Here is a 142,641-nt window from a genome sequence, read left to right on the forward strand (position 1 = left end):
CTCCCAGAAGTTGCGGGGAGGCAGCACGATGGTGGTGTTGAGCTCGATGACGTAGCACTTGTCCAGGGAGATGTCATGGTAGGCGGTCAGACCCTGGGAAGGGGGAGGGGTCACGTCAGGCCCTGAGGGTGAGGGCCTGGCCCAGGCGGGGCTGTGAGAGGCCTCTGGCTGAGAAGGCAGGAGCCCCCACCACCCTGAACACTCCGGCCCTCCCTCTTTCTGCCCCTCTGCTATAGCCCGGGTTCCTAGGGGGTTCCACTGACTAGATGAAAGACACCAACTGCTAAACGCCGTGGGTGTCCCAGGGGTCCTCCCTGTGGGGCTACAGAGCTGAACACGGCAACGCCCCCACTGCGCATGTCATCAAAGCCGTGAGGTCTCTCTCTGCAGCCCCGCAGCGAGAAGCGCCCAGCCCAGGCCTCTTTGTGGCGCGCACACCCCGATAAAACGCTGACACAGGGGTGCTCCAATAGAAAGGGGCACGGGCCTGACCCAGGACAGCCGGCGTCCGCAGCTGTGCGGCACGGGCAAGAAATACCAGGGCCAGGTCACATTCAGTGACGGCCGCTTCCCCGCACAGGCGGGGCAGACGTTGGCGTTGTTTGCACGAAAAGTAATATGACAGTTAATGAGCAATAATATAAGGACTGAAGCCCTGGCTGGCGTAGCTCAGTGGATGGAGTGCGGGCTGGGAACCAAAGTGTCCCAGGTTTGATTCCCAGCCAGGGCACATGCCTGGGTTGCAGGCCACGGCCCCCAGCAACCGCACATTGATGTTTCTCTCTCTCTCTCTCTCTCTCTCCCCCCCTTCCCTCTCTATAAATAAATAAATAAATCTTAAAAAAAAAAAAATATGAGGACTGACTGTGTTTTGTGTTGTCACAACAGTAAGCTGACTTTTGCCCCAGCCTGTACAACAAAAGCAACGCCTTTAAAACCTCGACCAAGCTAAGCCCTGGCCGTTGACGTAACTCTGTGTGCAGTCCAGGATGTACAAGGGACCGCATTCTCCCTTTGCGCCTGTTCCTTCTCCTGACTCAGGTGGGAGGGGGCTGAGGGTCCCGGGGCCGCCCTCTCCCCTGCCGGCCCCGCCCTCTTCCCGGCCTCACCCGCTGGAAGTCGTGGATGATGTCGGCGGGGTCGCCGCCCCCAAACTGGGGCACGGGCACGTTGATGCGCTCGTAGTTGTCTTCCAGGTAAATCTTCACGTCCTCCTCCAGCTCCATGCGCGTGTGGGCCTGGGAGGACAGCGAGTCCTCGTAGAAGACGCCGCAGTGGAAGAAGTTGTCTCGGGCCAGCTGCGTGAGGCGGGGAGAGAGACACGGACTGGTCACGCGGCGCCCTCGGCACAGCCGCTGCCGCCTGCCCTGCCGCCTCGTGCTCCGAGGGCCTGGGGACGCGGGAAGGGTGGGGCTGTGAGGCACATTTCCCGGGCAGAGAAAATGAGAAACGTGGGGAGTCAGAGAGGGGGGGCTGGCACTGGCACTGGCACTGCCTGGGGGGACAACCTCTCTGGGCCTCAGTCTCCCCATCTGTAAAACGAGGTGCTCCCTCAGACTTCTTCTGACTTCCGAGTCCACGAGTCTGTGCTTGGGAAATGGGGGCACCTGAGGGGGAGCCCCCGAGGTTGTTGGGAGGGTCCTCAGGGGCAAACATGGGAGCTTGGACAGGACAAGCTGGGCCCTGGGGGTGGGGGGCGGCCCCCACTGCTGCCACCACAGGGCACTCACCCCTCTTTCCTGCCCCTGCTGTGAGGCCCCCCCCATGCCTTGGGGGAAAGGTGGGGGGAGGAGCTGAGAGGCAGCTCCTTGTGATCAGAGCTGGTGTCCAGCCTCCCACAGCCCCGCCCACCTTCCCTGGGCCCCAGGCCTCATGAGAAACCTTGACAAACGCCACATCCTCTATCGAGTGGCTGGTGTAATCGCTCCATCAGTAAGGGAAAGGAGGCGGTTTGACTTGACCAAGGCCATGTGAGTGGCCGGGTAGACCAGTAGACCCACTTGTACTCCTCAGGGGGCTCCTCCATCTGTGCCCAGGCTGCCAGCCTGAAATGGGCAGGACCCCCCCGTTGTCCCTCTGCAAGCTCCCAGGATCACACACGAATCCCACGGGCCCAGGGCCCAGACCCAGAGGCTGCTGGGAGGTGCCCCGGTCCCTGGGAATTGCGGCAGGTGGGGCACCCTGGGGTGAGAGTGGGGGCAGGGAACAGAGGGGGCCAGAAGCCGGAGTGAGTGGGTCAAGGGAAGGGCTGTGGCCACAGGGGAGTGAAATGCAGGAGCAAGTGGAGAGCAGGCCGAGGGGGAGGGGCGGGCAGGAGGGACAGGAGAAAGGTCAGCAGGTTCCAGGGGGAAAGTCCCAGGGAACAGAAACTCCTCAGTAATTTCCACCGTGGGAAAACGGGGATGACAACAAGGGAGAGGCCCCATGTGTGGGGGTTGGGGGAGGTCGCCTGGGTCATGAATGACTGGCAATCCTCAGCCTTCTGGTCCCTCCGAGATCCCCCGCTGCCCTTACGGTTCTCCTTTTGAGCTACCTTTCATTGAACCACTTTCAGTTCTGAGAACGTGGGGGGGCTCTGCCCCCCTCCCTGGTCTGGGCTGAGCGCAAGATCGCCGTGGTCACGAACAGGGCTCTGGGCCCGGCTTCCTGCCCAGACCGGCCGCGGGGCGGAGGGCCGGGGGCGTGGCCGCGGCCCGCCCCTCCTCCTTCACAGGAGGTGGGGGTAGGTCCGTCTGCAAAAACCCACCCTCCGCCCGTCTCGTTTTAATAACCCAACAACCAAAGGCGAAATGGAATCCCCGAAAGCCTGACCCACAGGCACGAGGTTCGGACTCGGGAGGGATCGCAGGGCTCCGACTTCCGCTGGACCATCGGAGTCTCTGGTGGTCGAGGCCCAGGGTGACACTGTGGGAAGGGGCTGCGGGCCCCACGGGCCCAGATTCCTACCCTTGCTACCCCCCCTGTGGACTGTGCTCCTGGGAGACCTTCCTGACGACCTCAGTGTGTCTGATGAAGTGGGCGAGGACCCTCGTCCAGTGTCTGTGGGAGTTAGGGCCCCCAGGGCCTAAGGCCGAGGAGGCCCCAGGGAGGATGGCAGGTCCAGGGCTTCCTGCTGCCCCTCCTCACAAACCCCCAGCCCCTGGCTCTCGACCGTACCCACGGCCCTCCCCTGTCACCGCCCACACCCGCTGAGAACGCGCCCAGTTCCCTCTCTGCCTCCTAGAACACGCTCCCCCTCCCCCGGCCCGGCCTCACCTGGGCGAGGAAGAAGTATCTGTAGATGTACACGGAGGCGAACACCAGGCCCATGAGCAGCACGACCATGCCCATTGACAGGTAGCACACGCTGCCCACGGAGCCCCCCTTCTTGTGGCGGTGGTAGGGGGGCCGCTCCTCCTGCGGACAGCAGGGCAGGGTCAGCGAGGTGGGGGTCCCGCGCCCCGGAACCCTCCCGCCCCTTTCCCGAAGTGGGACCCCACGCTGCTGGCTGGGAGGGAACCTTAGGGTCAGGGAGGGAGGGATGCCTCCGGCTCTCCCCAGCTTCCTCCGCACGCAGAGCCCGAGACCCCCCACGAAACCACATGAAATGATCTGCAGGGGCTCAGCAGGTGCACGTGGAGTTCCCTGAGCCGTGAGGCCCCGTCGAGAGAGCAGCTGTGACCACAGCATATTCTTTCAAACACAGACGGAGGCACAGACGTAGCCTTAGTGACTGGGCCAGGCCTAGCTACCCGTAGGAATTGGGGTGCTCTGGGCAGCAGGGAGCCAAGGGGGCGTTTGAAGTGGGGGTGACAAGATCCCCCTGAAGTCGGGAGCCCACAGGGCACCCTGGAATGGGGGCAGCGGGAGGGAGGGGCCGCTGATGGATGGGGCGGGGCTCCAGGAGGCCCACGGGGACCTGGCGCCTGTCTTGGTCCCGCCGGGCAGCACTGGGCCCGAGGCCCACGCCTCGCACAGGCCCTGCTGGCAGCATAGGGCAGGCTGTCAGAAGCAGAGCCTGCAGGGCGAGGTCCGGAGGTTCCCGGAAGCCAGGGGGACTTGTGCCAGGAGGGAGACGTGGCTGTGGTGGCAGCAGTGGCCACCAGGGAGGCCAGAGCAGGAAGCTCCTGGTGGAACCCTGTGTGGGAGCCAGCCTCGGGCTTGGGGCAGGAGCTGCAGGGCCACGGGTGTCTGGGTGGGGGACGAAGGGACACAGACAGCTTTACTGGGATGGAGAGGCCTGGTGACTGGTCTCTCAACCAGCTGTGTGACCTCGGTCATCTCCCATCTTCACGCCTGTCGCCCTTACCACCCTGTGATGCCGCAGAGCAGCCAGGCACCATCCCACCCCTCCTCCACTGGGTCCAGAGACAGCCAGGGTGAGGCAGAGGCGGTACCAAGGACCCCTGCCCACCCCACCCTCTCAGACCTGGGCCAGTGGGGGGGAGAGGTGGGAGCTGCAGCCCAGAGCCCAGGCCTTCCCTGCGCCTCCCTTCACCCTGTGCAGGTGGCAGGAGGCTGGGGACACAGTTCAGGTCCAAGTTCCCCAGGACAGACCCATCTCTCTCGGCACAGGAGATCGTCTGGCAGGGATGGGGCTCACAGCCTGCCATGCCCCTCGGGTCCCCCCAACCTCGGCCCCCAGCTCAGCACACACTGAGGGTACGGCTCAGGCCTCACGGGATGGGGGGGTCTCATCAGAGGGCTGATGCCTCCCTGCCTGGGGATGGCAGTAAAGGCCTGGAGGGCCCCCCCCACTCCCTGGGCACATCCATCACCAGGCCACCTCGGCCACAGGGTGAGACACAGCACAGAGAGGTGCCCCTACGCGCCCTGCTCCGCACCACCCCAGCTGGTGCTCCAAGGAGCTCCCCGGTCGGAGCCAGAGGTCTAACCCGCTGCAGGCCTGGGGCTGCCCCCCACCCCGGCCCTGCAGCTTGGGGTCCTGGGATTAAGACCCGAGAAGTGAGAAGGAAGTCTGTGTTATCCACCCCCCTGGCTGGCATCTCCTCGGCACCCTGCTGTTCTCCCCCGCAGGCACCAACCTCAGCCGCAGGACACTTGGCCGCTGCCCACATGGCCCCGAGTGAGGGCTCCCACTTCCCCGTGGGCTCCCACGGGCGGTGCAGGTGGGCGGCTCCAGAGCCAAGCTCTGCCAGCTGCTCACAAGGAACCAGCCACCGCAGGGGTTCCCGAGGTTGGGAGCGGGTCCTAAGGGAGGCGGACCCACCCAGACGGCAGGCAGGCCGGGCCACCGGTACCAGCTGTGAGCCCTGCCCTTCTGGGGCCACAGGGCTGAGAAGGGCCCTAGGCCCCACGGGGGCAGCCGCCCCTCCCCCTGCTGGGCTGGGTCCCCGGTGCAAAGGGCACACCCAGGCCCCCTCCTCACAGGGTTTTGTCCTGAGGGGGATTTGAGGGGGACGACAGGCGACAGAAGAACCTGAAAGCCCTTGGTAAAGGACAGAGGGCTATGTGAACACAGCAGATCTTTATCAGCCAAACTCTTCCTTTTTCGGGCCACCACCAACCACGGGCGCAGCTGTGCAGGCTACGTGTGGGGGGAGGGGGTCAGGCTCACGTGCCTCCCAGCAGGAAAACCGGAGAGGCAAGCTTGGGAGAACTGCCTAAGAAACCAGCAACACAGTCCCTGCCTTGGGCTGCGAGGGCCTGGCCCCCAAAGTACATGGTCAAGGTGAGGCCCGACAGAGCCGCCTTTCTGCTTCTGGCTGGGTCAGGAGTTTCCGAGGGGAGAGGGAGGTGGGGAGAGGCGCTCAGACAGCACAGAGGACAGAGAGGGTGGGGCTTACGCGGCCTCACTGACCGTGAGGGCTGGTGGAGGAGGGCACAGCCTCCAGCCAGCGCCCCTGACTCTGCCCTGCGCCCTCGCATGTCTCTGTGGGGGTCACTGTGGAGGTTGGGGAATCCCCCACCTTTCCTAGATGTGCAGTGGACAAATACCTCCGTGGGCATCCGCCGGGGCACACCCAGGGTTCACACCCTGCTCCCCACCCCGCCCCACCCTTCTCCAGCCTGCAGGGGCCAAACCCGTGGAAGCATTTCGGCCCAGCGGCGGTTGGAAGAAAAAGCGGAACCAGAGGCCGTCACGAGGCAGAGGGGAAACCACTGACATCCCCCATTCCCAACGAAAAGGGCCCACACCGGGTTGGGGGGGTGGGGGGTGGAGGTGGGGAGGCCGAGTCCTGCCCCAGCCCTGTAACTGCCCCCCAGGCTCCGCACGGCACAGGTGAGACGGAGGCTCCGGCTCCAGAGCCCCGGCCTGTTCTCCATAGGCCCCTGACACTGGGCACTAGCAGCTGGACAGGGGCCCTGGGGAGTGCAGTTAGCCTGGGCCACGACCTGGGGCCTCGCCCTTGGGGATCCCTGGCTGCCCGGCTCATTCAGCAAGACGGCCCGGGGCCTGCTTCTGGAAGCCCCTGGAAGCCCCCAAGCTGCATCCTCTGTCCCGCTGGAGACCCCAGGAAAACGCAGCCCCCCCACCCCAACACGGGAAGCCATTACCCACAGCCAGGCATCTGGGGGCTTCTACTTAGAACGCAGGGAAATATTGCATACTGTTTCCATGGCAACTGGGCTTTCTGAGCAAAGTGCCTGGCTGTGTACTCTTGTGGGGCACGTGAGCCAGCCCTGTGGGGCCCCCCCCCACCCCCGAGAGGGGCCTGGGCCTCCGCCTTCCCGCAGCCCCACAGCGCTGCTCATTATCTGATTTAGCAAAGCCAGGGCCGAAAGGGTTGGGGAACTGGGCCAAACGGTGCAGAAACTTAGCAGACCCCCTCGGCGCCCCAGCTGCACCCCCTCGGTGACAGCATCCAAATTAACAGCAAGCGGCTTCAGCTACAGTTGCAGGCTGCACGAGGAGGGTGCCTGGGACCCAGACTCCACTCACTGCGGGCCAGGACCCTCGGCTGGCGGCGAGGGGCCTGCCCTCCCCTCCCCGGCCTCTTTCTTTCCTAGATTGCAGATCACAGAGGCAAGGGCGCCAGCGTGCGTGTGTGTCAGTGTTCGTGTGTGCGAGGGAGAAAAGGCCTGACAGGGCGTGGGGAGAACAGGCAGCCACCCTCAGCCCCAACCACCCCCCACCAGCCCCCGCAGCACGGCACGCAGACCTCTGTTCAGGTGGACAGACATCGGCGGGGTGCATGTCCGCGGGGACTCCCGCCCGACTTTGCCAACCCTGGAACCCCACTTCGACTTTGCATGAGTGGAACTCCGTTTCCTGTCATGTGGCCCAGCAGCACCCAGGTGCAGGCGGGCGAGGAGAAGGGGGGGGACCCCAGAGGGCACTCCTGCGCAGCCCTCGGCTCTGCCCGGCCGGTCTGGGCGGGCTCTCTCGTCCATTCGGCCCCGTCAGGGGGAGGCTCCAAGGACGCGGCTGCTGGGGGAGCTGCTCGGGGAGCTCCTGGGGCAGAGAGAGCTCCGACAGGCCCTGTGATTTCACCATAGATGTTTTTCTTTTTCTTTTTTGTCACTAAGAAAGACTCGTTCTCCCTGGCACTGTGCAGACAGCCTTGAACATGCAAGGCCAGGCACGGAGGAGTGGAAAAGAAAGCAGAAACGCCGTAGCTGACAGAGCCCCTCTGGGAAGGCCCCGGGCGGGCCAGGAGTCGGGCAGCCCCAAGTCCCCCACACTGTCAGAGGGCCAGCCGAGTGCTGCCTTGTCAAGAAGGTCCTTTCATCCCGGCCGGCCCTGGGGGGCCTGTGGGTATTGGAGCAAGGGGCGGGAGGACTCCAAGTCTGGCCCGATCCACCCTTTCTGGCTGGCACAGACCCTCCCCCAACCTCGTGGGAGACCCAGCTCCCCCCTGCCAAGGGCCTGAGGCCAGGGCACACAAGGTGAAATCTGATTCTCAGGTATGCAGGCTGGGGAGGCAGTGACACAGGGGCCATTAATCAAAGGCAGAAGCCAAAGCGAAAATTACAGCTCCGGGAGGACATGACGTAGGGAACAGGTTTCCTTCCCCTCGCAGCCCCCAGGCTGGGCCGGGCCCCCACAGGCCCACTCCTGAGCGTGCATCTACGGGTGGACACAGGCAGACTGTGGGAGAGGGGACGGGGCCGAGAGGTCCAGGGCTGGCCCAGTTCACTGACATGCACCTGTCTCCTAGAGGCGTCAGTTTAATCCCCCTCCTGGGCCCCCACGGCTCCCCCCCCCCCCCCCGTGAAGAACAACGTGGCCAGAAGGTGCGAAGAGGGTGCGCTTCCTCCCCATCCGCGCAGGCTGCTCATTGTGTCGGAGGCAGAGCCCCCACTAGGGGAGAGTGGGCAGCAGCCGGAGGCCCAGGGGGGCCCCCACCCCCAGCCCTTCCTGGGGCATTGAGGCACTTCCTCCCAGGAGCACAGGTCTGGGGACAAAAATCCTCCTTGTGCTTTGGTTTCTGCTCAGAAGCAGGGGGAGCCCGCTTCTCAGGGTGCCGCTGCCGAGGCCTCCCCCGGGCCCCGGCCTGCACACAGGTCAGCATCTCAGCGCCGCGGCCAGAGGGTGGCTCACCTCGGGGAGGCAACCTCAGACTGATCTGTCCCTCCTGTGGTCCCTTCCTCGGCTCTGAATCTTACTGCCCAGTCCAGTTCAGGAAGCAGGAAGGGGTCCAGAGTCACCCCCAGCCAAAAGAGACCTCCTAATACACTTTCCTCTGCATCCCCACCAAAGCGGCACAAAACCCAAACGCTCTGTCCTGATGAAGCAGCTCCCGGGGCCTCCCAATCGGCCTGCCTGTCCCACCGGCCTCTCCTTCGGGGCCCCAGGACACGGCTGACACTCTGTCCTTCGCTGCATCTGTGAATGCCGGGGCCGGCTGTGCTCACTCCCCGGACACTGGGCGTGGGAAATGTGCCCACTGGCCAGGCGAGGGAGGTCCCAAGAGGCTTGCAGAAGTAAACTTCTCCCAAGACCCTGATTCCCACAGAGCCAAGAGGGAACACCCAAGCCCCTGCGGCGTCCCCTCGGGCCTCAGCAGGTATAAAAGTTCACTAACATGCACAGTTGTGCTAAAGGTGTAGGCTCTTCATCCTCCTCCTGGGCCCCCCTGAGGGGACCCTGCCCAGCAAGGGCTGGGGCAGAGGTTTGCTGGGCAGGCTGCAGGCCAGTGCAAACAGCTCCAGGAAGGTGGGGGTTTTTCCATCTCACGCTGGGTGCGGAGGAAGAGACGGTGCTTGATTTGGGAGCCAGAGGCTGCGTGTCAGTTACTGCCAAGGTGCCGCTGGCACTGCCACCCCGCCCACCCGACGCCATCGGCAAGCTGCTCCTGGAGAATGTGCCGCTCCTGCAAGATTTGGTGGACCTCCCCGTGGAGCGGGAGTACATCTTCCTGTTGCCCGGCTGGCCCTCCCTCCTGCCTGAACCCACAGCTCTCTGAGGCAGGGGCCTGTTGTCCAGGCCAGGCAGCTGGGAACAGGAGCAAGAAGGCTGCCTTGGCCCCCACCCGCCCCATCCCTGCACTCTCCAAGACTGAGCAGAGGGGGGAAGGAGGCTTGAGAAGCGCCCCTTGCAAACTTATAAAGCTGCAGACCAATGTTTAAATACGGAGCGCCCCTCCCCCATCCAAGTATCAGATAAACATGGCGCTGCTCTGGTGGGGGCTCACAGCAACCCCCCCCCCCCCCCCCCCCCCCCGCTCCTCCCCACAGCCGGTCGCTGATGCTGCGGTGACCACAGCAGGGCAGGGGAGGTCACCCAGGCTTCTCGCCTGACGCACTCAGGATGCAACACCAGTGTCTTAGGCCCCTCTCCGGAGCCCCCTCTTGCAGGGCACTGGTGTTCCCCTGCAGGTCCTGTCATACCCGGGGGTGGGAGTTGGGGGGGTCGCGAGGTGTATCCGAGCCCTAAACTCAGGAAGGGTCTCCGCGCTGAGGAAGAGTCCTCAGAAGCTAGCCTCAGGGAGAGGGAGGAAGTGGACAAAGACTTTTCTTCGAAGTCCTGTCTCGATGGGGGCTGGGGGCCCTTGGTGCTCCCCAAGACCGTCGTGGGCGACACTGCGCAGACACTGGAAAGCCTGGCTGGCAGCTCTTCCCCCCCATCACCTCCCTGCCCGCGCCACGCGTCCTGTCCCCTCCGGGCCCTTCCCCGGTCAGACTTCACGCCGCTCAGTTTTCCACGGCGGAAATGCCTTCTCTCCCCAGGCGCCTGGCAGCGGGAGGTGGGGGGAGGGCGCCGGCGGGGGGGGGGGGGCGGTGTGCACCGAGGCCGGCCAGCACAAAGCGCGCCCAGGAAGCAGGAGGACACCCGCGCACTGGGGGAGCCTCCCCGCGGGTGTAGGGGGCAGCCTGAGCGTGAGCCAGGAGAGGAAGAGGGAGGGGACACCGAGTGAGTGAAATCCGGGCACTCAGCCTCAAAACCCCGAACCTGGAACCTTGAACCCCGAACCCCGGACCCCGGACGTGTGACCGGGAGGGTTGTGGTTTATTTCCACTTCATCTTTCACCACTTTCTGAGCCTCCAGTCCAGGTACAGAGCAGCAGCGCATGCTCCGCCCCAGGCGGCCCCCCGTCTGGGGTGAAATCAATAGTCCTTCTCCCAACGTTGGCACCAGCCTCCCCAACCCCGTTTCCGGCCCTTCCCCGCCCATCACGACCCACCGCCCCACTTTGGAGAAACTACGTTCAACCTTCCTCCCCTCCCCCACCTGGGGACTCGGCTCTCGGGCCCTCCCCCTTGATTGGAACCAGACGCAACCCCCGCCCCCCCCACCACCAATGTTCCTCGAACTTCTTCGGCCCAGCCCCCTCCCACTACTTGGGGGTTAGGCTCCTAGAGCCCCTATACTTTTGGAAAAGCCCTTGAGCGCTTCCCCACTTAAGGGCCAGCGACTCTGACCCCCCACCTCCCACACACTGGACTTCGGGGTTCGGCTGCCGTTTTAGGACCCAAGCCCTCTCTCCAGTTTTGGGTGGAAGACCGTGCCCGACTCCCATCCCGGCTCCGCAGCCCCGGGGCGTCTCGGCAGTCCCCGGAGCCAACGAGGCGTGCTTGGTCCCCCCGCCGGAGTCCCCGACCCCTCTCACCCGAGCCGGCGTCAGCAGGATCTCAGCAGCCGGGCCGGTCGCCGGGGCCGCGGCCGAGGCCGAGGCCGAAGCCTTGTCGGCCTTGTCGCCCTTTACGCCGGCCACGGCGGGCTGGAAGCTGATCTTCACCATGGCTGCTCCGGGCCGCGGGTCCGCCCTGCAGGCTCTGCCGGTGCAGCCTCAGCTGGTGCAGCCTCTCGGTGCAGCCGCGCTCCGCACTCTGCAGGCACCGGAAGTTTGGATCCCGCTCGCGTCCCTTTCTCTAACCCCACCTCCAGCCCCCACGCCACCGCCCCCAACAGGGGGGTGCCTTGGCGCCCGCTGCGCCTGCGCCCCCTTCCCGCCCGCTGGGCGAGCAGTGACCCCTACCGGGCATGGGGCTCCAACCTGGGGAGGACTACGGTTCACTCATTCACTCGTTCCCCCACTCCGTCATCCATCATCCATCATCCATCCATCCACCCATCCATCCATCCATCCATCCATCCAGGCATGGGCTCAGAGCTCTTCCAAGCTTTATCCCTTTCAGCTCCCTCTCCAAGACCAGAGTCCCCAGCACACACAGTCCATTAAAACTGTGTTTGCTAGGCAAGTTCCCAGGCTGACTCCCCGCCCACGCCACTTCACACCCTCCTCTTGGGACACTCAGAGCCTCCACTGTTCCCGCTCCTCGCGCCCTGCTCCGGTTTCTCCCGGGTCCCGGGCCCTGGGAGGAGGCTTCAAGGCCAGGCAACTGCTTGCCTGCATCCTGCATCTTGCGTTCATCCACACCTCCAGTCCTTTTTCCTTCATCCTTCGTCTCCTCGGAACCCTGCCGAGGGTCCCTGGGATGCACGCAGAGGATGCTGGGAGTAGAGGAATGAAGGCAGCCTGCAAAGTGTGGTGGGAAGGGCCACAGGGCAGCTGTCCTTAGGCTTGGTTTCCAGTTGAGACTCTGCTCCTGCAAAGCATCAGGGGTATTGGGTTTTCTGAGTGACCCTGTGTGCCAAGCACGTGGCAGAAAGCCCAAGACCCAGCAACCAAGGGCCTGGTTGCGTTCATCCCTCCATCTGCCAAATTCTCTCCTGTGCATTCTCTCCTCCCATTTTCATCCCAGCCCCTGGGACCTCCTGGTGCGCTGTGCTGGTGCCAGACACAAGGACTAAACCCAGGTCACGGAGCCAGCAGGGGGCAGATCCCCGGTGGGCAAGGCAGGGCCATCTGCCTGAAGCACCCGTGTTCCTGAGGTTTGCACACGGACATACCTTCTCCGGGAGGCCTTCCCTGGACGTTCCGGCCTGGGTTAAGTCCCCCTACCTGGTGCACCCTCGGCACTGTGTGTGCTTTCCGTGTGCGCCTTTCCTGAGCCTTGGCCTTGGGCCCCGCACCAGCCAAGCGCCAGGCCCACGTCCTACTGCAGTGATTCCTAAACTTCCTGGTCTCACGGCCTCCAAGAGCTTTGATTTGGGAGGTATGCCTAGCAACATTGACTAAGTAGAAATAAAACTCAGAAAAACTTAAAACACAAAAGAACCCCTCATTCATCAGCTGTCAACGGAATGCCACTGTATGTCGTGTTGCTTCTAGAAAATTCCACTAACGAGAGAAAAAGACTGAAAAAGGAAATTAGATCTTAGTGTTATTGCAAACGTAGGTCTGACTTTGCAGACTTCCGAGACGGGCCTTGAGGGCTCCTGGGGTTTCCAGCCCACACAGACCTCCTGCTCTGGCCAATCGATGCCCGAGGATCCTCAGGCCATGGGTTCTAAGACGCACAGTTTTTCATATCTTTTTTTTAAAAGATTTTATTTATTTACTTTTAGAGAAGGAAGGGAGGGAAAAAGAGAGAGAGAAACATCAATGTGTGGTAGCTGGGAGCCGTGGCCTGCAACCCAGGCATGTGCCCTGGCTGGGAATCGAACTTGCGACACTTTGGTCCGCAGCCCAAGCTCAATCCACGGAGCTACGCCAGCCAGGGCTCAGTTTTTCATATCTTAACATCTCTGCAATCAAGAGTTTTTTATGGTTAAGATTAGGAGTGATTTTCCCCCTTACACCTAAAGCCACCGTGTGTCTTACAATACTCAGTCTTAGAGCTGGGGGAATGCAGTATCACCAGTCAATAGCCCACGGGGCTCCTGGAGGCAGCGCGAGGCTAGCACCACACACTCAGTTTTGTGGGTTCAGGTGAGAAGAACAGCAGAGTGAACTTGGGGGCCAGGGAGAGCAGCCAAGGCCCTGTGGAAGATGCCAGATCTAGGCGGGAGCTGGAAAGAAAGGGTATGGATGGGGGACAGGGACAGGGAGGCATGGGAGGCCTACTGGGTGGGGGAGGAGCGAGCCGGGCTGGGTGCCCTTGTCCTGGCATTTCGGCCACATCCAGTCCGTGTCCTCTGTCCTTTTGCCCACACGAAGAGCGCCTCCTGCTCTTCTCCCTGGTCCCAGGGCCCGCTCAGGTGCTGCTGGAGAAGGGCCACCTCCTTGGCCCTTCTTGGCCACAGAAGACAACGCTGCAATGATCGTGGGACTGTACCCGTCTTTTCAAGACACGGGCTTCACTTGCTTTGCCTGTGGTGTGCCCAGGAGTGGGACTGCTGGGTCCCGTGGGGGGCTCCTTCTTCAAATGTTTGGGGACCTCCCAGGCTGTATCCCTAATGGCTGCACCTGAAAACTACAATGAAGAAATGGAAGCGACAGTTCCTCTGAAAAATCAGGAGAAAGAGGCACATCTCTGACAAATCTAATAAATAGGAGAGAAAATATTAATAGGAGAAAGAAGATGTAAATATATATAAGGTGGATATTATAAATGACAATGTATTATATACAGTCCCATCTAATAAATATGAATATTCCAAAGTGGATGATTTTATGGAAAAGTATAAACGGCCAAAACGGACTGAAGAAGAAATAGAAAATCATCATGCCCTATAATCAAGGAAATTACTTAAAAGAGTTCTCAAGCAATTACCTCAAACAACGGCTCTGAACGGCCGACCACTTAGCTGGGTGGTTCTTTCAAACTAAAGGGACAGCTCGTCCTGTTGCTGCTTCAGTTACCTTCAGGCGTAGACTAGATACTCCAACGCAAAAATCTGACAAGTGACAGAAACATAATAATGTTCGTTATGAATAGAGACACAAGAATTCAAGGGGACATTGGAGGAACAGTGAAGTGCCAGCAAGTAGAACTTCTAAGAATAAAGACAGATTTCAGGTTTGGAAATCTATTGGGGGAGAAATCGCTTGGCAAAATAATGCTTAAAAGTAACAGCTATTCAAACTTGAAAAGGATAAAGAAAATAGAATATTATGAGAATGCCCACAAAACCTGCTATCAGTACTTTTGTTATATTGCCTCCAATATTTTTTACTGTGTATATGAATATGTGTGTGCTGTGTCTCCCCCAGAACTGGGACAACAGTGTGTGTGTGTGAGTGTGTGTGTGTGAGCGTGAGTGTGAGTATTCTCAGCTAGGGGTGATTTTGACCTGTAGGCAGCAACGTCTGCCACAACTTGGCTTTCAGGGCCTGGTGGGTGCTACTGGCCTCTAGTGGTGAGAAGCCAGAGCTGCTGCTGACCACCCTACAAGGCACAGGACAGTGCCCACAGCAAAGGATTATCTGGTCTCAAATTTCAATTGTGTCGAGGTTGAGAAACTCTGCTTAACAGTCTGTGTTTTTCCTCTTTGATTTTGGCATTTTCTCATGTGCTAGGCAGGCACAATGCCTCCTCCCTCCTCCCACCAGCTCCCCCCCCAACCCCACCCCTAGATATCCGTGCTCTCATCTTTGGAACCTGTGAGTCTGTAACCTTGCACAGTGAAAGGAACTTTACAAAAGTTATTAAGCTTATGAACCTTAAAATTCGGGAGAGTATTCTGGATTGTCTGAGTGATCCCACGATCCCTTGAAAGCAGAGGACTTTCTCTGGCTCGAGGGAGAGAGAGGTCGCAGAGAGGAATTCAGAGAGGCCTGGGTGGCGGGCGTGTGGATGGGGGATGGGCGCTGTGACCAGGCGCCCCATGCCCTTAACGCGCTGAGACGCTCCAAGCCGGCGCCAAGAAAACGGAGACCTCAGTCCTACCACCACACACTGGAATTCTGCGAAAACCCTGGGTGAGCCTGGAGTCCACTCCCCCCCACCCCCGCGTGCCCCCACCCGGAGCGTGCAGGCGAGGAGCTCACGCCGGCAGGCATCTTGTGTTTCACCGTGTGAGACCAGCGGCAGAGCAAACGGCAGGACCCACCTGCACTGTTGACTTACAGAACTCCGACATAAGGAACTCGTGTTGCCACTAAAATAATGTGTTACAGCAGCAAATCAAGTACATCTGGCATAATTAAATATTCTCTCATATGCGTGGGCATCCTTGTCACCTCTCTTTGTCGAACACCCCACACCGAATCCCCCAGCAAGTGGCCTGGGCTCTGTCTCCGAAGTCTATCCAGACTGGACGGCCTTCCCCACTTTGGTCCACGCCATCCTCTCACCTGGAGCATCTCAGGTGGTCTTCCACCTGGACCTTTGCACCGTGGTCTCTCCAAACCCCGCAAAGTCTGTGCTCCCTGCAGCCGCCAGGGGGCGCACTTGAACCATCAATCCTAAAATCTGCTGATTTCCCAGGTCGGTCAGGATAAACCCCGTGTAAACCCCCAGGAAGTTCATTCGCACACAGTAAGGCGTGGCCGGGGGCCTCCAGATCCTACCCCATCGGGCCTGCCTGTAGCCTTTCCCAGTGCTTCTATTTGTGCGTCTATCTCCATCAAAACAGAGAAGAGCCTTTGTACGTTAAGAATATTAGCTTTGTGCATCAGAACTCACTGGTATTTTTCCATTTTGACACCTACCCCCCTTTTTTATTGCATTCATGGACTGTTTTCATACATAAACTCTTCAAATCTTCCACTATGATATGATTTCTTCTGTGCCTGTACACTTAGACAGACTCTCTCTTCTTTAAACTTACATACTCCCCGGTATTTTCTCCCAGCATTGTTACATATGCAGAACATAGAAATTGTTAGGAGTTACTTTTAAAGTTTTTGGCAATTGTAATGCATTGCCTTGTGAAGACATCTTTTAGAATGATTTTTCCGTTTGTCTGCAAAAATCTATTGGGATTTTTATTGGGTTTTCTTGAGTTTGGGGGAGAGTTGGTATTCCTGTCCAGGAATTTGCATCCTCTCTCCATTTATTTTCAGCTTTATGGTCCCTGGTAAAGTTTTGTGCCTTTCTTTACACAGGTCATGAAATCGATTTCTAGGAGTTCCGTATGTCTTCCTGGGCACACCACCTTGGGCCGAGACACTCTTCCTGCGGCCAGGGTCCCTGGGAAGGGTGAGGGGTTCGTTTGGGGATGGAGAACTAGGAGGTGGCAGTGGGTAGCGGGAGGCCCATCGTGCCTGTTGGAGCCCCGAGGTGGCCACGCTCAGGGTCCACCTGCCTCTGGCCACTCTGGGTGACTGGGGGTCACCCCCTTGTGGCTGCGTCAATGTCATGTTATCAGGCCTGGCTGGCATGGCTCACTGGATTGAGAACCAGACTGCAAAGCAAGGGGTCGTAGGTTTGATTCCCAGTCCCGGCACATGCCTGGGTTGCGGGTTGGGTCCCCAGTTGGAGGCGCTGGGGAGGCAACCACACACTGATGTGTGAAGAGAAACCTCTCCCTTTTTTTCTCCCTCCCTTCCCCTCTCTCTAAAAATAAATACATAAAATCTTATTTTTTATTTTTTTACCTTCATTGCTTTTTTTAAATATCCTTTTTAAAAAAGATTTTATTTATTAATTTTTAGAGAGGGAAGGGAAGGAGAAAGAGACAGAGAGAGAGAAACATCAATGTGCAGTTGCTGGGGGCTGTGGCCTGCAACCCAGGCATGTGCCCTGACTGGGAATCGAATCTGCGATGCTTTGGTTTGCAGCCCGAGCTCAATCCACTGAGCTACGCCAGCCAGGGCAATACATAACATCTTTTAAAAAATCATCTTATCACCTCCCTGGATTTTCCTTCCCTGCTAGCTATTGGAGTCACCACCTCCCGTGAAGGAAGGCAAAACATTTTCAACACTTCAGATTCAGCAAAATACAGTTTGCTGGAAGATGCATATGAAACCAACTCATAAAAATGCAGCAGCCACTTGTTCATCCAGCCAATAGCTACGGGTGGAGGGGGGTGTGTTACCAGCAGATTCTGTGTGGATTCGGCGGCGAACCAAGACAGACAGAGCTCCACCGGTTCCTTGTATCTTATGCTCCGGTGAAAGGGGGCAACACCGACCAAGCAAACAGATGCGATGATTCCCGAGAGTGTTGAGTGCTATGAGGAAAACAGCACAGGAATAGGGAGGGGTTGGGGGGCCTCTCGGCACAGGCGCCACTGGAGGGCCGCGTGAGCAGGGCTCAGTGTGGGAAGGTGGGTGTGCTAGAGATCGCCCCCCCCCCCCCCCCCCCCGTGAAATCCAGCACCTTTAGTTTTCGTAGAAGTAGAAATGTATTCAGGAAAAAAACCTCTCCCTCTCTTTCTCCCTCCCTTCCCCTCTCTCTAAAAATAAATATGTAAAATCTTATTTTTATTTTTTAGGTGCACAAAGGTGCAAGACACTCTTTGTGCCTGTGTTGCCTGTCTGTCCTTTCACATTCCCGTTGGTCGACACAGCTCCTTCCCCCACAAGGCCAGGGCGAAGGTACCTATTTGCCCCCGGGGAGCAGCGGGGGCTGCAGGCCCAGGGAACTGCACTTGTCTGGGGAGTGTGGGTGCCGGGGCTTTGGCTTGTGTGTGGGAGGCACTTCTCTTTAGATCTTGAGCTATCTTTCCGGCTGTGCTTAGGAACTTTTTTTTTTTTTCCCTGCTGTCATTATTGTCAATGCAGAAGAGCAAGCCTAGGAACTAATAGCACATAGTGCAGGGGCTACATTGTGCCCCGTCCCAGTTCATATGCTGCAATTAGAGCCCTTAGGACCTCAGAATTTGACCGTTGTGGAGACCGAGTCTTTAAAGAGGTAATTAAGTTAAAATGAAGTCGCTAGGGTGGGTCCTAATCCACTATGACTGGTGTCCTCATAAGAAGAGATTAAGACAGACTTCCGGCCAAGATGGAGGCACAGGCAGACACACTGTGCCCCCTTGCACAACCAAAAGAAGGACAAAACAAATTTAAAACAAAAAGCAACCAGAACGGACAGAAAATAGAACTGTATGGAAATCCAACAACCAAGGAGTTAAAGAAGACACATTCATCCAGACCGGTAGGAGGGGTGGAGAAAGACAGCTGGGGTGGAAAGGATTCATGGCAAGGTGGTGGCTGGCAGAGCAGGTGGTCCCACATTTGAGTGCAGATAAACCGGGAGGAACAACTGGGGAGCGGGACAGATCGCACACCCAAGGTTCCAGCACAGGGAATATAAAGCCTCAAAACCTCTGATTGAAAACACCTGTGGGGGTTCAGGCAGCGGGAGAAGACCCCCAGCCTCACAGGAGAGTTCATTGGAGAGACCCACAAGGTCCTAGAATAGAAACAAACCCACCCGCCCACCTGGGAATCGGCACCGGAAGGGCCCAGTTTGCTTCTGGGAAGTGGGGGAAGTGACTGAAAACCGACAGAGAGCCCGGCAAGTGCCATTGTTCCCTCTCCAACCCCTCCCCACAGACAGCGTCACAATGCAACAATGTGGGGTGTCCTGCCCTGGTGAACACCTAAGGCTCCACCCCTTATTATGCAACAGGTGCCATGAGACAAAAAAAAAAAAATGGCCCAAATGAAAGAACAGATCAAAGCTATAGAAGAAATACAGCTAAGTGATGAAGAGATAGTCAACCTATCATATGCACAGCTCAAAACACTGGTAATCAGGATGCTCACAGAATTGGTTGCATATGGTTGCAAATTAGAGGAAAAAATGAAGGCTATGCTAAGTGAAATAAAGGAAAATGTATAGGAAACCAATAGTGATGGGAAGGAAACCGGGACTCACATCAATAGTGTGGATCAGAAGGAAGAAAGAAACATTTAACCAGAACAGAATGAAGAAACAAGAACTCAAAAAAAAAAAAAAAAAAAAAAAAAGAGGAGAGGCTCAGGAACCTCTGGGACAACTTTAAAGGTTCCAACATCGGAATCACAGGGGTGCCAGAAGAAGAGGAGGAAGAACAAGAAATTGAAAACTTATTTGAACAAATAATGAAGGAGAACTTTCCCAATCTGACAAAGAAAAGAGACTTCCAGGAAGTCCAGGAAGCTCAGAGAGTCCCAAAGAAGTTGGACCCAAGGAAGCACACACCAAGGCACATCATAATTACATTACCCAAGATTAAAGATAAGGAGAGAATTTTAAAAGCAGCAAGAGAAAAGGAGACAGTTACCTCAAAGGAGTTCCCATAAGACTATCAGCTAATCTCTCTAAAGAAATCTTGCTGGCAAGAAGGGACTAAAAAGAAGTATTTGAAGTCATGAAAGGCAAGGACCTACATCCGAGATTGCTCTATCCAGCAAAGCTATCATTTAGAATGGAAGGGCAGATAAAGTTCTTCCAAGATGAGGTCAAGTTAAAGGAGTTCATCATCACCCAGCCCTTATTATATGAAATGTTGAAATGACTTATCTAAGAAAAAAAAAGATGAACAGTAAAATGACAACAAACTCATAGCTATTAACAACTGAACCTAAAAAAACGAACTAAGCAAACAACTAAAACAGGAAGAGAATCACAGAAATGGAAGGCACATGGAGGGTTATCAGCAGGGAGGGGGAGTGGGGAGAGAGGGGGAAAAGGTGCAGGGAATAAGTAGCATAAATGGTAGGTAGAAAATAGACAGGGGGAGGTTAAGAACAGTATAGGAAATGTAGAAGCCAGAAAAATTTATATGTACAGCCCATGGACATGAACTAAAGGGAGGGAATGCAGGTGGGAGAGGGTGTGCAGGGTGGAGGGGAATAAAGGGGGGAAATGGGACAACTGTAATAGAATAATCAGTAAACTACATTTTAAAAAAAGAGATGAAGACACAGACACACACAGAGAGAAGACCACGTGAGGACACAGGGAGAAGTTGCCATCTGTGAGCCCAGGTCTTCGGAGAAACCAACGCTGCGGACTTGATCTTGGACTTGCAGCCCCCAGAACTGTGAGATGATACATCTCTGTTCCAGTACGCTCGTCTGCGATCCTCGTTACGGCAGCCCTAGCAACTAAGACGCTTCAGGGAACGCTGTCTTTGGAATAACTCCAAGAGACCCAAGTATCGTGGGTGAAGTAAATGACTCAGGGTAAGGAGCATTTGTCAACATGGGTTCAGAAGGGCGGGGAGCACCCTGCTGGAGCCGGGCCGTGGGATGGGAATGCGGTGAGACTCCAGCAAGCTGGGACCTAAGCACCTCTGCCGCGCCCGGTGTTAGCCGGGAGGGGGCAGGCCAGCGAGGCAGACCACAGAGGTCAAATCCCGTTTGATAGAGAATATTGTCAGCCTGACTTATCCCTGTTGACTTGACCTTGATCGTCTGGCTGAGATGACGTTCATCAGTGTACCTGGACATTCTGGATTTTTACCTGGCATCCCTCCCCTAGCTGTCCTCTTGGCCCCTGCAGATGGCCTTTTGGGACGCCCGGCATGTAACATTAGCCTTCACAATATTAAAACCCTTCCTCAGGAATTTTTGTCTGCTGCGGGAATGCTCTTTTCTTGAGTTCTCAAGGTCACGCTCAGCCCACAGAGGTCTCAGCCCACCGTCACGAGGTGCTGCTCACAGGAGAGGGCAGCTGGCTTCCGCCAGAGCTCACGCTCCTTTTGGATTTTCCTGACGGGATTTTTTGGCTTGTGCTCTGTGGGTGTCCAGCCCCGGCTGGTCCCGCCATCTGCTTCGGGAAGAGTCTCCCCTATCTTAAAGGGCACATCCTCTCCGGATCCGACACTTGGCGAGGGCTCATTTATTTTTCATGCTGCTGTTCCGGAAGGAGGGACCTGCAATCATGCTGGTGCTGTGGCCTCTCCCTTGGTGTGTCTTTTTCTGACTTCAGTGCAGCTTTCTCGGTTTGAAGACTTCAGACACAAGCATGCAGATCACTGCATTGTCCTCAGCTAATTTCACGTGCATTCGATTTCTTATAAAGTGTTCTAAAAGAACCCTTGAGTAACACCAGTCCGTTTATTCGAAAGTCCCGATTAATCTAGAAAGTCTGCTTTCCGGTGCATGCATTACATGCAACCCCAAGTCCCCATCACCTGTGTGGTGTCCCCCCAGGAAGGCCAGCCAGTGACCCCTCTTCAGCAAATGGCCACCTGGAGGCTCGAGCTGATTTTCTTCAGGGTTTCTCCCTTTTGGCTTCTTGTGAAAGCTGCTTTGTGCATCGCCCGAGACCATCACTTTCATCCGAAGCATCTTCTGGTCCCGTCTGAGGTGTTCCCCACCCCCCTCTTCTCCTGATGCGTTCTGAAGGCCGTCCCAGTGGCAAGCAGATACGGGGACGTGTTTTGATGTATCTTCTAAAAACGGGATGTTTCTTGTAACATTAGCCTTCCGCACAGCTTGTCCTGAGTGCTTCGGTTTCTTTTTGAAATGTCCTTTTCTAAAAGCCTCTATTTTAAGCCCAAGGAAAGAGTGGGTGGTTTCCCAGCTTTTTATTAATGGTCTCCGGTTTTTAAGATTTATTTTTTTCCTTAGAGGTAGCTTTAGGCATTTCAATATGCTTCTTATCACAGCTTACTTTGGATTGATACTAGCTTGAGCCTGGGAAACCATGGACATTTTATTTCACTGCAGTTCACGTCTATCCCCTCTTTTTTTATTATTGTCATAGATACTCATCCATCATTTGTCTATATAACTATCAATTACCCGGCTATCCATCCATCCATCCAATTTTTAAAGAGATTTTATTTATTTATTTTTAGAGAGGGAAGGGAAGGGAAGGGAAGGGAAAGGAAGGAGAGAGAGAGAGAGAAACATCAATGTGCGGTTGCTGGGGGTCATAGCCTGCAACCCAGGCATGTGCCCTGACTGGGAATTGAACCTGCGATGCCTGGTTTGCAGCCTGCGCTCAATCCACTGAGCTATGCCAGCCAGGGCTCTATTTTTTTTTAAAGATTTTATTTATTTTTAGAGAAAGGAAGGAAGGGAGAAAGAGAGGGAAACATCAATGTGTGGTTGCCTCTTGTATGCCCCCCACTGGGGACCTGGCCTGCAACCTGGGCCTGTGCCCTAGACTGGGGATTGAACTGGCGACACTTTGGTTCACAGGCCAGCACTCAGTCCGCTGAGCCACACCAGCTAGGGCCTATCTGTCTATTCTACTCATCTATCTATCCCATCTTTCTGTCATAAACATGACACTACAGTGTCATAGGTATCACCTGCATGAAGTGCAGGACACTACAAGATTCCTGCCACCACGTCAGCCACTGAAGCTTCCACCCACCAGACCCACAGCGGTGGCTTGTGCATGTCCTCCTTACACGCCCGGTCCCTCTGAGCAGCGACGGGCCTCCACCGTGCCGCCTGTGAAGGGAAGACACTCGGGTCCCAGACCCGTCTGGTGCCGGGCACACCGCCTCTCCCCTTGGGTGTTTAACGCACACGCTGATCGTTGTGGGAAGGATTCTGGGTCCCCCTGCACCACTGCTCACCGAGCCTCGAGTGTCTGCTCTTGGCAATTTTGGAGGCTGGCAAGCACTTGGAGGAGCGTGCAGACCACTGGGCTAGAGAGAAGAGATGCTGCCTGCCGAGCCCACCTCTGGCTCTGCTACCTGCTGCTGTGTGTGTGGCCTCACACCTCTGTGCCTCTGCGCCCTCTCCTGTGGAACCGGAATACTACAGGACCCGTCCACGCCAGTCTCACGGGGACCGACTCAGCCCTTGTAAAGCACTGGGTAATCAGTGCGCCCATGCTGAGGAGGATTGCTGGCAGTGAACGAGGAACCTTGGAAGGAGGAGGACGCCCGGACACCGGTGTTTGAGGTGGACTTGGATGGAGACGGTTAGCAAATATTTCCCCACCCGCTGCCCCCAAATATAAATGTAATTGATGCTTATTCTGCACTGCGTCATCATACGATGGAATTTCTGATTGTTTCCTAAGAAGGGAAAAGAGCTTCCTTATAATTTTAGCAGGCTTGTTGTAACCGTTCCAAGGAGATCTGACCTGCAACCTTGAGACGAAAGGGTGGCCCCGAGGCTGGACGAAGGAGGTTTGCCGTGGGCTGGATGGGGGGGGAGGAGGTGGGCGCCAAGGAGAAGACTCAAGGATGACTGTTGATGTAGGAACTGGAGCCCTGAGCTTGGAGCGCCCAACGCGGGCCTGTGGTGAGTCCCTGCTTGGGTGCAGGGACTCTGGGGCTACTACTGGCCAGGCCCGTGCAGCGAGCGGTCCCCTGGCGGCCAGAGTGAATCCTGCAGAAGGGACTGGATGTGCCGCTCGGTCCCCTCGCAGCCCGAAAACCTTCCGCCTGGTGTTCCGGGACACGTGCTGGGTGCGTATCGCCCCGCCCCCTGCTCCCGCAGCCATTTTTCTGATCATTTATTTTGTTTCCACCATTTTATTATAGAGCATTTTAAGCATACAGAAAAGTTGAATTTTACAGGGGAAAATGATATAATGGGGGAGAAGAGACAAACCTCCCACGCAGAAAAGTCCAAGTAATCGATGTAGATGCTCGCTCTCAAGGAGGTGGGGTCTCCCACCCCCCCACTCCCCCCGCTCCCGGAGGGTGGGCGCCCATAGTGACACCTTCACCAGCCAGGGGACAGCGGCCGGCACCCTCGGTGGGATGTAATGACTGCGGCACTGGACCTGCATGCTCAACGTCCACCTCGTTCTGATCACGAACGAGGCAGGCCCCAGCCTGGCCAGTCCGCCTCGAGCTGACTCAGAGCCGAGGACAGTTGGGACGGAGGACAGTCGGAGAAAGCACAGCCAGAGGAGCGGAAGGAGACACGGCGACCAGTGTCACATGGGGGCGACCAGTGTCACCTGGGGTCCTTGCACAGGAGGGGACACTGGGAGAGCACTAAGGAAAACGGAATGTAGACTTGAATCGCAACAACTCACCAACAGGGGCCCACGGATTATGACGAAAGCACCAAACCATCTTAAGGTGTCAACCATAGGGGAAACAGGTGTGGTTTACTGGAACTCTCTGTACTATCTTTGCAATTTTTCTGTAAACCTAAAACTCTTCTGAAAAAACAAATAACCAATCTCTCAACTACCTACTTTGGCTCAAAACGATCCTCAGGACGCCTGGACGCCTGGCCCACAGCGCCCACAGCGTCTCTGGTCCTTTCCTATTTGTCCCCTGGTTGCACTAGGAATGACTTACTAGGCTCAGCGGCTGCTGCAAACAAGGAGCTCTGCTGCCACCCAGCGGCCGTTTTAGATTAACGCGTTCAGTGTGCGGGTCGCCGCTCTGGCTCGGAGCGGCGTCTGAGCCCAGGCTGCCCTTGAACCCAGCGCCTCCCCCACGGATCTCCGCACGCAATGCTGGGCTTTTTCTAACTCTGCCCCAATTCCCAACCGTGGAGTCATGTTATGGGGTGAAACCACACTTTTCAAAAAACTCTTTTTTGGAAGGATTGGGAGCGTGAGGAAATCGGGCCTTTTCCAGTTTTGATGACCATGAAGAGCCATTTCTGTGTGGCAGGTGTGGCCTTTGAAATATGAATATGCGAGTCTGGAGGCTTCAGCTGACTGGACCTTGGGGCCTGGGGCCTCCAGCGGCAGGAGCGGTGGTCACGGGCCATCTTGCTGTGTGCTGGGCCACAGAGGTGGGAGGGATAGGAAGTGTGTTTCCCGAAGGGTGGTCACAGCATCCCACCTCCCGTGGCCTCGTCCACGTGGGCGGCTGCAGGCGGGGCTGTTCGCGCCTCTGGGTTAGAAGGCACAGAATGAGCGTGTCTGGTTTGGGTTTGCCCAGGAGCCGAGCCCGGGATGAGGGTTTGGTCCCAGGAAGCCCTGGCACAGAGTGAGACCCAGAGGGAAGGACTCAGATAAGAGGTACGTCAGTAAACCATTAACCGGGGGGTGGGGAGACTTGGAGGTCAGTCCTGCTGGGGAGCACTCACTCCAGGTGGGGTCCTGGGCAGTGGGGCTTGGGCTGCTTCTGGGGACACCAGCTGCACTTCTGGTGTCCTGAGCCACAACAAGCAGCTTTCCGAGGCAGAAGAGGGTGCCAAGGGGGTGGGGCGGGGCACTGCCAGGCCCTCCCAGGGTGCTCATGTGATGCAGCTCAGCCCCAGCGGCGGGAGGGCCGGGGCAGCGGGGAAGAGTGCAGGGCCACGCGGAGATTCGGCCGAGCACAGGGCGCTGCGTGGGTTAGCAGTGGGCCCTGGTCGCCTCCTGCACACAGGAGATGCAAAGATGCGAAGGTCTTGGAGTGTGGAGGGGAGGCTGTGGGAAGGAGGGAGCAAGCTGGGGAGCAGCCTTGCTGAGAAGCTTCCCGGGGAGCTGGCCTCTGGCACCGTCCACTGTTCTGGCCAGACCCCCACCAAACGGAAGACCCAGCTACTGTCCACTACAGCAGGGCCGTGTTACTTCCTCGGATCACCGAGTACGTGGGTGAGAAAAACGTATTACAAGAACAGTTCTGACGAGCTGAAGCTCGTGTTGTGGGGAATGTTGCAACTAAACCTTTCCCCGGAGTCCCCGCCATGTCCCTGGAGCACCACCCCGCCGGGGACGTGCTCTCGAGCAGAGGAGCCCGGGGTCGCTGCGCTGGAAGACCTAGATCCCCAGAGGGGCCGGCACCCTCAGCTGGAGGACCCCACAGGGAACCAAACACCCCAAGACCCCTGTGAGCAAACAGCGTGGAAGCCTCATGTGAGCCGTGGGGAGCCACGGCCTCGTGCAGCCGTCACCGTGGGCTCCAGTCAGCGTCCGCTCCGGGGCGGGGAGCGGGGGAGGTCCCCAGGAGGAGGGTGAGGGCTCTGCCCCTGTCACCTGTGTCTCGGTGGAGGGATGCGGGTGGATGAGGAGTGGAGGGGTGGCAGGCCGATGCCCACACAGTCCTCAGGGGAGAGCCGAGGTGCTGTGTTCCGCCTGCTCCGTCCGGGGGAGGCCCTCCCCCGGGGCTGGCTTTGGGAACGGGCCAGGATCACTTTCACGTTGTGGTGTGGGGGGAACTTACCTTGTCCTCACGCCTCCTGGAAGCCGGATGGTCAGAGCGGCCATCGGGCTCTGGCAGATGGGGTAAGGACACAGAGATGGCCGGGAAAAGCCCCTGTAAATCCGGAAGCAGCTGAAGGGGCAGTGCGCCTGGGCCGCTGTCCCCTGTCCTCCAAGGGGCATCCCCGAGAAATCTCAGGTGGGACTGCCCGAGCCCCCAGCAGGTGCAGCTGTGGGGCACTGCAGCCTCCGAGAGCTGTCACAGCTCCCCTCTCCGTGGACCCTTACCCATACAGTGGGCGGGGCCATAACCACACCACAGGGAGCAGCCTGAGGCTCAGTTTCCTTTCTTTTTGGGGGTGGGGGGGAACACCTGGCTGGTGACTGGTGGGAAGTAGAGCTTACACTATATGCATGACCCAGCCCCCCACGTGGCCACTTCCTGCCTGAGGTGCGACTCCTGGTTCCCATTCACAGAAGGGCAGAGTCACCCGTTCTGACCTCAGGGGACCCTGCCGTCTCGGGGAACTGGGACATGCAAGTAGAGCGAACCACCTAGAAGCAATGGCAACAAACAAGATGTTATTCTGGCAAAGTGTTCTTGGCAAGAGCACACCCACCGCTGTCCCCCGAGAACGGGGACCCCGCTCTGGGACCAGGGCTAAAACAGAGGCCGAGGACAGGTGGCATGCCCCGGGGGCCACGGACCACTGCGCCTGCGCCGCCCCAGTGACTTACCGCGCTCCTGCCAGGGGCCCTCGTTGCCCCGAGAGTTAATGGTGGAGGGCCAGGGAGGCGGGCAGAGAGGGCCCGCAGCCCGAGAGCAAGCACACTCAGCTGTGAAAGGAAGGGTGAGGCAGCAGCCAGCCCTGAAACGTGAGCGAGAAGCGCGTGTGACACCCGAGACAGAGCCCCGATAAAACAAGAAGGCCTGGGAGGCGTGGGCGGGTGTGTTGTCTCTGGCACAGCCCGTGACCCAAGCGGGTCTCGCGACGGGGCTGCGCGGAGGGACACGGGTGCGAGGCTCCGCCGGACTTCGAGGACACAGGCAGCAGTGTTTCTCCAAAATTTTATTTGAATTTAAATTACAGGGCCAGCCAGATAGTCGGACAAGAAATTTACTTTCCCTGGGGAGAAAGGAACGCCCCACGACACCGCCAACCACTGCGTACACCCCCACCTTGGGCTGTTCAGGGTGAAAAATCACATGGAGCGACCGGCTCATGTAAAATCAAACCTCTAAACACAAAGAAACCACTTCCAGTATAGTAGTTTTGGTATAGGAATATATTAAATGGTCATAACTTCAAATGCAACTTTTCAACCTTGAATGTTTTCACATTTTTGTTAACAAACAAACAAAGAGCCCCCCAACCGTAACTCCCTCCAGACCCCCGTGGGCGGCACCATGCCCGCAGTCCCGGGCACGCTGCGCCCTCACTGCCCCGCCCCCGAGCGCTGCGAGGGCGCCCCCGCGTGGAGGCTGCTGCATCTTCTCCGGTTCCCGGAACCCGCCCAGCAGGGGAGCCTTCCTTCCAGCCGGGGTGACATTCTCACGGGAGGGGCCCTGACACCAGCCCCAGCGCAGGAGGCCCAGGGCGTGCCGTCCTGGCCAAGCCTGCCGTCCCCACCCCCTGGCGCTTTCATTTCGGGGAGCTGAGGCCGCTCCCCCTACCGCCGAGGGGACACACGGAAGCTCTCACACAGCCGGTGGTCAGGACGGCCTTGGAGAACCAATCTCGATGCAGGCCGTTGTGTAATTCAATACAACGAAATGCATCCGTGTTTTCTGGGGCTATTTTTCTAACTGGTGCTCTTACAGCCTGTCGGAACATCACTCGGGAGTCTCATTTTACTGGCCGATAAATAATTCAATTAGTAAGAGAGGCTAGCAAAGAATAATCATGTAAATTTCTCAGTCAGCCACAGCCATGCTGGATTTGAACCGGCAAACTCTGGTCTGCACGTGGTTAGTTGTGGCCTTTGCATCGCTAAGATGAACAGATTCCCTTCTAGTAACTTCGCAGGGATGTGTTCTAGGAGACGCTGCTCTGCCGTGGTCACAGTAACAAAAGAGTGGTGCAAAATCAGTTACTTTATAAATACTGATAATTTGCAGCATTAAGGAACAGGACATTAAAAAAAATAAATCTCCCCATAGAACACCTATGACTAGGAACTCTTCCCAAGAGAAGCCGAAGTCTCAACTACTCAGTTTCACGACTATGGTGCCGGGTCACTTGCTCTAAAGAGGGCGCCCGAGGTGCTCTATGACGGGCCTCCCGCACACACGGGGTCAGCGCTAACTTAGCGTGACCGGTGTCACTCACAGGTCTAGCAAACTCACCGCTCGTTTTACACGGATAAGGCCAGTCTCGTGCAGGAAGGTGGAGCTGAGTTCCGAGTCTGTGTTGTACCCTCCTGATGGCACCCCATTAGGTAACTGAATACGAAGGACTGGTTTACTTTTTCCTTTTAATGCTGTGGTACTTAAATGTTAAATCAGCATTTTCATGTGATCTGAAGTATTTCAATTACATATAAGCATTCATTTTTTTTTTGCAAAAACTCAATATTAGGTAATAGTTACATACTAATACAATAACATTCCTCTGCTGTACAAATTAAATCATTTAAAAGAAATGAGCATTCTAAGAATTATATACAAAAGAAACCTATAAGCATCGTTGAAATGATATGCAAGGTGTTGTCGCTAGCTCTACTGTTTGAAAAGACCTTCCAAAAGGGAAATTAACAAACACCTTCCGACATATCCAGGTTTACAAGTCTTAGGAAAATCAAAAGTCAAAAAATTCTAGAAAGCTGTGAAAAGCATATATACATTTTCCTCATGACCTTATGAAGCTTCACACTTTTAAGAAGTTGCTAAGTTTCAGTATCAAGTTATTCTCATGTCAATTTTATCCACCCAAAAGCTTACGTCATGGGTGTGGACCCGATTCCACACACAGCACGGTCTTCCTCTGGTGAAGGCGACCTTCTCACCAAGAACCCACGCCCAGCTCTCACAAAGACCGCCGCAAGCCCGCAGGTCAGTCCGACCCCACCGACGCCCTCCGCCCTCCGCCCTCCGCCACACACCACCCCTGCTTCTGCCCTCGGGAACCTAGCCGTGTCCACAGCTCCTACAGCAAACAGGGTCTCTGAATCCTGAAATGACACCAAGATCAAGAAAAGTCCACGTGTGCTCTAGTGTGCAAGAAAGCAGCAGCTACCTTCTCCAGGTTCGACTAAAAAAAAAAAACAAACAAAACAAGGTAAAAGGAAAACCGTTCACTTAACAGCAGATGAGCAGTAATGTTCCTCATGAATCGGAAAGAGTGCCTGATGCCGCAGAGCTAACAGCAAGTGCTGGGTTTGGGTTTACTAGTTTGGATGTTTACGGGGAGCGGTTAGGCCTCTTGCTGGGCTGGTCTCTTCAAGTCCCTGATCTGTTTGACCAAGTAGGTCTTCTCGTCATTAAACTGCTCGTCCTCGGTCCTGTCGTTCTGAAACTTGCTGAGGAACTCGATGAGTTTGGTCTGGTTCTTGAGGAGGATGTCTAGGATGGGCTGCGTCTTGTTGGGGTTGGCGACGAACACCTGCCGGAGAGGAACCGCCGTCACCCGCGGGAAGTCACCCACGGGGAGTCACCCTCGGGAAGGGACGAGACCCACTGCTTCCCTCCAGGGGGCACCAGGGGAGTCTGGGTCACCCCGTCAGGGGTCTGTGCTTTGGAAAATCGTATTATACAATATGAAAATTTAAAAAAGTCTTATGTGTTTTAGCACAAAAAGGACTGGCATGTTCATTCATGCTCTGAAACTCGGCAGTTGGCGTTAAATACAGTTGCCGATTTTAGGATAAAATGGGCAGAGATCATTCCTGGGCACAGGAGGTCAGGGAGGATTTTGAGAATATACCCCCACGGAAAGCATGAAGACAAAGATTATGCCTGACTCTGAGACTGACAACCTCGTGGCAGAGACAAATGACCCCCCTCTGGAAATAAACTTGGTTTGTTCTCAAATCTAAACGGAGTGCGCCCCGTTTCTGGATCCATTTTTGTTTAAACATTCACCTCATTTAGACAGAAAACATGACGACCACCTGAACCGAACCCTGTTACTCAGATTACCGGCGAGGCCAGCAACGGTGTCACGAGTACTCTACCTTGAAAACGTGAAAGGCCTCAAACTGGATGTTACGGCTTTTGTCTCGTAGGAGATTCATCATTAGTTTGAGGTTCTCGGGTTTACTGATGTATTTTGTCATAATTGTGAAGTTGTGTCGGTCTAGTAACAGCTCACCAAGCAGCTGAGAAGACAGTTAAAGAATTACTCTACGATCCGAAGAAAAACCAAAGTTAAAACAATCCATGCAATAATCGTCACCCTCAGGCACACAGTCGCTGTCACTGGCTGTTCAGAACACGGGCCGCGCACCAGCCGCCGAGCGCCCCCTCCCGGCGGGTGTCTGGGCCTGCGGCGAGCCTGGCGCTGCTCTCCGAAGGGACCATTCAGGCACATTTGGCCCCAAACTTAAGACTGTAATTTTATTTACCTGAATTTCACAGGACAAAAAGGTCACGTCCAAAGTTTTCCATACACTAACTTTTACACAGGTCAAAGTTGTATCTGATTCAGAAAGGTTTATAAAAATGAAAACTTTTCTATTCCTTCTTAAGCCAAGTATCCTGGAGATGCTCCCTTTTTTCCTTGGTGACTCCTCATCACTAATATCATCAATTAATCAACAACATCAACTAAGCTGGAAAGAAATCTGTGCATGTAGGGCTTACTGTAGGGTGGGTCACACTTTATCTAACTTATAAACCGTCATTGCTCACTCTAAATTTTCCTTTTTTTGGAAACCAGCCGCCACCTCTCCATGTGGTCGGCGTCAAGGCCTAGTGGGGGTCTGGTGGTGTGGCCTGCAATGGGGTGGGGCTGAGTGGTGGCCCTTGAGGACAGAGGCAGAAGCAAGGTCAGGAGGGACTGCCCCTGGCACCAGGCCACCTGTGTTCGAATCCCGGCTCCCTGCTCCTGGTGAGCTACGTGACCTTGAACACGCTATTTAACCTCCAGTGGAATTATTCAGAACCTATTCCGATACAAGCAGCCATCTACGGTCCACAGCTTCACCGCTCCCGCCCCCAGCAAATAAGTCCCTGCCCTCTGGGCACCATCCTGGGGAGATAACACCTGTAATGTCTTCATGCAGTTGGCATGGTCCTAAGTTTTAAAAATGTGCTTCAAAATCTAAAGCACTGCTAAGAGGTAAAGTCCTCTTCAAAATTCCGTGTACTGCACTTTGGTGTCTCCAAGTTACCCGGAGGTGGGACCCCCGATGGACCGTCCCTTCCCACACCCACGGTGACCGTGGACAAACGCACGCCCCCTGAAGGCCCGAGACCACGTGCGAGCACGTTTCCCTCTCCCCCACATCCAACACAGGGTGGAGAGAAGCGAACCACATACAATAAACAAGCTGTCATACCTTGAGTGACTGTCTCTTTGTCACATAGTTTTCTGAATGAAGTAACTTCTCATATTCACTGAAGAACTAAGACAAAAAATAGGAATCAGAGTTAGTTAGTTTTTGAAGACTGGCAGATAATGCGATAAAGCTTGAGCAGAAACCTCTAACCCCCCGGAGGCCTGACACTGCCCAGGCCGGCCTCCTCCCATCTGCTCCGCCCTACTGACCGCTCAGGAGCCCTCCGGGGATGGATGCCCAGCACGTCTGTGAAGACGGCTCCCGGACCGACCCCCTCCCAGCTCTGCACGGGCCCACGCGCAGCTCAAGTCTGGCCCTCTTCTGCGCCCAAACCCCACATGCGGGAAAGGCAGAAAGGTTTATAAAAATGAAAACTTTTCTATTCCGTCCCCTGACGGTTGCCGCACTGTTGAGCCAGCTATCATTTCTTGGCGTTATATTAGAAAATTCACATTCCTTACAGACGAGAACTCAACAAGCCCGAAGCACAACCACCGAGAGAAAAGCTACCTGTTCTCTCTGTGCACCAAGCACAGACAGAGACAATTAATAACAGGAGAGAGGAGACGCTCAGCACTGTGCTGAATCAGCAGACACCCCAGAGAAGGCAGGATTTCGGCTCAAGCTTGAGCAATGGGAGGGGTTTCTTTTAGAAATGGGGGTGGGGGTGGGATTCTTGGAGGATAAAAGGGAAGGACCCAGCATGAGTAGAGGCCTGGGGAATGCAAAACGCTATAGGCCAAAGGCCTGACAAGTGTCCGCCAGACTGACCAAGTGGTGCTCCGAACAAGAACGGTGTCACCAGAACGGGGGGCAGGGAAGTAGGAAATGAGGGACCCCCAGGGCCAAGGCTCCACTTTGAGAAAGTGAGGACAGAAGGCCAGCTAGCTTTAACACGCACGCGCGCACACACACACACACACACACACACACGTTTGCCTTAACTGCAGCAGGTTTCATAAGTCCCACAGCTGTGCACCACTAGCATGACTGCCGGAGAGCAGCACGCCCTGGGGTTGTGCTGGCGGGGGTGCGTGGCAGAGGGTGCTGCTCTGGGACGTGCCCACGCTACAACCGCCTGTGCCTGTGCTCTATGCTGGGCCTTCGGCGGCATTCCTGTGTGGTTGAGAGGAGGGGCTGGCAAACTGTGGCTCTCAGGCCAAGTCCCACTCACTGCCTATTTTTATAAAGAAAGTTTTATTGGGGCATAGCCACGCCCACTCATTCATTGTAAACAAACCCGTTTATGCATTTTTATTTCTCTTTTTGCAGCATGACAGACAAGAGAGCTGACGGAGACCGCAGGACCAAGAAGCCTCAAACATTTGCTGTCTGGCCCTTTCCAGAAGCGGTCTCTTCGGCCTTGGTTCGGAGCCGCCTGTGCATGGTTTCTTCTGCTCCCCTCTAGGGAGAAGTGGGGCGGCCACCTACTCACTTGGGTAAGCGAGTCAGACACGTGTTTTCAGGGAAGGCTGTCAGCCCTGCCTTCTCAGTGACCGTCAAACTGACGGTCACAACAACCGGAGCTGCCTTTAATTAGTACCGTGGAATACACGCACCTCCAGTTCTTATCAGAAAAACCAAGTCAGGGCATTTCTGCTACCCAATGCGCAGCTGCAGGGAATCATTCTCATACAGCACCCCCAGCCATGCCAGGGTCCGTCCTGGATTCGGACGAACCGAGGACAGGCGCTGTCTGGGCTCCTCAAAGACTTGCTCCCAGGGAACCGCATCTCAGGGCAGCGTCTCCCTTCCGGCCGAGCCCCCTCCAGGGCTGGTCCGCTCCACGACACTGCCTTTTAACTCCCTCTGGGAACGCCCACACTCGTTCCAGGTCTCAGCGCCAGAAAAGGCTGTTCTTCTGAGCAACGGGCATCTCTTCTGCTTCACACAGACTGTGACCTTTTAATTGACTTTGGTTATTACACAGCCCAGGGCCAAGGCGTCCAGGATTTCAGAGCACGTATTTTTGTGCAATAACCCACCTCTGGCTTAACGTAACTTACCCACAACCCCCCACATCCCTCCCCCTGCTCCAGCTCGGCCTGCGCCGCACACACCTCTGTCAGCGGCATCACCCGAGTCTTTCTACAATCCTGTTAACCGATGTCACCCACTAATAACACACAGGGACATCTCTTACTGCAAAATTAAACTGATGCCACTGGCTGTAGTCGATTTCCTGGACACTGGTCGGCATTAGCTTTGGCGGGCTTTAAGGTACTGGCAGGCTGAAATAAAACACCTCTCAGGCCGAGTGGTAACAGGCAGGGCGCAGCGCCGTGCTGCGCACTTGACACACACACTCTCTCTTTTGGCCTCCCGACGCCCCGCAGGCAGGTGCGGGTGTGAGCCCGTGTGAGGCTGAAGGCCCTGAAGGCGAAGAGGGTGAACGAAGGCCGTGCCCAAGGGGCTGGGGGCGCACAGTGGGCTGGGACTTGAAGCCAGACCCCTGGAAGTCTGGTGCACAAGCCCACGCTTCTAACTGCTGTAAAAAGGCACCGATGACATGACCATGCTGCCGTCTTAGACCAACAAACAGAAAGAGAAACACATGCACATCCAAAAACACGCAGGCAGAAGCAAAAGTGGACGTCCCGCCATGCCCGCACCGTCTCTGGGGCGGTCCGCGAGGGACTTCCTGGGTGCTGTGCACGGTGTTAGGACGACACTGGGGGTGGGAGGGGGACACAGGGAAAAGGAACACAAGAATTAGCACAGGTTTTGATTATTTGAAGACTTTTGTAAGATTTTATAAGAATCTTAATTTAGTTGAAGAACAATGGAGAACAATGGTGAACAATGAAGATTAACGATGCCTAGAATTTCAAAAACTCAAATGACTGGTGGAAGGATGAGACCTAAGCCACACCCTGCGAGGTGGACAGACAGACACTGGCAGTGGACTGTTGTCAGGCGGGCCCCCTCGGAGCGCCTGCAAGATCGTCAGTGTGGGGGTTACACTCGGGTGGCCCGGCAGGGGCTTGCGGTCTGGTGGAGAGCAGAGCCGCACGGGGCGGACAAGAACACCTGCGCCGGGGCTGAGGGCTGCCGTGACGGTCAAGGTCAGGTTACCAGTGCACTCAGACCCACGGACAGACCGTGGGGGCTCTGCTGCCAGGAAGCCTGACATTGACTCAAGCTGGAAGGGACCTCACTGCTGGGCCAGTCCAGGGTCCTCTCTTTACAAATAAGGATGGACTTCTGCGTCCCCCAGCGCTCACGGCTCTGGTGGGGACGGGAGTCGGCCGCGGAGCAGGGCAGAAGCAGGCCCCGCCTCCTTTGGGCTGGCGCTTTTGCCGCTGTGGCCTCCCTTTCCCCTTGTCAGCGGCACCGGCACCGGTGTGAGCCCCGGCGGAAAGGAGTGTGAGGAAGTCAGTGAGCTTCTCCTTCTGCCTCAACTGTGCATCACACGCCATTCAGCACAAAGCGCTTTCTTCTCTAACTCTAGAGCCAGAAAGGATTCAGAGGGCGGTGTGTCCATCAGAAAGACCAGCCTGCTTCTGACCAAATGAAGCTCCTTACCCCACTTCAGTACAGAAACGATATGTCACCATGTTAAAACTTCACAGACACAAAGCAAACATTCTGGTACAAAATATAATGTAAACTTTTCAATCCTGGTAACAAAACTTAAAATTTCCTATTTTAGAATAGTATTTCATATACTTACTCTATCATAATGCTGTTCCAAAAATTCTGCACTGAGCAATTTATGTCTTGTGAGCAAATCCTGGAAAAAGAAAACATAGTCAATAAGTTGTTCTGCATTCAAGTTAGTTTAGAAAAGAAAATCCTAAAACATTCCATACCACTTTACTGAATACAAACTGTTGTTTAAAACTACTATACTTAAAAAACATTTGAGCATGAATTGTATTGGAAATATTGATTTTGAATACGAGTATATAAAATCAGTACTTTGAAACTGTAATTTTAATGATTATGATTAATCACATCTATAACTCTAAGAAGAAAAAATTTAAAAACAAATATATAAGGCAATGAAAATATACACTCAAAGAGAATAAAGAACTGCAGTGAATTAAAGTAAATAATTGTGATAAAACGTCAAATAGAATAATGCTCCTGGTGGAAAAAGAGGACATTTCTTTAATTAGAAAAAGTATCTGAGGCTCCATTCCTTCCTCCTAAATTCAACTTGCATTCAGTTTCCCACCGAATACAACCTCTGGCAGAGGTAGAATGTTTTTTAAAAGCCCTTTCATTTTACAAACATTAGCTCCTAAGCAAGCAGGGGAATGCTGCATATATGTACACTTGAAAATTTGTAAGACCCCGCGTCTAATTCTGCATCACCACAGAATAGAGCCTGTGCCTCACACCTCACGGATTTCCCCAGAAACAAGTCAATGATCGCGCATTCAGAAAATATCTGCTGTGTGCCAGGTAAAGCTCTAGGTGCTAGGGCTACAAGGAAAAAAGATGTGGCCCCTGCCTCCAAGGACCTGGAAGTCGGCAATGACTAGCCAGGTGCGGAAAAATGGGTGCATGTGCCGGCAGGACTGGCCAGTCACTGCTGGGCACATGAAGGAGCTAAGTTCCCGCAGAGCCGCTACTGGAGGGGTTGGTGCCAATAACGTCCCTTTCTCAGAACCAACTTCCTTTAACTTGTGCTCTCTGCTGTTTACGTTGGAGTTTCCCAGCTTACACCAAACTGGTGTTACCCGAGGATGGCCAGGTCCCGCGGAAATGGGGAAATGTTCTAAGAGACGTTCCACAGTCACACTGACGTGGAAGGCACGGCAGCACTGGCACCTCCAGGGGCTCCAGAGGCAGGGGGTTCCCAGGGAGCTGTCTGCCACCGTGTGCCGGCGCCCTGCCCTGCAGGCCTCCGGGCGCAGGCTCCCCCCCGCAGGCACCTACTGCCTCCGGACCTCAGCGCGAGCACCACTTCCACGGGGGACCCTTCCCGAGTGGGCGCCAGCATGAAAGCATGGTCACGGGTGACTCCACATCTGGGGGATTACTCAATGAATGTCTCATGCGAGACTGTACATTCTATAAACACAAGGGTCAAGTCTGTTTTCACTAATCTCTGAGTCCCCAGCACCTACGCAGTGCCCAGCACATAGTAAGAACTTAACATGTAATGAATGAATGAATGAACCAACAAAATCAGGGAACGTCTGAGAAAACGTCTCACTAAGCAAGGTTCAAAGTATGCTTTTAAGCAGCCTTCTAATTCCACCTCAAAGACTGACAGGTGTTTAAACTGCTGGACAGGACAGGATATACATTATATGCCCATGAAAGACCTACCCAATTTATTCTAAATCCCCCTTAGGGATTAAAGAGGCCAAATCAGGACACCTGGAGTTTATTTTGAGTGCCGGTACCCGAGGAGTCGCGTAAGAAATGCTAGGAGGCGCCCGACCCCATGCAGGGGAGGAGGAAATGGAGGGGTGGGAGACTGATACTCAGTGTTATCTTGGGACCAGACGTGAGGGAGAGAGAAACAAGAGAACCTAAGTTACGGGCATATATACCAAACATGCTTGTTAAGAGCACTCCCCGCTTCCCGCACGCTGCGGTGGCCCGTTCACAGCGGTCTCCCGTGTGCAGGGGCCGCATGGGCAGGGGTTTGTCTGTCGGGGTCTGCGGAGCCCCACACCGGGAGGACAGCGCCCCACACGGCAGGCACCGGGATGTGAGGAATGGACTGAATGAACAAACGAGTGGGTGAACAAAGGTATTAATGAGCCGGGATCCGCGCTGAGTGCCACTGCTCCTTCTTTGTGGCAGATCACTCTAGAGCCCAGTGCTCACTGCTCCGTCATAGGCTGACAACAGAGAAGGTCGGAGGGCCGCGTCTGACAGTGGCCCTCAGCTGGGGCCGGGTTCTTAGGAACAGGCAGGTAGAAAGCACTGCCTTACAAAGCAAAGGCCCTAGGCGTGTCTGACGGCAGGTCTGCGAAGGGGCCTTTTCACTCTGAGGCTGTGTCTCAAGTGGGGGCAAGGGGCAAGAGGCTCACAGTTGGGCCACACAGGAAAAGAGGGATCGCCAACATCTCCCCGTCTAGGGGTGTCTACTTGTTATCACCTGGTTCCAAGAGATCATGAAACTTAGAAGACCACTGCCGATCTGGGAGCTGAACCCCAATGGCCTTGGGGCAGGAGAGAGAGATCACCAGAGGAGGAGCTGAGCCCTGGGGCCCCCGGGATGGATGCCCTTCGTTAAGAAGAGCCAGGGCAGGGCCTGGAGGGGACGAGCACACATGGGTGGGAAAGGAGCAACTGCTGAGAGCCCGCACAGGGAAACAGGGCTGATACTGAGCTGGAAATGAGGAGATGGGACCTAGGCCGTGCCTCTGTCTCCTGAGAGACGAGAGGGAGCCTTACCTCAGGCCTGGAGCCGAGAGCTCTGGACAGCCGGAACCAGGGCGTGAGGACGGAAACCAGCAGGACAGAGCACGCGGGGACACGGCTATGCAGGCAGTGCCCGTCAGCACCCCGCACAGTTTACAGAGCTGCTGGCTGGCCGGCAGTGGGGGAACGGGATTGCTCGTCGCCCGCCCGTCTAAATCCCAGTGCATCCAACCCCTGGTGTAACTTGGAGAAAGGTCAGGACTCATATCCCAAGTCCCACAGATCAAGCAGCCCACTTTTAGGATGGGTTGAATTTAAAAAGATGTCTAAAAAGTATGTAAGTTTGGGCCCCAAATTTCAGGCGGTAAAGACAGCCCTGGAATCCCGAGGAAAATGGTGCTAGGCGGGGGGCAGATTCTCATGGAGCCCTGGCAAGCCGTTTGGCCCAACTTCCTACCAGATGCTTGAGTATGTACGTCTAAGGCCAAGAATCTCAATCCTTCTAACGGCACGGTCCCCCCTGGAGCTCTCAGAGTCCGCATGTTTTTCCTGTGCTAGAGCAAAGCCTACGCCTGGTTATTTCCAGAAACAGGTTCGGTCCACTGTCTGGAGGCCACCCCACTCCACACACAGCAGTGCTCTCACGGCAGATCCCTGCCGAGTCCTCCCTTCTCCAGGCTACACACGTCCAGCTGCTGAGTCCCCTCACCACCCACTGTCGTCTGAAAGCCATCTGCTCACTCGTCTGGGTGCCTCTTACCGCGCTGCACCCGGAGCGGAACACACGTGTGTGCTGCTACCCCGTAAGCTCAGAGTGGGCCAGGACCATCGACAGCTCCTCAGGCCACACTGTGTGGCCACATGTCGCTGGGGAGCAGCGCCATCAGACTGGTTAGTATGAACGACGTACGTATGCAGAGTTTGCTCACTCAGAGTGGGCTCTGCAGTCAGGCTGCCTGGGTTTGAACCCTGGCTTCCCCATCTACTCTCCGACTTCACTCACACTCCCAGGCTTCAGCGCCCTTTTCTGCACCGGAGACAACAACAGTGCCCCCTTCAAGGGCTGTGCGAGTATGATGAGAAGCTCCCTACATTTTAGTAACTGTTGCCTGAAGTGTAGTGTGCACTATTATCATCATGCCTATTCCCCCCACCCCATCCCATATCTACTCAACATGCAGCTGGGCCCTCAAGTGGAGAGGCCCAGCTACGTGTGCTTAATTTCACCCTGTGACACACCGGCCTCTCTGGATCTTGGGAAGCCTTACCTGAGGCTCACAGTTATCTGTTATCTTTCCCATCACGGCTGTCACCTCCGCACCTGGTAAGTGTGCCCTGTCCCCCTTCATCTAAGCCATTAATAATGACCGACCTGGCCGGGTGGAGAGCCACAGGAAGTCTCTCTCCAGGGTGACGGCAGTCCCTTTTCCAGCACCTTCTGGACACTGCACCCAGTGAGTCTCAGACCGCCACACAGAAACCCCACCTAGCTCCTCACCTAGCTTTTCATCGTCTACGTGAAAACAGACCTGTGCCATGACTCAACCAACATCTGGGGCATGCTCCCTGTCAGGCAGGAACCCTAGCAGCTGCAGTGCACAGCACACACACTGTGGGGGCCGCAGCGAGCTGACGTACCAGCACTACACCCGTACTTCGGCAGACGGAGACGCCCGTTAAACCAGCAGCAGAGCCGGGAACTGAGACCAGGCGGCCACGCCCCGAACCCCCTGGACTCCTGGCATCAACGAGATTGGCGTGACTGAACTCACTCTCAGTGAATCCATGCTGGCTGTGGGTGCTCAGTTTCCTTCCAAAGTGCTCAGTATCATCTCTTTAGAAATACTTTCTAGAACCCTACACAGGCATAACATCAAGCTCCAAGCTCCACCAGCCTCTCAGGGGAATCTACCTTCTGCTACTCTGGAAAATTGGAAATATATTTGTTGGCCTTCTGGTGCCCCTCCCAGTCTTCTAATTCCTTGAAAAAATCACTAATGAACATTTGGTCACTGATTTAACTATCTCAGTACCATTCATTCAACCCACAAGACTTGGGCACATTTAGAGCAGGGAGTTTTAATCTCCTTCTAAGACTCGGCCCACTGCCAGGGGCCTTAAGTCCAGAGCTAAGGGTGAGCGGCGCCTGCCTGAAAATTTTGGTGAGCAGGCTGCCTCTTCGGGGGAAGCTGCTTTGACCACACTCTCAAAGGACAGCATGAACCACGGGTCTGTTTTCCTTTCCCTCATAAAAACACGCTCTGCCGGGAGGACACCGGCAAAGCAGGAGGCAGGCCGTCACCCTCCCTGCTGCCAGCACCTATCGGGTGCGGCAGACGCGGCGCCTGCTGGTCTTCCCGCTGTGCCAACTCTTGGGGGTCTTGTCAGGCTGGGGTGGGAGGGGCCTCAGCCTGGTTGTTAGGCTGTCTCTGTCTTGGGTTTGGCCTCTCGTCCCCTTTGCTTACGGGAGGGCTCCCTCTAATCAGCTCACCACCTTCCGCGCTCTCAGGAGCAGCTGGGATGCGGAACCCCCACCAGCTTCTCGGTGCTCCCCCTTCTCGAGCTCGTCCTTAGACTCCCAGGGGGCTCTGAAGTTTCCCCTCTTCAGGCAGGGACCACCACCTGGCTGTGCCCAACCCTGCCCTCTGTGGCACCAAGGCCCGACACGGCTGCTCTTCCCACAGTGATTCCATCACCTCGGTGTGAATTTAATTCGCAGAAGCAATCCTCACTGAGGTGACATTATCAGCAACGCCAATCAAGACTGAGATACCGGGACTCACATTTCTGCCATACAGTCAGCACACCTGTCTCACCTGTCGGTCACTTTTGCCACAGGTGCCAGGAGCACGTCAGCCATGTCCTCATCCTTGGTCAGGCGGTCTGGCTGCACTCTCCCATGCCTCCGCCACCCCCTCTGTCTCTCCCTTGCCCTCCCGCTCCATGGAGTTGCCACTCCAGGGCTCACAGCTTTCTTCCCACACAGGAGTATCTTCTCTTCCAGACACACGGTGCTGCCACACCTCCCTGCATAATAGGCCCGCGGCTTCTGAATGGTGCACGCCCTCCCTCCTAAGCATGAGTCCTGCCCACCAAGGGCGGTGATACCTCATGCATCACACGCACCATTCTGCTATCATCCTAAATTCACCCCATCTGGCTTTGTGCATCGACATATGAATATCTGAGGTCCTACTTACAGCCTCCGACATCCTCTTTAATGGTTTCAGGGACATAAGTCCCTGGGCACCTCTCACACTATTATTTTATTCTTATTCAATGTGAAACCCTAACGGCCAGATCACCAGGCTTTCATCCTATTTTAAGGGTGTTCATTTGCTCCGAGGGACATATTTTACCCAGAATCCAAGGCCTGTGCTCACCTCAGGGGCTCTCTATAATCATAAAACAGCCCTTCTAAGAAAACTGGCCACTTCCCATTGTAACAGTGTTCATGGTTTCTAAGCACAGCAGCCTGCAAGTCAGTATACTTGATTCCAATTACATTAAAATAGCAGCCTAAATATTCCCTTACAAGGGCACATATTTACTACATAAGGGAATGCAATACGGAAAGACCTGCTCTCATTGTGAGTACCACTGACAAAGGTCACTGTTTCATTTATACACCTCAACAGCACAGAACCTTGCAATTCAAAACAGAAATGTGCATGCGGTACAGCAGTACCCCACCATGCGTGTGTCTCATTTAGACGAATGCACACCGGGGAGGCAAGGGGACGGGTGAGGGAGGCCATGTAACAACCTGCACCGTGCAGGCGACCCTGCCCACCCCCACCCCCGCACTGAACAAACAAGCTCTGGCATGGCCGTGGGGTGCGAGGGCAAGGCGCTGTTCTCGGGGCCTGAACGGAAGCGAGCTACTTCATCTGCAGCTTAGCCAAAGACACTGCAACAGTATGTCCAACACAGGAGGAAGCCCTGGCTGTTACAGCTACATACTGTGCTTGATGGGCAGTTTAACAGAAAAAGACACTTCTGTCTTTTGGAAAGACAAAAAAGAATCTAACTTTTCCACCCTCTTAAAGCTATGACTCTATTCATATACTTAAGTCACACAGACATATACGGGGGGAAGGGCAAAAGAAGGTTTACAGTTGTTCTTGTGGAAAATAATACAATAATTAATAAATAACAATACAAAAATAAACGGTTTCATGTACTCACTAAAGGAAACCTATTTCACCCCTCCCATATAAACTGTCTTCTCTCTTCCCGCTAGGGGGCAGCAGTGGACAGGCTAGGAGAGTAGAGGCACACCTGTAAATTGGACTTGTAAGTATATATAAAATTCTCTGGTTTTTATATTACCTTGAATGTGGCAAATGCATCTGAAGCTATGTCAAATGTTGACATTTCAACATATCGGAAGAAATCATAAAACTGTTCTGACCACAGAATGATTTTTGCAAGTGGTTCATGTCTGATGCACTCCCGTAACATTATTCCACAATTTAGAGCTATTTCTGGAGATTCATACCTGCAAAAGAAAAAACAAACGTGACTGCCCTTTTCCAACTCCAACACCGAAGCGTTCGCAGTTTCAGAACAGAAGTGTCGGATGTGCCCTAACGAGGGGGCACGGCACGTGACCGCGGCGCCTCTCCCAGAGCAGACGGGGTGCTCGGGTGCACCTCCTCTTGAGGGAGGGCGCACGCGCACCAGCCAGGGGCGACGGTTTCGACCCAAAGAAAAACCACAGGCCAAGAGTGGCCGTGTGACTAAAAATTCATTATTTAAGCTAAAAACTTTAAAGAGAAGTGTTTAGGGCCACACCTCCCAACGGGGATTAGTTTTACATGTGGGATGCTGCCAGCACTTTAGAAAACCCAAACTGATTGAAAAAACAGTATGAAACTAACAAAAGAGTCTCCTAAATCCATAGTATCTGAACAGCTCTATCCCACAAACAGCATTTACATTTCACTGTTTCAATTCAATACTCAGAACAGCCCTTTCAAGACTCTTAGCAACACCTAAACCCTGCGGACCTGGAGGCCCGGTCCTGAGGTGTCATAGTCAAGGACAGCCCTCCGGACACTCAGAGCAGCACAGGGGACTCCCCAGGGAGCCCTCCTCTGCACCTGCCTCAGCGGCTCTGACGCCCCCCCCCCCCCCCACAGGCTCGGCAGGGCCACCTCATCTTCCCCAGCCCGGCGGCCTTGTCTCCGCCGCTGTGCACCAAGCCCCACGGACTGGCTCCGACTCTGGCCTTCTGCTCGAGCACAGTGTCCCCTTCCTCCACCTCCTTTCAAGCTGCACGCACCGATTTAACCTCTTTCCCACTCGATCCGTCTCCTCCAGTCTCTTGCAAGCAAATCCCATTTCCCAGCATCCTACTGGCAAAGACGTCTCTTGGACAATTCAGCCTGTTCTCCTAGCAGATTCTACCACCAAGCGTCCTGCCAGCTCTGGCCTTTGCATCTCTCTCAGAGGAAAAACCCACTTCTCCTTTCTACTTTCTGACTGTTCTCATTTCCTGTCTGGCTGAGGTCTCTCCTCAATTTCTCAGCTGCTAGTAAACACCTGTGCAATCTCCCGGCTGCCACCACGACCCCTCCCCGTCCCCACTCAGGTCCACACCTGAGCTATGCCTGGGCACTTCCTGTGGTCTCTGGACAACTTCAGGTAAAGGTCTGCCATAAACTCCACACGTCCAAAATCAGGTCTCATCTCCCTCCACGACACAGGCCGCCACCCTGGCCTCCTCGCCCCTGAGCTGGCACCGCTGTCCTGTTTCAGACACGTGGGCCTCAGGCAGACAGGTCTGAGAGGGCGTTCTGCGACAACGACGGACCTGTTTTCCATCGGTGCTGTCCGGGATGCTGGCCGTGGCCACAGGTGGCCACCTAGCACTTGCAATTTGGCTAAAATAACTAAGGGATTAAAATTTAAATGTTACCTAATTTAAATTAATTTGAAACTAAATAATTACATGTGGTTAGTAGGTACTGTATTGGACAACACAATTCCAATCTCACCCTCTTTATCGGCTCCTGATCTCTCCATCTCCAAGGCACCAGTCCTTTCTGAACACTTCTTGGGCATACCTTAGTTTCAATTCCTGGTCCTGCTCCCACCGCTGAATTAACTCACACCTAGAGCAATGCAGCGCCCCTACCCAGCACCTGCGGTAAAGCTCCATGCCACCATGGCTGCCCAACACATGAGCGCATCAACAGCACCTCCAGCCTGGGAGTTTAGAATGATTTCTTCTAGCTAATCAAATACAGACAAGGGTAAGACGGTTTGGTTCGACAAGTTGGACAGGTTTTGATGGTGGTTAGTCAAGCTTATCTTACACGATTAAACCATAAAGCAATGATTACAAGGCAAACAGTTATGCTGTACAACCTGCTGGCGCTGGAGTGGAGAGCACATTAACATTTAAATCACCAGGGCAAACACTGTCTCCAGACGCAGTCTAGCACCAGCAACAAGGGTACTTGCAAATGCAAACCAAAGGTGGCAGCACAATTCCCCCAATATCTGCCATCAAAGCAGTCAGTAAGAGTGGGCAGGGCAGATGATCCCACGGTGTGACAGCAGTCTAAGCTGACGGACCAACAAAAGCACAGAAACCTTCAAGGTGGTTCCCAGGGTTGCTTGAAGAAATGGCTATCTGCAGGTCTGAGGAAGGAACCCACACAAAATAAGCAAGGGACCTCTCGTGCCAGAAAGCACAGGACCAGTCAAAGACCAATGGGGTCCGGCCAAGAGGGCAAAGGAGCTCCCAATGGCCCAAGGTGGGGTAGTGTGGACATACAACTTGAACGTGATAATTGGAATGGACTGAAACACATTAAATATATATTTAAAAGCCCAGATCCCTGAGCTGCTCACAGATGCCAGGGACGCACGTGCACAGCGCGAAGCCGCCGCCAGGGCACAGCAAGAAAGCGGACGCCTGCGAGCCCAGGGGCGCGGCCTCAGGAGAAACCAAACCTGCTGACACCCTGGTCTCGGGCTCTCTGTGACCCAGGGCTGGGACAGTGAGTGTCTGTTTTTCAGCCACCCAGTCCGTGGTGTTGTGTCACGGCTTCCCTACCAGTGAACGCTCCACGTGCGTGAGCTGAGGAAGTGTGGGGTCCTTGTGGTCCCGAGCCCCAGCTTCCTCACGTGCGGGACGAGGCCATTGGCAGACTTAACCGCAGACCTCGAGGATGGAATGAGGCTGTGTCACTGTCACAGGCCTGCCTCACCGTCAGGCTAAAGGGCAGCTATCATCACTGCTGCTCTGATTTTAACAATGACCATCATTGCTGCTGCCATTAGTGTCCCAGAGGGGCAGTCGCCAGGCCCTTTCCCGATACGATGGAGAAGTCAGCGATATTGTTACATACCCAAAATGCTGTGTCTTTCTGTAATCACAAGCCTGCTTTTTCTTTTCTTAAATCTTTACTTGAGAACATTTTTTTCCATTGCTTTTAGAGAAAGAGGAAGGGAAACAGAGGAACTCCAATGCAAGAGAGAAGCATCGCACAGCTGCCTGCCGACCACATGCACCGGACTGGGGAACAAACCCCTCACTCACTCACTCAGGTATGTGCCTTGACTAGGGACGGAGCCCGCGACCCTTCGGTCATGGGTTTCACCTGCGGAGCCCTGCTAGCCAGGGCTGCCAGTCTGTTTCTATAGATAAGGAAATCTTTTAAGAGATTTTTGGGGTCTGGTAAGAAGGCTTGAATATTAAAAAAAAAACCCACAAAAACAAAACTATGACTATGAAACATCAAAAACCAACCAACCAAACAAACAACCCCTTGAGTTCACAATGACCCAATCACCAACTTAAGAGAATAGAGGGAAAGAACATGTAAGTGAAATTATAGGGATGCATATCTAAAATACAGGATTTTTCCACACACACACACACACACACACACACACAAATGATCCAGTTGCTTCAACAAATAAATGGCATATTTTTAAAAGGGGGCCAAAACTATTATAGATTAAAACCGAGTTAAGAATCATATCAACTGCCCTGGTCAGGTAGCTCACTTGGTTAGAAATGTCAACCCCGTACACCAAGGTTGCGGGTTTGATCCCCGGTCGGGGCATGTACAAGAATCACCCGCTGAATGCAGGATAAGTGGAATAACAAATCAATGTTTATTTTTCTCTCTCTCTCAAATCAGTCAATTAAAAAAAAAAGAATCGCATCAACCAAATTTAGTTTGTGGGCTTTGTTTGGAACCTGACTTAAACCAAAAAAATGACTTTTTGGGGGGTAAAAATAGAGGAAATCTGAACACAGAACATTAGATAGTGTTAGGTTTGTAAATGGTATTGTGATTATATATATATATATATATATATATATAAAAAGTCCTTCGATGCCTCATCTACTTACTAGGCATGCAAACCACAGTGATGCTGTGTCGGGAGGCAAAAAGGAGGAGCAGATGAAACAAGAACGACACGGTGTGATAACAACCAGTGAAGCTGGGGGCGGGGAGGGGAGGGTGTGGTGTCCCCCTGTCCCCCGCATGGCACACCTGTGTGCAGGAAAGGCTCTGAGGGGTGGGGGGTGGGTTCTGCGGGTCCCAGGGGCACCAGCACCATTCTCCATGCGTCTCTCTCCATGCATCTCTCCATGCGTCTCTCTCCTTTCCAGCTCAAGCTTTTCTGCTCGGGCCAGCTCAGATGGACGGATGAACAAGGGCTTTAAACTTTTTCTTTAAATTGTACCTTCACATTCTTACTTACATGAAGTTTCACAAGGTTCCTATCATACCCCTGGCTACTCTAAAGTGAAAATGTAGGCGGAGGTAACTAGTTTTGAGATTTTAATAATGATGGCTTTCTATGGAAAAGGAATTACTGGCTTTAAAAACACACAAAGGCTCTTGTTGTAAGTTGCTTGCAGAACACCAAAATTTCAGACTACTCCCTTCATGTCACACACACAAGTCTTGGGGCGACACAACAGCAGAAAATTAGATGCCCGTAGTTCTGTACGGCACATCTGAAGAAGCAGCACAGATAGTGAGTGGCAGAGAAAAGGAAACAGAATGCTGGCACCCAGCGCAGGCACTGACTCATGCTTCGTCTAGGCAAGTCTGAACTCGCGGCAAGCGTTAGACCACAGACAGGAATGGGAGTGAGGCAAGCTGTGAAGTCGGGGCAGCGGAGCAAGCTGGGTCGCACCAACAGTCATGCCAGTGGCAGGTCTGGCCACCAATCTGACAGAATGCCACCAGTGCTGGGACACACAATGCACACCTGGCCAGAGGGGACAGACAACTCTGGTGCAGAACAATAGGAGGTTACCTTGCCAACCAGGGAGGCTCAATGATGAGGAAGAGGATTTGTTTTGTTTTGTAGTTTTTAGGCTTTTTTGATTTTTTTTTAAACGGACAAACTATCCAAACATAAATTCCCGCTTAGTCTAGCAGTGATTCTAGGAAGCCGCACTGAGTCACCAAACTGAGTTGGCTAGAGTGGGCACACAGGTAAAAAGCAAAGGGTACTACTCCATGGGCAAGTTCTTTGTGCACTGACCAAAGTTACGCTGTGTAACACCCAGGCTCCGTTTACCAGGCAGCTTGCACCGCCTGACAGCGTGCACGTCTATCCAAAGACGTCTTTAGATATGTGGTTTAACTGACTTTCATACCCTTGGGCTTTTTACATCGTAGATAACAGAAATAAGATCACAGAGGACTTTCTTCTTCAATCACGTATGATTTAAAAGTTTAGCGGCTATGATTCACCTACCTTTATACTTGCATGGGCATTTTCAAACTCAATATAGCTTCCAGGCTGAATTTTAAGGAGGGAAATTTGTTCAAGAACTACCAAAAAATGAGCCGAGTGAACCAGAGAGAAGGCTTCCCCATATTCAATATGCTGTTTTGCCCAAGACCATCTTTCCTTTTCATTTTTCAACTGAGAACATAAATTTTATTACGTGGTACATACCCTTTCAATAACATGAACAAAATATTCTGTTGGGTGCAGATGTATTCAACAGTAGGAGTCCTTGTACCAATTTGTCTTCTGAGAATATTGTTGAAAATTTGAGCCACATCTTTTTTGCCCTATTAGGAATACAATCATTAAAATATTTACCTGACTAACCATCAAAAAGCCCATCCACCCTCCCCATTAAACTTAAATCAAGGCATTGCATATTCATAATTATGACCAAATATATGACCTTAAAACATTCACAGACATTGAATTTTCTTATTTCTTTATAATTTCAAATTCTAAGTTTTCATATTATTTTTAACCCAAGCGGTGTGTTGACGAAGCAAAATCTCACTACACAGAACTGCAGCCATTTCCGGCTCTCAGAATCATGCTGACTCCGATGTGAAGAGCAAACCTTGCTGTATGTTTACGGTGTTCAGAGACCCGGTTCCCACCCAGATGGAACAGGCGGCCTAAACAGGAGGCCTGTGCTGTAAACACTAGACATGCTCTTCTTTTATAGTGACGGAAGGAGAAACTGTATGCTATTAGTGGTAACAATGAAAGAATTTCATAAGAAGCTGAACTTCAATGGCAAGTAGACACGTGCCCTGATTAAACTAGGCCTACTTGGGAAAGACTTCATATACATTAATAACGAAGGTGCTGAGTGTCACGTGATGCAGCAGTTCAGACCAGAATTATGCCACTGTATTTGACTAAACAAAACAGATGGACACTGCCCCTCTACAGTGAACCTTACAAACTTCCTGAGAGAGTAACAATGCAGTGCTGGATGCCGAGGGATGCTTTGGAATGGCTACTTGTTCACCGGCTGACAGGCCTTCAGGAAACTGAGTGAACAATCGCTTTCCATCATCGGAGACCATCCCGGGGCCCATGGTGGTCAGGGGCTGTAGCAGCAATCTCTAAGAGCCCATCTCAAGGGTGTACACTTCTTTCAAAGGTGTGTCTCTGAAGTGCCAAATGAATATTAACTTCAGCGACCGGGCTGGGGCATGGGGTGGGTGGACAAAGGAGAAGGCACTGGGTGGCCAGTGCATTCCCAACACTGCAGAGAAAATAAAACTGCTGCTGCTGAAATCTGATACCCTATTAAAAATAGATGAAATCAGCTATATAAATGGGTCTACTTGTTCTATGGGGCAGAAATCCATTTTTATTCTTTTCTATTATCAACGTTACATTTGAGTAAACTATGAACCCCACCCTTTAATCCTTCTCCAAAACCGAACCTGGCATTACACCTGCCATTTTCTCCCTGGTTTTTCAGGTGACTGCACGGACATCCAGTCACTGAGGATGACAGACCCTGGGGCTTACAGCAAAGCACACCCATGATAAAGAATCACAGGCCTTGACCAAGCCGGAGCCCCTCATTAGCATATGTGTATTTATTTCTTAGACGGGTATCAAGGGCCATTATTCTCACTGTTACACTAACTAAATATTTAACACGACCTGATCTGGCCACGTAAGCTTGGGAAACGATCTCACCCCTCATCGGCCTACTAGAGCCGGGCAGGAGGTGCAAACGGGCAGAGCAGGCCCTGAGGCAGAAAAGCAGGCTGCGCTGGCTGCCGCACGCCTGACCTCTCCCGCGTCGGCTGGGAGGCCACGTAGGACTAGAGGTTGAATGTTACCAGAGTCAACATTTTCGAGAGAAGCCAGAAATTCAAAATTGTGTATAAAACATCCTACTATTGAAATGACGTCCTAAGTTCAACATTTGTAAGCAGTGTCAAGCAGAACACATATGATCTCTGCGGCAATGAATTCTCAATAGGTAAAAACAAAAAACAAACAAAAACCCCTGGATATTCTTGGAGATATCACCTACCTCTAACGCTTTAACCTTCTATGGGGGTTTTTATACAGTCTTTAGTGTTTATTCCTTGAGAACCAAAGACCAGTGAGTCACGTGGAACAGCACCTGTTCACTAAACATAGCCTACACGGGAGGAGGACATGACGAACGCCTAAGAAACTCCCTGTGCGATGTGGTGGAAGACGGGGAGGGAGCCTGGCCCCAGCCCGGGACACCGCGCTCCCACCCTGGCCCTGGCCCCAGCCCCGCCAGCGAGCAGGCAGCCTCGCCGGGCTCGCTTACAGGTCTGCCAGCCCTGGGCCAGGAGCCGGGCAGAATCTTCAGCTGTCCCGAGGGAGAGAACACACGGACAAGCACTATGAACAGGGTGCTGTCGGTGGAAAGTAAGAAACCGATTTGTTACCTCAAAGTCAATGAGCTGCAGGTCCGCCACGAGGGTGCTCAGGAGCCCACTATTATACAGCTCTTGAGCCAGCTGCGCCACTGCTTCCGTCTGCGGCTCTTTCTCATTCGTGCCGTACAGAATCTCTTTCATGGCAACCAGATTTTTGGAAACTTCTTCCGTGGCCTGATTTTGGGGGAGGGGAAAAAAGTCATTTTAACAAACATGTATAGTAAACACCTGTATCTGTCAAATAGCTTCACTGTGTATTACAAACCCATGGGCCTATGTACAAGACACAAAGGTGGACAAACCCCAAAGCTGCCCTCAGGGGCTAACAACGTGCATGGGAGCACACACGCATATGAGCCAACATGCGTGCTTGGCAAGGAAGACCAGCAGACCCCCAGCACGTGTACCCGAACACTGAGAACAGTACGATGGCAGCGGCAGAACGGGGAGAGAAGGTTCTGTTCAGCCTCAAATGGGAGGAAAATCACACGGAAGAGGCACCTGAGCGGACCCAGAGACTGGAGACCCCGAGAAGCAAGAAGTGGGGAAGGGGGCTGAGGAGCCAGAACGGGCACGAGCCGGGGTGAGGGGAGGGAGGAGTACAGCAGAAGGAGTACAGGAGGAGTCTGTCAAGAAAAGGTGTGGAGGGAACGAGGCAGCGGCAGCAGAAAATGAAGCTGAAAGGGGCTCTGAACGCAAAGGTAAAACGTCAGCGAGAAATAAAACGTCCCTAAAGAGCTTCCACTTCTGGCCAAGACACGGAGGAACCGGGGCCAGATTTTACCTTTCCCCATGGATAAAAGGCTGAAGAGTAGAAGAGCACTGTGACAGAACAAATCTTAAACACTGAACTTCAGGCGGCACAGGACAGTGATCCCCGAGGGAAGGGAGCATATGAAAGGCGCCCCCCGAGCTCTGTGCCTGGAGAGGGAAGCTGAGCCCAGCGGAAGAGGCGGCCTTGGTGAGCCGAGCCGAGCCGAGCCGAGCCGAGCCGAGCCGCCAGTGCTGGGCATCTGCGGAGGCCAAGCGGACCAGCCCTCGCAGCGGGGCCGAGCCCCCGAGGACAGAACTGCAGGGAGGCGAGGGGAGAGCTGCAAGGGCCGCTCACTTCCTCAGCTGAACACGGCCTGAGAGGCCCGTGGGTGTGCGGGAAGCGCCCAAGGCCAGGGAGCACGGGCTCACACAGGCTGGACACAGCTCCTGTCTCCGCCAACCTGAGGGAAAGCTCAGTTCACAGGGTACAGAGCAGAGATTTCAAAGGGCTTTGTCTCAGTCAATAACGAGGAGAAAAAGCAATCAACAGAAACAGCCCTGCAAGTGACACAGGTGACAGGATTAATAAACAAGGTCATTAGAAGTTACTGTAACTATGGTCAGTATGCTCAGAAAAAAATGAACAGGTTAAGTAAAGGTATGAAAAACAGTTTTCTAAAAAAGACCAAAATCAACACCTACAAATAAAACTACAATGCCTGAACTAAAAATTACACTGGATAGAGTTAACAGCAGCTGAGACACAGCAGAAGAAATAATAAACACAAAGACAGAGCAATAACCACCATCTCCAATGGAACCCGGAGAAAGGGGGAAAGACAGCACACAGAGAGTTAGAGGGGGAGTAGGCAAGATAAATGAAGACACAGAGGCTAAAAATTTACTAAATGTGATGAAAACGGTAATCCCATGGAGCCAATAAATTTAAAAAACTAAGAATAAGAAACAGAAAGAAAACCACATCAAGGCATGGAATAATAAAATTGTTTTAATTCAGTGAAGAAAAAAATTTAAGAGCAACCAGAGGGTAAAAATATTAGCCAAAAAAATCAAAGAATTACAACGGACTTCTTGATAAAAATGAAGTAAAAAATAATAGAGGAACATCATTAAAGTTATGGAAAAAGACAAGGTAAACTGTCCTCTGAGAATTCTATACCTACTGAAAAGCGTTCCAAAAACAGAGCTGAAGAAAGAGTTGTTGAGACACAGAAAAGCTGGGAGATTTTGTCACCAGAGACTTGCACTATTGGAAATTGCTTAAGGAGGCCCTACAGACAGAAGGAAAATAATTCAAGATGAAAATCTGCACGTACACAAAGGAATGAGGATCACTGAGACAGCGAAGTGGGTAAATATAAACGACTTCCCACTCATCGTCAAAAACAGTCTTTAAAAGACATTTGGCTATTTAAAGCGTAAACAACAGTGTATTCTGAGCTTACGACACATGTAGGACAAAAATACGTGACAACCGCAATTCAAAGGTGGGTGGGTAATGGAATGTAGTAAGGCCTTACACAGGCAGCAGAATAATATTTCTGAGACTGCAGTAAGTTCAAGTTACATACTGTAAGTCCTAAAGGAACCACTGAAAAAAAACAAAACAAGACTTACAGCTAATAACAAAGGAGACTCAATAGGGCACTAAAGGTATGTGAAAAACATGAAGGCTATAAAAAGCTACATAAACCGAAGTATTTGTGAACAGAAATCCACTTCAAGGGGATTACTAGCGCAGACTGACAGGACAGAAGCGTTTCATGGCACCTGAAGCATCACCGAGTCCCACGGTGCTCCCTGCTACAACCTCCTGCCCCCCTTACTGCACGGTCACCTGCTTCACCTGAAGTAGTTCTAGCGTCCACAGTGTTTGCAGAGTTCAGAGCCAGGGAGCTAGCTAGCTGTTAAAATGTTTCACGAGACAAACATCCCTCACTCTGGTGTCTGCTAGCCCTGGGGCTGTGCTGCAGATCCGCGTATCCTAACTCCTCTTCCACAGAACGGCTCCCCTGGAAGGCAGCTTTGCCCACCTTCCCTAGGAAACCTCTCAGCTTCCTCACTCTCCTCCCAAGGAAGACAGGACTCACATTCCCACCCTATTCGCAGTGGAATGATGCAGAAGACATCAGACCCCACTTCCCTACAGATGCCCCAAGTGCCAAAGTAGCCCAAAGGCTATCTTTAAGAATTTTTGCAATTATAGCATATAACTCATTTAAAGCCAGATCTTTGAATGACAGTGCAATGAAGGCTTTAACTCATCCCACTATTTGATTTAATCTCAACAACAGCCCATCATTCCACAGTGTGGAGGTATTTCTGGATTTGGAAGGACATCCATTATACCAGCTATCACTCTCCTGTCTAAATAACCTGAAAATAGGATAGGCATGCTTCCCATGGCCTCCATCATTAGCCAAAATGAGAAAAAGGAAATAACCCTGAAGGGAGTCTACCATTATTATGCCTTTGAATCACCATGTTCTTTTCAGTAACAATCCACTCACTAAAAATCTCTGGGCATGGCTGCTCAACCACTTATACATTTACACCTACTTTCAAATTGCATTCAAGTGGTTTTTGGTTAAATACTTTGGTCAAATAATATCTATTTCCTCCACATTTCCTGAGCATAAGAAAATGAAATAAAGCTAATTTGGGAAGACCTTTTTACTAAGCCTGTGCTGAGTTCTACTGACTATTACTTTGTATTCTGGGCGCTGACAAATCATCCTCCTAATATAATAATCCCATTATGAAACCTCAATCAGTATCAGTGTTAAAGTGACCCTGACTGTACTTTTTCTGGTCCAGTAAATAAAATAATTTATCAACAGTAAATGTTCTCTTAAAATCTAATCCCATGGGTTGCTTTTTCATTTTATTTTCATTCTTCAGATGATTCTCTTTGACAGGGAAGCACCTGACATCTAGTGGGTCTTCTGAGCCTACTACCTGTTGATTTTATGCCCACGAGCCTAAGCAGTGGGCCTCGGCCCCTTTTGCTTCTCTGGCTAGATCAAAGTTCTGAGGCTCACAGCAACCCTTCAATGCCCAGTTTCTCTTCTTCTTTGAAATCGTGATATGACTTAAATCTGAGTTGAGACCACTCTCTGCTCTCTTCTGATAGCAAAAGATGAATAAGGAGGTGGGGAAGGTGACGGTGGCAGCTAAAAGGTATGGGGTTTCTTTCTGAGGCGATGAAATGCTCTAAAATTGACTGTGGTTATGGTTGCACATTACCTGCAAGTAAATGGGAAAACCACTGAATTATACACATTTTAAATGGGTGAACTATATGAGGTATGTCTCAATAAAGCTGTCTGAAAAGCAGGGAGGAGAAAAGGAAATAAAAAAGCTAATTACTGTAATTCTGAGATGAAAAGCCACCTGGATTCACATGCAAAGTCCTCTTCTTCCCTTTCCGAAGAGGATACTGTCACCTGTACTACAGGTGGGGAGGAAAGACGGGTAGAATTCCCTCATCTGCTATTATCTTTATCTACCCACATCGATCCTCCCTGCTGCTGGCCTCCAGCCACCTCCTGCCTGCTCAGGAACTCCCCCTGCCTGTCATCTCATCTTCTAATACAGTCAGCTCCCCTCCCCTTGATTTTTTCCCCTCAGTTTTAAATAGGACCAAGATTCTCATGAACAAAATAAAAAAAACTCTCCCTTGACTGCATAACCCTCTCCCAGCCACTGCCCACCATAATCAAACGTCTCAAAACATCTGTCTGGGCCCTGGCCGGTGTGGCTCAGTGCACTGAGCATTGTTGGCCTGGGAACCAAGAGGTTGCAGGTTCAATTCTCCGTCAGGGCACAGGCCTGGGTTGTGGGCCAGGCCCACAGCTGGGAGCATGTGCGAGGTAATCGATCACTGGATCTCTCACACATTGATGCTTCTCTCCAGCTTTCTCCCTCCTTTCCCCCTCTCTAAAAGTAAATAAATAAAAATCTTTTTGAAAAAAGATCTCCATTATCAAAAACATAAAACAACAACAAAAATACATCTGCTTGGGTTTGCTTTAGTCCCATCTCCTTCCGAGTCACTCTTTGGCCCAGTCATGTGTGGCTTCCACACCTCGTACTTGACAGTGTTTGGCCAATCACCGACGCACTGCCTGCCAGTCAACCCACCTCGCAGCCTTCATCCCGAGTGAGCTCCTGGCGGCACGGCAGTTGCTGATTACACCCTTCTTTTACAACTGCTCCTCCCTCATCTTCTGCTGCTCATCACCACCCTAATTTCTTCCTTCCTGTTTTCCTGGTTGCTTCTCCCTTTTGGCTCATCTTCCTCAATGAGGCCATTTAAATATTGGAATTCCTCAAGACAGGGCAAAGGCCCTCTTCTCAGTCTCTCATGTCTCCCTGAGGTGATCTCACCCACACCCACGGCTTTAATTAACACCTCAGTGCGGAGGCCTCACAGATCCCTATCTCCAGTCCGGCTCTCTCACCAGCACGCTCAGCAGCCCACGCAGTGTCTCCACCTGGATGTCTCAAGGTACCTCGGACCTAACACATCCGAAACAACTCACGTTCTTGCTCCAATGCCTGGTAGGTGCTCTTCCCTTGTTTGCTATTTCAGGGAATGATACCACTACTGATGCTCATATACTGGGTTGGCCAAAAAGTTTGTTGGTTTTTTTTCCCCAAAAGATGGCTCTAGTAGTGCTTAATTGTCTTTAACTTCATTCAAAACAATTTTGTTAGATTGTACTGTGACAGCTGTTCTATCAATGTGCATTAAAAAATAAAACAAAAACAAAACAAAACAAAACAAACTTTGCCCTGGCTGGTGTGACTCAGTGGATTGCTCACCAGTCTGCGAACTGAGAGGTCACCAGTTTGCTTCTTGGTCAGGGCACATGTCTGGGTTGTGGGCCTGGTCCCCAGTTCGGGGTATTAGAGAGGCAACCGATCCAGGTTTCTCTCCCACACCCATGATGTTTCTCTCTTTCCCTCTCCCTCCCCCTCTTTCTAAAAGTAAATAAAATCTTTTTTTTTAAATAAATGGAGCCACTTAATTTTTTATTTCTTTTAAAAATTTTAAAAGATTTTATTTATTTACTTTTAGATAGGCAAGGGAGGGAGAAAGAGAGAGAGAGAGAGAAAGAGAGAAAGATCAATGTGCGTTTGCTGGGGGCCATGGCCTGCAACCCAGGCATGTACCCTGACTGGGAATTGAACCTGCGATGCTTTGGTTCACAGCCCGCACTCAATCCACTGAGCTATGCCAGCCGGGGCAAAAGTAAATAAAATCTTAAGAAAAAAATCAAATTTGGTGAATTTTTGTGTAGCCATTTTAATATTAAAAATGGAAGAAAATATGCAACATTTTCAGCATATTATGCTTTATTATTTCAAGAAAGGTACAAATGCAACTGAAACACACAAAAAAGATTTGTGCAGTGTGTGGAGAAGATGCTGTGACTAATGGAATGTGTTGAAAGTGGTTTGCAAAGTTTCATGCTGGAGACTTCTCAATGGACGATGCTCCACGGTTGGGTAGACCAGTTGAAGTTGACAGCGATCCAACCAACACATTAATTGAGAACAATCAATGTTCTGCCATGTGGGAGAAGCCGACATACTCAAAATATCCAAGTCAATAAAGTTATTGGTGAGAATGAAAAATGTGTTTTATTTCACAGAAAAAACCGCATGGACTTTTTGCCTAACCCAATACATGTCAGAAACTTTGGAATTATCCTTAAGTCTTCCTCACCCTGCCCTAAGATCCAGTTCATTAGCAAGTCTCTCTAATCCATCTATTTATCCCCTCCCCCCGCCCTCACCATCACTACCCAAGTCAGAGTCACCATAACTACTACTTACCTGGTCTACTAAGGAGCCTACTGACTGTCTCCTTGAATCCCCTACAAACCATTCTCCACGCCAAACCTACAATGACCTTCTTATAACACAAATATGATTGTCATTCCCTCTGCTATAATGCTTCAATTACTGACTGCTCTTAGGGTGGAAACAATTCCTTCTTAACATGGCCCACTGAAGCATTCATGGTCTGACCCTACCTCTCTGCTCTTAGCACTACAATTTCTCTCCCGGTATCTATAACGCTAATGCCCTGGTCACACTGGTCTCCTTTCAGAATCTGTGCACATATGGTTTTCCACGCTTGGAATGTTCTTTGTGCCCATACCCTGTACCACCTACTGACCAACTCCTATTCTTCCTTCATTGCTCAGCTCAATGATCACTTCCTCCGAGAAGTCTTTCTAGGTAAATTCTACCATACACTTCTTCTTGGTGTTTCTCCAGTTTCATGTAATGCTGCTTTACCTTCTGCTTTCCAATTAATGTCTGTGTCCTTGTGCACTGTGTAGGAGCCCAGTGCTGCTGGTGCTTCACACATGCTGACGAAGGGTTGAACGTCAGCACACTCGATCACTGGGACATAAAATCCAGGCGGAAACTGGATGTAAAGACATGTGCAACACCATAAAGTCAAGGATCCACCCCCCATCCCAAATGTAGTGCTGACATAGGGTCCTGAAGGAAGGACACCTTGAAACCTCTCACCAGGAAAGTTAAGGGAGTCTACTTGGAAGAGTTAAGTGGTGAGCAAGGAACCTCTTTTTCTGCCTATGGGGAGGGTAAGAAGAACACCTACATTTTTCACTTTCTGTATTTCAGATTTGTTTGAGTATTAAGCAATTCATATTTTCCTTTTTTAAACAGCAAAATAATAAAGAGAATGAGACACACAGATCCAAGTGTTCACTATGTTGTAGTGATCTCATTTCTGCTTCTGCTTCACCCCTGCAAGACAGCTCCCCCTGCCAAATTTTAAGATTCCTAAGAAGTAACTAAGTATATGCCTATATATGTAAGTTAAGTCTACCAACCACACCTTAAAAAAGAGTGCCACAAACAATGCAAAATAAAAAGCTAAAGGCTGGAATGGGTCTTAATATAGGGAAAAGCCTGACCCCAACTATTCAGAAGTAGACAACAGCACCGGGGACAAGAGGCTACTTTCAAACCTGGGCATCTCCGTGGTCAGTTACTGTCTACACAGAGTAATCAGCAGCATGACAGAAAAGAAAAACTAAAATTCATCTACTTGATTTTTAGCAGTCTTGACAAGTAAGAGAGATTAAGTTTGTATTTCAAATGACTTTCAAGTTCACGCAATATTTCAATAATTTCTGTGATTTCTGTTGCCCATTACATGAACAATTACAAGTTGATTAAACAAAGCTTTAAAAACTGTCTACATGTTACTAAAAGATGATCAGAAAAGCTTAAGAAGTCAAGTATCCCACCAGAAAAGTCAATGCAGTAAGTATCCATGGAGGGAGGATGCCACACGCAGCACAAATAAGCCTGACCTTCGGGTTCTAGATTGGATTTGGCTCCCCCTTCAGCAGCATTCACACTAGGGGCCCTGCCCAGGGCCCTGGCTCTGGCCTGCTCACACCATGTCAGTGTGCTCTCTGCCTCTCCGGCCACATCCTCCTTGTCTGTCACCTCCCCGTGCGGCCCCTCCCACCTACTGAGTCAGCTAGTCACGACCAGGGCTCCTCCACGCACTGTACCCTTCTCGAGCTGCTGAGATCATCATGTCACCTAATCCCCCGGGCTCCTGAGACCACGTCACCTGCCCTGCTAAGACCGCAGATTCCGGCGCTGCGCGTGCTCACAGCTGCAGGTCCCCTGCTCCCCCAGTCACCGCGGATGCCCTCCACTGAGCCCTCCTCTACGCAGGCTCCCACTGCATAGGAGCCTGCAGACGAGGTGCCGTACCCAGGCACTCCCGGTTCACCGACGTGCCCACTGTTCGAGTGCCTTCAGTCCGGTCAGAAACGGTCCTTCCCAACGGGCTGATTTAAAACCAGTAACTCCTAGTGGCAAATATTCCAAAGTTGCTCCACTTCCCTTAGGATACTTTAGTTTCTCTCTTTTTCTGCTCTGTATCAGACCATCTACCTTCACTCCTTCCATATCCAGACAGACGTTCTAACGAAAACATTCTCAGCGTCCTCCATCCATCTGGTGCGTTTCTGTCACTCTCTGTCTCAATCCTGGAGACACAGCAGAATCACTCGGGAGACGTCAAGGAGTGAACAGACACGGACTATTGACCTCACATGCCTCCTGACAGGGCATGGCATCACCTGCATTAAAACATCAGCCACATGAGAATTAAGGGACACTCTACAAAACAACTGGCCGGTACTTTTCAAACATGCTAAGGGTGTGAAAGGCAAAGGTTCAGAAACTGTTCCAGATTTAAGGAGATTAAGGGGACGTTACAACTAAACGCAATGTGCTGTCCTGAACTGATCCTGGTCCAGAAAAAGCACACTAGTAGGAAAACTGCTGAAATCTGAGAAAAGGTCTGTGGCTTAGTTAAGAGTATTATGCCAATGTTGTTCCTGATTTTGATCACGTTGCTGTGATTATCAAAAATGGTAACGTTTGGAGAAGATGGGTGCAGAGTACTCCTTTTCCAATCATTTCGTAAGTCTACGTCAAGTTAATTAATCCTCATATTTTGCTTTTTTTCGTCACTGGGAAGCAGCACCGCTCCTCAGTTGCAAGGCCGACGACTCTGTGTACGCGGGCTGGAGAAAGGGCCCCTGAAGACGGAGGGCAGCTTTGCCTCGGTTCCCCCACCCCAGGTGCAACTTTGCCAGCTGCACGGCCTCATGGAAGGTTGCTGGGCCAGACGGCCGCCGAGATCCGTTCTAATTCTTAAGATCTCAAGCTCTAAATGAAGGTTCTCCCAATTCTCTCTTGCCCTGGACATCTTCATCTGTCCTCAAGCAACCCTGAAAGCCTCACCTTCCTCCTCCCCCTCCCCCCTCAGAGCCCCCGCATCCATGAGCCCTCCTCTCATTCCTAACCCCCCCTCAGATGCCAGCCCAGCCGCGACCTGTTTCAGCCCCTGGCCTTGCAGTTTTGCGTCTTCTCACCTGCACCTCTCATTCCCCCAGGACGTATATTCAAGGGCTTTGCAAAGGCTTGCTTACCCCTCCTCGTACCTTCCTCACTGCAGTGTCTACGGCGGTGATTTACACACGGTCTGACACCACGATTTCGTTAACTGACTGAACTGTCCAGGACACTGCATCAGTCAAACAGGGTGTTCCGAGACACACGCTAGCCAGCCTCGTGTAGCCAGGGAGACTCACGTCACGTTTCACGGGCACAGGCCACCAACAGCGGCTGGCTGCTCTACACCAACGTGGCCACGGAGAGAAGCACGAAAGAGGGGAGCCCCTCGCGGCGAGCCCGCTCTGGTGACTGGAGAACGGTGTGGCGTGCAGCCGCCTCACCAACTCACTCCCTCACCCTGAGTCCCCGCAGCGAGGGCCTTCTGAGGTGTGGTGAGCCCTGCGTGACTGCACTGAACAGCCGGGCACAGTGGGAGTGTGGGGACACCACACAGAGGACAGTCTCAGAGGAACGGGTCCGGGGCTCGGCAGAACCCCCGAGTCGGGGCTCCGCGCTGAGAAGCCTCGTCTCTAAACGCCAGGGGGCCAGGTGTATTAATCCCATGCCACGAAGCCTCACTGACCTCCACATACCACTGACGGTTAGCAACTTTGTTCTTACTTAATATCTTTTAGAACAATTTTTAAATTTAACTATCTAAGTTACAGGGCCAACTTAAGCAGTAGCAAGTATTCCACAGGTCACACCTAACTCTCACCGCACGATAGTAATAGTAACGGTATCAGAACTATCTACTTCTGTTACCCCCGGGACAAGGGGACAGTCGTCACTTCCGGTTTTTAGGGCGGTGTCCATGACAACTTCCCCAACTGGAACTGAAGCTGTGAGCCTTTCCACCGCCTGCGTTCCCATTAAAAAAGTACAGCGAAGTGGAAAAATAAGTAATTAGCAAGCCAAACACTGGTACAAATGGCCTATTTCAAGACTTCCAAAAATTCAGGTTTTGTATTAAATCTCTCACCTGATGCCCAATGTTCTCGCAGGACCCACCACTGTACTATTTTACCATCATCGGTGGCAACTGCTTGGATACAAAGCAGTGATACAAAAACAACAAGTTCAGGAGACAGAGGACATGCTCACTTCCCCGTCAGTGCTCCCAGGCCGGGTCCCCGCAGGGCGCACTGCCCTTCCCACCTGCTCCTCCTCTGGACCCAACAGGGCCCAGCTGCTCAGCAGCAGATCCCCAAGGGGCCTGGTGGTGGCCAGTGACAGGTGACAAGGCAGCCAGTCAGATGGAGGTGCAGGGCTGAGTCTGGTGGGACGTAAGACTGGGCCTGCCCACTCCCTCCCCTCTGATTTTTAATAGACAAAATTAGTGATAAAGCTTAACCTTAATACTATAAGGTTAAAGATAACTTAAAGATAAACAAGAGTAAAATGGTTAAAGTGTAGATATGACTAATTCAGGATTTAAAAGGCAAATATATAACCTTAAAAATTACGTTCTTACTTCATAATAATAAACTTAAAATGACAGGACATTTTTTCCCTCCTATCAGAGGCAAAGACTTCTAAAAGATACACACTGGTGGCAAAAAAATGAACTGATACAACTCGACTGTAATTTGGCAAAATGTAAAAAAAAAGCGTTAAAAAAGTGATCCCACTGACTTGGTTAAATCAAGGGGTACCCATAGAATGGAAGACAATAGCAAGCTTTAAAGAAACAAGTAAATCTACAACATGACATGCAAAGATGTTAACATTAAAATGAAAAAAGCCCTGGCTGGTATGGCTCGGTGGGTTGAGCCCTGTCCTGCAAACCGAAAGGTTGCCGGTTTGGTTCCTGGTCAGGGTACCCGTCTGAGTTGTGGGTAAGGTGGGGCGGGGGCGGGCCGAAAGGCAACTGATTGATCTCTCTCTCACACGATGATGTTTCTCTCCCTCTCTCTCCAAATATAAGTAAATAAAATCTTTTAAAAAGATGAAAAACAAACCAGGTTGTAGAACAGCATGAGCCCCTGTTCAGGTAGTTACCCGCCGTGGAGAGAGAGGGAGAGAGCGTGAACGAGGGCCCGCGAGGACATCCCGCCGTGGTAACGGTGGTCATCTCCTGTGGTGGCAGACTTCAGATGAGCCGTGTATTTCCTTTATACTCAGTTGTGTTTTCTGAATTTTTTAGATCGATAAATATAGAAATCGCCTACAACTATTGGGCTTACGAAGGAAGCACAGATCTCACATGCACCCCCCCATCCCACATTACCCAGAGCGGTTATGAAAAGAGAGAGAGGGAGAAGTTGCAAATTTCAGCCTCCTCTCTCTGCATCAAGTGATTTCAAACAAACAGGACTTTGACAAACAGATGCTGAAGTAAGGAAGAAAGAATCTGATGACTCTTAGGTTTCAAGCCAGAGATATAAAGACAACATTTCTTAAACCAGTCAGTCAGGAAGAGGAAGACCAATTCTGGGGCAGAGAAAATGAATTTGGAATTGAAATGTTAAGTTAGAAGTGATGCCCCAGTATGGAATCACAGCATCTGAAGTATTGAAAGAAATGTCGGAGGTCATCTAGATCGGCAATTTTTAAATGCTTTTGGGGCCACTGATATCCTGCTCCTGCCTGCCCCCATTTTTAAAAATAAAAATCTTATGCAGAACCCTAATATACAAATGAGAATAAAGTGAAAATAAAAAGGTGAACGAAGGGAGGGAGAGCACCTGAAACCATGTTCTACCCGCCTCTCTACAGCGCTCTTTGCAGAAGTGGAACATCACGTTTGAAAGCAAAACACACACCTTCTCTGCTCCCCTCCTCCCCATTTCAAAACAAAACAAGAATCCCTGCTATCTCTCTCATCAGAAGCATCAAGTTTCTCCAGATAAGCAGGTAGCAAGCTTTCTGTGGGTCACACGGTCTCCGCCACAACCACTCCACTCTGCCACTGCAGCAGGAAGGCAGCCACAGACCACAGGTCAATAAGTGGGCATGGCTGTGTTCCAATAAAACTTTATTTACAAAGCCAGGTAATGGGCTGACCTGGGCCACAGTTTATTGGTTCATGCTCTGGGAAATATTTGGTGGGTAGAGAAAATAGGCCAAAGGGTGAACCTGGAGTTAATTATAGACAAGCATCAAATCCTTTCAATTCTCCCTTAGAAATCCCCTCTCTCATATCTTGCTCCTCTTCCTTACCCTCAAGTTTCCTTGTCATCAGAGTTCTCTTAACAAGTTCGTCTTCCGCCATTACATCCATCTTCCCAAACACACTTCCAATCTCATCCCGTCTCTGACGCTGAAAAACTGCCAGTGGGAATATAAAATGGCACAGCAACTCTAGAAGAGGCTGGTGGTTTCTCATAAAACGAAACATTTGCTTACCATATGACTCAAGAGAACATTCTTGGGCATGTGTCCCAGAGAAAGGAAAACTCGAGTTCACACAAAACTGGTATAAAAATGTTCACAGCAGCTTTATCTGCAACAGCCCCAAACTAGAAGTGGTCCAGATGCCCTTCGCCGGGCGAATGGTTGGCCACACTGTGGTACGCCCATGAGCAGGATGGAGCACTGCTCGGACCCCAGAGGAATTGCGTCTCACGGGAATTAAGCCGAGTGAAAACAGCCAATCTCAAAAGGTTATCTACTCTATGGTTCTATTCAGAAAACATTCTTGAAACAACACAATTACAGATTTAGAGAGCAGACCGGTGGTTGCCGGCCAGGGTTAGGAATGGGGGAGAGGAAACAGGCGTGGCTACCAGGGGGCCTGTGGTGACGGGACCGCTCTGGATCTTGACTGTGGTGGTGGTTACAGAGAAGCCACACAGCTACACATGTGACGAAACTATGAAGAGCCACCACACACTCACACTCACTAAAACTGGCGAAATGCGGATAAGGCCTGAGGGCTGTGCCGACATCAACTCCCTGGCCTTGCTGTGTGCGTAGTCACGTGAGACGTCCCCATGGAGGGGGACTGGGGAGAAGGTGCTGCACAGGGTCTCCCTGTGCACTTCTGTCTGTCTTCCCGTGAATTAATAATTACTTAAAAATAAACATTTAAAGCAAAGCAAAACAGCAACAGATTTCTCCAGCTGCCTTTAGGTGCACCTGTAGGCTGTGTGCAAGGCTCTTTTCATCCACCACAACCTACAGTCTTGGCCTGACTTCCCGCCACTCACTCGCATCTAATCACCCCTAGAAAGCCACTCCGAACTCGTCACTGTCTTTCTGACCGTGCCAGACTTGATGCGGGGTCACATGCCATCTCTTCTCCCTCTTCGCCTGCCAAACACCTTCAAAGACAGTTGGAAAGTCACTTCAAACTTAATGCTGGCTCTGAAGAGGTACTAACTGCTTCATCCCTTTGGGCCCACAGAATTTCACTGATACTTCCGAGAACCTCTCTCTATGCTATATTTTATTATTTACATCCTGATCTCATCTCTTAGGTTATAAACTCCTTAAAAACAGAAAAAAACTGATCCATGTGCCTGCCCAGTTAGTGCCCAAGTACGAGGGCACTGAAATGCCTGTGGATTTAACCAAGTTGAGAATCTTTTGCAAAGATGACAATGAAACTGCTTCCACCGTCGTCTGCGAGAGCTGTCCTGCTGCGTGCTGGACCCACGCAACCCGGCAGGACGAAGTGCCCGCAACTGGGACGGGCGTCCCACTGCCAAAGTCGTCTTTTTTAGAAGCAATTTTGAAACGGGTCTGTAAGCAGAATTTTTCACGTTTTTATTCATTAGTTTACATAACTGAATTTATTAGAATTTACATGTAAGTGGTTATTACTGAGAAATGTCTCAAAGGACCCATATATTTTTGAGGGGTTTAAGTCCATTTACTATCTTGTGTATTTTTTACTTTTGAGTTTCTTCACACCTATGCTTTAGCAACAGACTCACCTTGAACAAGAGCCCTCTGGATATATACTGATCTGTATGTACCGCCTTCAGTAGCAATTCTTCCTCAGAAAGCTATTAGGTGACCTCAGGGAAACAAGTTCTTAAATCAAAGTAAATGAAGACAAAGAATGTGAGATGGAATCTAGAAGTAACCCGAGAAATATTATTGGCGCCAAATGTTTCGTAATGAGAGCGATTCTGTTATCACCCTGATTCCCGTGCTCATTTAAAAGGAAAACCGTGCGTGCACACACGCGCAACATCATCAGAGGAAACACTGGGATGCTCTCCTAAGCTGAAAGATCATGGACGAGGAAAAACTATTAATAACCTCCTGGTGTCAAAGATTACTCTAAACAAGTTTAGTAACCATGAGTCACTGCTAAATGGCCATGCTATGAAAAGACTCCTCTCCGGCCCCCTCAAGCATGCCAGCAAACGTACTCGTCTCCTGAAGTGAGTGAATGCAGCCATTCAGCACCGTGAGCACACTCGTCCACAGTGGTGAAGGGGACAAGTGTGTGCCGAGCGAGGCAGCCATGCCTTCCTTATACAGCACGCAGCGGGCAGAAAGTGCATAAACAGTCACTCCGTACACCAGACCTACGTGGCTGTCAGCAGTGAAAGAACAAATTCCACCCCACCCTACTCCACACCCAGGCCCAGTTACCTAAAAATAAGAATGCTAAAATAAACCATTTTTTTCACTAAAGGTGTAAGGGGCGTAGTTTTCAAATTCTTTTTAAAAAAGGTATGGCATAGTTCCTAAGGATTAATCTCTTTGGATTACATATAATTCTCAATATGGCAACTGTTTACCATATAAAACAAATAAAAGTACCAACATATGACAAATAAAGAAATAAGCACTCAATTGTTTTATTTATCATTTGTCTTAACATCACAGGAAATGAATGAAAAAATGACCATGGATATAATGAATAAAGCAGAAATAGGCATTATTTTTCACTAAGGGCCTGGTAGTTAGGAATGATTACCAACTCTGACTCTAATATGATTTACCTAGGAAAAAAGCTTTCTTGATGTGGATTGAGATTAATAACAGGAAACTATTCTTCCTCAAAAAAAGATGCAGGCACCTTGCAGAATACAGTGTTATATCAATGTAAGGATGGATCAACCAGGCAAGCCTGAATTCCTTCTGCAAGACCTGAGTGGTGCCCTGGCCCACACGATACACACCCAGAGACAGGAAACTCGCTATCTACCTACCAAGGAAGCCAACATCCACCTATTATTTTTCCTAATATCAAGACGAAATTGGACTCCCTGCTTTACTTCCGCTCACAGGTCTTAATTCTATCTCTTACCACCACCTGCGACCTCTCCTTTCCTCTTTTTAGATGACCCCCTAAAAACATTTTGCTAAGAGGTCTAAAGCTCAGATTTTATTCTCTACTTCATATCTCCAGTTCTTTCAACTATTTCTACGGCAGACTTCTGAGTTTCTGCCAGCCTGGGCACGTCCCTCTCAACCCACTCTCGTTTCTCCAGACCATCGGGTATGGACTTGTGTACACAGAGAAGGTGGCCACTTTGAATTTAAGTGGTGTATTTTGATTATATCCACCTAGGCTTTCAACAGTCTTTCTGGGGGCTTCGTTACATGATCTCTTCTCAGGGCCAATACCTGTGCTTTCCAGGCCACCGTTATCTCAGCACACGGGTAGTCTCTTCTTGCTCTCTTCATTGGGTGATAATTGACATAAAACAAACCGCACATATTTAAGGAGCACGTTTTGATGGGTTGGGGCTCATTTACACACCCATGCCCATCAAGACAGGGACACAGCCACCGCCACCAGAGTCTTCTGTAGGCCACTCACTCCACCAAGTCTGCCCCAACCCTCCACAGCCCTGCCAAACCCAAAGCAATTACTGATCTGCTTTCTGTTACAGTGGTTTCCACACAGTTTTGTATAAGTGGAATCATACACTGTATTCCCTTTAGAGTCCGGCTTCCTTCACACAACATTTAATTACTTGAAGTCCATTCATGCGGCTGTGTGCAGCAGTAGCTGGTTCTTTTTCATTGCTGAGTAGTGTTCTGAACTAGCAGTAGCTGGTTCTTTTTCATTGCTGAGTAGTGTTCTGAACTAGCAGTGCACTCCAGCTGATTTATTTACACACCCGGGCTCTCTCCTGTTTCGGACTATTGCAAATCAAGTTGCTATGAACACTTATGCACAAGTCTCTGCATGGACATTATTTCTTATTCTGTTGGATAAATACCTAGGAGTGAAATGGCTAGATATAAGTTTAGCTTTTTAAGAAAGTGTCAAGCTTTTCCCGAAGTGGTTGCATCATCTCATACCCCCATCAGCAGTTCCAGTTGCTCTGCACAATCACCAATATTCGGTACAGTCAGTATTTTCAATTTTAGCCATTCTGCTGGTGTGCAGTGGTAACTCATCACGTCTGTACTTGGAAGAGAGTAGGGCCAACAAAGCAGACCTCTTGAAAAGGGTCATTTAGGTCACCGCTTCTGTGGGTGGCAGTACTAAAAGGGAATGTGACACTTGGCCACCATCATAAAACTCAGAATTATACCTGACCATGATACCCTTTTATTAGCCACAAACTCAACATGCAAATTGTTACGGTACTCTGTTTTACCCTGTTTGGCAGAAAAAGAGTTCAGAAGAATCCTAAGGTGACAGGTGACAGTGTTTCATTTCAACTCTGCTGTGTACTCCACTTTCAATAAATGCAAATTGTTACTGAGGCTCTGTCTTCGGAAGGCTTATGTTCTAACGGGGGGGAGGGAACACTGAACAAACACTACTGAGTGTATTAAAATGTTAACTGCCATACAGGAAAACCCCACAGAACAAGCTCAGGGGAGCAGGAAAGCCAGGGGACAGGGGTGCATTTCAAAGAGCAGTGGTTGGGTCAAGGAAGACACTGAGCAAACACTTGAACGCAATAAGGGAGTAAGCTAAGCAGAAAGCTGAGGGAAGAACATTCTAGGCAAAGGGGACTGTCAAATGCAAAACCCTAAAGACACGAGTGTGACCGGAGTGCGTGAAGAAAGGAGGCCAATGTGGGGGGCGTACTAAGAGAAGGGGCCATGGAGGCCATTGGTCAGCATTTATTTTCTGGAAAAAGGGCAGATAGTAAATAGTTCACACTTTTCAGGCCACATAAGGTTGCATATTCTTCTTTGCCTTTTAAACCAACCCTTTAAAAATATAAAAGCCATTCCTAGCTCATGAGCCTTACAAAAACAGGCACGGGCAGGATTTGGGCCGTAGAACTTAGTTCGAGCCCTTGTGAGGACTTTGACTTTTACGTGGAGGGAAAGTAGCATTTGACTCACGTTTTAAAAGAAGCACCTTGGTTGTAGGGGGACAGGGGAGACACACCCACCCGAAGGTCACTGCAGTAATCCAGAGCAGAGATAACAGCCCAGATCAGGTTGCTAACTAGGAAAATGGGGAGAAATGGTTAGATCCTGGCTTTCTCCCTCCATGCCTCGTCCTTGGGCCCCGCCCCGAGATAAGAGGATGGATTTGCTCATAATTGGACTTGGGACCCTGAAAAGGGTCACGGATGACTTAAGACTTTGGCCTGAACAACTAGAAGGATGGAGTTACATTAACCATTATGGGGACGGCGACAAGAAGGTGTATAAAGGACGTGTTTCGCTCCAAAACAAAACAGAATTCATATTCCTTAGATCCCGCTACAACTTTATGCTATTTTATTTATTCTCCCAGAACTTCAGTCATTTTTTTGTCAAGCTACAAAAAAATCCTGTATGATTTGAATAAAATTGCTTTAAGCATAACAATTAATTTGAGAAGAAATGGCATCTTAATGATATTCCATTTGCTAACATGTACTGGGTATTCTATTATGCCTCTGAATGAAGTTTTATAATTTTTTCACATACAATAGGTTCTTGCATACTTCCTAATGAAAGTCTTCTCAGACATCTAATCTTTTTTGTTACTATTGTAAGTGAAATACTTTTTTAAAACTTACAATTTCTAGATGGTTTTGGTTGGTATTTATAAAAGCTATGAATTTCCTATTTAGCTGCCCCAGAGAACCCCTGTTTTTGCGTTGGTTCCCTTGTGTTTTGTAAAGATATATGAATGTCCCAACACGGTCACCTTCTCTCTTTATCTGCAATAGCTTTTCATTTCTAAACCACTTCTTTATACACTGGGTAGAGTTTCAAGAGCAATGCCAAGAAACAAGTGCAAACACTCTGGTTTTAATGGAACTACCTTCGGCTTTTCAGTCTTATTAGTATGATGTCAAAGTGGTTTTTTAATGGTTTTTAATTTACTGATTAGATTTTTATCTTTCCACTGTTTTCAGGTCTCAGTTCCCTCTCATTACCATGTGAATTGGTTACTACTTCCAGGGTTGCGGGCCAGGTCCCCAGCTGGGGCCTGTGACGTTTCTGTTCCTCTTTCTCCCTGCCTTCCCCTCTCTCCAAAAATAAATAAAATTTAAAATAGGAATATTTTCAAGAATTTGATTATTTTTCTTTGCTTCGTTTATCCTAATAGCAGGAGGTCTATGTGTGCTTCAGTTTACAGCAGGAGTTCCTGACATTCTGGGTCAGATAATTTGGGGGGTGGGGTGGGGGGTGGAGGCGGACTGTCCCGTGTTCAGCAGCATGTCTGGCTTGTACTAACTAGTGCCAGTAGTAGCCTCCCCGTGTCATAAGAAACAACGTCTCCAAGCATTCTCAAATGTCCCCATGGAGGACAAAACCGCCCCTGGCCGAAAACCACTGATGTTAGTCAGGCAGATGCTATGAACGCCATCGGAGACCACGCTTGCTCCCTGTACTTACAGGGTTCACGCCCAGGGCCACTTCCTCAGTGAGACTTCCCCCATATAACCCATCTAAACAAAGACACTCGCCCTACCCAATACCACCCATCACACACACACACACACACACACACACACGTGCGCACACACACCTTTCATCAACTGTCACAGTAGACTTTGAAGTTTGAACTCCTTGGGGTCAAAACCATCTTCATGTCAAAGTAGTACATTATTTGTCCCTTTCCACTACACTGTCATTTGCACTGACGGTAGGGACCACTGAGCCAGTCAAGGCAGAGACACCAAACTATACTAGCCATCATTACAGTTTTATCACCATGCAGTTTATTAAAAAAACAAACAGAATAAAAAGGCATGAAAAAGAGTAGAGCTGATCACTTGCTTTCAGCGAACAGGGGCAGGTTGAGATGCCAGAACACAAAGAACAAAGGGTGGAAATTCACCCAGAGAGGTGAGATCAGGTCACAAAGGGTCTCCAGTGCCCTTCAAGGCACCTGCATGGGTGGGAGGCTGAAGGCAAGGGAGGGATCAGAGAGGTAAGAAGGGTCCAGAGAAGCTTTAGAAAGCAGGAATGGGAGGAAGTCAGAATCAAGTCACAGACCCCTCAGGAAGAAGGGTTCCCGCAGTGCCGCAACAGACGGCACCTCAGGGAGGAGCGGACACGCGAGGGGACGGGAGGCAGGTCCGGGCCGTGGTGGGTGGGGAGGCAGGTGCTGCTCTCGGGCACAGAGAACGCAGCCGGAACCCCGGACAGGCGCCTCCCCAGGAAGACTGCCGGTGGGGACGCTGACTTTAGGACTCGGATAAATCATTGCAACAATGAAAAAACAAAGTTTAAACAAACTTGGAAACCTTACATGAAAAACAGAGAAAAAAGTTAGAAATATGGTTGGTAGTCAGCAGTGCAGGAGAAAATGCCGTGTTTAAGCAGAAGCAAACGTCACTTTAGAACTATTAAAAAGCCAAACTGGGATTTATTAATTTTTAAAAATCACACCATAATTTGTTTTCTATTTGCTCCTGATCAAAAGAGTGAAAATACAAAATGGTGCCCAGTACATACCTTCTCTGCCTTTTTGTCCGAAATGTCCTGCTTTTCCAGCACGGCCATGCTCTCCTTCAGGTTCTTCACGATGTCTGCGGGGGATTTGTGGGACTTCCCAAACGGGAACGGCATGGCGGCCTCGACAGACAGACACCTCGCTGCGCTCTGCCTGCTTCACCTGGGGACACAGTGCGAGGGATAAGTGAGAAAAAGTGGTGTCAATAGAAGGCATACTTCTGAAATTCTAATTTGGGAAGAAAACCAGTGTTTGAGAAAATAGTTTTGCATGACTTTCACAATCAGTAGGAACTGGGACACCTGGCAGCGCACGGGAGGAATGACAACACAGAGACACCTTAGAACTGCAGAGCACTTCCACCCTCAAGAGCCTTTGCACCACCTGCGCTTCCAGCCACCCGAGTGGGGGGAGCGTGCAGGGGCCGACAACGCAGGGGCTGCGGCCGTCACTCACCAGGCAGCTCGTTCTGCCAGGTCTGCTCTGACCCCAAGTGTCCCTCATCAGCACACCGTACCTCCAGTGCACCCATATCTCCATTTTACAGTTGAGGAAACTGAGGCACAAGATGGACAAGGAGCTTATGATAATGCCAAACAGCACTCGCAATAGGCCCACTCTCTGGATCTCTCTGGAAGCTTCTCTTCTAGTGTTCATGCTGCTCCCCCTAAGCCCGCTGCGGGGTGCACACTTCCAGGGCCCGCCCACCTTCCTCTTCACTCACTCACAGGGTCTCAGAGCTGGAGACAGCCCTGGGCAGTGACGTGGCCAAACCTCCCCTCAGACCCTCCAAGCCTTCAGGAGCCAGTTTCAATGTGTGCTCTTTCTACTCGGACACAACCATCTCCTGTGAAGGAGGGGCTCACTGTGTAACACCCTGCACACAGTGAGCTTCTAGAAGTCTGCAATTTTTTGTGGGTAGCAGACAACAAATTTCTACCACATAAACCACAATATTACATCACACAAAAGGTGACCAACTCTTTCAAGGACTCACCATGAAAAAACAAAATTAATAAGACAAACAATGTAAGTAACTTGGGGAACATGTCAGAAGTTACAATTTCTTTCACTAAATAAACTAAAATAAGTTATATTCATAGGCATTAAACCTTGTATAAGATGCCAAAAGATAACACTTTTGAGAATAACCTTACGGATCACTTATATCAGTGGTTTTCAAACTGAGTTCCAAACTCCTACGTTTAACTGGCCCTGGCGCTGACCCCCGCCTCTGCCAAACTAAAGAGGCAAATCTCAGGTACCTCAACCCTAACTTGTTTCCCCCCCACATCAATAGAAAATACCTCCAGCCCTGGCTGGCGTAGCTCAGTGGATTGAGCACGGGCTGCAAACCAAAGCATCGCAGGTTTGATTCCCAGTCAGGGCACGTGCCTGGGTTGCAGTCCACAGCCCCCAGCAACTGCACTTCGATGTTTTTCTCTCTCTCTCTTTCTCCCTCCCTTCCCTCTCTAAAAATAAATAAATAAAATCTTAACAAAAAAAGTTTATAAAAAAAAGAAGAAAATACCTCTACTGCACAGCGTTACACTTCTTCTGAACTTTGCCTAAGACTGCACTTGAAGAAATACAGTGAGCTACATATCAGGTTACAAATACACATGGGGGGGCATGCAAATAAATGCTAATGTTAAAACTACAATTAAATCACGAACGGCTGCGTTATTTTGCGGCGTGTTCTGACGAGATCTGTTCTGAGTACTCCCTACACCCGAGCATCACCTACTGCTCACCTGCTGCCAGCGTGTAAACCTTTTTTAGTTTTAAATTAAACCACATCATCATTAACCAAAGGGAAATGTCCTCAAACACAGGTTCTCAAAATTCAAAGATGCAAAGACTTAATTCTGAACATCTCAGCTGTGACAAGAAGCTGGGGTCTGTCACAGGTGAGTCACTCCCACGTGGCTGTTACATTCTCTCTCCAACGACCTGGCTGGATACAAACCCTGGGTCATTCTTTTCCACTACATCTTTCTTTTTAACTTTTTTTTTTGAGGTGGCCGAGGGGCAATGCAGGTCGATTCTCCATAAACCCAGTGGACTCGTTCACACGGTGAGCTCCCTGAAAACATCTACTTTCCAGCTGTGCTCCGCGCCCAGCGGCAGCGCTGCACAGCCCGTGCGGGGCGGAGGGTGGGAATGCAGTGGCATTTTGCAGGAAGTGTTACGGTGCTACGCAACGGAGATATTTTCAGCTCTGGCTCAACGGTGGAAGAAGTGACTTTCCAGGCCACGGGGGTTTAAAAAAGTCCTACCACACACCAAATGCTGGTCACGGGAGAAAAGAACTGAGCTGCCAGAGAGAACACCCATAAGGAGACGCACGACAAAATCATTCCTTGTGATTAGCACACCAGGCAGCCAAGGCTCTGCAGAACATATAAGCTAGTAAGGCCGTACTTTCAGGAAATAGTTAGTAACGTGTACCCAAAACAAGAAGTGGCCACTGCTCAGCAGGAGCCAGTCACAGCGGTGAAGCCATTTGTGACACGCCGGTATCTGTTCTCTGCCCTTCCCCCGCTCACATCCCCACACCTCTTATACTCTTTGAAGACTCATTGTTTTAAAAGTATAGTTAAAGTACAGTTATTAAGTAAAAGAATAAATAAAAATAATGTAATTTTATTATAAAACGTGTAATTAAGAACTACATAGTTCTTATTTTATGGTATGATGATATAATAAACAAATCCTTTACTTTCTTTCATTTAAAGTCTTCAATTCAATTCTTACAACTCAACTGCAAAGATTTTGCAGGATAAAGGCAGGGAAATAACATCCCTTAAAACTTCTGCCTTAGAATTTGGTTCTTAGGTCTAAGTTTGCTATGTAGTAAGCCTAAATATCTTATGCTAACATATGCCACTCAGTGATACAACTTTAAAAATAACTGACAACGCTGAAAAGTTTAAAGTTAATGAGTGGCTGCTAAGTGATGACCAAGCAGGTGACAATACAGGTGCCTAGAACTGAAAAGCACAAGGGTAAAGCTTTAAGAAATAAAGCTCTTTGTAACACGTTACACTTAATATGCACAGAGCTACTGAGTGTTGACTGTTGATGAATTTACCAGTGTAACAAAGGAGAACAGAGGCAACCCGAGGCAAACGTCAGGCATGACACGGTGACACGATGGGTGTGTCGTGCGAGTGTGCTCATTAGAGCTGCGGAGAAGGATGCCAGAAACAGTCGATCCAGAGGTGAAAGTGTGTGCTTCTGGGGTGAAGAAAAAGGGCAAACTGGTGTTTTTTTCTTACAAGCCCTTTTTGTAACTATTTGCCTCCTTCAATTATACACATGTATAACTTTGTTAAACATAAAAGCTAAGCTTAAAGAAATTAATAGGTGGTAAAGAAAACAATCCATCCTTACTACATAAAAAGTACTCTCCATAAGACAACTGAACGACAGAGCTAATTTTTACTCAGCCTTTCTGTATGTTCAAATATTTTCCGTAACAGTGTTTTAAAACTGCCCAAACTATGTTTTGGACATAACTGGAGTTCGTTTAGAAAATGGACAAAAAGGCACATTATAAATGAAAAATTTCATCTAGCTTTCAAATACAACTAATTTCCCCTTGTTCTATTTATCCCCCCACCCCAAATTGGTTCATAATACACCTCGGCAGGACTTCTTGGGCTGAGCCAAAATTATTAATGCAGCTGGGAGAAAGCCAGCCACTGTTAGGATTCTAAAGGGGGCTCGGAAACCCACACCTATGTTTTTCAAACTGGACATAAGCACGCTTCTCGAGATAATCAGTGGTGTATGCTTGAATCCCAATGAAAAAGAAGTCTTGCGGGGCAAATTTAACTTGAAAATTTGAGGGTTGAGTGGGGAGGGCAGGGATGGAGAATAATTTAACACACTACTTTTACATTGAAATAGACATTTACGGAATTGCATGCTAAGCCTGCATGAAGGAATTTGCGTGACTATTTAGCACTGCACACCTCTTAGCTTTCATGCACTGCTCGCCTCTAATTGTTTTCCTGCTCTCCAAATGCTCTCTTTCTGCATTTAATTCAATGACTCATCTTCGTGTCCTTCAAGGTTCCACCCTTGGCTGTCTTTTTACCCTATATTCTCTGAGAGAGCTCATCTACCCATGGTTTCAGCAACCTGAAATCTATTTCCTGCCCCAGCCAATGAGCCCACATTCCCGACTACTGCTCCTTATAGACGTCTCAGGGGAACTCAAACCTCATCCCCGAGCCCTGCTTCCATGTTCCCCTTCAGAATGAACAGACCCAGTACTCACCCCATCACAAACTTTGGTCATTACACTAGACTCTTCATGTGTTACCTCTTCCATGCATAATCAGCTCACAGTTTCAGTCAACTCTATTTCCTAAATCTCTGTCCCTACAAATGCCAAGTGTGCAGCCCTTCATTGTTTTCCACACAGGGCAGCGGCGGTGGTCGACGGGGCCCGTATCATCTCTGAGGGATGTTTGGAAAGTCTGGTTGTCAATGATTGTCACATTCACAGACCACTGAAATCACGATCTCCCCCCTGCCCCCCCACCCCAAAAAGCATTGCTTTTTGTGCTGCTGTTCACATAAGCATAGTCTTCTGCTAACTTCTATATCCTTGGGGGCAGACGGGTTGGGTTGGGGGTCAGAGTAATGAAAGGCCATCTACTCCTGCATCTGTGTTCATAAATGAGAGTTGAACTTCTCACTTTTAAAAAACGGTTATGTTGTTTATCGTGCAAAATTCAACCATTAAGGGTCTATGCATGATAGAAAGTGAAAATCACCTGAAAGCCTATGGAAACAACTGGTATTAGCTGTTTGGTATGTATTTTCCTTTTTATCCCTTATATTCAGTATTTGTGGTCTGCACTGCAAGTCTACTCCTTTCTCCAAAACACACGAAGAGCAGATGGTATTAGAACGGCCACTTTCACTTTGGAAAGCACAAAAATTTCAAGTCATTGCTCTGTTATGTTAATATTCCTAAGAGTACAAGTAGCTCCACCCAAGGAAGTGCCCAGGAACATTCAGAAAACCCACTGGGAAAGGCAGAGTCCCACACCATTAGAATTAGGACTGCAGGCACTGCCCTTCCTCGCCAATCTGATTGCTTCTGGCCTGTGCAACATACTCCTGACTCTAACTCTATTCAACTGCATATCGACAAATACTGAAAAGTAGTCAAATGGTCAATAAGCCACTTGTTAGGACATCCATTCAAATACCACCTGTGCCCTCACTCTATGCTGCCAATCAAGGCACTGAGGAGTACCTGCTGTAAAGAAGACAACCTCCTGGTGTATGTGGAGTTGGTGTGTTTAGAGGCAATAGTGAAAAACTGCTGAGTAAGAATACATTTGACATTTGAGTTCACAGGCCTCGACATTAATGTGTTAAATCTGACTCAAACTTGGTGGTCAAATGCAAAAACTGCAGACAAATAAAAAAAACCTACATACAAAAAGATTGTTGTATATGAGGACTATTAAGGTAGTTACTTAAGCAGTCACAAAAGGTGTGCAACTTCAAATACAGGCTGAGTGTCTCCAACACGCCCGATGTTGTATCAGGTACACTACAGACCACTCGTGTAGTGCAGGACAATCACACAAAGCAGAGCAGCTGATTACCTGGGCTCCAGTCCCATCACACCCACACACCATAGCCGACTCACATTCTTCTAAGCCCCTCTTCGTTATCTCTAATGGGAACAACAGCTACCTTACAACTTAGTGTAAGAATTATATATGTTAATAGTGCATCTGCATAAATAAATCAGAATAAATAAGGATAGTTATGTGGTGTTTTTTCCTTCTAAAATCTGGTTCATGACTACTATTTCCAGAACCAAATCGGGGTTAAAAAAAAAAAAAGGTATCTACACAGACTGAGTAACAATGTAAATGTTTTTGTATGGTTAGGATACACGCCCTTCTGAGCTGCAAATAAGATGCAATGACTTAGCTCCATTGAAATAAACCATGAGTAGCTTTACGAAGCAGCTGACTCTTTGGTTAATTACCAAAGCTGCCAAATACATAGCTCACCAACGATGTCAAAACCAAAATTAAGTGTTTGAGAGCATGCAAGACTTCGGAGTGTGTTTGCAATTAGTGTATCCTGACCAGGCTTTCTGAGGCCGATGATGTGCAACACTGGGCACTGTGCAGGGATCACACCCGACGCTCTCTCGCAGCCCCGGTGCAGCAGCGTTTAAAGTGCTGCGAGACCTCCCACGCCGCATTCCGCTCTACACGGCACCGTCCCTTCTCCGCTCGGTCCCTCCCCAATGACTTCCCATTTCACCTACAGAAATGGGCTTAGTAAGTGTAATGTTTAGTAGACATAATTTCACTTTGTGTTCTTCTAAAATAGGCTTTCTGTTAGTCCTTAAGCTTTTTTTACTCACATTGAATATGGAAATATCAAATTATGAATACTTATGATATATGTTCTAATGGTAAAATTCATTATTTGAGCAACAAAGAGAGATACCTGTTTATAGGAGAGAAAGAGTTTTGTTCTTAGTAGCTGATTTTTAGTTACTAAAATAATGTAAAGACATTTTAAGTGATTTATATCAGCTCTTGTAAAAAAAAATGCTGTGTTAAACAGGAATCTAATGTTAAATATCAAACAGTTATTGAGAAAATCATACTACAACTGTCAAATTACACTGTGGTAATTTCAGCATACATGTAGTCATTATGAATTTTGAAGACAAAAGTTACGCTAATTAAGTTCAGTAGAATATTTCAAGCTGCCTTAAATCCTTCCTGTATAAACATCCACTTAAACAATTTTGAAATTTAATTAAAGATATGGTTAGAAGTATTAACCAAATTGAACATGGCTAAGTTTAACTCTTAGAAGTTAAGAATGTATCATACATCAGAGCTCTGTGACTTCATTCTTACAAGTTCAAACAACCTCTAAAAACTATTTCTTCATAGCTAAAACTATTGGATCAATACAACTCTTCTGAGTCAGCAGGGGGTCGCTGGAGCATGTCAGGCTGTTCTGTAACTACTTCAGCAAAAATACCCAGGCCACACTGGGTCTTATTGCTAACGTGTAACTCACGCCCCTTTCCCTCTGAGCGGTACCTGCCCAACTTCCCTCTGTCTTAAGGAGCCAGGCCCGCTGCCCTGAAGCCATGTAAAACGGGTAAAGGTAAAGAAACTCCTCGTCTCTCTCCCCACTGTCTGACTCAGGACAGTCACCGAGCAGGTGTCAGCTCTTCGTCCTCACAGAAACTGAAGAAAGGGTGCCAGACCTGCCCACCTCAGAAAGCAGTGTCCATGAATAGTGACCACACAGAGGACTGCTCTGGCCACAAACGAGGCCACACAACGTTCTGAGCAGCTCTGGGAACCAGGCGCCAGGGTAACAGACGCCTGGAAGATTCCGAGTGACTCAGTCTGGGAGCCAAAGCGTGGAGACTCCCAGCTTGCGCCCAAGGCCCACGCCAGTCCACGTGCCACGGACCGTGCGCGCAGGCAGCCACTCCCTCGCCCGCCAACGACACCAGGCGCTGCCAGTCCTTTCTTCCGGCTTTCACCCACCCATTCGGTTACAGAAGTGCTCCTTTCTTCACCTCCACCTCTTCCCACCGCCCCCCATCAATTCTTTTGATGAATTGCTGATCATTGGTGACAAAAGATAGCTTCATGCCTATTACTCACTTGTCTTTCCTTAGTAAAAGTATCTACACATCTGTACTGTAGCTAGTCTACCAGGGTTGGAGCCGTCTTCTTACAACATTGGATGTAGGATATTGTATAATTATGAATATCCCCCCTTTGGCTGTTATTTTTTTTCAAGTATGCTCTCCTCGCCCTGGCTGGTGGCTCACTTGGCTGGAGTGTGGCCCCCGCGCACCAGCTGCGGGTTTGATTCCCAGTCGGGCACACGCCCAGGCTGCAGGCTTGACCCCCATACAGTCGGGGCGCATATGAGAGGCAACAGACTGATGCTTCTCACACTGATGTTTCTCTGTCTTTCCCTCTCTTGCTAAAATCCAGAATGTATCCTCTGGTGAGGATTTAAAAAAAGTGTGTTCCTAGCTTGTCATCTGCATTTCAACTATGTCACTTAATGTATACAGTTTTCATTTTCTTACAGTTTTATCAATAATCTTTTTTTAATGAATTTTGGATTTCCTATCAGGCTTGAACTGCATGTTGAGTATGAATGCAATATTTCATATTTATAGATATCAGACATTTATAATTAAACAATGGTATCCTTTTCTGAAACAAGTTCTAAAAGAATCTAATTTAACGAACCTCACTATATTACCCACTTTGACTAAGTATGGCAACTTTCACACCAGCACTGCTTGGTTGTGGGATGACGTCAACCCAGAAATCGCCGTAACGTGAATTCATGAGCTTTCTCTAGTCAGCCAGCAAATAATTGAACCTATTGGGTGTGGGCGGTGTATATATTCTTTATTATGTGGTAACTCTACTTAAATACATGTTAAATAAGTATAATGTGAAGTAAACATTTGATACATTTTTCAGAATTAGAGGTCTATACTTAGAGAACATTAAAACAAACGAATTTGTAGACATGCCTTTTAGAAATGGATTCCAACTGGGGATGTGACCGAGTTCCCATTCCTAGGCTCCACCTGAGTCCAGGCCAAGCCGGAGGCGAGTGCGGACTTGGAAGTGGACAGAACACCCCATCAACCCCGGGCGGCGACCTCAGTGGGCTGCGGGCAGCGGCACTGCGCCGTGGACCTGCATCCTCCCGTCCGAAGCACGGAGGCAACCAGGACTGGAGTGGACTGAGTGAGAGATGGAGTGTAAAAAGAACGCGAAGCACTTTGAACAGTCCAATCAAATTTGTTAATACATACACTCCCAGCACACAGGCCTGGGGGTCGTCTGGGGGCAAGGGCCACGTGTTCATGTTCAATCTGTACTGCACTCAGCACAGGCGGCGAGCACAGGCCCCCTCGGGGGTCCTCCAGGCATTCCAGCTGGTCCCCATCCCTCCTCAAATTGGACCCTGTACTCCACATGTGGTCTGGCCAGCCAAGACTACCTGTCCCCGTATTCCATAAACGCAGCCTCAAACTTTACCAACCGTTACGGCAGCCACACTCTGTGGCTGCTTTCTAGTCAACAACTTAATTGACCGAAGTCGTCTTCTCCACATGTTCCATAGTGAGCCACACCTTCACCCACCGTTTCCCACTGCATTTGGGGACACAGCTGCAGGACTGAACAATTATTTCTATTAAACTCCTCCTGGTTTATGCTCAATATACAGTATGACACAATTTTTTTCTTGGATCCTGACTCTGTTGTCCAGTGTATTACTAGCTTTCCCTACCAGATTCCTGTCAACTACAAGTCTGACCAGCAAGTACCCAAGTCTTCCTTTGCTCCCTGCTGAAAGCACAAATACCGAAGCTTTCCAGCCAAAGCCTGTGAAACTCTCCACTGTGTGCACCGTCATTTAAACAACCACAGGCCACCAAGCCACTCACCTGCATTACCGCCAGCAGTGATGGCGTACAGACAGATGTCTGACCTCATGACACACCTGCATTCAGACACAGAAAATAAGTGCCCTCCCACACACGAAGCATCACCAAACTCATCCTTCCTATGTAAAATTACACCGGCGTTCTCTGTTCTGTGCCGTTCCATCCCAGTCCCTCGCACCCCTCCTTCCCTTTAAAAACACCAGTCACAGCCCACTGGGCTGATTTCACAGTCAACTGATAGGATGGCACCTGCAGTTCGTAAAACAGACTTAAAATTAACTCGAGTAGCTCTTTTATTATTGACAGTTATCTTATTCACAATGTGAAACTTCTCAAAATATTATAAGGCAAAAAGATTTCAGCACGTGGTTTAAGACTTGAAATCATAGTTACATATTACAAAGCAGTATTTAGAAACATCTGTGATACATGACTAATCAACTGGCTTCCATGAGTATTTTAAAGGCCTTTTACCTACATGGATCTGCCATCTTTAGTTTTATCTACACTGATCCATTCAGATAATCTAATGAATTAAGAGTTACATTACCACAGTTTAAGAATTAGTTTCAAAACATGTGAACTTCGACTATTTCTTTACAAATTAACACTGTATTTTAACACTATGAAAGGTTCATCGGTGTCCATATTTTAAAATGTGAAAATGTCAATCTTCAAGGATGAAATTTTAAATCCATCTTTCTTCCTTACATTTACTTCTCACCTGGCTGCAAGGCTGTGTACACACAGCCCACATGATCTCGAGTGAACATCATGGCCTCACCTGCGTTTCGGTAAATAGGAAAAGCAAACAGCCAATTCAGCTCTTTAAAAAAAGATAATTCCTTAAGAATACACAGTCCACACCTGAACTGTAAACAAATAAAAAATCTGAAACAAAGTTCAAACATGAAATAAGGCCTTTTAGAATATTACTTTTGGTGTCAAACAAGATAGATGCTGTGGTTCTAAAGGTTATACCTGAGAGAGGTGAAATGATCTTTTTTCCTTTTAGTCATTCTGATGAATGCTACAGTATGCTGAAAAACAATTCTTTTTTTGAGTTTACCACTGTGACACTTCTAGAGGATCCGATGTAAACCTGGAAAATCACTCTCCAAGGTCCAAGCATTGCTATTTTCGTTCTGGCCAAATGCCCACAAAAGCACCAACATGCCACAAAACCAGCCTGAGCTAAAGCACCATAGTTGGAGATTTGAAGGTTTGTTTTCTTTTTAAACTGCTCAAAGGCCACCTTGTGGTGGTATTTAGTGTAAACAGACTTTTTCCAGCAGAAGTATTTAGAGTCACAGAATAAACAATTACAAGGCCTTGTGGAGGACCACGTGGAACATTCTACCCAGGGATGATTTCCCCGAGACTTCTCTTAAATAGTCAGGATACCCTTTCCACTCCTCAGTGCCCACGCACTGACTGCCATGTGCAGTCTTGGTGCTGGGTTGAGAGAAAAAATTCTAGACGAAATTAATGAGGCTATGAAACATTTCATTTCAGAGGAAGTAACTGAAGTTCATTTGTCAAATGATTGGCATGATTAAATAGAAAGGCTCTTGCTTGCGCTTCTGGTGGAAAAAATTCCCAATTCTACAGCCAACACTTTGCTTGTGGACCAGGAGACAGGGCCCCGCCTCGCCCGGGGTACCTGTCCACCAGGAGCTGCTCCGGGACTCAGGACGCAGCTGTGAGACAAGGCACACAGGCAGGAGGAGGAGTGGAGTCCACAGAGGACTGAAACGTGCCACCGGGCTGTGCGAAAGGAACGGGAAAAAGTGGTCTGGGCAGCACGTTCGGAGGACAGACCGAGCACTCTGTGCTGAAGGTCCCAGACTGCAATGAAGGAGACGCTTCTTGAACTTGTGTTTTGTAGGAGTCAGAAAATGTATTACAACTGGCTACAGAGCTTTATGCAACAATCGAAACAATCATAAGGAAACAAAAATTATTTTGCAGTTTCACCAAGCTTTGGTGGGTAATAAAGTATTCAGCAAAAAGGCAGGCAGAAAGTGAAAAACTCACCATAAACCCAAGTTCTGTTTACAGAATAACCACAGGCCTTCATTTATTGCTCAAAGAACATTCCACACTTTATGGAGTGGAGCTTTCCAGGTGAGTGTTGACATCACAACACAGTCACAAGGGGAAACTCGCTTTGTAATCTGAAGGCTGCATCTCAAACACGCGGCAAACACATCCTACAGCCAAGGGAGTACGGAAAGTTTAAGTTTCAGGTGCAGGCCCCAAAGCATTCAGAAGAGCTACAATAGATACCTTTACTTACATTAAAAACTTATTTCCTTCTACAAAAATTTTGAGCATGACATTTCATTTTCCCTTTACTATTTCAGCAGAAGAATGCTAGTAACTCAAGTGAATACAATAACTGAACAAAATATTTGTGAAAGTGTTCTGTAATCTGGAAAAAAAAAGCATACAAATAGGCATCATTTGTGTGCAGACCTCAAAAACCTACCTTTTTTTTTGGTTTTTAATTTGATCTCCCAATGTGGAGGTGACAGCTAACCACATCAACCTGTCAAAATCTCACTAGTTCAAATAGGAAGTTAATTAAAATTGGGTTTTCTATGGGTGTTTTGGGGAATGGTGGACTACACAGATTGAGCTTGTTCCTTAAAAGTGGGACATTGGTGATTTTGACATTTTTCTAGAGTAAAATTAGCCATGAATGGGACCGTGACTTCCAAACCTCCTTCTAAGGCCTGGGGCAGGCGACGGCTCCCCTCCTCTCCAGTCCAAACACTTCACTTCTATCAGTTGTTTGTATTTGGGCTTCTGTGTCAGACATTTAACAAATTTTAAAACCTACTGCCTTATGATATAATACACGCCCATTAAATACATCTGCCTGGTAAACACAGTATTATTTTCTGAAGGACACACACTGACCAGGCCTTCAAGTCAACTTACAACAACCAGACTTAAAATGAAGTCCAGTTTTCAAAGGCAAATACTACAGTGCTACCCACTAACTCAGCTAATTGTTAAAGCAGAGTGGTTACCTGGACTCCTCTGGTACCAATTTTATTTTATTTTATTTATTTATTTTCTAAAGACTGTATTTATTTACTTTTTAGCAAGGGGAAGAGAGGGGTTGAGGGGGAGAGGGAGAAAAACATCACTGTGTGGTTGCCTCTGGCATGCCTCCTGCTGGGGACCTGGACCACAACCCAGGCATGTGCCCTGACTGGGAATCGAACCAGACACCCTTCGGTTCTCAGGCCCGCACTCAACCACTGAGCCACACCAGCCAGGGCTCCGGTACCAATTTTGATAAAAAGTTCAGTGGCGTGAATAATTACAAAGCATCAGAAAATAATGATTTAACTGCACTCTGGCCTCATATTATTCCTTGCATCTCACACGAAAATGCCTTAAACCTGAACTCAGGTACTTCGCACTCGTGCAGACCCTGGAGAGAACCGAGACTGTGTACTAAGCCCAGAGCCTGCATTACAAAGGATCTACAGGGTCCCAGTTCCTGGAAAAATTATGCTTCTTCTAAGTGGCTGGTTTGTTTTTTAACTGCTGAATACAGTCTTGGAAATGATCTTGTTTTCTTCTTTGTTCTGGGTACTCGAACTCAAAGCCGAGTGTGTGGTCCTCACTAGCCAATGTAAAAGACACGCATTTATTTGTATACTAATCCTGCCCCAGGGTTAGCACAGAAATAAACTTTGCCCCTTATCTAACTCTTTGGGGTAAGGGGGAGAAAGGGACAGAGAGGAAAGAAAAAAGAAGAAAACATAGTCCTAATTCTTTCCATTTCCCAAAAATGGAAGGCAAGGAACATGAAAAAATAAGTAGCTAATTTTAACATGAGAGTATGGCTTTTAACCTTACTACCATGATAAATGTGTTAAATACTGCAAGAGATAATGTGCCCATTTTCTTGCTCAGGTGGAAACAGGTAACAGAGCCAAGGAGACACCCAGTCTGGGCAAGAGATTACTACAGTCGGCCACACAGCAGAAGTGGATCAGGGTAGTGAACACGTGTGGTGGGCAGGAAGGTCAGGTGCCTCCTCCGTTTGCTGGCAGTTAGTGACCTGTCCGAGTGGCTCCAGGGCCCAGGGCCCAGGCCCCTTGTGGTGGGAGGTGACTGGGAGGGGACGGCACAGCTCCCCCTCTCCCAAAGAGCTCCTCCTACAGCTCGAAATGCCTGATTAGTCCCTTCCTTCTCCTTCCTGGTAAGTAGAGATAAACGAAAATATTTCCAAGTTTACTCAAGCCCTTATTACACGTGAGGCATTACAAATAGTAAGGTCTAAATGGTTGCCTCTATAGAAAAATTTTTTTTACCACTTATAGAAAATGCATTCTACTCAACTAGTATAAAAAATACCACTCAAAAATCAATAGTGAGCTGCACTTTCTTCTTCTTCTTCTTTTTTTTTTTTTTACTTCCAAACCTACTTTCTACATGCTGCTAAATTTCTCTGAGGAAACGAGGGAAAAAAAGACCACGATGGGGGTGAGAGTGGCGGGGGAGGCACCAGGCCACGGGCACGCCGGGAACGGGGAGAGAGGAGCTCCGCCAGAATGCGGCCCGCTCAGCAGGCACTGGCAGTTTGGACTGACAGCAGATCAGCAAAGCAGAGCAAGGCCCCATCCTCGGGCAGCAAACGTTGCCATCCCTCCCTCTGGGTTTCTGGGATTGCGGAGTAAACCTAAGTGTGCTGGCTTTTCAGTTAGGGGTGGAATTCCCCTGGGGTCCTGTGCCCTAGTCCTTTATGGAACCTAAGGGCCTGGAGGACATCTGTGGCCAGAGAAGCTAGAGTGGGGCTTGTTTTTAAGGCTAAAGTGACAGCTAAAGGACCGAATAAGAAGAGGAAGTATGTGGCCTCAGAGCAGACAAATAACCAAGAAGCTCATCAGACGCACATCATGGGCACCTAAGCAAATCAGGTAGGAGGACGAGAACCCCAACAAACCTCATAGGTGGGAAGGTCATGGGGTCACTTTATATTGCTTCCAGAACCACCACGTTCTGCAGACTGCCCCACCCCAACACCTGCCATGACCGCAGCTCCAAAGGGAGGGGCCGCAGTCCTGTTAGAACCATACACACCCCTGCTGGGCCCAGCAAAGTGGCAGGGAGGGGCAGGCAGGCAGGCCTCCCTCACCGAGGGGCTGAAGGTCCATGAAAGAATGCTTATGAGACGCCTTCGAGCCTACCGAGCCGGCCAAAGCTGGCCTGCGCAGGAGGATGCGGTAGGCAGGCAGGCACAGCAGCAACTGGCTAGTCATAAAGGAGTTTGTGTTTCTGGTTCCATCTGTGGTGACACCCAGGTGTGTTTCTGCCTTTTTCCACACCTTGAGTGTTTTACTTTTTCCCTGAGGTAAACTTTCACTAAATCCCTGCCTTGTTGACAGAAACAAGAGAGTTCTAAGTAACACAGGGGCCACCCCCTGCCTAGGCCCCAGAAAGGCAGCTGCGAAAGGGCAGGCCCAGTCCTCGGGACCTTTTAGAGCCCGGAGCTGGCCCAGCGGAGCCCGGGCGTGGCTCCCCCCACCACTCTCCCGCCTACTCTGCACACCTACTACGGTGGGGGGTCGGACGTGCGCAATGTGTCCCTGTAGGACCTAGGGAGAGACAGAAAAAAAACCCCAAACTATGAAAACAGATATGTATGTTTATTCTCACCAATTGAGAATAAAGTTCAAGACCATACAAACAAATAAAAATTAAATGCAGTTTTTCCCCCCAGACATCCTAAACTGAACTCTCAAGATGGTCTTGTGAAACTCCTGATTTTTCTCTTGGATACAGCTGCTCTACAACTTGGAAGAAATAGGAAAATTAAGTACAAAGAATCAAAGATAACATAAATATGAAAGTGTGTAAATATAGGCATGTAGACCGTCTCCCCAACAGTCCCTTCGCAGAGTTACACGGTGTCCCGTAACACCCATCTGGGAACTAGAACTCCCTCCCCTTCTTCCCTCAGTGGCTCCTGGGAAGCTACCTGAGAGTGGAGGCAGAGGGACTTCGGGTGGAAACGAGGTGTTTACATTCAGAATCTCCCCTTGTCTGACTTGAGGCAAAGCAGAGCATTTCAGAGTTAGGACATCACAGTTCTCAGAGAGAAACATCGAAGCAACCTACTGAAAACCCTTTTGGTTCCAAAGAAAGACAAGCTAGCTACTTGGCTGCAACGATTAGTGCCTCAAAAATCAAGCAACTTGCGGGAGAGATACCTAAATCTGCCACACCACCTTGTACCCTAAGCATCAAAAAATGAGAGGAGGGAATATCAAGAAACCGTTTTGCAATTGCTAAATGTTAGTGAATATAATTTGCCACCCAACCAGAACAATCTGGGAATGAAGAGGAACATGATGAGTAGTCATGTGGGCACCAGGGGCATAAACCCAGAGTCTGCCTGGCAAACCAGGGCATTTGGTCACTCGCACTAAACCGTGGCTACCCTGCCTCCCCTACAACCAGCCAACTTCTCTGTGTATGGAAGCTCCTTTGTTTCCCTTTTCCAGCAAGGGCAAAGCACACTCCACCTAGAGCAGAGCCCAGCAGGGTCACCTGCATATAAATATTTGTTAGTGATAATGAAAACTGAGTCTTCTGGGTAATATTTCGTATTTCAAATCAGTAAACATCTATAATTCACTAGGGTTATGAAGGAGTATGCCCACGTCATGGAATAATTGTAGCTCTCCAGCTTCCTAGGTCACCAACTACTTTGCTCCAGGTCAGAGGTAAGGCGTTGCCACTTCACCTGCAAGCACATACTTAGATATAAGCATGATTCATCGCATCCGGCTCACCACGGAAGGGATCGGAACAGGCTGATCTAATTGCCCCAACAGCCCAGGATCTCCATGTGAGCGCTCCCTGCCCCACCCCCCACCGCCGAACCTTGGCTTACGCATGCTTGTATTTATTTGAAAATTACAGAAGTGCACTTTCATGGACAGCCCTGGAAAGCAAGGGCAATCTTCATACACTGTTCACAAGCTGGGACACTAAAGAAAACCGACAGCAAGGGAGCGCATTTGAGCCTCAAGCGAGGGTGAGGTGCTGGGTGGCTCCTGGAACTCCAGCACACGGCCTTATCACTGACTCTGATAAACCGGAAACTGGGACCCGCCAAGCACCCTGCGGCGAGAGGGCTTCGCTGGGCCAGCAGCTCTCGGGACACCGGGGCGTCCTCCGCACTGACCCCGCCTTCTGTAGGTTCACGACGCTGCGTCAAGTGGGGCGCATGGCGGGAAAGCAGCGCAGCGCTGATCAGAAAAATCTAACTTCCTTGAATATCTTTAACAATTCAATGACTCAAGAAGCAAATATTCTTCTTCCTCCTCCCAACAGCTAATACAGCTAGCTATTTTAAAGTAACAGCTTTATTTACATATAATTTACATACATTTAATTCACCTATTTAAAGCATACCCTTCAATAGCTTTTAGCATGTTCCAGTTGTGCAGTCACCACCATAATCAATAGCACAGCTAGAGTTACTTTTTAGAGACACTGGACATCACTCACAAAGCATGAAAAATAAATAGACGTTATTTTATTTTTCCTTGCCTTACATGAAATGAGCATCTTAAGACTCTTGATGTACACTGGACCAAAAAAGTTCCCAGAAAGGCCCACTGGGCAGTAGATGAAACTGCCTTACCTCACGTCTCAAAGCATCCCTACTAGCCTAGGCATTAGCACTTAAAAAATATTTAACAGCCTCCACCCATTGTTTATTCGCATTTCTTTTATTTGGCCAGATCTGCCTGACCCAGTGTTTTATCCTTCACTTTGTTTGAAAGACAGCGTGCTTTTGGGGTGAAGAGCAGAAGCTCCCATCAGACCCCAGCTTGAATCCCAGTTCTGCGTTTCAGTGGAGATGAGTGCCAAAACCCTGGGGCAAAACGTTTACCTTCTGGGTCTCAATTATTTATAAAATGACAGGAATACTGTTAAAATTTTAACATGAACAAATGCCCATGGTGGCATTTAAAATATAAGAAAAGCTGACTAATAAATGGCAGTTATCAGTTTGTGTGAGTTGTTTGTATTCTAAGGTGAACACTGACCTTTCATCTAGCGTCATGCAAAATCTTTCCACACATTTATCTTAGCTCTTTTTCTTTCAGCCACTTGCTTTTTCATCCTAAGGTCCGAGAAATATTCGTAAGTGTTCTTCTTTTTACTTTGTTTTTTTTCTTATTTCATTCTTGCCCCAGATTTATTTTCATAAAGGGTAGCTTAATTATCAAAATTGATTTTCCCGAAGAACAACCAATTGTCTAAACATCTTTGGCTAAATAATCCTTCCTCCTTCCAAAGAAGGCACACAGATGGTAAAGAGGCACACGAAACGATGTGCAACACCACTAAATATTAGGGACATGCCAATGAAAACCATGGGAATGGCTATCACCAAAAAGAAAAACACATCCTGGAAAGGCTGCAGAGAAAAAAGAAACCCTTGAATAACGTTGGTGGGAAAGTAAATTAACGCAGGCACTACGGCAAGCGGTGTAGACATTCCTCGAAAGTTATGACCCAGCTACTCTGTTTCTGAGTACTTGTCCAAAGAATACAAAAACACTAGTTCAGAAAGATCACTGCACACCTATGTTCACTGCCACATTATTTACAACAGCCAGATATGAAAACAACCTAGATGTTCCTTCCTCCCTCCGCCATAAGTTTCTTAAGCTCTGTGAGGAAGGAATGCACTCTCCTACCGTCTACCCCTCTTCCCATCAACTTAGCTTCCAATCACTCACCACCTAGTCTTTAGAACAAGAGCAAGACTAGTTCTTGAGTAAACAAATGGGTCATAACCAGTCTTAAAGAACAGGAGCACATGGTTTTTAACAATGCAGGACGGGAAGTACTGACTCTGCTGTGTGCACACACAGGAAGATGTTACCAGCTCCAGTTCCTTCTTGCCTGAGAAGGCAAGGCACGGGGACGTGCGTGCGCCCCCGCCTCTTACATAGCTGTAAGCTAATACAATGCATGCAAGGAAGATTACCTTGTAAAAACATTAAAATGACTTTTAAGTCCTGATAACAATCAACTTAAATGATACAATTTAACATTTTTTTCAGATAGCAGCTTGCAGAAGTCAACACTGCGAAGGGCTGAAGGGCTCCAAGGGCTAGGCTGGCTCCCTTCTGGAATCTGAACAGTGGTCAATATCAAGTCCAGTGCCTATGATTTGTAGATTTCACCTTTTTTTTGAAAAACAGTACATTAGCTTCTCTAACCTTCCTGCACAGCTTCCTGTCTTCACGGCTCCACTCAGTAACATGCAAGTCCTCTGCGTCCTAGGACACCATTATGTCCTTACCAGAAGACTCGACCTCCTCTGTGGCTGCAGCAGAAATTTCCTATGTTCCAGGATGATTCTATATTCCTTTGCCATGTGGTGGAGGCAACAGAGTGTGGTGGGTTACAAGTGTACACTCTGGGACTGGGGTTTTAAACCTCGGCCTTTTTCTAGGTGTAAGGCACAGGTGGCGAACACAAGGCCCGCGGGCCAAATCCGGCCCTCCACCTTGTTTTATCCAGTCTGGCACCTTATTTCTATCCAGTGGCAGCGCCAGGCTCTCACTTAACTGTTCAGGAGTAGTTACATTTATACAGTCCTAACATTACATTCGGCCCTTTGAAGGCAACCGTGAGGCTGGTGTGGCCCCCAGTGAAAATGAGTTTGACACCCCTGGTGTATGTCTTCAGACAGATTACTTAGCTTCTTTTTCTCTGTTTACTCACTTGAATATATAGGGGTGCAAATAGGGTTACTATAGGATTAAATGAGGTAAACATAGAGGGAGATCTTAAATTTTATACCAGCAGATAATATATAAGTACTATGTTAGTTAGCAACGACAGGGGTCAGCAAAAGTAGGCTAATAATAATACACACAGTAACAAAGAAATAATAAGACAGGAATAAGCTCTGTGTTTCACATACTCACAACTGAAACCTACTTCTGTCCTACCCTGTGTGCATTCTTTTTACTTCCTTCCTTTTGCTTACGCAAGTAGAGAATCTTTGTGCTACTTTCATACTGAACTGGCACACCTCAATGATGCTGACCGGAAGCTCTCATTTCGGCAATGTCAGGACACACGGAGGACTAATGGGCAACAGAAGAAACAAGCAGAGAAACATTTAATCAGGGCCCGACAACACGAAACGCCTCAGTCGGTGACATACATGTACGAGGTAGCCAGCTATGTTCAGGACAACAGAGAACAGTCCACAGACTGGATTTGGCCCCCACCATGTTAACCTCCTCTAACTGTCCCTTTTCTACAAAATTAAAGCCCCAATAGGAATATAAAACGAGGGAAATAAATAACTGCAGAAACGAGTATAAAACATAAAACAGCAACTTTTACCTTGTTCTTTTAATGAATTAAAACTATAAGAATGCTAAGTTAATCACTGGTATAGTTATGTACATACTTGTATTTAATTGTATGCTATAAAGGAAGATGATCTTAAAAAATAGTTTAAATTATATAAAATAATACAGCATAAAGTTCAGCACCTCTGAGGCAAATCAACGTTAAGCAGGCACTCCTGGCTGTTCTCAAACCTGCTGCTGCAGAAGGCCGGTGTCACAGCAAATGACACATCCAGCTACGGGGCAGAGTCCAGGCTCGCTGAGTGTGTGTATGGTGCCGCAGAACAAGCTTTCGAGCTTCAGGTATCACAAAAGCTACAATGTACTGGGCACTTAGAGCATATCAGACACACTGTGCAAAGCATTTCTTACTGAATCTTCACAACGACTTTATGTGTAGGTTCTTTCTATTCTGGAGGCAAAACGGGCTTTTAAAACAGGCCAGGAAAACACAACCAGAAACTAAACCCAAGAATTCTAAGACTAGAGCCCCTCCCCTCATCTCTAGGCTGAGCTGTAGTTTTCTCACTCACTATAAAGGCCTTCATATCGTTTCATGAAACTTTGGTTTTGACAGTGTCTTAACGTATGTGCTGGGTCACTGATTGAAAACGTAGTTTCTCCCTGTGGGATGAAGTTAAGAAAAAAAAGGGGGACTGAAAAGCTACTCACCTAAGGTGCTCATTCTTTTACTTAGTGAAAATAAATAAAAATAAATTATTCTAACCTTAGCTGGAGTCCAAACCTGAGATATGTAATCACTCTAATCAAAAAAATAAATGCTTCGAATTCCATACTAATAAGTATGTAAATAAGAAAGTTTCCCAAATCATGTTCTAGTAGAACCTTCCTTCAAGATGTTTGTGGGTATTTTCTAGAGGAGGGAGGTGTTTTCCTGATGAAATAAATTTGGCAAATTGGGAAACACTATACATTGTATTTCCTTCCTGGACAGTCACACTGCACATTACTAAAAACCCTGCCCTGGCCAGTGTGGCTCAGTTGGTTGGAGTGCTGTGTCCTGTAAACTGAAAGGTTGTGAGTTCAATTCCTGATCAGGCACATGCCTAGGTTGTGGGTGTGGTCCCTGGTCAGGACAAGAGGCAACCAATTGTGGCTTCTTTCTCACATCAATGTTTCTCTCCCCCGCCCTTCCCCTCTCTCTAAGCCTATCCTCAGGGGAGGACTGAAAAAATAAAGTAGCAGACTTGCTTTAAAAAACAAAACAAAACAAAACAAACAAAAAAACCCCTGACAAGCTCCACAGAAAAACAATCACATAACTACCATCAAAATTAAAATTTGATTAACTGTTTTTAACTCAGTGTTTTCCCAAACAAAATTTCATTCTCTCCCACCAACAGCTACTTATCTCTCCTAAGACCAGTGCTCTGCAAACACAATTTGGGAAATACTGTTTTATGTAAACTTAATGGGAAAAGGGTCTTAATAAGCTTCAGCTATTACATAGCAAGTAAGCCCAAATACAGCAGAGATAAATAAAATTCACAGAAAATTGTAATTTGCCTAAGTAGTTCATCTCTGCTGAACAGTTTTATCAGAATATTACAAAGTTGTATCATTTAATAAATATGTACAGAAACAATGTATTATATTGATATTCTAAAAACATGAATTGGGGAAGAGAACGAAAGATAAGAAAAAGAGTAAAAAAAAAAAGCCCTGCAATTAAAATGCATTACAATTTATCATACAAAGTTTACATTCAGAGAAAATCTACTGAGAGGAAGCTTACATAGAGGAAGGAAGGCCGCACGGAGAATAAGAGGGCTGTAAGTAAAGAGCCAAAAAGTCTGCAAAGATCCTACTGGTTTCTGTCTCCCTGCTGGAGAATTCAGAAGTAAATGAACTGGCTGATAACAGGCCATCGAAGACGGGAACAGTTGTTTACCTAGACTAGGAACACTTTGGGACCAGCACATAAAGCAGGAACCAGCATAATGGGCAATAAAAACTGCCTGTGGAACAAATTAATTCATAATAGATGTTCAAGGAGTTATGAATGCTCTGCAGCGGGGAACGTCACTGTCGTCTCCTGTCAGTGACAGAACCCTGGGCTGGAAACGACCCCATGATCAAGGCCGGCAACCACATTTGTGTTCGCAGAGGCTTGGTACCAACAACAGCCAAAGACTACTATCTCGTGAGTGTTCTTCACATCCTCAAAGCTGATTCTACCTTTTTGGTCCTTTCTTTCCCATTCCCACTCTCCTAGTTAATGCTTTTCCTTTCCCCAAAACAAAGAGCTTACAGAACTTCATAGCATATAGTGCTAAAAAGTTGACAGTAAAACTTGAATTGTGGCTTGAGGATTTTGTTAATCATTAACTTGACTTACTAAAAGCTTGTACTTTACAACTATATAACATTTAGCGTTTAACCACTTATTCACAACTGCAAAAATAAAAAATGTAAAGATACACATTTCCACGCTGCACTACCTGCACAGAGAGCCACCCGCAGTGACACACACCACCAGGCACGGGACCAGCCGGAGGGAAACAATGTTACAGCTCCGTCACTCCTGGGAAAGCCTCCTACAGAAACCGGCTCCGAGACCACAGTGAGGACGGAGAGCTGCCCCGCACAGGTAGAAAAGGCAAGTCAGAGAGCTTGCACACAGGATCACTGAAAATCAGAGCAAGAGACCTGAAGGGTTTTCCGTCTGGTCCTTCTAGTACAATACTGGGATGACGGACGCCCAGAAGGCGGAGTGACTTGCCCGGAGTGACATGATTAGTCATCCACTCAGGACCCAGGCCAGATCCTCCAAGTCCCAGGCTTCTGCATTCCCCACTGCAATGCCAGGCCTCCCATCTTCTCTACAAGACACACATGGAGAATAAACACTACCTGCTGGCCTAACTCAAACTATAAATCACTGACCAAATTATGACTATACAACTAGAGCATTCAGAATAAACCACCTTATTCTGTGTTATGAATTGTGGTTACTGTCTAGAAACCCATTAAAACCCTCATTAGGCTCTATCGACAAACTTCCATTCTAAAGTACTAAGTGAAAAATGATCAGCAAGAGACCAAGCACCTACGAAGGAAAACAAAACTATTTCACGAGAGAGTCACCCCCATCCCAGGGAAGAAACACTGTGTGGTGGTGAGGCAGACCTGGGCTCACACCCCAGCTCGGCCGTGCCATGTCCGCGCACCCTGGGCAAGCCCCACTTTGGCATCCCGTTTGTAATGATGCCTGGAGACAATACTACCGACCTCAGAGGTTTGCCCTACGTGCAACGGTACTGAAATGGTGATTTTTCTCCCTCAATCTGTTTTTGTCCATCTCCCTTGATTTTTGTCTATTTCAACTTTTACTTCATACGACCACCCCCAAAACACTTGCCAGCTACACCCTATACCATAATTATAGACATTAGTATGTCAACATCTTAAAATAAGAACTGTGTGACAAAGCATTTAGTATGTGAATATAATCTTTGTAAATACTAGTGAAAAGGTTCAAAGACATTACTACGTAAAGTACAGAACAATTTCTTTCCAGACAACTGGATAAAGAAGGGGAACCAGGCTCTGCCGAGATCAGTCCCGTGGCTAATAAGCTGCACAAGCCTAAGCAAGTGATCCTGCTCCACAGAAAGCTCCACCGGTGAGTTACAGCTCAGAGCCACACACTGCTCGAGTTACCCTAGGCCTCCGTGTTCCCAGCTGCAGAAAGAACCATTCTGACTAGAGGGCTCCTAACGTCCTCAGGTTTCGTCCACCTGAACAGCCCAGCACCAGCACCGTCACAGAACTTACTGTGTCCTGCACTTGGTACGTGCCTGGCCCTGGTGTAAGCAGGTAAAGTAACACGTTGTAAAGTAAACACGTTACTTTAGATGCAGTAAGTCATTTAAACCCCCTACCAGCTTTGCAGATATGGTCTACTCCTACCCAAGGAATCTACGCCAGAGAGAAGTGAGGGAACTTGCCTGAAGTTCCAGAGCTCAAAGCAGGGTTGAGGGCTCAACAATCCCGGGGGTCTGGCTGCACCCGTGCTTTTAACCACTGATTCTCAGAATTCTGTAACTCCCAGAATGCACCTTAACTATAGACATGTACACAAAACTCTGTTCATGCCAGTCCTTCCTTGTGACTAAATGCAGCTGATACGTACTCCCAGGTGGAGGGAGAGAACAGCGACTGACTAACATGTTACCAGCACCCCGTAAACCAGCAAGCTACAGCTCATCAGACAAAGTTATACAGTAGCCACTCTAATCAAGATCAAGCTGCAAACCCTTGGCAATGGGCAAGGGGACACTGATTGGTGGTGTTGCTCTCATATTAGTATGGGGCAAGGCAGACGTACAGTCCTTAGTTCATGTCCGTGGTGCTGGCCAGAGCTGGTCCATACCTGGGGCACAAGTTCATGAATTAATTATTTTTTTTTTAGATCAAGCTACAAAATGTATATGTTGTTTCTCTGACAAACATTTTATCAAAAGAAAGTGTTGCGAGGTTACGACACTATATAACATTCTATTTGCTTGGTCATCAACAAGTTACCTGCTGGATAATGCTCCCAAGGAATAATTATCATAACCTCAGACTGTCACTAAACATTGGGTAACTAGATTTTCTTGTCTTTGTAACTATGCATATGAAAATGCACATATACATCAAACAACCGAAAACAAACCAGCAACTAAAGACTGTGCTCAGAGTACCAAAATTTCAAGTTGGACACAATGTATTAAGGATTATGCAAACAGGTGTGTGCTAGACACTGCCAACACAAATGGCCAGGGAAGGAGCTACCTCCCTCCTCTGGGGCCACTTCACACCTGACTGACCTCTTGCAATTCTCTGCATGCCATTCCTTCTTCCTCTGCCAGCTTAACATCACAGTTGCCAGCAAACCACAATTCTGCCTTCATCACTCCTCTTCTATCTCTAGCAAAAGAAAGTTAAAAGCACAGTGGGGCCAGGAAGCTCAGGGACGCAGAAATGGCACACTGGAGGACGATGCACACAGTTGCACACCCTAAAACAAAACGCTGAGAGCAACAAGCTGTCAGTCTTAATTTCAACACCATCAGTCTATCGCCTGGGTCTCAGTCCTCCAATGGCTCTTCTCATACTCTTGGAAGGCCTGAGAAACAGAAGCAGAGCATTCCGCATTTACTCTCAGACCAGCCTACTTCACAAACGCTGGTGGTAGAGATATGTGCCCCGCCCCCAGACTGTGGACTGATAAAGGCAATGATTACGGTCCAGCTGGATGGTCATTAGAGTGGTGAGACACTCAGAGAAAGAACTCTCATATAACTCAATTCCTTCTTTAATTAGACAAGGATCCAATACCAGCCTTCTCTCCAGTAACACCCAAAACGTAGACTGATGACTAAATTGTCATGCAATTTTCAGGCTCCTTGGCTTCATACGCATTCACACAAACACAAGAGCTTTACACGTGAACAATTACACAGCAAAAAACTCACAAGCAATCTAAGTCAGAGGCTCAGAGATTTGATCGTCTTTCCCACAATCTTATCATGTACCAAAGTTTTACCAACATTTTGCCATTATCCATACTCATACTAGTCCACCTATCACGCTCTTATTTCTACGACACTAGACACCACTCACAAAATCAAATTCCTAATTACAAGGAGCCATGGAAAAAAAGAAAATAGATTTTTGAAACAGAAACACCACCAGAAATGTAACCAGAATACATTACCTGAAATGAAATTCTACCCTGTACTGAATTTTATTTTTTCCTACTGTGGGGACAATTTGCATTTGTGTCTATTTTTATGGCAGATGGTGAAACTAAATGATCAGTGATTAACCCCCTCCTGGAAAAAAAGGCTCTTGGAAAAGTACGGCAGTAATTAACAGAACCTATCAAAGATGATCAAGAGAAAAAATTTTAGTAAATATTCAAAGTAATAAAGGATGCCTTGTGGCATATACACTTGCAATGTACAAATACAGATTCAAATATAGCCAAATTATAAAACCAAACCCCAAACTTAAACTGAACTTTCTCAGCTATTCTTTTATATCGACTTTATGGAAATTCACGTGATCTAGCTGAGCATCTCACTCTATACGCCAGGACAAACAGAAACAGAGGCCTCATTAATACATTTTAGAATGTAAAGCACAAAGGGGAAAACTGGTTTAAACAAGAATCTGCAGTCTAAGTGTTAATGAACTAAAGTGAACTGCCCTGAAATAAAACAAGTCCCTTTTGTTATATCGGCAAATCTTTCCAGGACAAATTCTGTATTTCCTAAAGAAATGCCAATAGGAAACGAAATGCATCTAGCCTGAGTCTTCGTAATGTCATGATCCAAAGTAGTTAGCCTACATGGATGGCCCCAGTATAAATCCTATTTGTATAGGGGGCGGGGGGCAGAAATGGGAGCTGCATTACACTCTATAGGAGATACACCAGCTACGAAAATAATCTTTTAATAATGCCTTTAAAGATGTGCACTCTCTCATGTTGCAGAGATGTGTGATGTCTTCCATACCTGATGACAAGATGCAATACAAGTAAAATTTATTCAACAAACAGGAGGATCTAAATTGCAGAGAGGTCAGTAAATATACTTCAAACAAGAAATCTTTAAAAAAAAATTTTGTCCATAGTAGCAGTTATTAAATAAAACACATGACGGTTGCATTTTATATGACATAAGTATATGCAACCTTGTCAGGAAAAAAATATGTTTAAGAACACTTCCTTTACTTGGGTAAAACTATTTTTATATGAAGATATTTAATGACAAAAAAAGCTTCATAAAAATGTTACATATATGTGGTTTATTTCATTATGTAAAGAAAAAATAAACAAACAAAAAAGACCAAAAAGGGTGTGCACTAAAAGGTTAACAGCAACCAAATCTAAAGGTAAGATTACAGAAAATAATTTTTAAAAAATTTCCAGTACATCCTGCATCTTACAACTTTTTTAAAGTGAAAAAAGTTGGCATGCACTTGTCATATGAGCAAACAAATAAGTGCTTTCAAAACTAACACAGAGTCTAAGCTGCTTCCACAGATTCTAGACTTCAAATATAGCTAATTACTTGCTGGTAATTTTTAAAAATATACAAAATAAAGCTCATGACGACTGCTTCTGGCTCTCCTATAAAGATTTTCATACCTAAAAAAATTTTTACCTTTACATAAAAAAGTTCTGTGTCTAACTTTCTATCCCAGAATGTAAGTGGTAATTTGATTTAAAAAAATCATCAATTTAAGATTGCTTTACACAAATGTCATCTCAAAGAAGTTAAATTCAGCTCAGTAATTCCAAAGTGCGCACACCTAATACACAGTGCAAGTTTTGATGCACTTTAGTGAACTGCACCAACAGAAATGCCTTACGGAGATGAACTTATTTTAAACACATCATTTCCACTGCCTCGTAAGAGCCTGGCATCTAATGAAGCTTTCTGCAAGAGACTCTTTGCTTAGCCTGGACCTTTTCATTTGAATATCTGGGAAGCTGTCAAAATCAATCTCAAACTGCATTATATTTGAGGTACAGAATGTTAACTCTTTCCTGGGCCTCCTCGCCTTCCTTTCACAAGAGCGCCTTTAATATCTAACCCCAGCTTACATTTCCGGGCTCATGAGTCACTGGGCAATAAGCTCTAAGTTTCCTTTAGAGGTATCTGGCCCCCAAATACCTCCTTATCCCACTCCCACTTCCCACCGTGGTCCTGAGCAACAAAATGAATTATCCACTATTTCTAGACTATGCCTTTTTACCTTTGTCCTCTAGTCTTGCTGTCCCTCCAGATACTGTCTCCTCTGCAAGCCTCCACTCCCAAATCCTTTCAGGCCTTCCAGACCCCCTAGGCACCGCCTCGCCCAGAAAGCCTTCCAGATTTTCGGCTAGGCGGAAGTCATCGATCGGTCCGGTCTTCCCTGGGTTCCTTCCTAGCACCTTGCAGCTCTTTCACAGGACTTTTTATCTCCTCCTTCCTGGTATCGTGTTATCTGTGTACTGGTCTTATCACCCACGCCAGAGCGCAAGCTCCTCGCGGGAGGAGACCGCGGGCCGGGGTTCACCTTTGAATCCCTCCGGTGCGGACGCCCCGGGGCGCCTGCACGCAGTCAGCGCTCAAGCTGGTTCCACGGCAGCCGCGAACGCTCCGGCCGCGCAATTCCTAACCAGAAATCAGTTAGGCATTCTCCCGACGGGGGCGTCGCGGAGATGCCGCCTGCCTGCCCCCGCCCGGATCACAGAAAGTTTACAGAGGGCCCGTGTTTGGTGGGAATGACAGTTGGCCCGGGCCGCACTTCCCTGCCCTCCGGACTGCGGCCGGGGACGCCCCAACGCCGCCGGCCCGGCCAGGGGACCGCGGAAGGGTGGCAAGCGAGCCCGGGGCTCCCAGACCCCGTGGCAGGCCCCTGGGCGCGGCGCCGGCGAGGGCCAGAAGGGAAGGCTCCGCGAGGGGGCCGCGGCCGCCCGAGAAAATGGAGGCAGCCCCGGGGCCGGTGACTGGCCGGGGCAGGGCAGGCGGAAGCCGGGCCGGCGTCCGCGCCGCGAGCAGGGCAGGGCAGTCACTCACGGGGCTGGGCCGGGCGGCTTCCTCTCCGCCTCCGAGTCGTCGCCGTCCCCGTCCTCGGCCGCCTCCGCCGCCTCGGGCTGCTCGCTCGGTCCCCGCGGCGCGGCTCGGGCGCTCGGCCCCTCCGTTGTCTTCTGCCTGCTCCTGCTCCCGGCGGCGAGCTACCCCGGCGGCGGCTGCGCGGGCTGACGACGGCCCAGGGGCTCCCGCGGCGGCCGCCGCACTGCTGCGCTCGATCGTCCGGGCTGCGGCTGCGGCTGCTGCTGCTGCGGGCCCCGGCACCGCCTTTGCCTTCGCCTTCACCCGGCTCCCGGAGGTTCAGTCTCTCCCAGGCCGCGCCGCTCCCCGCTCCCGGCCCGAGCCCGGCTTTGACGTGCGCACTGCGCAGACGCCGAGGGAGGGACGTCGGGCGGCGCCGCAACGCCCCCTTCGGCCTCGGGCTCCCCCTGGCGGCCGGGAGGACTCGGCGCCGGAGTTCCCCCCCGCCGAGGCTGAAGACAGAGGGGAAGCAGGAAAAGCAGAAGCTGAGAAGAGAGTTCCTCTTCTTTCATCCGCCACTTAAATATTGGTGCTCAGCCCCTTCTCTTCTGTCAAGCACGCTTCCTGAAGGAATCTCACGCTCACTTTCCAGGACCACTTCCTCAGCTCTTAACAAAGACGTGTGCCTGCTAAGACTAAAAGCCGACTTCATGGAGATTGAATCTGTCATCCTTGGGAGGAGCAGATCACCCCCATTTTAGCATCTTCAGAGAGAGCGCCGTGGAGTGACAGGGATGGCATGATCCAGGCCGACAGGATTCAGGAGCCTGGGTGTAAACCCCAGCTCCACCATTTCGCCTCCACGGGCTCTTTCCTGCCCCGATGCCTGGGTTCCTGTGCACACACACGAATACAGGACCACAGGCCAATGAGGATGACGGAGGAAATGCATCGCAAAGCCCAGACTGCAGAATCTGGAACATAAAAATGCCTACACGTATATTTTTGTTTCTTTCTGTTGCTTTGTCTTTTTATTTGTAATTGGACAGGGATTTTTGAGCATCTACAGGGCGTGGTCACTGTTCTGGGAGGTGGGGCTGGAAACAAAACCGTCCCTGCTCCTGAGACAAACCATAAACAAATAAACCAGCACATATGCGACACTGGATGGTTTTCAGTGCTATGGAGAAAAACCTCACAGGCCAAGGAAGGGAGAGAGGGCAGGGTATTGTTATTTATAGCTCTCCCGTGCAGGTAGCAGCTGCATGAAGAAAGAGCATGCTGTGACCTGTGTGCATGGAAAGGCAGAGGGAACAGCAGGGACCAAGGCCCTGAGGTGGGGTGGCCTTGGACCCCAGCAAGGCCAGATCCCTGAGGGAGGGAAGAGGGCAGAGGTGAGGCAGAGAACCAGGACCTTACAGGCTGAAACGAGGCTTTTGGTTTTTACTCTGAATGAGGTGGGAAGCTATTTGGAGGGTTTCAAGCAGAGAAAGGATGTGGTCTGACATTTTAAAAGGATCACTCAGGGTGTGCTGTGAAGACCAGACTGAAGGGCAGAGGGCTTTCAGCTGGGAGGCCAGTTAGAAAACTTTCGAAATAATCCGGTCAACAGGAGACAGCCTCGGTCCAGGATGGTCGCAGGGAGGAGTAAAGTGGGTGGGTTTGAGACACATTCAAAAGGTAGAGCTGAGCCCTGGCCGGGTAGTTCAGTTGCTTAGAGCACTGTCCCCATACGCCAAGGTTGCAGGTTCGCGCTCTGGTCAGGGCACATAAATGAGTCAACCAATGAAAAAAGTGGAACAACAAACTGATGTCTTCTTTCTCTCTATTCCTCCCTCCCTCTCTCCCTCCTCTCTTTCTCTCCTTCCTTTCTTTCTCTAAAATCAATTTTTAAAAATTAAAAGAAAAGGTAGAGCTGACAGGACTTTGATGATTTCTAAGGTTTTTTTCCCCCTTGAGCAGCTAGAAAATACAATTTGGTAAAACGGAGACAACTTAAACAGAAGCAGACATGAAGAGAGGAACTCGGGGATGCGTGTGGGGGCAGATTAACTTTGAACTGCCTGTGTTAGACACCCAGGCAGGAAGATGAACACGGAAGTCTGGAGTTTGGAGGGCAGGTCTCGGCGGCAGAGAGAAGTCTGGGAGTCCTCAGAGTCAATGACATCATCTGGGGAATGAGGGCTAACACAGGGCACAGCCAAGGATGAGCGGGAAGCTTCCAACACTTGGAAGGTCAGGGAGATGACAAGGATCCAGCAAAAGATTTCTGTGGACAGGAGCCAGGGCGGCAGGAGAAGACCCAGGAGAGCTTCTGTGCTGGAAGACCGAGGGCTAGAGGATGGACCAACGCCACCGATATTGGCTCGTAGTTCAAGCAAGGTTGATGTTGGTGACTAGTCACCGGTGTCAGCACCATAGAAGTAACTGGTGGCCTTGGTAGGAGCTATTTCAGCGGAGGTGAATGGAGAAGCCTCCGTGGGGTGGTCTCTAGAGAGAATGAGACCTAGAACGAGCTCTAGAAAGCCTGGGGCTCTGGAAAGGGAGAACATGAGTGCAGAAAACTGGTTCATAAAGTGTTATTCTAAAGAGGAGCAGAGGGGTGAGCTGGGAGCTGGAGGGGAATGTGGGATCAAACAGATTCTTTTTTTTTAAATTGTGGATCATTTTTTAAAAAAATTTTTTATTGATTTATTTTCAGAGTGGGAAGGGAGGGAGATAGAGAGAGAGAAACATCAATGTGCGGCTGCTGGGGGTTATAGCCTGCAACCCAGGCATGTGCCCTGACTGGGAATCGAACCTGGGACACTTTGGTTCGCAGCCCGAGCTCAATCCACTGAGCTACGCCAGCCAGGGCAAACAGATTTTTTTTAAAATTTCTTTTTTGTTTTGCTTTTGTTTTTAGGACGGGAGCTATTACAGACAGCTTGAGTGCTGATGGGGATGATTCAGAGGTGAGGGGGAATATGATGGGAGGTGTGGGGGGAGCATTTTCTAGAGAGCTGTCCTTGAGGGAGTGAGAAGCGGGCGCGCAGTGGACAGCCTGGCCTTGACACCAGCGCCGTGACCTTCACTCGCGGGGACAGAGGGCAGGGAGCTGGTGCACGAGGTGCCAGAATCCATGGCTGTTCCTTTCTAAGGGCTTCTGTTTTGTCAGGAAAACTGGAAGCAAGGTCGTTAACAACAAGTGGGGAGGGAAGAGGAGGAGTAAAGCAGGACCAGTCGGCAAGGTTATTTGGTGTTTTTCACCGGCCACAGGTTGCTGGGGAGGTGGGAAGCTGGACTGAACCAGGGTTATTCCTGTTAGGGAGCTCCGTGGAGAGAGAGAAAAGGAAGGACAGGGTGTATACAAGGAACTGATCATGATAATGGCCGGCTGCTGAATCCCAGCCAGGTAGGAGGCAGTGAGGAAATGGGGGCGGAGGGGGGCAGTGGGTGGGGAGACACCCGGTAGGTGGAACAAATGGTGGGTGAGAGGACTGTTGGGACCAGCACAGTAGGGGGGGTGAGCTGGAAGGAAGGAGGAGCTGGCTGGAGAGCCAGGCTGCTCACCCTGAGATTAGGGAAGGAGTAGTTTTTAGTAAAAAACGGAAACTACTAGCCCTGGGGCAGCCTCTCAAACTCTAATGTCCATTAAATTACCGGGGGATCTTGTTGAAATGCAGGTAAGTGACCCCATTGGTCTGGGAAGAGGGTAGGAGGGTGGCAATTATTCTTAATCTTGTTATAATCTTTTTTTTTAGATTTTATTTATTTATTTTCAGAGAGGGAAAGGAGGGAGGGAGGGAGAGAGAGAGAGAGAGAAACATCAATGTGCGGTTGCTGGGGGTCATGGCCTGCAACCCAGGCATGTACCCTGACTGGGAATCGAACCTGCGACACTTTGGTTCGCAGCCCGAGCTCAATCCACTGAGCTACGCCAGCCAGGACGTTCTTGATAACAAGATCCTAATAATCTTGATACCAAAACCTCAACAAATGCAACACCCCTAACCGCCCACCCCCAATACTAGACTAATCTTGCTAGTGCACATATAGGAGAAACCTAAATAAAAACAAATTTGGAATGTAAGTAAGACAGCAACATGTTAAAAGTAAAGTTCGTCCCAACCATTCATGTCAAGCCTAGCAGGGGCTCTTGGGAAGGCCAGAGAGAGGTCTGCTGATGACGAGTCCTGAGCAGGCCGGTGCCCAAGCTGCTCTGAGCTTCTCTCTGGGAACTGTGGAAGGGGCACCGGGCCCTCCTGGGTGAGCGGAATGCCAGTTTCATCTACTTCTGAAACGTTGTTCAATGAGGACTTACCCCCGCAGCTTTCTTTCTCTGCCCCCACCCCCCCAAACCACCCTTTTTAAAGATGAGAGTTCTTTTTATTTTTGTCCCAAAGGGAGGCCTTTGATTGTGCTGACATCCCACAAAAACAAGGAAAGACCCAATTTCCCACAAAATAAAAGACTGCCCAGGGGTGGATAATCCCATATGCAAGTTTTTGATGCCTTTGCTGTAAGGGTCAGAGCAGGATTCCAGCAAGAGGGGCAGAAATTTCTGGAGCAGGAACAAATTCTGAAGCCGGAGCAGAAAGAGCCCTGTCATTCGGCCACTTGAATTCACACCTTCTCCATCCTTCCATGGGGCTCTCTGGGAAGCCCATTCTGTTAACAGAATGGGTAGGCACAACCTCTTCCTGAGGAATTCCTCCACCTTTTCATCTTGAAACCCCCTTCACAGAGGCGCTTCCCTCTCCGGGGCCGAGTCTGTAGACCTCAGGGTCAGAAGGCACAGCCACGGTGCCTCCAAAGTCACTGCTGGTCTCGTGTCAATCTCCCATCACTGTCATTTCCGTTCCTCTCCTCCACTGCAGCTGGGCCCTGGGATGAAGGCACCTCCCCACCTTAATAGCAGCAGCTGTGAGAGGCCTTTGGAGCCTGACTCACAGCTTCCCTTCCCACCCCACCCTGAGCCTGACTTCTCCAGGGCGACGCAAAGGCTGTTCCTCTGAGCTGCCGGGTCTTCGTTCCCTCCCATTCTCAGTGACCTTCCCTTCCACCCTGTATCAACAGCCGCTCTCTCTCAGCCCCACCCTGGTCTCTCAGGCACCACCCCTCTACCTATGAAACTTGACCTTTATAACTCGCCTGCTTAATGGCTCCTCCCATCTACCCACCCCTCCCACAGCCCCAGACCCACCAAACCTGCTCTGAAGCTCATTGCAACTTTGTTTATTCAACAAATACTGAAGAGCTTGTGATTACCGAGCACTGGGCCTGGTAGTGGAACCTGGAGGCCTCCGTGGTCCCTGCTCTCAAGGAGCCTGCAGTTCAAGAGAGACGCCCAAGTCCGCAGGCAATGACAGCAGAGCGAGACTCGGAGCAGGAGTAAGGTTTTGGAGATGGGAGGAAAAGCTCAAGGAAAATCATGCAAATGACACCGAAAGCCGGAAAGCACGCTGAATTGGGGGAAGTGCAAAGGAGTAGTTCAATCTATAGAACGTGGACCTTGAGCTTGAGGAGGTGAATTTTTTATGGCTATTTCTCTCCCTCCCCCAGCTTTATCGAGATGTTATTAACAAATGACACGTGTATGTTTAAGGTGTACAATATGACGATTAGATACAGGTTTACATTGCAAAAACGATTGCCACAGTGAGGTTAATCAACGCCTTCATCTGCTGACACAATCACAATTTTGTGTGTATGTGTGCGGCGATATCGTTTAAATCCTACTCTTTTAATGATGTGCAGTATATCTTATAGTGTTAATTGTAGTGACCAGGCTGTCCATTAGGTCCCCAGGCCCTGTTTACCCTCTGGCTGGGAGTTTGTACCCTTTGACCAGACATCTGTCTCCGCATGGTTTCCCCCTGCAGCCCCTGGCAACCACCATCCACTCTCTATTTGTAGGAGTTCAGCTCTTTCAGATTCCGCACGTCAATGAGGGCACACAGTCTTTGCCTTTCTCCATGGAATGCATTTCGCTTAGCAGAATGCCCTGGAGGTCCACCCATGTCACGAATAGCAGGGTTGAGGAGGGCAGTTGGCATAGCTAAGGTAGGAGAGCTGAGCAAAGGTCCAGCAATGAGAGGCCGTACCGTCCGCATTAAGAAGCCTGAGTTTCACTCAACGTGAAGGCAGCGGAGGAAGCTTGGATGGACTGGGCATTGACACTTGAAGCCGTGGAGTGACAGGCTCAGACGTGTGTTCTCTAGATTTAGAAACGCCCTTCTGGTCCTGTGTGCGCGGCGGTGAGGAGAAGGCCCGGTCAGAGGCAGCAAGGTCGGTCAGCGAGAGGCATTGTCAGTTTTGACGGGAGATAATGGGCCCCGAGCCAGACCGTGGCAGTGCGCATGGGCAAGAGTGAATCGGTTAGGAAAACACGGTATTCAGAGGGAGTGTGTGGTGACTTGACGGATGTGGACAGTAGGGGAGAAGGAGGAGTAGGGGATGGAAACCCAACTTTTGGATAGTAGGGCCAGTTGGTGAGACGGACACCATCTAGGAGCGATCAGGAGATAGGAGGAAAATTGGGACAGGCACATGTCAAGAGAAAGAGTAGTTTAGCGCTGCAGGAGTATCAAGTACTACGAGGCTGGAATTCATCAATGGGATGTGACAACAGCAGGATGTGGGGGACCTAGGAGAGAGCTGGACCAGTGGAGTGATGGGCGGAGAGGCACTGGGACTGGCGTGGGTGTGGGATGTGAATGAGCGACATGGGAATGGAACTAATAAACAGGAAAGAGAAGGGATCCCAGCCTCGGGGAGGTCCCTAGGGAGCAGGGTGGCTTCACGAGAACACAGGAGAAGGAAGAGGGCTCCTTCTTTGTCGTAGCAAAGAAAGAAGAGGACCAATGTCCAGGGAGCTGGTTGGCTGGGTGAAGCGGCGGTGGGGTGCGGGGAGGGAGTTCCTGGGAGTTGAGGTATGCAGGATGCATTTTGTTAGGAAAAGAGACAGTTGTGTTGCCCTAAAGTGACACGGCTGCTTGTCACAGCACGAGAAAGAAGGAGGGGTGGGACACAACCAGAAGGGATACACAGAGTTGGGAGTTCCAGGTGCACTCTCCCTCACAGGAGCACACCCACGCCTCTCTCCCCTCGTGGGTGTGCATTTCCTAAACTCCAAGAGTCCCCACGAGGCTTGCAACTGGGGGAGAAATGGGCATCAGCAGCTCGCCCCAGGCTCACCCCCTAAACCTGTCTCCAAGGCCCCCTCTTCTCTGACTTTTCAGTGAGCCAACAGCAGCCCTGCCTGGGCTCTCTCCTCTTGCTTCTTCTGTCCTAAGTCCTCCCTTGTTTCACTGTCCCCAGCTTTAACACTCATACTCTCAAGGTAAAAATGATAAGTTCTAGAAAAGGGAGTTTTATTTGTCCTGGCCAAGGCTGGCTAAGGTTTGATGGATTTATTTATATGATTTTTTTTTAAAAAAAGCTTTAGTATCAAATATACTGATGCGAAACTATAATTTGTTTTTCTCTCTGTGAAATGAGAAAAGTATTGGCCTGCCCTTCGTAAAAGCTTGCGGTAGATAGTGGTCCCCTAAAGATGGCCAAGGCCCAGTCCCAGGAACCTGCAAAGTTGCTGCTTTATTTGATCAAGGGAACTTGACAGATGTGATTCAGTTAGGACCTGAGATGGGAGAGATTACCCTGGACTGCCTGCTGGGTCCCAGGCAATCAATCGCAAGGGGCCCTGGAAGAGGGAGGAGGCAGGTGGCTCAGGATGAAACAAAGAGAGTGGAATGTGTTCCCTGTTGGTTTTCAAGGGACCATGAGCCAGGAGTGAACAGAGTCTGGGGAAGCTGGAAAAGGGAGGACAGGGACTCTCCCCAAAGCCTCCAGAAGGGATCTTCTTTGCTGACACCTTGCCTTGGACCTAGCAAGACTAATCTTGGATTTTTGATCTCTGACCCTAGAGGATGATGAATTTGTTTGAAGCTCTTAAACGTGTGGTGGTTTGTGAGAGCAGGAGCAGGCAATGCACACGAGGGTGCCACAGCTTCTTCTTCACCTTCTGTGCAGCCTGGGCAACAAAGATTCAGATTCTTCTCTGGTGTGTGCTGACTGTGCTGTGACCTTGGTCGTCTAAGAGAACCAGGTTTTCTCACTTAGGAAAGAGCCAAGAGTCTTTACAATCATGTGACTGCCTTTGTTCATTTTACTTTTTATTTTTAGATTTTATTTATTTATTTTTAGAGAGGGAAGGGAGGGAGGGAGGGAGAGAGAAACATCAATGTGCAGTTGCTGGGTGCTGTGGCCTGCAACCCAGGCATGTGCCCTGACTGGGAATCGAACCTGGGACACTTTGGTTCGCAGCCTGCACTCAATCCACTGAGCTACGCCAGCCAGGGCTGGCATAGACAACTTTTTAAACTTGAATCTAGCATGGACTAGGGTGGCTGGTTTCAGTTAGAAACTCACATCATTTAGCTATTTAGTTATATTAATATGCCAATATTTGGGACCAATTCCAGATTTATGTAGTCTTTTTACTTAATATTTTTAGTGTATTCTAACTCTATGTTTGCTAAACTCATGGAATATTATGTCAGGATTGTTATATCTGAAGCTTTTTTCTCTGTGAAGATGGTGTTCCTCCGTTTTTATCAATTAGATTCAATCCACTCTGACTCATCCTGTTAATAGATAGTTGCCTAAAATGTTTTCTGAAGTGACTTTATTACTTTGGCTTGTGCGCCACATAAACAAGTCCATCTCCTTGTCAGCTGTGCTTTTATTGATGTGAGTCCTCAGCAGATCTTTCTCTTCGGAGACTTGCTAGTGACAGGTTATCCACAGGCGTTCTGTGTTGGTGTATACAGGTAGCTTTTGTGTTACTCTGACGATGGCCTGGGTCCCGGCAAGCAGCTACAGACTAGGGCGCTCGTCCTTGACGAAGAAAGGCCGTCTCGGAGCTGGGGGGAAAGGGGCGGGTGCGGTGCTTGGGGCTCAGGCTCCTGACGGCCTCCTCTGAACAAGGTTGAGACCACACCGGTAGACTGAGTCAGGAACAGAGGAGGGGCGACGGTGAGTTTTGTTCAGAATATTGTTAATGTTGACTGAATGTTCTGTTTTCTGGACATAGAAGGCACCACATTCCCTTTTCTCTTAAGCCATCTATAATTCATAACAATCTGATAGACCAGAAACAAACTTTGCTAACCAGAAACAAACCATTTGTGAATATTTCATTCTCCCTCCTTGACCCCTCCACAATTCAGAAACCCTTATGAGTATTCTTAGTTTCCTGACAATACAATTACTTGCATGGGTTCAATAAGAATCTGTCTTCCTTGCTAATAGGATGCAATTGGAAACGTTGGTTACAAACCCAAGGCTTCGCCTGACACACTGTATTTGGGGATGACGCTCATTTCATCAGAAATGACCTGGTACTTTTGACGGACTAAGGCTGACTGTCTGGAGCCAATGGGGAACAGGTACCAGCCCCACTGGGAGAACTGGCCTGGTACCTGGTTTACAAATTCCCCAGCCTTACAGTTTTCTTTAATCCAACTATAACCCTCTACTCTATTGCTTCAAATTCATCTTCCACTCCCCTGACTCAGCATCACCAAGAACTCCAACCTGAGTGCTCAGATCCCTATCAGGCTCAGGGTTGCTTTGCAGGTGGCCTTTCCCTCAGAATCCGAAGAAGCCCTGTGAGCAGAAGCCTGGTGACTCGGCATTGACCTTGAAGGAATGAGCACTGCAGCAGACCAGGCACGGGGTTGGAATTCTCCCTGGGGAAGCTGCTGCTGGACCTTACTAAGGAAGTCCAACAAGATGGGTCACGCACGCCCTTGGATCAGAGGTAGCCAAGACTATGCACGGCATCACCAAGAACATAGATGTCGTAGTTTCAAGGAACTCAAGGAGGTCCTACAAGTATAAATTATATTGAACTTCAAAGACTTAGTACCACAACAAACAAACTAATAATCATAAAACAAGGAACCCATGAAGTGGGGCAACGCAGTTTTCCACTGCTGACCTTTGGACTGGTGAATTGGACCTTTGGACAAGGTTCCACTCCTGGCTGTTTACTTTAATACAACTCTTGTACTATTTATTACTTCCCTATGTTAGGCATCCTTCTTTTAAGGACCCTCTCCGGGGCCCCAAAACAACTGACCTTTGCCACCACCTCTCAACAGGTGGATCAACAGTTTTACAGGAACAACACCGGCAAGAACCCTGGAGAGACCGTTTCTTGGGCCCTGCGTCACCCTGCTGGGAGGTTTCTGCTCACCTCTGAGTTGTTCAGCGACAAACAACGGCGGGGGGGGGGGGGACTGATGAGGTTGAACTTAATGGGAGCCCTGGGCAACCTCAGCATGATGGTTAAGCCTCCCCACCCTTCTGTGCTCAGAAATGACAAACCAGCTAACCACAGAGGAACACGCTCCCCTCAGAGGTTCTGCAAGAAGCCTCCTCTCCATCCTTCCTTGTGCTGCCTGTAAGACGCTAAGACGACTCCCTCGTCTATCTGCTTCTATAAAACCACAGTCTTCCTTCCTTTTCTTTGAGATGTTCCTCCTTCATGAATGCTCTCCTTATTGTAACAGCCTGCATAAAGCCATCTCCTTCATTATCTGGCGAGAATTGCCTGTCCCAGCCCCAGAGAGGACCTCCCTTGGGTGGCAGCCAGCAAGTCACCCCGACGGTCCTGGGGGTTTGCGTGAATGTGCAGCAGAGTTCGATCCTGCTTTCCCTTCCCGACAGGTGTCTCCCGTCTTGGTGGCCCCAGTCCTGATTCTGGGATGTCCCGTAGTGGCTGGAGCTCCCAGTTTTCCTTCGTTACAGAGACAGCAGCCCCCGTGGGTGTGGTCCACAAGTCGCTGGCTCCCCGGAGTAAGCCTCCTCTAGACGGTCCTGGATGGAAGAACGGAGCTTCCAAAGATGAAGATGCCCATCACACTGTGCTTCTGGCATGATCTGGTGGAGGACACCTATCTCAAGAGTGTTTGTTGGGGGATATAGGTAAGGCTCTATGTCCAAGTATCCAGGTAAGCCTGAGACCAAGGGTGTGCAGTTAGGTGGGGCCGGGAGCCGTGGGGCTTCCGGCAGGGGTTACAGAGAGCAGGGGTCACAGGGGGGGAGCTTGTGGGTATGCTCCTGGCAGCAGTGGGGCCCCCCAATAGCAGGGATTCCTCTGTGCTGCCTCCCTTCTGTCCGAATGGGTGTGGGCCAGAGTTCAGAAGGCTCTTTGACACCCTATAATCTGCCACAAAACAGATCGTAGTTACCTGCCATTTGACAGGTAGTTGGATCCTCCCTGCCATTAGGCAGGAGGGCTGGGTCTCGGTTCCGGGTGAATGATGTCACTCTGAGGTGCTCGGAGGGGATAGCTTCAAGGGAGCATGGGTCAAGCTAAGGAAGGCACCGTGGTTCTCTTGGGCGGTTAGCCCCTCGGCTGGTGGGAGACTGTGTGTGTGTGTGTTGCATACAGGTGAGTGGGTGTGTGTGAGCACGGATGTGTATACATGTGAAGGAGGCACAGCAGGAGTCAGCCTGTAATGCTTGTTTAGAAAGCCCTGGTCCACCCCAGACAGTGCACGCCTGCTGGACTGGTCAGGAAGACAAGCAGACACAGAGCTCTATCACTCTGGCATCTTCCCGCCAGCTCATCCCTCAGACTGGGTCGAGCCTGCCAGGTGGGACAGGCTTCAGTGCAGGCTTACCTGATCTCTTACTGAAGGGCAACCCGTGACCTCTGAGGGCAGGGTAAGTGCTTGCTTACCTTCTGGAAGAAGAAGGACTTAGGGGTCAGGGCCATCCAGGGAACGGGATGAGGCAGCAGGACCACATTCAAGCAGTGGCTTTGGGCGGAGTCCAGGCTTCCCGACACCTGCTACAGCAGAAGAGAGCCCTGGGAAGCTGCCCCCGCGGCTTCCAGAAAGGACTGTTCGGACTTAGATGGCACAGAAGATGGGCTCTTGCTAGTCCAGGGGTGGTCCAGGTGACAGCATGCCATGGCGCATGCCCAGACCAGTGCAGCTAGGATGCAGGTGATGGACTTGGCACCTGGCCACCGCTTGCCAGCGGGCAGGGCCCCCAAGCAGGGGCTGCAGTGTGTCCGGCTCTCTTAGGATCCAGAGAAGATGTTGTTTGTGTTGCCACAGCGTCTGAGGTTTTCCAAGTGTGCTGGAGACGACCCAGGTCAAATCCATCCGCTGGAACTTGACCCCTCTCAGGCCGAGGACCCGCGTGCACGGTCACACTCTCAGAGCAGATTCTGCAGACCCCCGTGCCTGCAGCCACCCTGGTTCCGCACCCACAGCACGCGCTACTGACCCCCTCCAGAACCACTCAAGGAGGTTTCCAGCTGCTTCTCTACGCTGCAGGGGTGGGGACCGACTATGCTGTCAACAAAGTTTCAAATTAAAAGAGACCAAAGTTACTTTTAAAAATGTATAAAATACACACAAAGTAACATTTTTTTTTGTTACAAGTGTCCCTCCCAGGAGTCTGTAGATGTGAGCTGATCGCAGGTGTTCAGTGACCCCAGCGGAGTTCAGGGTCATTACCGCCACCCCAGAGCCCAGGCCTGGTGGTGGGTGGACGAGGTTCCTCTAGACACAAAATCCCACCCATTCACCGATAACCATCGCTCGTTCCCCATTAAAATGACCAAGCAAACCAACCCTAACACTATGGGATGTTTTTAACTAAAATTACATCACAACCAGCCCAATTTCTGTCTCAGCATTTGACATGCAAGTTCCATCACTGATTGCTTTCACAAAAATCATCTCTGAAGAAGTCATTTTGATTAAATCAAGGGACAAATGACGTCATGGAAAATATTTATGAACACTTTGCTGTTTGCCAAGCTATCTTCACAATAAAAAAAAACCCCAAAACCACCTCAGTTCTGCAGTTTTGTGTGACCTGTCATTTTTGAATGTAAGTTTGCTATAGAGCTTCATAGCTTCACTTGGCATAACTGGCTACATTTGCCCTGCTGTGTACAGAATTATACACAGCATTGAGCATTTTCACATTTGCTCTCTTCCGCCACAGAGGAAACATAAGAATGGGCAATTCTACCCCTGAAGCAATTCATTAATAATTCTCTTCCCTGCAAGTGATGAATGTCCTGAGTCACCATTTACCCCAGTTTCTTTGTAAGCTGATTTTTCAGTGCCCTTCCGTGATTCTTATCATGGTGACCTGCGGACCATCAACATTTGATATCCTGCGGAACTTCTCCAGATCAATACAGATCAAACCCTGACTTGACTTTAAATACTGCCCCACTCTATGAAGACATGAAATCCTTTTATAAAAAGCATTTCCAAAGCCAAACTAAAATTTCAGGCGTTAAACTCACATATTGTACAAATAGCTAGACAGTCACACACTGAGACGATTCTAACAAAACTGATACAATTCAAAATGAAGAAATCCCTTGTGGTGGTTGGCGGGGGGGGGGGGGGGGTGAAGGTGGACAGGGACAGGGAGGGAGCTGGATTCTACACCAGGGGTCAGTTTTGCCCTGGCCGGATAGCTCGGTCGGGCAGAGAGTCATCCCGATACACCAAGGTTACGGGTTCGATCCCTGATCAGGGCATGTACAAGAATCAACCAATGAATACATGGATGGGTGGAACAACAAATGATGTGTGTGTGTCTCTCTCTCTGCCTCTAAATCAATGAAATAATAACAATAATAAAAGAAAAGAAACCAGGGGTAAATTTTGGCATTTCCCCCAAATCTACTCCCACTTACCTAAGAGCGTTCCTTCATTTCTTTAAAAACCGATGGAGAGGGGCCCTGGCTGGCGTAGCTCAGTGGATTGAGTGCAGGATGCCACCCAAAGTGTTGCGGTTCAGTTCCCAGCCAGGGCACATACCTGGGTTGCAGGCCACAGTCCCCAGCAACCGCACATTGATGTTTCTCTCTCTCTCCCTCCCTCCCCTCTCTAAAAATAAATAAATAAAATCTTAAAAAAAAAAAAACAACAATGGGGAACTTTGCCCCAAACGAAGGTTTCTATCTTTCCAGCGAAAAAGAAAAAGTTTTATATATTTCAACTTCCAACTGCACAATGCCAACTTTACAAAAATCAAAGTTCATGGCTTCTCAGCCCTCTCAGGTCTCTGGCGCTCTGGGCCCAAGGATTATTTGTTCTTCTGGATGCTCTTTGCTCCTCGCTGAGTCATTGGGCTCTCTGCCTTCCCCGGCTGGGAGCCAGCCACTCTCACAGCTCGGCTGCGACTGTACAGTTCCAGTGAGGTCATCGATTAATACGGTGCCTCCGATCTTCCTTCTCTCTTCCCCCCACCCCTTCTGCGCCCCCTGGTCTAGCCTTTATCCCGGTCCCACCAGCAAAGAACACACACTGTACCCAACAAGTCTTGGAAGGGCCCTTCCTGCAGTCCATGATGACAATCACCCAGAGTCTGAGGGTAGAAACCAAACAATTCACAGATGTTGAAGATTGCTCTTTTATATCACGAAGTAATAAGTTTAAAATAGCAGGTTTTTTTTTTGAGACTTTATGCATACTTGGGTGGGTCCTGTGCCAGAGGCTTTACCTATGTTAACAGCTGCTCCTAAAGCAAAAGGGGAATATTATTTCTCATCAAAGGTAAGACATCTCGGTTGTAAGGCTCATTGTTACATATTGTAACATGAAGAAAGAAAAGCAAATCCTATTAAGTACATTGTAACCTGCTGTTGATTGCAAACGGGAGATCCTCATTTCAGAGATGTCAAATGTGAAAAAAAAAAAGTGCATCTTAGAATCGATGATGAGGAGTTACTTTTGCAGAGGAGGATGCTGAAGTTCAGAGCAGCGGGGCACGGTGGCCGGACCGCAGAGCTAGCGAGAAGAAGAGCTGGGTGTCAGAGGCTTCCAGAGGCCACCGCCTCTCTGGAGGTTTGAAGCCTTTTTTTTTTTTTTTTGTCCTGAGTGGCTTCTTTTTCCTTGCCTGCCTGTTCTCAGCAACCAGTTCCCGAGCCGTCTGTCCTGGAAAACGGGCCCTCCCCCACCAGCTCCCGGTCAGCTAACAGAGCTCAAACAACTGCCTTTTTGAGGCTGCTCCCCCTCGTCAGGGCGCCTAATTATAGAGACTGTGCATTCTGCTGCGGCTGCATTATTTTTGGCGGCGGTAGGGTCGGAGGGGGAGGAGTGGGTGTTGGGGTGTTTGGTGACGGCTGTGCAACCTTCCCCTTCTCCCACAGCCCCTGCTTCCCTCCTTCTTGCCCCACGGCAGGCGAGGGAGGGCCACAGGGCTCGCAAGTGAGTGACTAAAAGCTGACTTAGGGAGCCCTGACCGGAGTGGCTCCGTGGGCTGGGCGTCATTCCACAGGGCTCAGGGTCACCGGTGCGATTCCCGGTCGGAGAACGCGCCTGGGTTGCCCGTTGGGTCCCCGGTCAGGGTGCGTAGGAGAGGAGGTGGCTGACCCACGCTTCCTTCCCACGTCGAGGTTTCTCTCCCTCTTGTTCCCCCTCCCTTCCCCTCTCTCCAAAAACAAATACATACAATATTTGTTTTAAATAAGCTGATGTAGGGGGCCAGGAGCTGCTGGGAAAATCTGCCCGAATGCCCTCTCCGGTCAGATCTTCCTGCTCTCCGCCGTCCAACGAGCCACCCCTCTGATCGCTGTGCCTGAGACTGCGCGCGGAGCTCTGTCCCCGCGGAACCCGCGCCCACCGCCCACCCCCACCCCCACCCCCACCCCCGTCTCCAGGGGTGAGCTTGCGGTTGCTGAGCCCGCCCGCCCGCTGGCTCAGTTCACTCAGCGTGATTCAGTGAGCACCTGGTGTCCACCCGCTGCACACGGGTGTTCTGAAGGCGACCGATACACCCGCACAGACTCGGTGTCTGCCCTCGTGGGGTTCACAGCCCTGGGGCGGGGGGAGAACAGACGTCATCGCAGAAGTTTGTAAATAAGCACACAGCGACAAGTGGGCTAAGAAGTTCTCAGGAAGAGCTGCGGCAGAAAAAGGCCGGGCATGCTGTGTGCCTCCTTGCATTTCCCACGCCCCTTCCAGCGTCGGCTGGGGCCGTGCGGTTAATTCTGGCCGAGGACCTCGCGTGGACGTGATGCAGGTCACCTCCAGGGACAGACTGGGAGAGCTGCTGCGTCTCCCTCACCCCCTGGCGCTGCTGCGATGACCCCGGGCACCGTGCAGATGGCGGGGCTGGGGGGGGGAGGAGGGCTACCCAGCCCACTCTGGACTTCACAGTCGGGGCAGATGAACCTGCTGGGCCTGCCCACGGAGGCCTCGGGCTTGACTTGGCGGCTGTCGGTGATTCCCCTAGCTAATACGGAATCGCTTCTGATGAGGGAAAACAGGGCAAGAACTGCCCAGGCGAAGGGCGGGAAGGGCATCCTCATCCTTAGAAAGGAGTGAGGTATAGGCCGGGGTCTGAAGGAAGGGTGGGGGTTAAGGCGAGAACAGTGTTGGGTGGAGCCGTCTAGAGGGACCGACAGCTTGTGCAAAGGCCCTGCGGTTAGAGGGTGTGTGATGGAGTGGACAATGGGCCGAGGGGCAGGAGGAGCTCAGTCACCTGCCATCTGGCTGATCGGAGACAAAGCCTGACGTCCAGGTCACACACTGCCAAGCCCTCTGGGTTGCCATGGGCTGCAGGAGGGGTCACCTAGGCTTGAAACTGGGTCCACTTTGCCCTCCCACCTCGTCGGCCCCTCCCAGCTGGCTGGTAGCCACCAGGGCAGTGTCTTGCCCATGGCCAGCTCCTCTGTGTTGCCCTGTCTATTGTGCTCCTAGGACCAGAGGGCCCTGGGGAGGGGTCGGGGCAGGAGTCCTGGGAAGCTCTCACCCAGCATCCCTGGGGACGGAGCCAGAATGAGGGAGAGAAGCCTGAGGGTAGCTGGGCAAGAGGCTCAGCAGTGAGAGGACTGCGGTGAGGACACCAGGGTGGGGAAGAGGCTTGGGGGTGGGGAGCACTGAGGGCTGTGGAGCCCCCTCTCATGAGGCACCACTGGGCCACACCTGCCGCTTGTGAACAGGTGCCGTAATGCAGCAGGCTGGGCTGCGCAGCTCATGTCTCCGGGGTGCCCCAGGGGCCCCAAGGGGGTGGGGGTGGGGCTGGGCAGCCCCTGGTCCCACTCACACTGGTGCTGTGGTCCCCCCATGCTGCCCCTTGTCTGACCGAGGCTGTGTCTGTCATCTCTCTGTCACAACTCTCCCTGTCACACGCCTGCTCCAAACCCTGCTGACGGCCCCCCTTTGAGCAGCACAGAGGAAACTGGGGTCTGGAGTCCCAGGTCCCCCAGCTCTGGTCTCTGACCACCTTCCCATCGCGTGCCTTTCCAGCCCTGCCCTCAGCTGGGCTGAGCGGCTGTCCCGCCCCTCGGTGCCTGAGTCTCAGCCCCTTGGAGTAGCGCTAGATCGCTCTCCCGTACAGAGGACCCATCACGGCAGACCTGGTCTCTGCCTCATCGGGGTTCAGCTCCTCTTGCTTCCCTGACTCTGGCTCCACGCAGCTGTTCGCCCTGGGTTGGCCACGGCTGTAGCCCCTGTGACCCTACTGTCCTTGGGTCTCACACAGCCCTGCCTGCCCTCTCCGGTCTCCGGGAACAGGCACCCCTCCCTCCTCAGGGGGGAGTCAGCCCCTCCCAAGGGCGCTCGATTCAGTTCCTTCTGGTGCCTCCATGCCTTGCTCTACCTACCCACCCCTGTCTCCCACTGGTGTCTTCACCCTCCCCCTGTTACCCTGCTCCTAGGCACATGCCCAAGCTCCCCCCTTCACCCCCCCCCCCAAGCCTGTCTTCTCCCCCTGCTGTTCTCTCTCCTTTCCTTTGTCCTGAGCTTGGTAAAAGGGCCACCCTCCCTGGGCAACTCTACCCCCCGCCACTCCCCACCCCACCCCACAGCCTTCTGTCCCCACTGCTCCACTGCGATGTGTAAGAAGGCTCTGTGGCTTCCAGCTTACCAGGTAAACTGGGCACATGCCAGTCCTTATCTTTCTGGACCGTTGTGTCGGTCTTTCATAGCGACCAGCCGCACTCTCCTTCTTCAGACCTCCCACTGCCCTGGCTCCCCAGGGGGCCCCGCCCACCTGGGGCTGCTTTCACCCACCAGCCGACTCCCCTGAGGCTCCCTGATGGAGACTCGGGCTCTCAAGGTCCCGGTCTTGCTCCCTGGGCCTCGATGCTCAGCACAGCGCTCTTCTCTGTCACTCTCTGTCTCATTTGTCCGCCTTGTCAGCATTTCCATCACCTCTATGGCTGCCAATGCTCTGATACACACCGTCAGCCCTGACACCGCGTCTGAGGCAGAAAATGTTTTCTATTTACCTATGGTTTGCATCTTGGCTGCTCCACGAGCATCACCATGCCCGAACAGCCACCGAGTCCAAGTTCGTCAGGATGACACATGTGCCCTCGGGTCTTGGCTCCTGCTGCTCCTCAGTCTTCCTCCCTGTCTAGTCATCCCAGCCTGGCAGGACTTCCCAGGGCAGGCCGCGGAGCCTCCCACCTCTCCGTCTTATGATACGTGCAGCCTGGAATTCCCTTCCGCTCCTCGCTCCTCAGCTGCATCTTACTCATCTGCAGTGCTCCCCGTGGGCATCTTCTCTCGTTGCCGGGCAGCCTTACCTGTCCGCTCTCGTCCTCAGGCAGAGCCGCACGCCCCCGCCCCAGGTGTGCTTCTACCCCTGCGTGCACCTCACTCCGCACATTGTCTCGGACGGCCAGACCCAGCCAGTGTCTGTCTGTCTGTCTGTCTGTCTCTCCACTCGGTCTCTCCATCCCCATGTCACACCGCCTTCGCCCTCTGCCCTTTGCACTCTTGCTCCACCCGCCCTCGACAGCCAGGGGAGCTTGCCTTGCACGGGCCTCTGACTCCAGATCCTCGCCATCTCCCTGCTGCAGTGCCCATGAGCCACTTCCAAGCAAGAGCAACACTGTTGGGACTCTGGGACTCGCTTCCGAGTCCCCAGGAGAAAGTGATCGGGCTACTCTGGACCAGAGATGATCCCTGAGCAAATTGGGGCGGGGGTAGGAGAGGGATCTCCAGGGACACAGCGTGCCTCTTTGAACTCTGGCCCAGAAGGAGACGACACCCACCTCTGGTACCACTGATGTAAAAAAGCACATCATGAAAAGAAATTTCTAGAAAAACAGCACTAAAGCTAGGCCCTCTTTCCCATGCCCACAGTCAGCCTCTGTGAGTGGATTATGGTTCTTAGAGGCTAGCTGGGCAGGGCTGTCTTGCAGTGCATCCTGACTGCTAATGCTGCACTGAGATTCACATGTTCACCAAAAATCAGAATCTTGTGTTCATGAATTTTTTGCCCAAGTCCCCTTCTTTAAGGGCTCGCAGAAACAGTATTGGCTCGATCCCCACTCAGACTGGGTTCAAGAAGGCCTACGCAGGCAGGGGTTGCTTGGGCAGTCCTGGCATCCTGTGGAAGTTCCACCTTGGCTTTCTCGGGCCCTCATTCCTGGGGGACCAGTGGGGTGATCTGGGGAAGGGGAGGCGGGTGTATGGACACCCAGGTGGTCTCTGGGCTCTCACGGCCGTGCATGTGGCCGCACTGGTGGAGAGCACCACTCAGCGGGGCACCAGCCAGTCCTGGGGCCCAGGGAGAAACGACCCAATGCTAGTCTTTCGGGAGCATGCGGCCACAGAGACACACACGTAAATGGTCTCCCCGTGCTTCATCGCCTTTGCTGCTTTGTTCACCTTCAGGGAACTTCAAATCTGACATGCCACGTAGTTTATTTAGTTTATTTTGTCTCCCTTCCACACCTCACCTCTAGAAGGCAGATTTCATAAGGGCAGGGACTTTCTTTTGTTTGCTTCTTTCTTTTGTTCCTTGCTGCATCCTCAGGACCTAGGGCAGGTGCACAGTAGGTACTTGAGTACTGGCGGAAGAAATGGATGAAATCCTAGGAGTGAGGTCTGTGCAGGGCGCTGGAGAAACCTAGTTCATGCTAGAGATTCGGAGATGGCTTTCTGCAGCCAGTGAGCCTAAGCTGTGTGTCTGAGCCTCAGCCGGCTGACCCCAGGTAGGAAGAGGAAAGACTCAAAAGGAAGGACCAGCCTGCTGTACCCTTGGACTGGCTGCCCTCGGTGCAGAAAGGCTTCTGGGTCCCAGGAAGGCAAGTGCCCATTGGGTGAAAGTAGACCTGAAGTCCCAGGGGTCCCTGTATTGGGGACTCAGTGTAGGACCAGGAGGGGGACCATGGTGTGTGCTGGCCTCTCCCAGGACCTGGACAGCCAACCCCTTCTGTAGTCACTCTCACAGGGCGAGAGGGTGAGACCAGGGAGGTGGGGACACATTGGGACAGGTGAGAGGTTTAGGATCTTGGTCAGCAGGGGGACAGGAAGGGGCCAGGCCCGGGTGACGAGCACCCCAGCTGGCACAGGATCCCCAATGTCAGGGGGACGGTGAATGGGCGGAGACTTCCATCGGACTCCGCACGCTGGCTGTTGTTGCTGCTGGGAAAGGGGCCCGCACAGAAGAAGGTCTCCTTGTTCTCAGTGGGGCCCCACCCTGGGCCTCCCGAGGTCCGAATGCTCACTTTACCGGCTCTTGCTCAGCTGTCGTCCCTGAAAGCCACTCCGGGAGAAGCTGGGTCAGTCCCCAGGCTGAGCCCCACACCCTAAGCTTTCCTGTTGAACCTGGACCCTGAGTCCGGCCACTACCTGTTCTCATGGGTGAGCTTCCCTCCGAGGCCCTTCCTGCCACCGGTCCTCATTTGCGACAGTCTCCTTTCATTAGAGAGGCTCTTATGATGCTGAGGGTCAAAGGCCCAGGGCCGGAGTGTGGGTTGCTTTTGTTCTGGGAGGCTCCTTGACCCCATCCAAATGCACCCACCTGTCCCCAGGTCAGCTCAGTAGAACCGGTGGACAGGGCAGTGACCTTGAACACTGTGGCCGCTGCATCCTAGGAGACCAATGCAGCGACACACCACTGACTCACCCCTCCCCGCTCCCAACGGGGCAGAAGTCCCCCCTGAGGTCGGCCTGGAGCTGCACTCGGTTCCAGCCACAGTGTTGGGCTTACAACCTCCGCCTGCCTTCCACACACCCCCACCTTATCCCCAGAGGCTCCCAGTCTAGAGTCACAGCTCCTTCCAAGTCCAGCGTGTGATCGCAGGAACCAAGCGTGGCTCAGGCAGAGCTCCGATGTGGGGGGGCCTCACCTCACCGAGACACCCCTTCGGGATGGTGCAGATGGGCCTGCATCTCAGGCGGGCACAGACAGCCTCTCCCCAGGGGCCTGGGTAGGGAGTAGGGGTGAGGTAAGGGGGGTTAGGAGGAGAAAGGGTCCCTCTACTTCCATCTGCTCGTGTCCTACTCACCTCCCGCTAACTAGGATGCCCCTGGACTGCTGTGCATCCCCCCTCCCCTCTCCCCGCCTCTGCTCACTATCTCCTGGACAGGAGGGGCCGGCTCTCACCTTGCCTCCAGAAGGATGGGGGAGAGAACCTTTTGTTAAAAGTTAACTTGGGAGGGAGAGAAAGAGTCGTTTAGAATATCAAGGTAATAGTCTGACTTGCAAGGCTATTTTTTTTCTCTATAGAAGTCGAATAGCCCCTAGCTCTTTTTTTTTTTTTTTTTCCTTCTTAATTTAACTTCTGTAATAAACCCTAAAACGTCCCCGGGCAGACCAATGGAGCTCACACTGAGGCGGACACTCAAGGTCTCCTTGTGCACTCTTTCTATGTATGCATCCCTCACGCACAAAGTTCTTGCTCTAAAAAAAAGTTGGGTTTGGCGGTCCGAGGAAGAGCCGAGCTCTCCTCTTTGTTCCCTTCCTCGCAGTTCTGGACAGCGGGTGAGTCAGCCGGGGAAGGACTCCGTAGGGGGCAGCCCTGTGTCCTCTTATCTCGAGTTCCCTCCTCCCGTTCCATTTCTGGTCTCCTCGGATCCCACGCAGCTGTCCCACATACTGCAGAAGAACGCGGGGCATGCGCCGCGGGTCGTCTGTGGAGGGAAACCGTTCCCTGGGGAGGCGATGCCGGGGTCCCAGATGCAACCCGAACGAACAGCGGGGAACTCACTCGCCGCCTTTGTCAGGGGCACGCGGACCGGTGGGTCTCCATCCTCCCCAGCACTCGGCCACCTGGACCTTTGCTCTCGGGAGACGGAGGCAGGAGGCACGTCTCCACACGCCTGCTGTGTTCGCCGAGTGTTTCTGGAGCTCCCGCGGGGTGACATCCAAGAGGGGACCAGGGAGTCCCTCGCTCCGTGGGCCGACGCCCCGGGAAGGAGCAAGCGAAGCTCGCACCTGGAGTAGAGCCACCGCAATGCGGGCCCGGCGCTCCGCCCACCACCCTCTCCATTGTGCATGGGACCCCACGCAGCCCCCTGGCCCGGCTCTGGCTTGTAATTGTGAAATAGCTGGGACTTGGTTCTTGAGGGATCCGTTCAGGTCCTGCCTCTGTTTGACTGACCGGTTGTGCTGCTTTTGTTCATCTCTCTGAGCCTCGAAGTCCTTACCTACAAACCGAGGAGTACACTAGTACTCCCGCCACGGGGTGTGGTGAAGGGTGGACGCGCTGGTGCTCGGAGCAGTTGAGCTCAACCCCCACCACCGCAGGAGTCAGGGATTCTGGCCTCAAGTCCAAAACCAACCCGCAGTGAGCTCCGAGCTGCAGGCCAAAGAGGCAGAAGGCCTTGGGCTCTGGTCAAGACATAAGACTAACCCACAGGGAGAAAATAGAGGACAAAGGAAGAGCCAAACTGGGATCCTGGTCACAGATGTATTAGGGATTTACATAAGAAAAGCTGGGAGGACTCCGAGCAGCTGTAGCTGGTGACCCGTGGGACCAGAGGGACCGCCTGTGATGAAGCAAAGGCCGTTCTTGGGAGGCCAAGTGAGGGCAGATTCACGCTGAGCCCCGCACAGGCCCAGGCGATGGGCTCCGAAGACTTCCTATGGCCCCACGGCGGATGGCACTAGGGTCTGTGAAGCACCTACTATGTGCCGAGCGTACATTTCCAGAATAGCTCCAGCTTCACGAGACACCGTTTTGGGGAAGTGTAACTACACGACTCGGAGACCTGCTGTTAAATATATTCCTAGAGGCTTCCTGGGGAGCTGTTTGGCAGAGCTGAAAAGCCCTCTTGTTCCTCTGCGATGAGAACCCAATTTAGAAGTTTTTCAGAACAAATCTAGGCTTGGTCGGTATGGCTGTCCTCCACACTCTGTCCCTCCCTTGTTTTTCTAGTCTCGAAAATCTTCTTTATTTAGAAAAATATATAAGCGACAGCTTTTTTCTAAATAAGAAAATTTAAATACCCACCCAAACTGGTACATAGGAGGAGATCGTCCTTGGAGACGCAGCCGAAGCCTTCAGCGCTGACGTGTCGTGACGTCTAGGCTCGCTACCAGGTGTCTGTCTCACACGCCAGGAGACAGAGGAGAAGGCCAGACGTGGGGACCACGGTGGGATCTAGACGGAGGGTCTGTGGGTGGCGGGTGCCCTGTTCTCTTCATTTTTCTCTCTGTTTGGAGGTGGTCACATGGAAAGGTGAGGAAGACTCCTTGAACTACGAGAGAAAAAATGGGGCGAGAAGAGCCTTCCGTTCCTCTCGGGTGGGTTTTGGCCCTAGCCTGGGCGCTGCCCTCTTCCCGCCGGGACCCGGAGCGTTCTCCTTGCCACTCTTCCGAGTTCCTCACAACGGGCCTTCCTCTGCTAACCTCTGGTGTCTGCTCCGGCCGTGGGGCCGCCTCTCGGCCTCTGGCTGGCTTTGTCCTCAGCCTGCTGGACTTTCCCAGGACCCCCAGGCCCTGCCCTGACTGCCGTGGCGACAGAGAAGCAGCCCCCAGAGCAGGCTGAGAGGCGTTAGAGGGCCTCTTACCTTTAAGGCTTCTAGATACAGGTTCTTTCAGGGACAGGTTGCAGAAGCCTCGAGAACGCCTGAGTCAGCACCTGGCAGCCCCAGGTCTTGGGCGCGGAGCTGGGGAGGTAGGGCAGAGGACAGGGTCCCTGTCCTTGGTGGTCGTTGCTGGGGGCGGGGGGCGGATGTTGAGCAGGCAGGTCTTGTAGAGGAGCTATGGTTGCAGTGGGCTTACTGAGAGATCTATGCCTCGTTGATGGCGTTTCAGGGGCGACTTGGCCCTTTTGACCTTACTGGCTAACTTTAGACCAAACCTCTGTGTAGCACGGGATGGCCGCGGGTAATAAAGTGCTCACTCATTCATTCACTCATTCGTCCATTCCGCCCATACTGGCCGCCCGCTAATTTGGGGCCCTGCGGTGGGGACACAGAGCTCCATTGTGCCTGCAGTTGCCCTAGACGCTGAGGGGTGGCAATGAGACAGAGGAAGGTGCTCTCTCAGAGCAGAGGGGTGGGGACGCCGGGACTGAAGGCCCCATCAGATCAGGGCGCCTTCTCCGGGCGGAGGAAGATTAGTGGGCCTTGGTCAAGCTGGGGGAAGCCTAAAATTAGCCCTACCAGCGGGCCTGGGCTGTGCGGGGCTCCTCCTTTCCCCGCTGGCCTCCTCAGGTTTCGGAAAGCATGAGAGTGTGCAGGGACAGCACGCCTTGCCCAGGTCACAGCAGGCAGAGCAGGGCACCCGGGGCCAGGCCGGGCAGGGGTGCAGCCCCCGGCTGAACGTGGTCTCCCGTGGGGGTGCTCTCCAAGGCTGCAGGGCCTGGCAAGAGGGAAGGGGGTGTCCCTGCCTTTCCCCTCTCCTTGACTCTGCTTCCTCTTTCACTTTCCCATTCCCCTTCCAGCTACGCAGGCCCTGGTGTGTGGCCAGGGGCAGGCCGGAGCGCCGTCTGGGCCAGCAAACGAGAGACTGCACAGGGCAAGCCCAACCAGGGGGCAGAGGCCTAGACAGGCAGCTCTCCGGGGCCCTGGCGGAGGAGCCGGGACACCTCATCCTCACCCACGGCGCCCTGTGCCAGCCTCCTGTCTGACCTTGCCTGAAATTCCCTCCATTAGTCACTACCGGCAAAGAGCGGGTGCTGCTGTTTGAGAGGCGAATCTTGCCTTAGAAGGTGCTGGAGCTGATCTGGGCAGATAAGCGGCAGCGTGTGGCATGGCTTGAGTGGGGGTGGGGGTGGGGGTGAAGCTGAAGGGCCGGTCTGGTGGTGGTGGCAGAAGTGGGGGCTGGGTAGCTGCTGGGCAACCTTTTTGGTGTCTGCACCGCTCTCCCAGGCAGCGCCCCTCCCCACACCGGACACCCACCACGTGATTCCTGCCCCCACCCTACGTCATTTGTTGAAGTCCTAGCCTACAGTACCTTGGAATGTGACTGTGTTTGGAGATCAATTACCTTTTAAAAGGTACTTGTGTTACAGACGAGGCTGGGCTCTAACCCAGCGTGACTGGTGTCTCCATAAGGAGAGGATATCGGGACACAGACACACACAGAGGGACGACCCCCTGAAGACACAGGGAGAAGACACCATCTGCAAGCACCAAGGAGAGGGGCCGACTTGACCTTGGACTTGGAGCTTGCAGGACTGCGGTGCTTGTGTCGGTGGCCCTGGCCCACGATCACAGTCCCTCTCCCCAGGGTGTCCTGCCTGGTGCCCCGTGTCTTCTCATCTCCCTCCAGCCTGGGGCCTTTTCTCCTGGGGGACCGATTCCAGCTTGCACTGGGCTCTCCAATTCGCCAACGCCACCCCTGGCCGCAAAGGCTCCTCATCTGCAGCTCCGACGGAAACTTCTGGAAGATGAAGTGCTGCGAAGCATTGGCAGGAGGGGCCAGGAAGGCTTCCTAAGAAGGTGTGAGGAGAGCGAACCTCTCACACTCTCTCCTGAGTGCCCGGCCCTGAGCTAACAGAGGCGACAGCCATTCTTCAGATCTGTCCGCACCGTCCAGCTCCCCTGCGCCCTACCCCATGCAGCACCACCATCTATGGAAATGTCAATGTGGGGTTCCTTCCCTTACACACCTGCCTTCACCCTCTTCGCAGCACAGCCCCAGGCTTTGTGTGACCTGGCCTGGGGACCGGGTGGTGTCTGGCACGGCCTGCCTGCCAAGACCTCAGTGGGCGGCGTGCTGGCCCCAGGCGGGCCACAGTTACATTCCCATGAGGCCACACGGAGTTTTTACATTTGTCGAATTGCCCACACTTGAAATTGGGGGGATTTTACATACAATGAGAATTTCCGACCTCTCGAAAACTGTTGAAAGACAAGGCCTCCATGTAGGCTGCCAGCCACCCCAGTTTACCTGGTGTTCTCCCCGTTGCAGCCCTTTCTGCACTGCCAGGCTCCAGAACCGCAAGGCTGTAGGTCTGCACTGTGGCGCCTTGCTGGGGTGCCCCCGCCCCTGCCCCACACACCTGGCTGATCCCCTTCTTCCCTTGGGTTTGAGTTTCAGACACTGGGCCGTGCCCCCCGGGCACTTATGTTCTTACCTGCAGTAAGGCCCCCAGGAGTTAAGCCAGCTGCTCATCAGCTCACTCCAGGGGTCCCGGGAGGACAGCAGGGAGGCTGGGGGCAGCCCAGGCCCTGGCCCGGCCCTCGGGTGCATAGTGTTGGGGGCCTCTGAGCAGCAGGGACCCCCGTATCCCACAACAGCCAGAAGAAGTGGCCAGAGCCGGTGTGGGGGCCCCAGGTGGGGTGCCTGGGCTGGCACCAGGTATCCATGCTTGCCAAAGACTCCTCCACCCTGAAGGGACACTGAGCACGGGAGATGGACGGACAGCCAAGGAGCCAGGGGTGACCTTGATGTACAAAAGCCGCAGGTGTCACTGAACCACCTGGGTTCTCGTGAGAGGAAGTGGAGGCCCCAGTGCAGATGGAGATGCAAATCCGGGCCGGCCCTTCACAGCAGGGTCAGCCTCAAAAGTCACTGGAGGGGAAGGCCATGGTGAGTGTGTGGTATTTATCCCCGTCGCACAGATAAGGAAACTGAGGTTGGAGCAGTTCGGTCCCCAAGCCCGCCCCTATGGGAAGCAGCAGAGCCAATGCCCACAGCCCTGGCCACCGGCGTGGCTGTTTCAACGAGCTCGCCCAGCCCTCCCCAACCAGGGCCCTGTGGGCCCCGAGGCGGCCTGTCAGCCCCTCTCTCCCTGTCTCCTCCACCCTCCTCATCCTCAGCCTGTGCTTTAGGTTGAAGTTCTCACTCTGAGTCTCTCTGTTTCCCAAGGTGATTCTATAAAAGAAAGTCTGAGGGCGTGCCCAGTCATCAGTGCAGAGGCTAGTAAGACCCTGACCCCAGGGCCCATTCCCGAGGCCCCATATCCATCCCTCCATCCCTCCATCCACCCACCCACCCACCCACCCATCCTGTTTATTCACACAGCACATACTGGTTGAACGCTGGTTCTAGGCGCTGGGGGTATAGCAGTGAAAAAAAAATAGATCTGGTCCCTCCCTCCAGGAGCTTGTGACAGTTTCTGGCAGTGAGCCTCTCTGTGGAGAAGAGAAGCAGGCTGGGGTTAGGGTCTGTGCACACAGGAGGTCAGAGACAGCCTCTCGGGTCGGTGTTCCCGAGGCCTGGGTAGGGGCGGGGAGGCAGTCGCCTGGGTTCTGGGGCAGGTTCAGAGGTGAAGGTGCGGAAAGTGCACAGGCCCCAAGGCCGGAGCAGGTGCCCCAGGGGGGCTGCTGTGGCCCTGAAGTGCACCGGAGGCCGGTGGCAGCCGCGCAGCCAGGAGGAGCCTTCGGCTTCCGTTTGGTAAAGAGGGACGTCGTCTAAGGAAGATGACAGGGAGGGTGTGAGGGGGACGCGGGAGAGGAACCGGCGGGGAGGAGGCCTCCTGGGCTGTGGTGCGACCCATGTGCGGGATGTCCGTGCGGCAGGCCCACTGAAGTGGGGCGAGCTGGGAGGGCAGGTCCCCCTGAGGTGGGACGCAGAGTTTGCTCTGGGATGTGCTAAACCGAGACACCCATTGGGCGTGCAGGTGGAAGCTTCGAGGGGCGGGGAGGACACCCCCACCTCCAGTTCCCCGTCTCTGGGCTCATCTGGTCATGCTGCTGTGACGGGGTGGGGTGGGGGGCAGGCGTTTTGTCCCCCTGTTCTGCTTCTTGCTTGAACTCACATTCACTTGCTCTGGCTCACTGGCTTTGAGGACTCGTAGGATGCTCCAGGCCCCCGTGTCAACCCTGAGGTGGGGGGTCAGGGTAGGGGGCTGCAGGGCCTGAGGCACAGCTGTTCTTAGCACACAGCCAGTGCCCGGGTTCAAGTGTCTTCTTTGTCAGAGGGCGAGTGTGTGTGTGGGGGGGCACCAAGAAGCAGTGACGAAGGCCAGTTGCCCTCCCCTGCCCCCAAGGTACCCTGCTCAGAGGGCCAGAGAGACTCAAGGCCAAGTGGGTGAGATAGAGAGGAGCAGCGGTCTCTATGGAAACAGAGGCCCCATGCCACTAGTGCACAGAGGCCCCGTGTGTGTGAGTGAGACAGGAAACAAATCCACCCACTGCCGGCTGGCCTGCCCCAGGCAGGCCCCCCAGGCCCAGGCTCTGCCTCTTTGTGCTGCGGACCCACGTGTCAGTGCCGGGGCCCTTGCTGCTGCTGGTGGGAGGCCGGGCCACCCGACTCTGACCTCAGCACTGGCCTCGCTGTGGGTCTGAGCTTCACCCACTGTGGCTATACTGAGCTCTGCTGAGAGCAGTGTGCTAGGCACCTTCCCAATGTCTAGTTTCCCCTTCATCCTATTAGCAGGGCCCACTTTGGGGGGCAGGGCAACGTGCCCAGCTAAAATACTTCCTAGGATCCTTTGTGGCTCACGTTGGCCACGTCGATCCAGTTCTGCCCCATGAAACACGAGAGGAAGTCCGTGGGTAGACATTGAAAAAGGAACTGACTCAACTGGCATGTTCACCAGCCCTTTATCTCTGATCGCTGACCTCACCCTTTCCTCTCTCTCCCTTCCCGGAAGACAGTTGGGATGCCTGGAGGTGCAGCAGCCACCTTTCAACCACGAGGATAAAAGGCAGGTGCAGAAGGTGCTGGAAGAGGAAGGTGGAAGAAGCCTGGATCTTGGCCGACACCCATAAGCAGAAGCACCAGCTCTTGACTGCCTACGCTAAACTTACTTCACTGCATGAGACAGAACAAACTCCTTCTTTGATTAAGCCCCCATGACTCTAGTTTGCAGTCAAACATAGCCCTAACTGATACACAGCCCATCCTACACAAACTCTGGTAGCTCGTTCTCGGATCTCTGCACCTGCCCCAGCCGGCCTTGGAGCAGCCCCGCCCGTGGACAGCCATGCCTGTACTGGGACCTCACCACACAGAGTGATGGCCCAGAGGACTGCAGGGTGTGGAAGCACAGGCTCAGAGAGGGTGAGTGACCTGCCCCACATCACACAGCCGGTAAAAGCAGAGTCCACTGTCAAAGTCAGACCTCCTGTCTCGGAGGCACCGTTTCTCCTCTGACACTAGAGTGGGTGGGGGTTGGCAGAGATGTGGGGGTTTACAACCCGAAGAATCGGATGTGGTTCCCTAGGAATAATAACAATAAATAATAAACCACCTTGTTGAAGGCTTTGTCAGATGTGGCCTCGATGAGGCCCACTCTGACCACCCTATTCAAAATTTGTACCCCTACCTCCGGGCTCCCCTTATTTTTCTGTTTTGTTTTTTTTTTTTTTTCTCCCATAGAACTGATCACCTTCCAGCACACGGTATAATTATGTCATTGCATGACATGTCTGTCACCCTTCTCTCCACCCCTAGAGTAGACCCCACACAGACAAGGGTCTTGGTCTCCTCTGTTTATTAACCCATTCTAAGAGACCAGACTACAATGCTGGCGTAGGGAAGGCATTTGCTGAACTCAGCTGAGTGAGGATGTTTGCTGAGCTCCAGCGGTGATGGGCTGAACTGTGCACTCCCCAGGCTGGTATGCCGAAGCTCTGAGTCCCAGCGCCTCAGTACTGCGCTGGGAGCTAAGGCTGTCAAAGAGGTGATCGCGTTGAAATGAGGTCATTGGGACGGGCCCTAACCCGCTCCGACTGGTGTCTCTGTAAGAAGAGATTAGGACACAGACGCACACACACAGAGAAAAGACCACGTGAGGGACGTGTGAAGATACACGTGTGAAGATAAGGGGAGCGAGGCCTCGGAAGGAGTCCACCCTGCCAACACCTTGACTTCCGACTTCCTGCCTCCAGGACCATGAGACAAAGAAATGTCTGTCGTTGCAGCCACCCGTGCCATGGTCCTTCGGGACGGCAGCCCTAGCAGATGGAAGGCAGCAACTACGCCTGGCTCCGCGGGGAGGGTTTGGTATGGGCTGTCTCGTTTGATCTTAACCACAGGGCTAGGCTACATCTCAGGTGCGGAAACGGAGGCCCAGGAAGCGATGCAAGGGGGCGGGGGGGGGCCTGGGAAGGCTGTGTCCTGAGGTGCTAGGCCTCCTGGGGCTGGGGGTTGGGGAGCTTCCGAGGCTGACCCGCCAGAGACGCCGCCTCTTTATCTGGAGCTGCCCGGGCCATCGGGCCTGTCCCCGACCCTGCCCACGCACACCCCACCCCCGCCTGGTCCTGTGCTGGACTCCTTGCGCCCACCCTGCTCCACCAGCAGCTTTGTGCAAGCCCGGGATGTGAGATACTGCATTCCCCAAAGCCACGTCTCCGTGGTGCAGTCTCAGATGGGGAGGCCCATGGAGGGAGGAGGAGTCAGACAGCTGGGCAGGAAGGATTTCTTCAGTGTCCCTCAGAGCAGTCAGTCCTCGAGCCTCGACCTGGGACCTGCCCGGAGAGACAGAATCTCCGAGACAGGGTGTGAGGAGCCCGCTGGTTCTTCAGCCAGCACTTGTAGTCAGGGCAACGGCAGAGACTCATGCTTACCGAGATCCCACCGGGTGCTGAGCCTCGTCCCAAGGGCATTATACCCAGCTCCTCCTCCGGGCAGCCCTGCGGGATGGACACTGATAGTATCACCATTTTACAGATGAGGAAACTGAGGCTTAGAGAGCTCCAGTGATTTGACCATTTGGCTAGAAAGTGGTGAGTCCAAGCCCAGTGCTGGTCCTCTTCACCATTAACAGACCCCGACTACACACCCTGCCTCCTGGTACCTAGAGTTGGGCTGTCGTTGGGCTGTAGTTGGCTATAGTTGGTCGGGCATGTTCCCCACGCCCCTTGTGCTGGGAGGGAAGGAGGAAGGAAGCTGCCAACCAGCGTGACAAAGATCTGAACTCCTGAATACGTGGTCAGTTACCTCCCCCGCTCGTTCTCCCTCCCCCACTGGCCGCCTCTTCCCAGGGGCTGAGACTGCCCCTCTGTCTGAGTTTCTCCCCTTCAAGCCCACTCCCTGTTCCCCTCAGCCAGGGGCACGGGGGAAGGTGCTCCCTGCCCCCAGTTCTTTGTTGCTGGGAGCTGGGTATGAAACACCCTGGTGGGGCCCCAGCAGAGGAGGGAGAGGAAACTTCTTGGGGCTGGAATGGTCTAGGCCCTTCCTGGAGGAACACGGGCCTGGACACAGTCTGACACAGGGCCTTTAGGCTCTGGGTGGCCCATTGCCTGAGCTCTGCCCTGGGGACCACTTCCCTCTGGCCACCAGGGCCCCCACTTCCTTTCCTCATGAGCGTTAGCGTGGGGCTGCTTCCCCTTTGTGCTGCAAAAACCCTGAGGAGGCACCGTGGGACCAGCCCCCTGGCTCTGGGGGTCTGGCTGGGAGCCTCTTCCTTCCCCTGCCGGCCTCACAGCCCCAAGGCCCTCTGCAGGACAGAATCCAGGTGAAGGTGAGCCAGCAGGCCCTTCTCCACGCCCTCCCCAGGCCCACCCACCTCTCCCCCGTGTGAGTGTGGCCAATCCAGGCAGGGGCGGCATGCCCCCCATGTCTCATGTGTCCTCTGTGTGTGTGTGAGGGGGAGGGTACACGTGCCCTGAGCACCACCTGTGCCTGTCAGTGAGCCTGCCCCCTGTCATAGTGCCCAGGTGGCCGGCAGGAAGGTGGTTGGCATAGGAAGAGACCAGTGATGTCAGTAGGCCGGGCCACGGAGGCAGGTGGGCCGGGAGGCCTTGGTGGGATGCCAGAGGGCAGGAGGGGGCTGCCCAAGGCCACGCCCACTCACGGGTGAGGAAGCAAGTGGCAGGGCCCCAGCTCCAGAGCTCGGCAACTACAACCAGACCAAGGCCTCTGGCTGCACATCCGGGGGCCCTCTCACGCTGTGGCCCACGGGCCCTGGGGCTTGGCACCGGCTGATGGAGGAGGGTTACATGGAGGGGGTGTCCCTGGTACGGCTCTCCTGGCAAAGCTCTCGCCTCCCACCCACACTTATCCTACTTTGTGGGCTGGTTTCTGGGCTCTTCTGAAGAAAAGTTCTTGTGACTGCCTTCCCTGCTGTTCCCCCCGGCCCCCGCCACCCCCGCCGACCTGCAACCCCTCTAAACCCCTATCTGCACTTATCAGACACCCGACACCTTGTTTCCCATTTTCTGAATGACTCTGCAGTTCCAGAATCTGGAGCCTGCTGTGTTCTGAGAAGGTGCTTTCTGTCGCCCCTGGGAAGTGGGTGACACAGACCTCGTGACTGCGGGACACCTCTGGCGACCCGTAGCTGAGAGGGGCAGAATGAGAGGACCCCAGGCCTGAAGTAGATTGGCTCAGCAGGTTGGGGTTACTGACACCGTGGGGTGCTTTGAGGAAGCTGGGTGGGCAGGTGGTGCACGGGGGCAAGGGGGTGGGGTGGGGGGGAGTGGGAAGAGTCTGGGAGGGGAGCCTGAGTGTTTTCCTGCCCAGGGTGGGGGGAGGGGTAGAAGAGAGATGGGAAACCAGGGGTGGGTGGGCGGGCCCCCAGGGAGGGCGGCAGAGGCCTGGCTGAAGGTGCAGGGGACACACCGGGCCAGGCAGAGCTGGTCTCAATGGGAGCTGGAGACCGGGGCAGGTTTGCAAGGTGTGGCTGCGGTCACCGGGACCGGGGCCAAGGCTCTCGGGGGCACACCTGCGACAGCCTCAGAAAGGCCTGCTCTGTGCAGCTGCTGTTTGCTCCACACCCAGGCTGGTGAGGGATCACTGGAGGCCTGGGAGGAAGCAGGTGACCCGAGTCTCTCCTTGCCAGGCAGGTGTGCAGGTCAGGTGCGCAGGTCACAGAAGGGTCAGAGAGAGGAGGAGGCACTTCTTTTGGAAGAGGTTAAAGGGGACATTGCTTTTGCGGGGGGCCCCAAGGCTATGACGGGAGCTATACTTGGAGGGGGGCTGGTGTTCCCGGAAAGGGTCTTTGTGGGGCATCTCTTCCGGTCAACACAGGGCTGTGGCAGAGAACTGTGCTTTGGGCACAAAGGCCACTGAGAGGACAGCTGCCCCAGTGTGGGGAACAGAGGCTGCCACTCCCCCACTGCTCCTTTGGGGACCTCTGCCCAGCAGAAGGCTGGCTTCTTCCCTTCACGGAGCGGCTCCTTCCAGAGGCCCCACCAGAGCCTGCTGTGGGCAGGAGGGGAAGGTGTGCCAGGCAGAGCCTGTTTCCACCCCAACAGGAAACAGAAAGGCCTTTGCACCCACAGAAGCTGTGATAGAGTGTGGGCCCTGGAGTCCTTGGCGCAGGCGGCCCTGAGCTGGGCTGTGTGAGCCACTGACAGGGAGACGGGCAGGGTGAGGACGGGGGTGGGGCAGAGTGACAATGACAACAGCTAGTAGTAATTAGGGACCAGTAATTGCACTCTGGTCACCGTGGGCATGAAGCAGGACGCTGGGAGGAGTTGGCTCTGTCCTGGCACCGGGCTGGCGCTCAGGCTGCGGGAGCCGCCATCACCATGGAAGTGCGCCTGTCGCAGGCTGCGGAAGGGGCTCTGAGGGTTGAGTGACAGCCTATTTTGGAGCCGAACTAGACGGCTTTTTGTGCCCTTTCTGCTCCCATCCCTTCCCTGTCCCCTGGGCAGGGCTGGCACCCAGTGGGCCCAGCCCTCTGTAGCCCCTTGTCCAGAGCAGGGACCCTGGGTGAGGGCCAGGCAGGTCCACTGCCTAGCACCCTCTGCCCCACGAATGCCACCGTGTTGGCCCCGCCCAGCCACAGTGGATTCAGACGGATTCTCACCTTGTCTGGGTGTTCCCACCAGGGGAGAAACCAGGGGATTACAGTCCGGGACACAAGTTTCTTGGAAACTTGGGGGCTGCCCTGGCGAGAGGCCTGTCGCTGCTCGGTGGGGGATCCCAGGGTCATTGCAGTTACTCAACGGTGCCCCAGGCACTTTGGAGAGCCTTCCAGATTCCTTACCAATTCCTGGGCAAACCGGCCTTTCACCTGTGCTCCGCTTGTTGGCTCCTGCTCCCACCTGTCCACCTCTCGGACCTCAGGGTCCAGGCCCCTGGGAGTCCTGGAGGACCTGAGGGCCCTGGACTTTGCTTTCTTGGGACCCCTCACCTTTGCACATGCTCTTTCTCCCTGGAACACCTTCCGGCCTCAAACCTTTTTTTTTTTCTCCTAACTCCTACTCTGCCTGAGTTTTTTCAATGTTTATGTTACTCACTATCTTCTAGTTTCCTTTTCCCTCCCTCCCTCCCTCCTTGCCTTCCTCTCTCCCTCCTTTCTATCCTCCCTCCCTCCCTCCGTCTCTGGAAATGTTTATTGTGTTTGCTGCACAGGGTCACACCCTGGGGATACCTTCTGTGACTCCCGACCTGGGGAGTCGGCCTGTCATTGTGAGTATCTGTCGGTTTCTCTGTGTTTTATGTTCAGTACCCAGCAGCTCTTGAATCATATTAGGTACTTAATAAAGATTAATTAACATATCTTTAATTGGTAGAGCAGCAAATTCTATTTCAAAGCTAGGTTCACGTGTGCGAATCAGAAAAGAGTTTAATAATTCTACAACCCAGGCTCTGTCTTCGGCCCCTGTCCTGCCTCATGGCGGACACTTCAGCAATTGCAGGAGATCCACCGTCACTGGGACCTCCCCCCGCCACAGCCCAGTGCATGTTTGGCTCATTCTGTTTCCCTCTTCCTCCCTTCTCTGGAAGCATCCACGTCGATGTGCCCCTCCGAAGGGTCCAGACACTGGGGGGAGAGGCGGGTCCTTGGGGGGACGACCACTCTGTCCTTTGGCGGCCGGCAGCGGACCTCAGCCTTTGCTGAGATGCATGCTGAGCGTGTCACAGAAGGTAGAAGGGGGACAACCACTGAGCGTGTGTGTGTGGGGGGGCTGGTGGCTTCGGTCACATCAAAGAGTCACTTCCCCCTTGCAAAAGGCAAACCTCAAGATCCTATCTAGAGAACCAGGGCCTTACAGGAGAAATGGTGGGTGTGCATGCGGTCACGTATCTGCCCACCCCCACCTCCTTCCTCAAAAGCAGGGAAGGGCCGGAAGAGAGGGCACGCTTGGCTTGGATAAGACGCCCCTTTACTGGAAGAGCGCAGCCAAGGGTCTTTGAATATGCAAAGCAGGTCGGTGGTAGGAAGTAAAGCACGGAATTGCCCTGCATAATAAAGTGGGGGAAATATTTTTGGAGGTGGGGGTGGATCGGAGCATCAGCAAAGGGGGTGAGGGGTGAGTGTAGAGTGACTGCTGGCTGAATGGCCAAGGAACTCTTTACGAACAGGGACACCTACTTTGTCACTGTGGTGGGAGGGTGGGCCGTCGGTCTTCTCAAACTCTCAGCAAAGGAGGCTGCTCCCAAATTGGAGCCTTCACCCTGGAAATGGGAGGGGAGTTCTTCTATTCCCAAGTTCACCCCCCGACCTTGCCCTTAGGGAGGCCCTGGGGGAGGTGGTCACACTGACCCTGTGTCTTCCATCCTGGTGTGACCAAAGTGACCAGTGGCCCCAGTGGGGCAGACAGTTCTGGGAGAGGGGTCATGTGGGGTCACAGGAGAGGGGTCACGTGGACAAACCTGCGGTGTGGAGGGGGTCTACTCTCCACCCTCCTCTGCGACTTTTATGTATGCCAACTGTCTGTGAGAGAAAAATTGTTCCCACACTCGTCTGGGACAGAACTATTTTTGTGTGACGCAATCAACAACTTCCTTCTCAGGAGGGACCAGCATTCTTTTTTTTTTTTTTAAGATTTTATTTATTTATTTTTAGAGAAGGAAGGGAGGGAGGGAGAGAGAGAAAGAGAGAGAGAGAGAGAGAGAGAAACATCAATGTGTGGTTGCTGGGGGTCATGGCCTGCAACCCAGGCATGTGCCCTGACTGGGAATCGAACCTGCGACACTTTGGTTCACAGCCCGCGCTCTATCCACTGAGCTACGCCAGCCAGGGCGGGACCAGCATTCTTGACAAAATGCATAGACACGTTTCTGATGAGCTTTGGTGGAGTTACTGCCAGTGGGGAACCAGCGTCCGGCCCACCCAGCCGCCCTGTAAGAAGGAGTGGTGGACCTGTGTGTGTTCATGTGGGGAGCTGTGGCAATGCCTCCTTCCCTGCTCCTCCCACAAAGAGAGATGACAGGACAAAAATGCTCTAAAATAACAGTCAGATACGTGGTGGAGGGAGTCCACATGAGCCTAAGCTGGGCCTCCGACGGAAACGGACTCATCATGACCTGCAAGGTCAGACGGGCCTTAGGAGGGGGCTGGGTGCCAGGCACGTGGCCCTTGGTCTCCTGGTTCCCACACCGGATGGCTCCCCTGTGCCCCTCGAAGGCGGTGCTGCTCCAATAAGGTTTGGAAGAGGAGAGATCAGCGGGCAAGTCAGGCATTGCTGTTGCCACCGTTTGATTCCGAGAATCTGCCTCGGGCCAGAAAAGCCTGGGAGGCAGTTGGGGCAGAAGAGCTCGGAGGCAGTTCCTACGCTGGGCGCGCGCTAACACAGGCCTTCTTTTCAACAGCACTTTTTCAACCACCCACCTTCCAAACGCACACACCTCACCCTCTGCGTTTTCTCTAATTACGACGGCTCCTTTGAAGCCCTGAGAAGGGCCTGGCTTCCTTCCTCCCTGCCACAGCTTCCTGACTCTCCTTGGGGCCTCCTCCCCAGTCTGCCCCACATTTAAACCAGCTTGGGTGCTCTGTTCAGCAACTCCGGGGCCACCAGAGTTGGTGGTAGGAGAAAAGAGTTAAGTCACCTTTCCAGCCCGTGGCTGTCCCTGCCCAGCCTCTCCCAGCCTCTCCCCGCCCCCAGCCCAGGCACCACGACGCCTGCCTCTCTGCTGATTATGAGAGAGCTCATGGCTGTTAGATCTGCTTGAATGAGCTCTTTTGTCCCCGAGAGTTTTCCCATGTCAAACATTTAGTCCGCTGCGTTATGGGTCAGTGAGCGGGGAGATAAGTCTGAATTCTGAAATGACCTTGTGGACACGTGACATCCATCCGAAAGGCAACCGGACCACATCTGTCCTACCGCCCCAACTTTCAAAATGCTCTCTTTTAAAAAAAATCATTACTTTACATTTTTACATCCTAAAGAAATACATTTTTCTTTTAAAAACTCAAATGCTATGGACACATATACTTTGGAAGATGCAAGTGTCTCATCCATCTGCAACACGCCCCCTCCCCCAATGCCAGAGACTATTGTTAATACGGTGCTTTGGGGGAGATAGCGCTCAGATTTTTTCTCTGTGCTACTAACACAGGTAACATTATCATCATCATTCTTATCGTTGTTACCATAAATATTGTTTTGCAACTTGCTTTTCAAACGAAGCATATCTTGCACTGGTTTCAGTATTAGGATCTCATTTTTTAAGCAATTGTACAGTGTTCCTTGTGTACGAGGTCTGTCCGGAAGGTATCTAGTGATGTGATATGAAAAACGGGGACATTTATTGAAGAATGTACAAGACACAAGAAACACTACACAGGACAATGATGCCTCAGTCCCCTTCAAAGTAGGTACCTTGGGACCTCACACAGCTCTCCTTCCTAATCGCCATCAGCTGCCCCATCATATTTTCTTGAGTCTCATTGATGGTCTGAAATCCCTTCCCTTTCAAAGGTGATTTTCGTTTTGGAAAAAGCCAGAAGTCTTGGGGTGCCAAATCTGGGTTGTAGTGGGGCTGAGTCACCTGGGTGATTTGATGTTTGGCCAAAACACTCTGCATGAGACGTGATACATGAGCAGGGGCACGTTGCTGTGATGAAGATGCCAACCACCAGTTGCCTGCAGCTGCGGCCTTCTGAATCATCGGAACAGTTATCGCGGAGGAATGTTCAAGCTTAACACAAACTTTGATGCAGATTCGTCACTCTACTTGCTCGGTCATTTTGAACGTGACGGCCACACAGTACACAGGCTCACTCCATGGTGTCGATAGCCCCCACCAACTAGTACAGTGAAGTTGTCATTGTTCACCCATGTGCATTACAGTCCAGTCTCCTTGGTTGCCAGGTGACATCAATGTTGCACAAACCATTCTTGTTATATTAACAATGGCTGGACTTCCTCCAGACAGACCTAGTATATGAATAATCATTTAGTAATGAACTTCCTATTTGTAGATACTTGGAATTCAGCCCCTTTCAACACCTTTTTTTTTCTTTATATGAACGATACTGCAATGCATATCCTTACACATATGCTTTTGTGTACGTGTGAGTGTTGCTGTGAGTATAGGAACAGAGATGCCGGGTCGAGGATACAGACACTTACCATTTGGCAGGCATTGCAAACCGACTGAACCAAGCATTGTTACGCTTCAGCTTGTGGATTTCTTAAAGGCAGAAAAGGCCACTGGGCACAAGAAGTGGCTGTTCATCTTGACTATACCCAAGGGGGTGTTTCCCAACCTGCCTTAACAAGACTCGAGGCATCTTTGCAACACAAGGACGAACCGAGGAGAGGACAGAGGCATAGACTGTTGGCCTGGAAAGCACAGGAGTCACCAGCTGAGGGAGTTCCAGGAAAGGAGGGGCCCGAATGACACGCGCATTGATGAAATGTCTGTCTGCTGTCCCACTGTCTTTTGGAAACAGCATATCCCCCTGGGAGAAAACCCTTCCCACTCCCCAACTCCAACTGTTGGGTTCAACAGTTGGACCCAACTGGATCATAGAGCTACCTATCTATGTTACCCTTTCCCTGCCTAGGCAAGGGCCGGTAAACACAGTCTCCAGCTGATCAGAAGCCTCCCCCAGCACTTTCTGAACGGGAAGTGAGGGGAGAGAGGTTTCATTCTAGGTGAGAAGGTTGGAAATGGGTGCGTCCAGGGTGGGCCAGGGCTATGATTTCTGTACCAAGGGCTTCTGGGAAACCCTTTTGGAGACACCACAGCTGACTTCTAAGTAGAAGCTGAGACAAGAGGCAAGGCAAGCCCCAGTGGTGCCTGAGGCCTGATTCTTGCCATTCCCAAGGCCCAAGGGCTCCCAGTCCCTTCCCATACTTTTGATATGGGCCAAAAGGTGAGTTTTGCCTCTTTTTGACCTTTGCAGAGATGGAATCATACAATTTGTATTCATTTGTTGTAGTTTCTTCAATGCAACACTATATCAGATTCATCCATGTTGCAGACAGCAATAGATTTTCCCTTTCACGTCACTGTAGTATCTCAGTGATTCTGAATATGTGCCCATGAGCAGAATTGTTGGGTCACGTGGTAACTCTGTGTGAACGTTTTGAGGAACTGCCAAACTGTTTCCCACAGTGATTGCACCATTTAAGTTCCCACCAGCGGAGTGTGCGGGTACCAGTTTCTCCACATCCACACCAGTACTTGCTATTGTCTGCCTTTTGGACCACAGTCACCCTCGGGGGTACCAAGTGGCATCCCATGGTGGATTCGCTTTGCTTTTCCCTGACGGCTGATGCGGCCAAGCATCTTTTCATGTGCTTGTTGGCCATTTGTAGTTCTTCTCTGGAGAAAAGTCCATTTCCCATTTTGAACTGAGCTGTCTTTCATGGATGAGTTGTCAGCGTTCTTTACATATTTTGGTATTAGACCTTTATCACAGGAATGACTTGTAGATGTTTTCTGCCAGTCTAGGGTTCAGCTGGGTTTTCAGGTCACTGGTTGCTGTCTGGGTAGCAGATGGTGGGCGGGCGTGGGGAGCGCTGGCACCGGGAGAACAGAGAGGCAAACCCAGCTACCCAGACAGGAGGGGACGGTGGTCGAAACCAATGCGGGCTCTCAAGGGTATAAGGCACAGCCTTGTGTTGGCTCCCAAATCTCCATCTGGTTTGGGCCTTAGCATTGCCTCTGGCTGTTTCTGGCCTGGACCTGTGTGTCTGCCCAGGTTTGCTCACCCCTGCCTTATTTCAGTTTATGTCCATCTCCCATTTCCCCTTCCATTTCCTTATAGATTAGTTTCATCTTACGGAATTGTAGGCAGTTTTGTGCATCCCCGCCCCACTTCTCCTTTGTATGGATCCCCAAATGTGGGACGATAAAGAGGTGGGAGACAGGGAGATGGGTGAACAGACTCCCGGCTTCCGTGGACTCACAGAAGCTAGCTCCCAGCCCTCCTCATGCCTGCCTTTCCCCAGCTCTCTGGCTCTGATTTCTGGTTCGCTTCCTGGATTCCCAGTTGCCCATGATGCACTGGGAGCCAGGTGAGTGACTCAGAAGGATGTAATAGGGAGCTTCGGGGGCCAGGGCACGGATCCCTGGAAACACAGACCCTCCATTCTTGTTTAGCCTGTGGGGCTGCACCTTCTGAATCTGCTTGTCGCTGAGCTTTCGAGCCACGGGTGCCCCACTCCCCTCTCTGGGAGTTAAGAGTCAGGGCTACCAGGCCTGCTGGATACAAAGTCTGTATACAGGATACACTGAATTTTTGTGCACTAGAAACAAATGAATATAAATAAAAATTTAGAGTAGTATCACGTAGAACAACCAGGGCTGGGGGTAGGGCGAGGCAAAAGAGGAGTCCAGCGTGCAAAACTTAAGAAAGCATCCATTCACTCTGCGCTTCTCCTAACTCACTCTAGTCCTGGCTGTGAGAAGCTATCAGAAAATATCAAATAGCAAGGAATACGTCTGATAAAAGATGTTAAGATTTCTACAGTGAAAGCACTGGACATAGTTACTGGGAAAATTTAGAGAAAGCCCAAACAAGTGATAATCTCTACATGGTTTATGGGTTGAAAGACTTCATATTGTTATGAACTAAATGTCATCTCTTCTTAAGTTAACCTGTACATCCAGGGCAACTCCAGTGAAAACTTCAGTGGGTTATTTTGTGGTAACTGAGAAGAGGACCCTGAAATCTGTATGGAAACGCAAGTGATTGAGAATAGTCCAGGCAATTCTGGAGCAGAACGAAGTGGGAGGACTTGTACCTCCTGATTTCTAGATTTACTCTAAAGCTGCGGTGAGGAAGACAGCCTGGCAGCAGTAGAAGAATAAACAAATGGATGGATGGAACAGACAAAAGTGTCAAGAAACTGTCCTCAGGTTAGTCAGGAACAATCCCCCCCCCCCCCCAAAGGATGTAGGTCAATTGAGCATTCATATGGAAAGATTAAGCTTGACCCCTACTTCACACAGTATACATTAATTGACTTGAGGCAAATCGTCATCCCAAACGTGAAAGTTCAATCACTAAGCATGACGGGAGGGAATATGTTGACTTTAGTGGTGGCTCTGTGACTGTATGAATGTGTTAGAAGTTAGTCTACTTTGTGACAATCCATCCAGCTATATATTTGTTTTATGCCCTTTAATATAAAAGTTACACTTCACAATAAAATTTATTTAAAAAGCAAAACAGCCTGACTGGTGGCTCAGTGTGTTTGGCATTGGCCCGCAGAGCTAAAGGTCGCCGGTTTGATTCCGGGTCAGGGCAGGTGCCTGGGCTTCAGGTTCAGTCCCTGGTCAGGGCACGTGCAGGAGGCAACCGATCGATGCTTCTCTCTCTCACATGGCTGTTTCTCTTCCTCTCTTCCTCCCTCCATTCCCCTTTCTCTGTAAATAAATAATAATAAATGCAAAACAAAAGTATCAGAACTGTACATGAAAATGATTGAATTTTACTGTATGTAAATTACACTTTCATCAGAAAATATAAAAACAAACTAAGTAAGGCTATTGGGCTGTTGGGAGCTAGCTACCCTGACACGGATCAGCTACCGACCCCCCCTCTACAAGTGGTGCCCCACGCAACCTGTGCCCCACTGTGCAATTCATTCCAGCCCAAGGGCACCACGGGAGGAAGTGGAAAGTTCAGTAGGCAGGAAGAAGCCAGAAGAGTTGTGATGGGTATCAGACTCTATTTAGATTTAGTTTCAAGATGTGACGAGCACACAGGAGGGGACGGAAAGCCCCGCTGCCTCCAGTCCCCAGGTTTCAGGCAGAAAACCGGTGTGAGTGAAAACCAGAATGCCAGGGCGAGTCCTGTATTGAGTGGACTCGCAGGAAGGAACCAACTTTTCTCCTAATGCCAGTTCCAACCTGCTCTATGAAATCCACTGATCTCTTCCTGCTGTTTCGGTTTGGGTCTCCCCAGAAACAGACCCTGAGGCATGAATTTGAGCACAAGCAGTTTATATGGAGGCAATTCCCGTTCACACAGGTAGGGAGAGAGGAAGTGAGATGGGGAATGTGAGCCCATAACCCAAGAGATCCCAAAACACAAGTTCGAAAGAATCTAGGCATGCCTGTGTTCATTGCCGCATCATGTACAACAGCCATGCTGTGGAAGCAGCCCAAGTGCCCTTCAGTCGATGCGTGGATAAAAAAGCTGTGCTACATATACAGAGTGGAATACTACTGGGCCATAATGAAAGAATGAAACCTTACCATTTACCACAGCACAGACAGCCCTAGAGGGTATTGTGCTCAGTGAAACAGTCAGTCAGAGGAAGACAAACACCATATATTACATTTACATGTGGAATCTAAAACAAACCAAACCAAACAGAGAGACTCACAGATACAGAGAACAGACGGACAGTTGCCAGCAGAAGGGGGCTGCGGGTGGACGGCTGAAAAACGTGAAGGGGTAGGAAGTACACATTGGCAGCCACAGGACGGTGACAAAGGTGTGAAGTACAGCACGGGGAAGACAGTCATTAAAACCGTGACAACTGTGTTTGGGGCCGCGTGGCTACTTGAAAGCAGGGACCACCCTGTAAAGTACCTGGTCTTCTAACCACTATCCTGCACACCTGAATTTCATATAGAATAATACTGAATGTAAATTGGAATTGAAAAATTAAAAACTAAACATATTTTAAGAAGAAAAGTGAGTTTTCAGGCAGCACACAGCCATCCGCATGGGTGGCCAGGACGCTGTGGCACTTGCCTCCTACACACGGCATTCTGCCCCGCGGGGGTGGGGGTCTGCTTCCCCGCACTTGAGCTCGGCAGCACGTTCCTTAGCACCCTCCCTGGCCAGATAAAAGCCTTAGCCAGAGTCGCAGGTACCCTCAAAACACGGCCTCCGCAGGGCGTCAGTGCCGGGGGCATGGGCGCAGCAGCGTGGGCTGAACCGGCCTCGGCTTCGGGTGCTGGGCGTTCCGGGCTCCTGTACTCACAAGAAAGACTCTTTTTAGCAACCAGAAAAAATCGCATCGGCTCCAATACGTGATGCGCTGTTGCACTTAAATCCTCTCCCCTTCTGCCGCTGGGGCCTGCCTTAGACTGGGGACCAGCAGCAAAACCGTCTGATTGATTTTCTTTCCGCCTCAGTCTTTTTCCTCCTTTACTACTTGCTTTCTCTTCGGTCTCCGCAGGGCTAGACTGGTCAGGGGAGGGGAGGGAATAAGGGGCAGGAAAGGCTTTGCTTGACCGATTGCATTCTAATTTGGGCCCGGTGTGCTCTGCACAGGGCAGAAGCTCAGTTGCTGCGTAATTTTCTCTGGGAACCAGTTTGGAGCTGCTTCTCAGGGGTTCCAC

The 142,641-nt window shown here is 51.1% G+C and overlaps 2 protein-coding genes and 3 long non-coding RNA genes across 5 annotated transcripts in view; 2 read left to right on the forward strand and 3 right to left on the reverse strand.

Annotated features, from left to right (window-relative positions):
• Window positions 1-11,768, reverse strand: part of ITM2C (integral membrane protein 2C) — a 13,944-nt gene extending 2,176 nt beyond the window's left edge. The window contains exons 1-4 of the mRNA XM_028509862.2: window positions 10,996-11,768; window positions 3,256-3,396; window positions 1,110-1,298; window positions 1-93 (exon numbers count right to left, since the gene is read on the reverse strand). The exon at window positions 1-93 is cut by the window's left edge and continues 18 nt beyond it. Of these exons, the coding sequence (XP_028365663.1) occupies window positions 1-93; window positions 1,110-1,298; window positions 3,256-3,396; window positions 10,996-11,127 (555 nt within the window). The 5' untranslated portion in view covers window positions 11,128-11,768. The remainder of the gene's footprint in view (window positions 94-1,109; window positions 1,299-3,255; window positions 3,397-10,995) is intronic.
• A 15,350-nt stretch (window positions 11,769-27,118) lies between these two features.
• On the reverse strand, window positions 27,119-99,239 carry CAB39 (calcium binding protein 39). Its single transcript, XM_028509622.2, has 9 exons — window positions 99,115-99,239; window positions 70,606-70,765; window positions 50,089-50,253; window positions 47,843-47,961; window positions 42,227-42,395; window positions 35,238-35,297; window positions 31,565-31,630; window positions 30,239-30,382; window positions 27,119-29,667 (listed from the first exon to the last, which is right to left on the reverse strand). The coding sequence occupies exons 2-9, from the start codon at window positions 70,717-70,719 to the stop codon at window positions 29,479-29,481; spliced, it is 1,026 nt and encodes a 341-aa protein (XP_028365423.1). The 5' UTR covers window positions 70,720-70,765; window positions 99,115-99,239; the 3' UTR covers window positions 27,119-29,478.
• LOC118499971 lies at window positions 44,296-70,009 on the forward strand. The gene is made up of 3 exons (XR_004902490.1): window positions 44,296-44,428; window positions 69,337-69,343; window positions 69,999-70,009. It is a non-coding gene; the product is annotated as an uncharacterized LOC118499971 (long non-coding RNA).
• On the reverse strand, window positions 64,477-67,004 carry LOC118499972. Its single transcript, XR_004902491.1, has 2 exons — window positions 66,781-67,004; window positions 64,477-66,745 (listed from the first exon to the last, which is right to left on the reverse strand). It is a non-coding gene; the product is annotated as an uncharacterized LOC118499972 (long non-coding RNA).
• On the forward strand, window positions 67,060-69,174 carry LOC118499973. Its single transcript, XR_004902492.1, has 2 exons — window positions 67,060-67,193; window positions 67,866-69,174. It is a non-coding gene; the product is annotated as an uncharacterized LOC118499973 (long non-coding RNA).
• Window positions 99,240-142,641: the final 43,402 nt, after the last annotated feature.

This window comes from Phyllostomus discolor, chromosome 4 (genome assembly GCF_004126475.2).
Source record: "Phyllostomus discolor isolate MPI-MPIP mPhyDis1 chromosome 4, mPhyDis1.pri.v3, whole genome shotgun sequence".
Classification (NCBI taxonomy): domain Eukaryota; kingdom Metazoa; phylum Chordata; class Mammalia; order Chiroptera; family Phyllostomidae; genus Phyllostomus; species Phyllostomus discolor.

Excerpts from the sequence above, each read along its gene's own strand:
- CAB39 (XM_028509622.2), bottom strand. The coding sequence starts at position 70,719 with ATGCCGTTCCCGTTTGGGAAGTCCCACAAATCCCCCGCAGACATCGTG. Across the intron at positions 50,254-70,605 it reads CGGACAAAAAGGCAGAGAAG|GCCACGGAAGAAGTTTCCAA; the intron begins GTATGTACTGGG and ends CCCCAAAATCAG. Across the intron at positions 42,396-47,842 it reads TTGTTCATGTTATTGAAAGG|GTATGAATCTCCAGAAATAG; the intron begins GTATGTACCACG and ends TTTCTTTTGCAG.